This window comes from Aptenodytes patagonicus, chromosome W (genome assembly GCF_965638725.1).
Source record: "Aptenodytes patagonicus chromosome W, bAptPat1.pri.cur, whole genome shotgun sequence".
NCBI classification, from domain to species: Eukaryota; Metazoa; Chordata; class Aves; order Sphenisciformes; family Spheniscidae; genus Aptenodytes; species Aptenodytes patagonicus.
The window spans coordinates 38,678,239-38,822,417 of NC_134981.1; the positions used below are offsets into that span (position 1 = coordinate 38,678,239).

At 44.7% G+C, this 144,179-nt stretch overlaps 1 protein-coding gene across 3 annotated transcripts; it reads left to right on the forward strand.

The window, feature by feature from the left end:
- The first annotated feature begins 609 nt into the window (after positions 1–609).
- Positions 610–81,350, forward strand: LOC143172055 (interleukin-6 receptor subunit beta-like). 3 transcript variants are annotated; one of them, XM_076361285.1, is made up of 16 exons: positions 610–724; positions 22,496–22,576; positions 23,708–24,019; positions 25,590–25,722; positions 26,873–27,033; positions 27,374–27,525; positions 29,102–29,261; positions 38,454–38,536; positions 39,713–39,932; positions 61,799–61,975; positions 62,060–62,161; positions 72,710–72,856; positions 73,770–73,910; positions 75,563–75,659; positions 79,450–79,531; positions 80,392–81,350. In XM_076361285.1, the coding sequence occupies exons 2-16, from the start codon at positions 22,510–22,512 to the stop codon at positions 81,115–81,117; spliced, it is 2,760 nt and encodes a 919-aa protein (XP_076217400.1). In that variant the 5' UTR covers positions 610–724; positions 22,496–22,509; the 3' UTR covers positions 81,118–81,350. The 3 variants fall into 3 exon arrangements, with proteins under 3 accessions (XP_076217400.1, XP_076217402.1, XP_076217401.1); XM_076361286.1 differs by lacking the exon at positions 610–724 and adding an exon at positions 4,905–4,956; XM_076361287.1 differs by lacking the exon at positions 62,060–62,161.
- Positions 81,351–144,179: the final 62,829 nt, after the last annotated feature.

Genomic DNA, 144,179 nt, shown 5'->3' on the forward strand with positions numbered 1-144,179 from the left:
AAACGCTGGGAAGGCTGCTCACTCCTCAGGCCTGCCCGGGAGGACACCCCCACCGCGCCGGCAGCACAGGCCCGGCCAACTAAGGGCCGGGAAAAGCTTCCAGAGGCCCCGCCGGCGGCGGCCCGGGCTGAGGCTGTCTCGCTTCAGCTAGGAGCCCTGCGGCTGCCGCCCACCGCGCAGGCGAGAGCCGCAGGGGCGACAGAGATGACTGCGCTCTCGCCCCCCTCCCCGAGAAATGGCGTTCTCCAGCCCCTCATCTGTTCTTACATGCCCTGAAACACACCTTGAGGGAAAAACCCTGCGGGGAAGCATTTCTCCGAGGTGAGGGGGACCCAGGCACAGCCCTCACCTTCTCCCCACCGCCAAAGGGAGCGAGGAGCACCGGGCAGATGGCGGCGGTTGGGGAGGGGGGGAAGGCACCCACCTCCCCTCACACAATGCTGCTACTCCTTCCCACCCCCAGCTAGCCGCATGCACCTCTTGCGCTTGGGATCCTGGTACCAGCCGGCCCATTACTGGAAGCTCCGCCCCCTTTCGGCGACGTCACGCGCCCCGCGCGCCAATGGCAGCGCGAGTCGGGGAGAGAAGAGCGCGTGCGGGAGAGACTGTGACTGGGTATGGGGCCGCGCGTGCGGGACGGCGGCGTGATGGTGCGGCGTGGCGGAGCCGTTATTTAGGGACTCGCAGTGAGGGGTGGAGTGCTGTGAGGCGGTAACGGTAGCAGGTAAGAGTTGGTGAGGCTTGCGGCTGTAGGCGGTTTTCCCCTTTCTGTTCAGCGCCTCCCCAGCTTCCCTGCCGTCTCTGTGCGTCTCTCCCTGAGGGGTGTCCGCCCGCTGGGGGCCGCATTGGCCCGTTCTTTCCCTCTGTGCCGTAGCCGGGCTCGGTGGGCCATGTGCCGCGGGTGGGCGCTTGGCCAGGGCTGGCTGGGAGAAGGGGGGGAGGGTGGCAGCCCTGCGCTACTTGCTTCCCGAGTCGATCCTTCGCGGTGAGGGTGCCCGGCTGCAGCCTTCTCTGCTCGCGGTCGCGAGCGGCCCTCCCCGAGTAGGGCTCGGCCCAGCAGGGTGAGCTGTGAGGGGGCGCGGGTACTGCCACACGCTCCCTGCCGCGGCTTTTCGCCTCCTCTTGGCAGGCGCTGACGGAACTGGCCTAGTGGTGGCGCTTAAATCGCAATATGGCCTCGCCCGCTGCCGGGCCGCCTGGGGCCTCCTCGGTATGGGGGGGGGAGGGCGGGCTGTCGAGTCTATTTTCTTGCCGCTGTGCGTAATACCAGCTGTTGCGGGTGGCCCGTCCGTAACCCTTCCCCTGTCTTGATGCGGTTTTATTGACCTACTGGTATGGCATGGAGGTTAAGACTGAAGATTATCCGTTTTTTTCTGTAGTGTGGTGGTTGGTAATGCCGACAGCCTTAATTAATAAAGATACTGTGTCTCTCACCAGACGCGTATCTTCTGGCTTTTTCAACTCTGATAAGCTTGACCATATTATTGGCAGGTATTTTCTTGTTGAAAAGCGTTGTGTTTTACCACCTTCACTAGAAGTGGTCTGTTCTTCTGGCCTGTAGACCAGAAGGTAGAAAACCGTTGGCCTTGAAAGAAAGGCACGCTTTGTTTTACACCTGGTCTAACTACCGGAGGATTCCCTGAGGAATTGGGGAGGAGCGGGTGCAGTGAGCAGCCTGGATTGTCTGCTAACTTCCGATGTGCTCCTGAGCTCCAGTCAACCTTGCAGTGGGTCTTCCTAAAGAAAAACGGTGTCATTTTCATCTTGCAGGTGATGAAACTGAGGCACAAAGGAAAGCAGTCTGCAAAGTGTGCTGGCAGTGAAGAGGAAAATAAATCCTAGTCTGTTTTCATCCTTGTTTTAGGCTGACTAGGTGATTGCCAGCTGGTGGCTGCTTGTTACTTCTGAGGCATTTCTGAAAGAAACTGGTAATAGAATTGTGGGGTTATTGTTTAGTCATTAGTGATCTGTCTTGTCACTGAGAAGGGGGGGGGAATAGGGGTCCACAAACTGAAGAGGATGGATACTTTGGGGAGTTATGGGCTTTTTTCTTTCATCCTCTATTCCCTTATAGAACATAAAATTAATTATATTCCTCTTCCTAAATGCTGTTACTTTCAGAGGAATAATGATATGTAAAAGGTATCTGTTGAAAGCGCATAACTTCTGAATTTAACAGACTTTTAATCTGTACGTTAGTGCATCACAACAGGAGAGGATGATGAAAAATTGAGATTGCTTCCTAGAAGTAAAGCATTAAAAAGAAATATTTTGATCTTGTTTGTGTCTAGAAGTGTGATCTCTTCAAGTAAAGCCCATATATAAATGTTTTCGGGGTGAAAAAAAATGCACATCTATAAATCTCTACACAGAATGGAGACCCACTGTCTCTCTCCCATGCTGCTTCTCTGGAGGATTAGTACTAATGTGGTTGTCGGAAAAGAAATAAACCTCTTGGCCAACTTTTTTTTCAGGATGATTCTTACATTAGCAAGAACTGTCCACATTAGAGAACCAGCGTTGGTGGTTGTCAGTCTTGAAGGTTTGATTTCAAGATGAGAATGTGGAATGCTAAGATGTTATTTTGTATAGATTAATTTGCTTTTTAGACTAAAGCTACTTGCTAGCTGCAAAAAAATCTGAAGCATTTCAGAGAAAGTGATCTGCAGTTTAAGAAGGTAACAGGAAGAACAACTTAACTATTGTAAGCAAATATTTGGTGCCTCCAATGAGGTATTTCAGTAATTTTAATCTGTGCCTCTTTGGGGTGTTTTTTTTTTTTACTCTGAGTGCTATACTAAAACACTAAATGCTATACTAAAACACTAAATGTAGGGAGAAGCTTCCTTCTAGAGGCAAAGGAATGAGTAATGTGGAAAACTGACTTTCCCTATTTGGTGAAAGGGATAGAGAAGAGGTTACTTGATATCACTTGTGTATAGGTATTTTCAATATGAAAATGAATTTCAGAATATTCTGTGCATATAATGTTATGTAAAATTTTTCAAGTGATTATCTTGGAGGTGTCTGAGGTTTTTGAGTCTCATAAATATTTCCAAGAAGGAAGTAAGCTTGGAGGAAGGAAGGAAGTTTGCAGATGAAATACTCCTAATTAGAAAGCAGTTACAGCTTGAGTAATCAAAATTCCTTGAGGGTAGTTACAGCTTTTAGATGGGCTTGTATTACTGTTGTCCCACAAGCAGGGTCCGGTACCTGGTGTGCAATAAGCCAATTGTACACATAGAGCCAAGAGATTTATTTAGCTTATGTTTGCACAAAGACGGGTGCTAGGTGGTAATTCCACAAAGCTAGTACACCACACAAGAACTACAGTGTATTTATATTGTTACATGATTAGCAAAAGCCTGCCTAAGTTCATGCTCATTGGTTAGTTATGTTCAAGTTAGCCTCGCTTGCCATGTAAATTAGCACACATGCTCCTTGCAGGTGTGGGGGGGCCAAATCTTTCCAGTCTTGAATTGAGTTGGTGGTCGTGATCTCCCCCTGCCACCTTTACCTTTCCCCTAGTTACCGCAGTTTCTTGCTGACTTCTTGTTTCTTTGGCAATCATCTAGCCTCTGATGCCTTCTAGGGCAGGATGTTCCCCTTTTATCAGTCTTCTAGTTCTTCTTCAAGGGCATAGTTGTTGTAAGGCATGCATTGTTTATACAAGGTAATCAGGCTAGTACAATGAAGACTACAGTCTAGGTTAGGTATTAACCCAAACATATGGCTACATTTCCCCCCTTTGAGACTATAAAAGAGGAACTTCACTATAGTTTCTCTTATATTAGTCTCATCCTCTCATAACTTTGTCTCCCTATTATAGAACAATATTTCCAAAAACACTGTGTTATTACGTAGATACATACAAAAGCTAATAAGGCAATTATTATAATGCTTAATAACTTTTTTTAATCCATACACTCAGATCAGGGAACCAGGAAGACAACTATTTAAATGTTTCTTCAAATCCGTAAGATGTGTCATCCCTTTGTATCTCATGGAGTATTTTAGTCTGTTTCCAAATCTCTTCTGAATGTGTAGAAATCCTACCATTCTGGTCTACATACACATAAACAACTTGTATTTAAAACTGTGCACACTCCTCCTTGGGAGGTTAGCATCATATCTAGAGCCAATCTGTTCTGTAAAGTGATTTTAGCCAATTCAGACACTTCTTCTTGTAGGGCTTTAATAGCATCGTGAATCTCGTTCCCAATTTTCTCAATTACTGCAGAAATATTTACTATAGCTTTTTCTAATTCACTAACTCCTAACCAGGGGGGAAACCATCTAGCGAAGGAGTGAAATCCTGTGGGTCTGTCAATCAATGGATTCTCTGTGTTTCTTTTACTTCCCATTCTTGTTCTACTGTATCATTGTATGATGCTTGGTCACTGTTACTCTGTACATTTTTTACAAATATCGGGAAAAAGAAATTGAGGGGTATTCCTATTAAAGAAATACCTTTCTTAGAATGCTCGGGAAAATGAGTACAGATCCAACAATTAGACTTGTTCACCATTTGTGCTGGGTTTTTTTTTCTTCTCTTTTTTTTCATCAAAGTAAAATGCCAATTGTGTTCTCACAGATTTCCTGGTTCCCCATAAGACACTTCAGCATTTCTTAATTTCATCCATAGGCAACAGAGGAGTATCACCCCCCCTTAGCTCCTTCATTTCTTTTCCTAAAGAGATCTGTATACCTGCACAAATACACTAGCAAAGATATGAAAACAATTACCAAAATGCAATACAAAGATATTAAGCCTTGTATACAGTCTAGCTCAATATATGACTTTCCAGAGTCCCAACTACAGTTCATTGGGATCGAGAGAGCTTCAGCTTCAGTGGTCCTGTTTCTTCAGAGATCCACTCCTTCTGTGGAACTTTCTTCACGCGAGTATAGTGTATCCACGAATCTATACCCTTCACTTTCACAGCGGTATAAGTGGTAAGTAGCACCAGGTAAGGTCCTTTCCACCTTTCTTTCAAAGGCTCATCCTTCCAGGTGTGGATGTAAACTTCATCTCCAGGTTGAAATTCATGCACCGGTGAATCTAAAGGCAAAGGAGCTCGCTGGTTAAGGTACCTGTGCAAGGAAGACAAAGTCTGCGACGAGGATAATGAATAATTGACCAGCATTCCCTCTCCTTTCCTGTGCATTTGGTCCTCTTTTCCTGTCATCGAATTTACAGGATATGGTTTTCCATACAGTATTTCAAAAGGACTCACTTTTTCTCTTACTCTAGGAGTAACCCGAATTCTCATTAATGCTCTAGGTAGGACATCTACCCACTTCATTTGCGTTTCCTGACATAGCTTCGAGATCTGTCTCTTTAGGGTCCGATTCATCCTTTCTACCTTCCCGCTTGACTGTGGCTCCAAGGGGTATGTAAATCCCATTGTATTTCTAAAAACTTAGAGACCCCTTGAACTATTTCCACTACAAAGTGAGGTTCATTGTCTGATGCCATCCCTTCAGGGATGCCGAATCTCGGAATCACCTCTTTGAGCAGAATTCTAACCACTTCCCTGGATTTGTTGGTACGGCACGGGAAGGCTTCAGGCCACCCAGAAAAAATATCAACTAACACTAAGAGATACTTAAACTGGTTACATTTTGGTAAGTCAGAGAAATCTATTTGCCAGTATTCCCCCGGGGTTTGACCCCATCTCACTTCCCCGAGGGGAGGTTCCCATTGAACTTTTCTCGGTGGAATCAACGCTCCAAACAATGATTCCTTTTCAGCAACTCTTTTAGCTGTTTCATCTGCCTTTTGATTTCCTTTCATAACCTCAGTTTGTCCTTTCTGGTGGGCTTTGCAGTGTACAGTTGCAACTTCTTTTGGTCCCAGAACAGCTTGCAGCAGTTTTAAAATCTCTGGTCCATGCTTGATAGGAGTTCCCTGAGAGGATAACAGTCCATGCTCTTTCCAAATGGCTCCATGTGCATGGACCACTCCAAACGCATATTTGGAATCTGTGTATATGTTTACCCTTTTATCTTTGGGTAGCTCTAAAGCTCGAGTAATAGCTATGATTTCCGCTTTCTGAGCGGAGGTGGCAATGCTCATGCTTTGACTTCCTCTTGTTGAGTTACCACGGCATATCCAGCTTTTCGTTCTCCATTCACCATGAAGCTACTTCCATCTGTGAAAAGTTCAACTTCTGGATCACTTAATGGTACATCTTTCAAATCAAGTCTGCTGGAATATACCTTTTCGATAACATGTAGGCAGTCGTGTTCTAGCTCTCCCTTCTCGTCTGTTGGCGTTAAAGTGGCAGGATTTAAGGTTGAAGACATTTTTAAAGTGACATCGTCTTGTTTGATCAACACCGCCTGATATTGGGCTAGCCTGCTAGGAGAGATCCAGTGGTGCCCCTTTTGTTCAAGTACAGCCATCGCTGCATGCAGTACAAAAACTACGATAGGCTGCCCCAAGGTTAATTTCCGGGCTTCTTTAACTAGCAGCACCGCTGCAGCTATAGCTCTCAAACATGCAGGCCATCCTTTGCTTACTTCATCTAACTGTTTGGAGAAGTAAGCTACCGGTCTTTTCCAGTCTCCCGGAGTCTGGGTCAGATCTCCTAATGCTACATGTTGCCTTTCATGCACATATAGCGTAAATGGTTTTGTCGGGTCCAGCAACCCCAAAGCGGGGGCCCTCATTAATTCAGTTTTGATGGTATCGAATCCTTTCCGGCATTCTGGGGTCCATTCCAAAGTTTCCCCAGGTCCTTTGATAGCAGCATATAATGGTTTGGCAATTAAACTGAAGTTTGGTATCCAAAGTCTGCACCACCCTGCCATTCCCAGGAATCCTCGCAGTTCTTTCTTAGACCGTGGAGGAGCTATTTGACAAATAGCTTCCTTTCGTTCCATGCCCAGTTCCCTTTTTCCCTGAGATATTTCAAATCCCAGGTAAATTACGGTTGTCTGCACAACTTGGGCCTTTTTCTGGGATACTCGGTACCCAGCCAGTCCTAAGAAATTCAACAAATCTCTGGTCACAATTTTGCATTCCTGCTCAGTCTTTGCCCCCAATAGTATATCATCTACATATTGTAACAGGGTAGTGGAAGGATTCTTACCTTGCCATTCTTCCAATTCTTTGGCAAGTGCGTTACCAAACGAGGTTGGGCTGTTCTTGAATCCTTGCGGTAGTACAGTCCAGCAGAGCTGTGTCTTCCTTCCGGTGGTGGGACTCTCCCGTTCAAAGGCGAAAATCTGCTGGCTCTCCTCTTCCAGGGGAATGCAGAAGAAGGCATCCTTTAAATCTAACACTGTAAAATACACATTGTCTTCGGGTATTGCAGAGAACAAGGTATAGGGATTTGGTACAACTGGATGTACATCAACTGTGATTTTATTAATTTCTCTTAAGTCTTGTACCAATCGATACTCTTGGGTTTGAGGTTTCTTAACTGGTAAGATGGGAGTATTGTACTCTGATTGGCACTCCCGCAACAGTCCATACTGCATAAAAGTATTAATCAACGGTTCTAGGCCCGCTCTAACCTCTAATTTCATAGGGTATTGTCTTTTTCTTACTGGTTGAGCTCCCGATTTTAATTCGACCTTTACCGGAACAGTGTTCTTGGCTGGTCCAGGTTTCTTGGAAGCCCATACCAGGGGTATTATAGCATTCAAAATTTCCTCTGAGATTCTGGTCTCTTCTTGTTTCTTTTCAGTCAATAGACACAGTTGTCCCCAGGTCCAACCAGTAGAGGCTGAAGATGTATTCCCAGCAGGTGCATGCACAAAGAGCACACATATACACAATATATATATATACATATATGCAGATGTACAGATGTACGTATATACATAGCCAGCAACACAGATCACAGACACTCAGAGCCCTCACCCGACCACAGACAGCACCAATGGCCTCATCCTGCTCCCCTCTCTGGCTGAGTAGGATCAAGTCCACTAATGAGACTCTATATATATATATATATACACACACATATATGTACAAGGTGGATCCCTCCAGCAGCTGGGCTCAGACTCAAGTCTGCCCAGTAGCTGCCCCCTGGATCCCAGTCTCCCTAGTTCCTGGCACCTGGATGGATGAGTCCCTAAGGCCACAGTCCCATTCCAGTGGCTGGTACAGACTGTCACGTGCACACGCACACAGAGCTGGCCAGGACTTTCCAGTTCCCACTAACTGCCCCCCCACTGTGCTCTCACCCCTAGAGATATACAAGCGCTCTCATACCCAGAGTTGGCTGGGACTCTTCTGGTCCCACAGAAGATCCCTCTGAGTGCTCTCACCCTTAGAAGACACACAGGCACACTCACACACAGAGCTGGCCCTTAGAGACCCATTCACCTCCCTTGTTCCCAGGCCACTTAATCTCTTCACCAGCTAGTCCGGCTTGATCTTCACTAGCAGTGACACACTCACTCACACACCTGCACTCACTTCCGTTGCTGGCACCACAGACCCATGGGCCCTCTGACTTGTGGTCTGACTCCAGTTGGTGGCACTTAGACCCCCATACGCACACATGCACACAGAATAGAGAGCCACCCACCTGTTACTGTAAATCGGCAGATGATGAACTCTCTAAGACTCAATTTGGAGTTTTAGAAAGCAGGCATTCTTTATTGCAGCGCCGGGTGCAAGGTGGCATTCCACAAATCAAGCACACTTATGGCTAGATCACCGTTACATTTATACACAAGAATTATAAGGTAGTACGCTCCCAGTTACAATGATTGGTTAGTGATTTACATATAATTATAATATCTGTTGTGTCATTCTCTTCTGTTACTACGCTTGCGCGGGGGAAGGGCCTTCACCTGGGCAAGGGTCTTCTTGACCTGTGGGTGTGTTTTTTAGTATTATAATGAAGGCAGTTCACTTCAGGACACCTTAAAAGTAGGTTTTGTTGCCAAGTTGGCCAGCTGGATATCTACCTTGCCAGGTTGTCAAATAACTCATCCCATATACAATAGAACCTAGGGGCTCTGGTTATGGTCTAGAGAGTCCAGAGAATAGGGACTTCAAGCAACACAGCCTCAAATAATAAGTAACACAGCAACCTACACATAACGCTACCATAGAGGTGAACTTATTAGAATCAAAATGTTCTTATAGTTGATTATTTCACAACCTAAAGATTCAGTAAAACTTAAGATAATCTCCAACAATTCCCCCCTTTGAAAGTTTTGAAAATCATTTCAATACTTTCATTCTAACATTTATTTTTAAATTAGTGAGAATCCTTATATTTTAGTGGGAATCTTCGGAACTGTTTCTTGTTCATCTTATTGTCTGGCCACTGCTTGGATGATCATTCGATTAAATGCAGTCTTACTGTTTATTTGCCTTTTTAAACAATAGTAAATCAAAATAATTGTTAAAAGATTATCAACAAGACTAATGCAGTGCTAATCAGTGATTTTATCCATGAACTCAAATTTCATCCTAGTCCCTTGAAGATTTTTATCTCCTCAGGATTAAGGTTTGGAATTTGAGTAGAATTACATCCCAATCTTAATAAATTTCCATGTTTTACTAATTCTCCAGCTGGTTCAAATTTCGCTAGAAAATTGGTTCCCACTAACATCCAAACCAATATCCATTCCCATTTCTGAAAAGAATACACAAAATTAGACATATTTCAGAGTCAGTTTTGAGGTCTTATCTTCCTTATTGACAATTTTCCACGATGGTGGGGCTTTCTTCACCCTGGTGTAGTGTATCCACGCTTCTGATTCAGCTATCTTGATGGCGGTGAAGGTAGTCAACAGTACTTGGAAAGGTCCTTTCCAACGTTCCTGAAGGGGTTCGGAAGTCCATGTTTTCACGTAAACATAATCTCCTGGTTGGAAATCATGTACTGAATTCTCCAAAGACAGAGGCCTGTTCCAAACAACTATACTCCGAAGCGCAGTTAAAGCTTTTCCTAGGGGAAGTAGATAGTTATATATATATCTTGTTTTCCTTTTATATGTACATTCAAATTCGGTTCTGGAGACTCATACAGTTTTCCGCATAACAACTCGTACGGACTAATTAAGGTTCCACTCTTAGGTTGAATCTAAATTTGCAAAAGAGCCAATGGGAGTGCCTGAGGCCATTTCAAATTAGTTTCCTGACTTTTTACTTGACAGATTTTACTAATCTGTCTTTTCAATGTTTGATTCATTCTTTCTACTTTATCACTGGATTATGGCCTCCAAGGTGTATGCAAATTCCAAGTAATTCCCAACATTTTACTAACGCCCTGCACCATTTCTGCAATAAAATGTGGATCTCTATCTGAAGATATTCCTATTGGTACTCCAAATCTCGGGATAATTTCCTGCAATAGCCACTTAATAACTTCTTTTGCTTGGTTGGTCCGACAGGGAAAGGCTTCTGGCCATCCTGTAAAAGTATCAACCCCTACCAAAATGTACCGATACCCATTTTGGCGAGGTAATTCTGAAAAATCAATTTGCCAATAATCTCCTAGTTCCATTCCCGATTTCAATATTCCCACTTGAACCTTTCTCTTTACAACTGGGTTGTTTTTCAAACATATCTCACATTTTGCAGTTATCATTTTAGCCATTTCTAGCATTTTTACTGATACTATTTGTTCTCTTAAAAGTGTCACCAATGCTTCTGCTCCCCAATGACATTCCTTATGTTTTGCCTGTATTATTTCTCTCATTATTAGTGGTGGGACTACTACTTGGCCTTGTGATGTTATCCACCATCCTGCCAGGTTCTTTTTTGCATCTAACAACTTACCTAATTTCTCGCCTTCCTCTGAATACTTAGGTTTCTCCCTTGGTAGAGCAATGGTTTTAGTAGGGATCAATGCCATTTGAAAGGCATCTCTCTTTGCAATTCTCCTAGCTGTCCTGTCTGCCAATTTGTTTCCTATAATTTCTTTTGTATTTCCTCATTGATGTGCTTTACAGTGCATGATTGCCACCTTAATCGGTTCTTGGACTGCTTGTATTAATTTTAAGATTTCTCCTTGGTATTTAATACTCGTCCCCTGAGAGGATAATAATCCCCTTTCCTTCCACAGGGCTCCATGAACATGTACTATATGCCAAAGACATACTTTGAATCAGTCCAAATGTTCACTTTCTTCCCCTCACTTAACTCCAATGCCCTCGTCAAGGCTATCAATTCTGCCTTTTGGGCTGAAGTTGTGCAGGGTAAAGAATTTGCTTCTACAACAGCATTCTCAGTAGTCACCGCATAGCCTGCATATCGGATCCCGTCCTCCACAAAGCTGCTACCGTCCGTGTATAATTCCCAATCAGGATCTTCCAACGGGCTATCCTTTAAGTCTTCTCGACTGGAATAGACATGTTCAATGGTCACCAAACAGTCATGTTCTATTTGTCCTTCTTCCTGCACGGAGTTCAAAAAGACTGTGGGGTTAATTAAGTTAGTCGTTTTCAAAATGACATCATCCTGTTCTGTCAAAATCACTTGATATTCCATCATTCTGCTAGGGGATAACCAATGACCCCCCTTTTGTTCTAGAACAGTGATTACCATGTGTGGTACATATACTGTTATTGTCCTTCCCAAAGTTAATTTCCGGGCTTCTTGTATTAACATCACTGTAGCGGCGACTGCTCGGAGACATGTAGGCCAACCTTTACTTACAGTGTCCAGTTGTTTGGAGAAATACCCAACCGGTCTTTTCCAGCTTCCCATTTTCTGAGTCAGCACCCCGAGGGCAAGATGTTGCCTTTCATGAACAAATAACTGAAAATCTTTGGTTAGATCTGGAAGCCCCAATGCTGGTGCAGTCATTAAAGCCTGTTTTAAGTTCAAGAAGGCTCTTTGCTGTTCTGGACCCCACACAAACGGTACAACCTTTTGGGCTTCATAAAGCGGCTTTGCCATCAGACCATAATTCATTATCCAAAGGCGACACCATCCAGCCATTCCCAGAAATGCTCTTAATTCATGAACATTTCTATGTTTGGGAATACTATAAATTGCTTCCTTATGGTCTGTTCCCAACTGTCGTTGCCCTTTTGAAACCTCAAAGCCCAGATATATTACAGTTTGGCTTGCTGTCTGCGCCTTATTCCTAGAAACTTTGTACCCATTCAGTCCAAGAAAGTTTAAAAGGTCTATTGTTATCTTGATGCAGGTCAGTCTTTCTTCTGTAGCAATCAAGATGTCATCCACGTATTGTAGAAGCAAATGTGCAGGTTTAGGTCCTGTATCACTTTGTTTCCACCGTTCCAGATTTTTCGCCAACTGATTACTGAAGATCGTTGGACTATTCTTGAATCCTTGCGGCAGTCTTGTCCATGTTAATTGTGTCTTTTCGTCCTGTTTGTGGATTTTCCCCCTCAAAAGCAAACAACTTTCGGCTTTCCTTCTCCAGAGGTATACAAAAGAAAGCATCCTTTAAATCAAGCACTGTAAACCACTGATAAACCTCTCAATGCTGTTTAAAAAAAAAAAATATATGGATTTACAAGTGCAGGATTTAACTATTTGATTTATAGTCCTTAAATCCTGAACTAATCTATATTCACCTGAAGGTTTTGTTGTTTTTTTTATTGGTAAAATTGGGATATTATATTCCAACTCACATTCTGCAAAAATTCCAAACTTTAAAAATTTATCAATCAATTTCTTGTTTCCTTGTCTAACCTCTAGCTTAATTGGATATTGCTTGATTCTCACTGGTTTTACCTGTTCTTTTAATTCTATTTTTACAGGTTGTGCTGTTTTTGAGTTACCATCAATATTTCCCCTGTCTTTGATTCTGGTATTTTTAAACGAGTTTCTCCTTCTTCGAACACTATTTGCACATTTAATTTGGACAATATTTCCAAATTTCAAATCTAGGGGTTGAAGGAATGGCCTGTTTTCCTGCTTCCCAGTCGCTCCAATTATATTAGCCATTTTATTTCCCAATTTCCCTTTGCAAGTGTTCAAAACAGAATATGTTGCACCCGTATCTACTAAAAATTCAACTTTATAATCTCTCAGCTTAATTATAACCATTATAACTTTCCATGCTACTTCGAGCATTTTATTTAAATTTCTGGAATCCTCTCCCTCCAGCTTTTGGAGTTTCCTTTTTTATATCGGGTGCTGATTGTCCCATAAAAAAAAAATCAAAGCCAGTTGTTGTTGTTCTGCCTCTGTTTCCAATTTTAAATCAGTATATTTTCTAGCAGTCTCCTTTAATTTCTCTAGGAACACAGATTTATTTTTGTCTTGTTTTACTTCATATAATTTAGACCAATTCAGAGCTCTTGGCATTGCATGCTTTATTCCATACAGTAAAACCAGTACTTCTTCGATCTCCTTCCCCATTCCACTACTATCCCATTCTGTTTCAACACTTCTTTCACTTATACGTGAGGGAGGGAAATTCCGTCCCTCCTGCGGGGGTGCTACTTCTAGTTCTAACTCCATTTCATCCTCTTTTGGTACTGTACACCTAATGCACCTCTTTCCAATATCACAAGCCATATCACAAGCCGAACAACAACTCTTTTGTTTTCTTATTCTCCGAAGTTAACGCCATTACCAAAGTATCTCGACTAATTAACTTACATTCATTCTGCCAGTCCACTCGCTGCCTCAAATAAAAGCATTCCATTTGCCTTCTCTTCTACGGAACAACATTAACTGCAAGATAGTATTATAACTCAAAGTTCCGTTCTTTGGCCATTTTTCCTGATCCTCCAAAACATACAAAGGCCACCAATGGTTACAATACTCAATCATCTGGCTCTTGCGCAAATCATCATGTAAAGCACTGCAATGCGCTAACAAACATCCCAACGGTGAGGTTTTTGGTATCTTTTCATCTGTTGCTAAATTCCCAGCACTCTTAAACAGTTTTACAAATCCTGATGCCATCCCAACAAAATATTCAAAGGTAACAGGTAGAGTTTCCAAACGGGGATTCCAACCCCTCCAAATTCCAAATGGGGATTCCAACCCCTCCAAATGTCCAACCCAGCAATAGCTTTCGCTTATGATTTACGGGCAGACGCCTAGGCTTCCGACTGCCAAACGGGTACCCTCTTAGCCCCAACCATGTGTAGCTTTCGCTGCGCCTTACAGGCAGGCTTACGGGGTCTCCAACCCCACCAAATGGGGACTATAACCCCCTTCCCAAACGGGGGACTCCACCCCCCTTTCCGGGTTCCAACTTAAAGTTTCCAAAAGAATGCCTTAATACTCACAAACAATGTCCTTCGCTCAGGGGCTCTTCGGTCCGGGGATCGGAAAATCCTCTCCGAGAATCCCTCGGTGCCGGCTGAGGTTTCGCGATCCCAGGATCCGTCGAGGCTCAAGAGCAGGGTCCCATCTGGGTCACCAAAAACTGTTACCGTAAATCGGCAGATGATGAACTCTCTAAGACTCAATTTGGAGTTTTAGAAAGCAGGCATTCTTTATTGCGGCGCCGGGTGCAAGGTGGAATTTCCACAAATCAAGCACACCTATGGCTAGATCACCGTTACATTTATACACAAGAATTACAAGGTAGTACACTCCCAGTTACAATGATTGGTTAGTGATTTACATATAATTATAATATCGGTTATGTCATTCTCTTCTGTTACTACGTTTCTTAACTAGTAAGATGGGAGTATTGTACTCTGATTGGCACTCCCGCAACAGTCCATACTGCATAAAAGTATTAATCAACGGTTCTAGGCCCGCTCTAACCTCTAATTTCATAGGGTATTGTCTTTTTCTTACTGGTTGAGCTCCCGATTTTAATTCGACCTTTACCGGAACAGTGTTCTTGGCTGGTCCAGGTTTCTTGGAAGCCCATACCAGGGGTATTAGCGCATTCAAAATTTCCTCTGAGATTCTGGTCCCTTCTTGTTTCTTTTCAGTCAGTAGACACAGTTGAGCTCTCCACGCTGTCTCCTCAGGCACATGTAACTGAATGGACTTATCAGAGAATGTTAATTGCGCTTTCAACTTACACAATAGATCTTGTCCCAGCAATGGGAGGGGGCATTCTGGCATATATAGAAATTTGTGAGTCAATGTAGTGTTTCCAATTGTGCATTCCATAGGTTTTAAAAATGGCCTAAGAGCTCGCTTTCCCGTGACCCCAACAATTGGCATATACATTTTACTTAAAGGCCTTAAAGTTACTTAAATATACTTTAAGTATATTTAGTAATATTAATAATATATTATTATATATTATTATTATATAAAATAAAAATATTAATTATATTTAAGTAACTTAAGTTACTTAAAATAACTTTACAACTAGTTACTACTGAATGGGTTGCCCCGCTATCTACTAAGAAATCTATAATCTCATTCCCCAGCTTTATGGGAACCAGGGAATGGGCTGGGGAAACCTTGATATTCTCCCCTGGTCCCTTCATTCAGTATCAGATGTCCCTAACATGATCAGATTAGCATCCGATTCTTGCCCCCTTCTCCTGAGGATTCAGCAAATGATTTTCTTCTCTGTGGGCATTCAGATTTCCAGCGTCCTTCCTTTCTACAATAAGCACACTGATTAGGCCCCAAAGGAGTACGGTTCGAGGAATTAACTCCCCACTCCACTCCACTCTGCATTTTCCCCTATCTCTATTACTATAAAACTTGCATGCTATTTCTATCAACTGTGATACAGACATTCCTCCAGCTCCATCTACCCGTTGCAGTTTCTTTCTAATGTCAGGGGCTGATTGTCTGCACATCCTCAGCCTCCCCACTGTCCTCAATGCATTTCTTTTCACCTTCTTTGCAACAACCCTTTTTCTTTCCTTTCCCATTAACAATTTTCTGCTAATACATACATCTCATCAGCATCTTCCATCAACAATCTACATTTTTTTCTATTCTTTCATGATCAGGCTCAAAACAAAAAGCAAATTGACATACGCAACCTCATCCCGTTTATCCATCCTTCTATAAAACAGCATTAACTGCAAAATAGTGTTATAATTCAATGATCCATTCTCTGGCCATTTTTTCTCCATCATCCAGTTCATACATCGGTCATCATTGGGCACAATAAGCTCTTAATTTATCTTTCTTTAGGGGATCCCCTCCAAACCTTCTCCAATTTTTCAGGATGCATCCTAAGGGAGTACACAGGGGTACTTCGGTAGAAGCAGCCGCACCCGTATTACCAGATTCTGACCCCCTGTCGGAATAGGATTCCTCTGAGCTCTCACTGCGGGCCTTGCTTGACATGTCTTATGTAGAGCAAATTTAAGCCACTCGGCTTACCAGATTCTGACCCCCTTTCGAAATAGGAATCCTTTTTAAGCTCCTGCTGCGGGCCTCTCTTGGCACATCTTATGCAGAGCAATTCCACAAAAGTGGCGACTTACCTCTGTAGTCCCTTGCCTCCTTTTAAATATCTCGTATTGGCGTTGCACCGTTGAGTTGCCTGTTGTCCATCCGCAGAGAGGAACTGGTGGATTCCCCGATCAAAAAGGTCGGTGCGCACTGGAGTCCTTCCCGGTCCCGTCTCTTGTCCGGAGCAGCAGGACAATCCGGGCAAGGCTTAAAATAGCGGTCCCATCTGGGTCGCCAGAAACTGTTGTCCCACAAGTGGGGTCCAGTACCTGGTGTGCTATAAGCCAATCTTACACACAGAGCCGAGATATTTATTTAGCTCATATTTGTGCAAAGATGGATGCTAGGTGGCAATTCCACAAAGCTAGCACACCACACAAAAGAACTACAGCGTATTTATATTGTTACATGATTAGCAAAAGCCTGCCTAAGTTCATGCTCATTGGTTAGTTATGTTCAAATTAGCCTCGCTTGCCATGTAAATTAGCATGCATGCTCCTTGCAGATGTGGGGGGGCAAGTCTTTCCAGTCTTGAATTGAGTTGGTGGTCGTGATCTCTCCCTGCCGCCTTTACCTTTCTCCTAGTTACCGCAGTTTTTTGCTGACTTCTTGTTTCTTTGGCAATCATCTAGCCTCCGATGCCTTCTAGGGCAGGATGTTCCCCTTCTGTCAGTCTTCTAGTTCTTCTTCAAGGGCATAGTTGTTGTAAGGCATGCATTGTTTTATACAAGGTAATCAGGCTAGTACAATGAAGACTACAGTCTAGGTTAGGTATTAACCCAAGCACATGGCTACACTACCTGGCTTGTTATGAAACCTTAAGCTGTAGCTGCTATGTGCAGTATCACTCTTAGTACTGTTTCCTTGTTCTATCTGCCTGCGCTATGTGGATTCTTGATGAGAGATTACCACTTGAAGCTGTAAGCTTAGCTCTTAATTTTTTTGAGGAGTTTCTGGACATCTATTCACCAAAAACCTTTGGGCTTTTGTGATTGATGTGATGAGCCTTAATAGACCTAACACCTTCCTGTGGTGGTTGTGGTGTGATCTGTACTTCCTGACTTACAAGCTGGCTTTGCTGGAAAGAAAATGTCATTTTGGCTACAGTCTCTTAAACTGAAATTGTCATTTGTAGTACCTTCCTGAAATAGGGAGGTAATAACTCATATGACACATACCTGTATTCATTTGAGTTGTTTTCATGATTTATGAAATAAGATTAAAATAATTTGTAAGAGATCTCTCTGCTCAGAATAAGTAATGATTTCCATTTTTCATGAATGCCTGATGTTTCTCAAAAACTGTTACTCATAGGTTAGTCATAAAACACAATGCTGTTGCTACTTCTTGTAGGTGTTCAGCTGTTGTGGTTTAACCTCAGTCAGCAACATGAGCACCACACAGCTGCTTGCTCACTCCCCCCCCACCCCAGGTGGGATGGGGGAGAGAATTGGAAGAGTAGAAGTGAGGAAAAACTTGTGGGTTGAGATAAAAACAGTTTAATAATTGAAATAAAATGATGATGATAATAATAATGTAATAATGATGATAATATACAGAGCAAATGATGCACAATGCAATTGCTCACCACCTGCTGACCGATGCCCAGCCAGTCCCCGAGCAGCGGTCCCCCCCAGCCAGCTTTCCCCAGTTTATGTACTGAGCATGACATCACATGGTATGGAATGTCCCTTTGGCCAGTTTGGCTGTGCCCCCTCCCAGCTTCTTGTGCACCTCCAGCCTTCTCAGTCAGTAGAGCATGGGAAGCTGAAAAGTCCTTGACTAGCATAAGCACTACTTAGCAACAACTGAAACATTGGTGTGTTATCAACATTGTTCTCACCCTAAATCCAAATCACAGCACTGTACCAGCTACTAGGAAGGAAATTAACTCTATCCCAGCCAAAACCAGGACAGCTGCATTTACTGTTATCAGAGGGAAAAGAAACTGCAGTTGATGACAGTAAATAGTCCTTTGTTTTGATTGCATGTAGTTGTGCTGGTTGTGGCTGGGATAGAGTTAATTTTCTTCATAGTAGCTAGTATGGGGCTATGTTTTGGATTTGTGCTGGAAACAGTGCTGATAACACAGGGATGTTTTCATTACTGCTGAGCAGTGCTTACACAGTTGAGGCCTTTCTGCTTCTCACCCCACCCCACCAGGGAGTAGGCTAGGGGTGCACAAGAAGTTGGGAGGGGACACAGCTGGGACAGCTGACCCCAACTGACCAAAGGGATATTCCATACCATGTGAGGTCATGCTCAGCATATAAAGCTGGGGGAAGAAGAAGGAAGGGGGGGGGATGTTCAGAGTGATGGCATTTTGTCTTCCCGAGTAACTGTTACATGTGATGGAGCCCTGCTTTCCTGGAGATAGCCGATGTCCTGGTTTTGGCTGGGATAGAGTTAATTTTCTTCCTAGTAGCTGGTACAGTGCTGTGTTTTGGATTTGGGATGAGAACAATGTTGATAACACACTGATGTTTCAGTTGTTGCTAAGTAGTGCTTACACTAGTCAAGGACTTTTCAGCTTCTCATGCCCTGCCAGCAAGAAGCTGGGAGGGGGCACAGCCGGGACAGCTGACCCCAACTGACCAAAGGGATATATTGCGTACCATATGACATTATGCTCAGTATATAAGCTGGGGGGAGTTAGCTGGTGGGTGGGTGTGACCACTGCTCGGGGACTGGCTGGGCATCGGTCAGTAGGTTGTGAGTAACTGCATTGTGCATCACTTGTTTTGTATATTCTTTTATCATTATTATTTTCCCTTCCTCTTCTGTCCTATTAAACTGTCTTTATCTCAACCCACCAATTCTACTTATTTTCCCCCCAATTCTGTCCCCCATCCCACTCGCTGGGGAGAGGTGAGCAAACGGCTGTGTGGTGTTTAGCTGCCTGCTGGGTTAAACCACAACAGCAGCTTTTAAACTTTCCTTTCTAAGGAATAATGTGGAATTCCTTTAAATTTATTAGTGAGTTGCTTTTTATAGAGGTAAATTTCAGAATACCAGTTTCCAAAGAAGCTTTGTCAGATCAGTGAAAATAAAATTTAAGCAGGGATGCTACAGGAAATCTCAGATCTTGGTAAACCTAAAAATTATGTTTAGTCTCTAGCTATAAGAACAAGATGAAGTCTGCTTGTAGAAATAAGTTTGTGGACTATGTGTCCTATTTGACTAAGCCAATCTACCTATTCCTTTCAACATGCATAAATGTAGCTAAACATAGAATCATTAAGGTTGGAAGAGACCTCTAAGATCATCGAGTCCAACCGTTGACCCAACACCACTGTGCCCACTAAACCATGTCCCTAAGCGCCTCATCTACACGTCTTTTAAATACTTCCAGGGATGGTGACTCAACCACTTCCCTGGGCAGTCTGTTCCAATGTTTAACCACTCTTTCCGTAAAGAAATTTTTCCTTACATCCAATCTAAACCTCCCCTGCTGCAACTTGAGGCCATTTCCTCTCGTCCTATCACTAGTTACTTGGGAGAAGAGACCAACACCCACCTCACTACAACCTCCTTTCAGGTAGTTGCAGAGAGCAATGAGGTCTCCCCTCAGCCTCCTTTTCTCCAGGCTAAACAATCCCAGTTCCCTCAGCCGCTCCTCATAAGACTTGTTCTCCAGACCCCTGACCAGCCTCGTTGCCCTTCTCTGGACATGCCCCAGCACCTCAATGTCCTTCTTGTAGTGAGGGGCCCAAAACTGAACACAGTATTCGAGGTGCGGCCTCACCAGTACCGAGTAGAGGGGCACGATCACTTCCCTACTCCTGCTGGCCACACTATTTCTGATACAGGCCAGGATGCCATTGGCCTTCTTGGCCGCCTGGGCACACTGCCGGCTCATGTTCAGCCGGCTGTCAACCAGCACCCCCAGGTCCTTTTCCGACAGGCAGCTTTCCAGCCACTCTTCCCCAAGCCTGTAGCACTGCATGGGGTTGTTGTGGCCGAAGTGCAGGACCCGGCACTTGTCCTTGTTGAACCTCATACAATTGGCCTCGGCCCATCGATCCAGCCTGACCAGGTCCCTCTGCAGAGCCTTCCTACCCTCGAGCAGATCAACACTCCCGCCCAACTTGGTGTCGTCTGCAAACTTCCTGAGGGTGCACTCCATCCCCTCATCCAGATCACTGATAAAGATATTGAACAAGACCGGCCCTAAAACTGAGCCCTGGGGAACACTGCTCGTGACCAGCCGCCAACTGGATGTAACTCCATTCACCACAACTCTCTGGGCCTGGCCGTCCAGCCAGTTTTTGACCCAGCGCAGAGTACACCTGTCTAAGCTGTGAGCCGCCAGCTTCTCTAGGAGAATGCTGTGGGAGACGGTGTCAAAGGCCTTGCTGAAGTCCAGGTAGACCACATCCACAGCCTTTCCCTCATCCACTAGGTGGGTCACCTGGTCAGAGAAGGAGATCAGGTTGGTCAAGCAGGACCTGCCTCTCATGAACCCGTGCTGGCTGGGCCTGATCCCCTGGTTGTCCCGCTCATGCCTTGTGAGTGCCCTCAAGATGAACTGCTCCATAATCTTCCCCGGCACCGAGGTCAGGCTGACAGGCCTGTAGTTCCCCGGATCCTCCTTCCGGCCCTTCTTGTAGATGGGCGTCACATTGGCAAGCCTCCAGTCGTCCGGGACCTCCCCCGTTAACCAGGACTGCTGATAAATGATGGAGAGTGGCTTGGCGAGCTCCTCCACCAGCTCCCTCAGCACTCTCGGGTGGATCCCATCCAGCCCCATAGACTTGTGAGCATCCAGGTGGCGTAGCAGGTCATTGACTGCTTCCTCTTGGATTATGGGGGGTTCATCCTGCTTGCCGTCCCTGTCTTCCAGCTCGGGGGGCCAAGTACCCTGAGGATAACTGGTCTGCCTGTTAAAGACTGAGGCAAAGAAGGCATTGAGTACCTCAGCCTTTTCCTCATCCTTGGTGACAATGTTCCCCCCTGCATCCAATAAAGGATGGAGATTTTCCTTGGCTCTCTTCTTGTCATTAATATATTTGTAAAAACTTTTTTTGTTGTCTCTAACGACAGCAGCCAGATTGCGTTCTAGCTGGGCTTTTGCCTTTCTCATTTCCTCTCTGCAGGACCTAACGAGATCCCTGTACTCTTCTTGAGTCGCCTGCCCCTTCTTCCACAAGCGGTAAACTCTCCTTTTTTTCCTGAGTCCCAGCAAGAGCTCCCCGTTCAGCCAGGCTGGTCGTCTTCCCCGCCTGTTCTTCTTACGGCGTACAGGGACAGCCTGCTCCTGCGCCTTTAAGACTTCCTTCTTGAAGAACATCCAGCCTTCCTGGACCCCTTTGCCCTTCAGGACTGTCTTCCTATATATAGGAAGCTCATATGCCTAGTATCTGGGGAATGGTCACTTGCTTTTAGTAGTTTGGGGCTGCATAATAACTGCAAGTTGAGAAATCCAGATGAGACTTTGTGGCTTCAAAACAACTGAAGTGGAAGCTGCCTCCTGAATGCTTCAGTTTCTCTAAACTGTTTTGTAGAGTTGTCAAAAGGGAAAAATAAGTGAGATCTGCTGTAATACAGAAATAAAGAACATAAGATGTTAAAAAAACTTTCTAACTTTTGAGGAATTACAAACTCCCTTTTAAGGTTTTTGAAGAATTAGGTAATGCTTTTTCTGTAGTAGTCAACAGTTCTTGATAGGGAAGTGTTGTGCTTTGTAATTCTTAAATGTACTTTAAGTCACTCTAGTGAATGAGACAGTTGGTTTTGTGGAGAGTTGTTCTGAACCTTGTGTAAGGTGTTTATATCAGTGCCTTTGAAAGCTAGGTAAGTATGGTAACCATAATCAAATTCATAGGGTTCTACTTTAAAACCTGAGCCACGGTGTTATACGCTCTATTCTAACTGATAACCTCCCACAGAAGTACCAGTGAAGTTTGTTTTCATATATGATAGGAAAACCTTAAGCTGATGCATTTCTTAAATTTGTAACTAAAGAGACTTTAAACTATATCAGTTGTCTTAAATAGACATTAGATTTTGTTATAGTAGTGAGTAAAATGGAAAGAATATGCCCCATTCTTTCTCTAGAGTGGGAAGATACTAACTCTTTCAGGAAAGTAAATGTGCGTACCTGAGAAATTGTTATAGATCAAATATAGATCTGAATTTGACAGTGATCTAAAGTGAAGAGTAATAGCTTAAATGGAAAAAAAAAATTTTTCTCTGTTATAGGAATTCTGTGCAGCATGTTTTCTGGGTGGAACTGGGTGGCCTATGGCTTATATCTCTTCTTGAATATTTGTTCTCTTGAAGGTAAGACTTCTGTCTTTCAAATATAAGAGATTTGTAGAACTTCTTTAATTGGATGCTTGAAGCACGTATTTGCTTTTTGTCTAGATACTTGTGGGGTGGGGGCAGAAAGCGAGATGTATTAGGATAGAGACCCCTAAGCTGTGCTCTTAATCTTATGGTAAAATAATGCAATGTTTAAACCAATACTAACTTCTGCTTCCATTCATTACTGGTCTGTGTACAGAGATAGTGAAGTGACTTTAGTCAGTGGAAGATTGCTTTGGTTCCACTGACATTGCTGGAGTTGGTAACTGTAGCAGACTGAAGTTTAATTTCGCGTATGCCAAATGGTGTCTAAATGAAAGCATGTATTAGTTAGGCTAAACAGCTGTTAAAGTAATAAGCTACCAGTGAACTAGTGTTGTAGGCTCTGTGATCAGGTTAGAGCCATAGGCCACTTCTATTGTATAGCAAATGATCATCCTGATGATGTTTAGTATGGCTGTTGATTCAAGGCAGTATTTCAGCTGACCTTTCATCTTTAAAATTTGATGCTTTTCTATTTATGTGCCTGTGTAGCAATAGTCACAATTTTATTGTGTTGAAGTTCCTTTGTAAGAAGAAACTATCAAATGTGCAGAGTTCACTATAATTTGCAGATACTCTTATAGTATATATTGAAGCTTTTGAAATAGACAACTCAGTTATTTAACTGTTTGCATGTAACTCTTCTAAAACTAGTCCATCACAACAAAGGTGCACACATCCCATTTTTTTCTTAACTTTCTCAACAGAAAAATACCTTTTTAACTGCAAAAGTAACCTCAAGTATATTACACTCCTCCTTCAAAACATACTAAACATTCAATCCTTGACTCTCTTCTCTCTCTAAAGGCCCTTGTTTATTAATAGAGCTTTTCTTGCTTGGTAAAATGTTTTTGCAAAGCCTAGGGAACACTACACTGGTTTTGCCCCTTAAATCTGTGCTTGGTGGTCCACTAATGCATTTCAGTTTTATAACTGTCAAGTAACTAAGTAATTTCCTGCTTAGACACATGTTGTAATATTTTTAACGTTACAGTAGTGTTGTATCAGCAATATTGATTATGGAATACTCTGTAGTTTTTTTTTAATTGATGCCATTCTTTTTAGTTTCAGGTGGACTTGTACAGTCATGTGGTCATATCATCCCAGAGTCTCCTGTATTGGCCCTTGGTTCCAATTTCACAGCGTTATGCGTTTTGAATGAGAGCTGTCTTGACTTTGGCAATATATATGCTAATCAAATTATATGGAAAATTAAAAATAGAGTGGTACCTAAAGAACAATATCATGAAATAAACAGAACAGTTTCCAGTGTCACATTTAATGATACTTCTTCACTAGCTACTCCTCTGACCTGCAACATTTTAGCAGATGGACAGATTGAGCAGAACATTTATGGAATTACAGTTACATTAGGCTGTAAGTACTGTTTTTCTTGCCTTTCATTCTGGTCTTAAGAAAATTGCTTCTGAGAAACGGGGAAGAGAATGCAAACAATGAGAAGTGTGCACGCGACACTTATTTCCATTTCCTCAGCTCCTGGATAACTGTATAAAACCACTATCAAATCATATGCCATCAAAGCTGGTAAATATGCACAGAATAAAGTTTTCTAAAAAATAAACTACTCTGGAGTATTTCATAAACAGAAAAACGTTGAAGCAGGAAGATTTAATTTTCAGAAAGATGTGAATTTAATTTGTTTCCTAGGATCTATTTCAGTTAACTTTTCCGTACTTCTTACTGCTGTTTCAGTGTTCAAGGAAATACAATAAGGTCGTATGTCCTACTTAATGTTTTTTTCATTAATGGACTGAGAAATATTTAGTCCATCTGTACCACTAAATCAAACCTGAACTGCCTTAAGGATGGAACGTACTATTTGGATTACTCTACCCTTATACATAAGAAAATACTTTTAACTAATTATAAACTTTACTTGTTTAAGCACAATAGCACTTGCATAGTTCTGAGCAAGTGCTCTTTGAGACAAGACTGAGGTCCTCAGAAAGTAATACAAATAACTTCATATACTACTGCTTAATTAGTTGGTGGACAGTTTATAAAATGATGGATAAGTGTTTGTGTCCTTAATTCCTGAGTATGAATGGCTGATGAATTATGTTGCTTCCTAGTGTTGTCAAAAGGTATTGCAGTTGTTGCATGGTCTGTATACAAAAGGCTTGATATGCATTTGTATTTAAAGCTACTGCGTCTTCATTCTGTCAATTAAAGAAAAATTCTGTAAACAATGAGAACAACAGGTTTGAGAATACAGCTATTCGGGAACAAAACTATAAGTATGTTCATAAGGTAGTTTTGTTTAAAATAGCATTTTCTGCTTGAAAAGAAATAAAATTCAAGTACATTATACTCTTGTAAATAGTGATATTCTAAAAGCTAGAAACAAACTCAATGTTATCTTTGTATACTATGATTTGAATTTAAGAAGCAAAAAAAAAAAATTCAGCTGCTCTCTGAAAAAGTTTGTTATACACTATTGAAGTGCATTAATGAAGATCCTTTTATCTTTCTTGTAGGTGTCTGCAACTAAAGCATCCCTCTTCTTTAGCTGGGGGGGATAAACCTATCATACAGTTGCCTTAGAGCTCAGGTTATTGGTAAAGCCAGTATATGCCAATGCAGCTGTACTGCTTGCTAGCATTTTTTTTCCTGTGTGAATTAAAATGGATTTCGATGAGAGATAGTTGATATCTTTTTCTGCCTCAATGAGAAATCTTCTATGTGGTTTCTTACTGTGTCAGGTGCTTGTTCCTTATACAGCCTACTGTTTCTCAGAGCAGCTGTTTAAACTTCTTGACTTCCATTGCTGGATGGTCTCCAGCACTTTTACCCCCTTGTTTAGAAATTTGTATGACTATAAATACTTCTGATGTTTACTGAAATTGCTCTAATGGGACACTTAGCATGATTCTTACTGGATTGAAATGTGTATATAGATTAATTATTGCTAACTTTTTCTGTACAGTGCCCCCAGAGAAGCCCAGGAATGTAAGTTGCATTGTGCATCAGGTGTCAAAACTCACATATCCTATGACTTGTACCTGGAACCCTGGAAGGCGTATGTTCCTGGACACTCATTTTAGGTTGAAATACAAGTGGTAAGTAGCTCTCTAGAATATCTAAATACTTTTGAAGAATGTTTGTAGACTAAACAAAACTTCCTTGAAATTCCTTGATACTTCGGATGAATTCTTAACTTAAATCCAGTTTTGTGAAGCATTGTCGTCTATTTTTTGGGGGAAGGGAAGAGTTAAAGTAGTTCACATTTAAAGTAACTTAAGTCAGACTTTAAACTTTGTTGCATTTGTTTTGGAGTAACAGCTATGTCCTATTTTCCCATTCTTCAAATGTGATTAGTGTGGCTTGAGTACAGTATGCATAATCATTAGGTGGCTGGACCCAAATTATGTATTTTATGTTTCTTCTGTGGTGACTATCACATTCTAAATAAGTAAAGAAACCAACATATAGTGACTGGATTTTGTAGAGGTGTTGTCACTCAGAATGGTTTGTCCATGATTAATCGTAACATGAAAGCTTCAGCAAAAGTCTTTATCCTATAAAAGTAAATTGACTTAATTATTTTTCAAACTCTTCAAACGGTCTCTTGTAGTTTAAAATGCAGTGGACAGAATTGCTGCTCCTCTCTGGAAAAAGAAATGGCTGCCTGCAGCTTTCAGTCTCCCCTGTTCCTCTGAAGTGTTTTGGTAATGAGTGTAGTAGAAAGTATGAATAATACTATGCAAATCTCCTGATGCCCCTAGAACTGTCTCTGCTGTTAGTGCAGCAGAAGATGGTGAACAAAAATAATGATGTGTAGTAGCTGTAACACTGTACTCTTGAAGGGTATGTAGGTAAAATGACTACCTCTTTTAATGCATGAGTATGCTTATAGTTACTAGCCATATTGCTTATGATTAAATGTAACAATTCTTGATCTTTATTTTTTTAAGCTAAGTGGGGGTTTTATGACTTTATAATTACAATACTTTGGGTTATACTTTTGAAGGTATATGACTTTAAGTCGAGATTTGATTCTAGTTTCTATTGTAATGCAACCTCGTATTTGTGGCTGAACAAGCCATTCTAATCTCTTCACCTTTTCCTGTCCCCCCTGCTTACAAAGATAAGGGCAGAGGGAGAAACATATGAGCTATAAACTGATTGATCACTCTGATCTACTTAAAAAGATTCTCTAAAGGAAACCAAACTTAATGCTTTCTACCTTGTTTTTCCTTTTTTATTTAGGCCACGAGATAACTTTCCTGACTGCGTACCAAAAGATGTAAATAATTCTTGTACCATTACTGATGTTCAGTTCTTTGTTAACCTGGAAGTCTGGGTAGAAGCAGCAAATGCTCTCGGGAAGGCTGAATCTGATCCTCTTGTTTTTGATCCCATTGAGATTGGTAACTATATGCCTCTTAAGCTTTAGTAGTACATACAACTGCAGCTTCTGTGCATACTGCTGAATTGGCATATTAATGTTTCTTCAGTATAAAAATTAACACTGCCAAAATATTGTTGACTAGAACTTGAACTGTGCTGGACAAAGGTAGGGAAGGTGAGAGATTTGATCACCATTCAGATAGCAAGTTCTTAAGTAATCTGCTTTAGAAACTGGTGTGAAGTAGCAGCTATTTGGGCTTGTGAGAGGTCTTAATGGTAGTGTTACAGCATAGTGTACCAACTGCTAGAGGCATGATAAAATAATACAGCTGTAGAGTTGACTAACTTCTTCTCTTCTAGTTAAACCTCTGTCTCCACACAACTTATCAGTCAACTCAGGAATATTGCCTACTGTTCTGAAGCTTTCCTGGGAGAACCGGATTTCAGCAGCTGTGATGAAACTGAAATTCAATATTCGCTATAGGATCATTGGTGAAACAAATTGGATGAAGGTAAAGTAGTAACGTCCCTTGTCACTCTTCTGCTGTAACCCAGCCATTTGTCAAACTGCAGCAGAAGTTCCCTTACTGCTGCAGTTCAGAGTGTTCACTTTATTATCCTTAGCACTTATGTGGCCTCCCAAGGTAGTTTATCTGGCCTCATGAAGGCTGTGAGCTAGGGTTTTTGGCAATCTAGAGTACAGTGACCTTGTCTTTTCTTTGTGGACTTCTCTGCTCTCCTCCCCTTCACGTTGCAGTATGTTTATTTTGAATTTTCATTCTGTACGTGCAATATCTAGAACATTAATGAACTTCGGTCTTCCCATAGAATCATAGAATAGTTTGGGTTGGAAGGGACCTCTAAAGGTTATCTAGTCCAACCCCCCTGCCGTGGGCAGGGACATCTTCAACTAGATCAGGTTGCTCAGAGCCCTGTCCAACCTGACCTTGAATGTTTCCAGGGATGGGGCATCCACCACCTCTCTGGGCAACCTGTTCCAGTGTCTCACCACCTTCAGCGTAAAAAATTTCTTCCTTGTGTCTAGTCTAAATCTACCCCCCTTTAGTTTAAAGCCATTCCCCCTTGTCCTGTCGCAACAGGCCCTGCTAAAAAGTCTGCCGCCATCTTTTTTATAAGCCCCCTTTAAGTACTGATAGGCTGCAATAAGGTCTCCCTGAAGCCCTCTCTTCTCTAGGCTGAACAACCCTAACTCTCTCAGCCTTTCTTCATAGGAGCATTCATCAATACTTTGACAATTCTTTGCACTCATAATTAACCTCTTGAATGTTCTGTATGTGTGTTTTAATCTGTAGTCATTCCTATTGCAGGGTTGCTCACTATTTAAAAAACCAAACACCTTAATTGCAAGTGGAATAACATGTGATGGAGTCAGTATGTGTACATATATCAATTATCTACATAACATATCTGTTTCTGTACATATGCAGTAAGAATATTTTCTGGCATTCAGTGGCTAGTCTATGAAAAAGGAAAGAGCTTATGGAAATAAACTCATTATTAGCAAAATTCTAAACTATAAAGTGAAGGTGTGAGACTTTGGAAATTGTTTTAAAGTCAGTTAAGAAACACTGTTCTGTGTCACTGGAAGAAATGATCCTGAGTTCTCTAGCTTTATAGGAGGCTTCTAGCACAGGTATTTTGTAATGAATAATCAGATACCTAGCAAAGCTCTGAAACATGAGGCAGGGTACTACAGATCAATAAGTAGAGGAACTATATGGGAAGGAAGAAACTTTGTATGACTTATGTTTAGGAGAGGTAGACATAAACTGATTAAAAAAGGAAACGGAATGTGAGGGATTGTCTTGAGATAGCTGCTTACGTATTCTAGTGTATGTATTGTGTTACACCTGGTAAATACACACACTATGACTGATTCCTTACCAAACAGTGGTTGAGAATTGAAGCTTTTGAAAATAGAGGGGAGAAACAGTGTTGTATTGGGCGTGTAATACAGGGTTTAAACTGTTTGCGGTGGGGAGCCCTCTTGAATGGGAGCTGTAGTAGCACAGAACTTAGCTTTACACTTTTTGATCAGTGCCTCTAAAATCTTCCTTCCATTTACAGGTTCCTCCTGAAGATACAGCTTCACCAAGAACTTCATTCAGTGTTCAAGGGCTCAGACCCTACACAGAGTATGTCTTTTCAATTCGTTGCATGAAGGAAGATGGAGTGGGCTACTGGAGTGACTGGAGTGAAGAGAAAACTGGGGTCACCACTGAAGATAGTAAGTAATATATGAAAGTAGGTCACTGACTTTCAAAATGTGAGTGCTCAGCAGTTTGGCAATAGCCAACTGAAATTGTGTATCCTCACTCGAGCTATTTGATTATACATGCAACAAGGCTCTCCTGAGTTACTTCCAATACTGACTGACTTGACTCATGCCTTCCAAGGAGCATGAGAATAGCTTCCCATAAAGTTAAATTGGCCAGAGGTGCTCCCTGAAAATAGCTAAAACAGGAGGTAGGGAAGAAAAGCTTTCTTCACAGAAAGTCATATTCTCAAAGTCTTTAGGGGAGATGTAGGCTTTATGTTTGTACCTCCTTTCAAGGGCTTGTTTTCTTCTAAATTTATCCTCTGTAACAGAAGCTATTCTGCCTCTCAGAAAGGCAGTCTGTCTACCAAAAACTTAGTTTAACAACTTGGGGGTTTAGGAGGCCATTAGAAAGTTGAACAGGTGAAAGGTGAACAGGCATCAATAATATGAAATAGAAGATTCTAGTCGTATAAGGTATGTAGACTTCACAAACTTGGTAAAGCAATGATAGGAAATAATATGTATATGGGAAGTGTAACCTCTTGTTCACCAAAGCATTTAAGTTAAACACTCTGGCTTACAGGTTTTCCCAAGTCATTCTGCATATACGACACTTCCTTGCTTGTCACAGTGTCACTTACAGCTGCCTTCTGCACTGTCTTGTACTCACTTGTTTACAATATTCTACCCACAGTAATTGGATTCTTGATGGTCATCACTGATATGGTCATCACTGATGCGGGAGGTATAAGAGAGAGAATGCCATGTATAAACTGCTGACTTTAAGCAAGATTGAATCTGTGTGGAAAATGTTTTTACTTTGGCTATATTCAGTCACAAAAATCACTGTTTCATTACAATTTCCCTTCTTGATGATACAATCATTGGGATTGTCATCTTGTAGATCTGGACTCTATGGTATCCTGTCCCTTTGCAGTAAGGGTGAACACTGAATTGCTGCTATTATGATTTAATGAGGAAAACTTTTTACCAGCAGCAGCTCTTCGGGGGCAGTGTTTGGATCATGTTTAGTCTTGCACAAAAGGACTTTTTTGCAAGCAGGATATATACAACTTCAAAGTATAAACCAATTCTTAAGGTACACTAAAGATAGCTAGGACTTAGCAAACCACTAGGTTAAGCTTTAAGTTCACAGCCCTGGAAGAAAACTGCTGAAGAGCCTCAGTCAAGTGTCAGCCTTCACTGCTTTGTGGAACAAATCCTCAGCATTGTGAAGCTGCCGCCTTGCACCAAATCTGTTCACACTACAACCAGCTCATCAACTTGGCTGACCTTTCAACTCCTTGTGACACTCCACATTGTTTCCATTGAACTGTATGTTCTGCAGGTGCGCTGTTTCATCCTGGACTCATTCATATTCCTTCAGGGACAATGGCACTGAGGCTGTTATTGCACTTAATGTCTTCTGCTAAGATCTGTATGACTGCATTCAACAGCATGTTTAACTTCATTGGTTGCTTCCTGCTGCTCATGAACACATGCTTTGCTTGGAATGTACTGTGGCATTACTGCGAAGCCACCGAGGCGAAGGGCTCCGGAGCAGAGGATTGCGCCGGGGGACCCTTCCTGAAGCGGCAAAACCCGCGAAAAGCAAAAGCAAAAGCGCAGGGAGTGAGAGGGTGCCCCAGCCCCCCCATTCCCCGAGCCGGAGGAGGGAGTTCCTGACGAGCGGCAGCTCTGACTCAGCGTGGGCGGGGACAAGAGGGGCGGCGGCCAAACCCCCTCACTTACAAGAGCAGCCCCCAGGGAGCGCAAGCGACCCGGAGCGTGGCGAACAGGGCGGGCAAACAGGATGTGGCTCGTCAGAAGGGCATGGCGCGGCAGTTCACGAGGGAGGGCATGCAGGGAAGGCGAGCGGGCAAGGCGCAGCCCCCCTCCTGGCTCTAGAGGCCAACTCAATTGATAATCATCGGCTTCTGAGAAGAGGACCAGCTATGGTTGCCACTCGGCCGAAAGCCGTCGCCAGAAGGAATATGGCGACCCAGACGGAGCTCACACGCAAGCATACAGCTGTCCAGGTCTCTGGCTGCAGGGAGTGCCTGAGCCTGTCAGCTGTACCGGAGGGCAGCAGAGACACCACCTGTGTGCGGTGTGACCAGGTGGATGATCTGCTCGGCCTAGTGGCAGAGCTGAAGGAGGAAGTGGAAAGGTTAAGGAGTATCCGGGAGTGTGAGAGGGAGATAGATTGGTGGAGCCGCACCCTACCATCCCTGAGGCAAAGGCAGCAGATGGAGGCTCCACAAGAAGCAGAGGATCCCCTGCCTTCTTGCCACCAGGTAGAAAGAGGGGACCTAAGTGACGGGGGGGAATGGAAACAGGTCCCTGCTCGGGGTGCCAGGCGAACCCCCGCCCGGCCTCCCTCACCTTCCCGGTTGCCTTTACACAACAGATATGGGGCCCTGGAACTTGAGGGCCAGGCAAACGAGGATGTAGACAAAGGTCCATCCAGGGGGTCGCCTAGGGTGAGGCAGTCAGCCCCACGCATTATGACTGCTGCTGCTAAGAGTTGACGGTTGGACTCGATGATCTTAGAGGTCTTCTCCAACCTCAGTGATTCTATGATTCTATGATTAAAGTAACTGTCAACTCTGTGTTATGAATTTAATATACTTTATAGCTCATGGAAGTCATTACAGTATCTCCCACTAGTGAGGCTCTCCTGCAAGTTTGTCTTTACAGAGACTGATGCTTCTGCCACTGAGTTGTGCCAAAACAGTAGTTGAATATGTTTAGCATTTTCTGTTACTGATTTTTTTTTTTGGCTGTTTTGTTTTGCAGCTTTTCATGACTTAGTAATTGTTGCAGCAACTGTGAACTCATACAAAGTAAAGTTGCACGACTACTGAGCAGTAATTATTGCAACACTGACATTAAAATCGCACCCATGCATTTGATACAGTATGAAAACTCCTATTCTCAAATAGTGGATTTCTTATACTTTCCATTGACAGGAACAAAACTACATGCAGTATGTATACAAACACAACCTACACCTATGCATTTGGCCCTTTAATTAGACAAACTGGGTTTTTAACAAGTCACATACTGCAGTATGCTCATCCATAGGACCCAAACCATGACCTCCAAATAAAAGCACCATGCTTTGATGTATAACTTACCTTTCTGTGGTCTGTTTTCCTTTTGTCATTCATCCGAGTAGTCCACTTAAACTGAACTAGAACTAATTTAAGATCTTTAATAGGTGCCTTGAGAGGTGCTAACTGGTATCTTCCTGAAACTGAACCTCTACTGGTGTCAGATTTCCCTGTATTAGTGTCTTGCTTCTTGCTAAAGGTAAAATGAACTCATTTTAGTGTGCAGTAAGCTGTCGGGGAATACCTGTACCATTAGCTGTGATACGCTGCAAATATAAATACAGTCTGTTTTCTGCTGGTAGAACAGCGTTTTAACAAATTGTTGTAGCTACACTTCCTATTAACAATAGTCACTGTTTTTCTGCATTGCTTGCTAATAAGTTAGCATTTTTTTGCTATTGTAGCAATAAAATGACAGTAAAATAATTTCCTGTTCTGAGTTTGCTTACAGACAACTTCAGAGGTGTGGCCACCTCTTACAAATGCCTAGATACACTTGCAAAGTTATAGGCAAGTGGGATAATTTAAGCTGGAAAGGACCTCAGGAGGTCTCTAGTTCCCTGATCCTTTTTCTACCAAGCGTTGGGCTCAGACAGGGACTTCAGGTTGCAATATTGGCAAAACCTGTACCAAAATTTTCTTCTGTTTTTTACTGTACAGTTGCCTATCGCAAAGATTAAATGAAACAAGCAGACACTGGACACTTAAGTTACTTATACCATTGTTATTGCACTCATAATCAAATTACAAAACTGACTTTTGGATGCTGTGCTTTGTCTAAGACTATATTAGATCTATATCCCAGAAGATTCCACACCTACTTGCTTTCTCCATTCAAAAGATTTGGTGTTTGCCTCAATAGCAAGCTATCGAGGTAGAGGTGTATTTACCACTACTATATTCAGGAAGGTATACTTCTATATTTCCATATGGTTTTATCCAAGTGTTATGTATATGTACTTCACTATCAAGTGAAGTTTCAACGGAATTAGAATCACAGAATCATAGAATCATTGAGGTTGGAAAAGACCTCTAAGATCATCAAGTCCAACCGTCGACCCAACACCACCACCCACTAAACCACGTCCCTAAGTGCCTCATCTACTCGTCTTTTAAATACCTCCAGGGATGGGGACTCCACCACTTCCCTGGGCAGCCTGTTCCAATGTTTAACCACTCTTTCAGTAAGGAAATTTTTCCTCATGTCCAATCTAAACCTCCCCTGGCGCCACTTGAGGCCATTTCCTCTCGTCCTATCGCTAGTTACTTGGGAGAAGAGACCGACACCCACCTCGCTACAACCTCCTTTCAGGTAGTTGTAGGGAGCGATGAGGTCTCCCCTCAGCCTCCTCTTCTCCAGGCTAAACAACCCCAGTTCCCTCAGCCGCTCCTCATAAGACTTGTTCTCCAGACCCTTCACCAGCCTCGTTGCCCTTCTCTGGACATGCTCCAGCACCTCGACGTCCTTCTTGTAGTGAGGGGCCCAAAACTGAACACAGTAGTCGAGGTGCGGCCTCACCAGTGCCGAGTACAGGGGCACGATCACTTCCCTACTCCTGCTGGCCACACTATTTCTGATACAGGCCAGGATGCCATTGGCCTTCTTGGCCGCCTGGGCACACTGCCGGCTTATATTCAGCCAGCTGTTGACCGACACCCCCAGGTCCTTTTCTGCCGGGCAGCTTTCCAGCCACTCTTCCCCAAGCCTGTAGCGTTGCATGGGGTTGTTGTGGCCGAAGTGCAGGACCCGGCACTTGGCCTTGTTGAATCTCATACAATTGGCCTCGGCCCATCGATCCAGCCTGTCCAGGTCCCTCTGCAGAGCCTTCCTACCCTCGAGCAGATCAACGCTCCCGCCCAACTTGGTGTCGTCTGCAAACTTCCTGAGGGTGCACTCCATCCCCTCATCCAGATCATTGATAAAGATATTGAACAAGACCGGCCCCAAAACTGAGCCCTGGGGAACACCGCTCGTGACCGGCCGCCAACTGGATGTAACTCCATTCACCACAACTCTCTGGGCCCGGCCGTCCAGCTGGTTTTTGACCCAGTGAAGAGTACACCTGTCTAAGCCGTGAGCCGCCAGCTTCTCGAGGAGAATGCTGTGGGAGACAGTGTCAAAGGCCTTACTGAAGTCCAGGTAGACCACATCCACAGCCTTTCCCTCATCCACTAGGCGGGTCACCTGGTCAGAGAAGGAGATCAGGTTGGTCAAGCAGGACCAATGAACCCGTGCTGGCTAGGCCTGATCCCCTGGTTGTCCCGCTCATGCCTTGTGAGCGCCCTCAAGATGAACCGCTCCATAATCTTCCCCGGCACCGAGGTCAGGCTGACAGGCCTGTAGTTCCCCGGATCCTCCTTCCTGCCCTTCTTGTAGATGGGCGTCACATTGGCAAGCCTCCAGTCGTCCGGGACCTCCCCCGTTAACCAGGACTGCTGATAAATGATGGAGAGCGGCTTGGCGAGCACCTCCGCCAGCTCCCTCAGCACTCTCGGGTGGATCCCATCTGGCCCCATAGACTTGTGAGCGTCCAGGTGGCGTAGCAGGTTGTTGACTGCTTCCTCTTGGATTATGGGGGGTTCATCCTGCTCGCCGTCCCTGTCTTCCAGCTCGGGGGGCCGAGTACCCTGAGGATAACTGGTCTGCCTGTTAAAGACTGAGGCAAAGAAGGCATTAAGTACCTCAGCCTTTTCCTCATCCTCGGTGACAATGTTCCCCCCCGCATCCAATAAGGGATGGAGATTCTCCTTAGCTCTCTTCTTGTCATTAATATATTTGTAAAAACATTTTTTGTTGTCTCTAACGACAGCAGCCAGATTGTGTTCTAGCTGGGCTTTTACCTTTCTCATTTCCTCTCTGCAGGACCTAACGAGATCCCTGTACTCTTCTTGAGTCGCCTGCCCCTTCTTCCACAAGCGGTAAACTCTCCTTTTTTTCCTGAGTCCCAGCAAGAGCTCCCCGTTCAGCCAGGCTGGTCGTCTTCCCTGCCCGTTCTTCTTACGGCGTATGGGGACAGCCTGCTCCTGCGCCTTTAAGACTTCCTTCTTGAAGAAGGTCCAGCCTTCCTGGACCCCTTTGCCCTTCAGGACTGTCTCCCAAGGGACTCTCTCAACCAGCGTCCTGAACAGGCCAAAGTCCGCCCTCCGGAAGTCCATGGTTGCGGTTTTGCTGCCCCCCCTCCTTACTTCACCAAGAATCAAGAATTCTATCATTTCATGGTCGCTAAGCCCAAGATGGCCTCCGACCACCACATCTCCCACCAGTCCTTCTCTGTTTGTAAACAGCAGGTCGAGCGAGGCACCTCCCCTGGTAGGCTCACTTACCAGCTGTGTCAGGAAGTTGTCTTCCACACACTCCAGGAACCTCCTAGACTGTTTCCTCTCTGCCGTGTTGGATTTCCAGCAGACGTCCGGGAAGTTGAAGTCCCCCACGAGAACAAGGGCTAGCGATTGAGAGACTTCTGCCAGCCGCTTGTAGAACGCTTCATCTGCCCCTTCATCCTGGTTGGGTGGTCTATAACAGACTCCCAGCGGGATATCTGCCTCGTTGGCCTTCCCCCTCATCCTTACCCATAAACACTCAACCGTATCATCATCACAATCGTTGAGCTCTAGACAATCGAAACGCTCCCTAACATACAGGGCCACCCCACCGCCTCTCCTTCCTCGCCTGTCCCTTCTGAAGAGTCTAATTCTTAAATGCAAAGGCACGAATGTACAATCATGATGCTGAACAGTAATGCAAGCATTCTGGCAATGTTTAAATCTTTTGTCACTTGTTTCCTGATAAGGATTAGGTAGTAAAACATCTACTTTGTACCTCTAAATAATGACTGTAGCTTGAGGGTCTTTATATATAGCAGAGCAGGCTTGCTGCATAGCTGTGTATATCACAATAATATACATTGTGATTTCTGGGGATTGTAAAATTAGTAAGTCATCCTTAAAGGGATTTGATTTTTAAAAAGTTTCTATGGTTTCCTCCTAAATCAGTAGCAGCAGCATTGGAAATCACTTGCTGACTTCTGACTTTAAAGAGAATTAAATGATATTGGGAATTTATGCCTTGTTTTTCCAGTGAAGAGTGAAACTACTTTAGCTTGGTCCCGTTTCCATTTCATTTCTACTTTGATGGACTGCAAGATTGACTTTGTTTCTGGTCTATACTGATCCTACCCAATATGGAGCCAACAAATGGACCTTCTGGTTGTATACTTGATACCCATTAGGGAACCTATTCTTCCCTCAGACTACTACAAATACTTTGTGATATCTGTTTAGCTTCTAAGTCAGCCTGATTGTGTTTTTGTGGTTGCTTTTTTGTGGTTGTTTTTTTTTGTTTGTTTTAATGTGCTTTAGCCTTTCCTGCTTGCACTCTTCCTGGTCTCCTTTCTGTAATATCCTGTCTGTTCCTTAGTGCCTTCCAAGGCATCATCTTATAGACTTAAACAGTCTATATAGTTCAGCATTTCAGTGCATCTATTTCCTAAACAGAGTTAAACCAATACAGGTTTCATTGTCAAAACACCTCTTTGTGCTTGGAGCTTAACTGCACTGGTTAAGAAATCCTTCCTTATTTATCTTAATTGAGTTACCAGTAATGAGTTTTGATTGAATTTACATGTTATCCCATTTATATTGGATAAATAAGAAAAAGACTGTAGTATATACCCTACTTGTTTCAACAAAATGGAATTTGTGTATAAAATGGCATCGTTTCAGCTCTACTCAAAATTTATTTTCTTTGGGGGGAGGTATTGTAAAAATATTCTTTCAATATTCTAATCACTTCTTTTCAACTCCTAATGACAGTATGGGTTTTCTTGTTTGTTTTTTGTTTTTTTGTTTTGTTTTCCTGTGGTTACTATCTCAACCTGAACAATGAGGATTTCAGGACTACCTGCTCATTAGACTGCATTGCTGTTCTGCTGTGGTGACTGGCTCTGCAAAAATACTGCTATTAGTAATTAAGTGTCTATGTCTTATTTTAGCCTTAGAACAAAGGTGTTATGGTAGGAAATGAACGTGAGACAGCTCATGTTGCATTCATGATCCTATATTAGGCAAGATGTACAATTGCTTCTGTTTCATGTGAATCAAAGTGGTGTACTCCAGTGAGATTGTTAAGAAAGAGCTCCCTTTGTCTCTATTCCCAGTTCTCCTTTCCTCCTGATGTAAAGCATAAAAGACAAGATGCACCCTCTAGACTTGATACTGCTTTTTGGAGGTAAAACAGCCAACAACTCGTAATGATTAATATTAAAAATGCAATAAAAGAACTCCTAGAGAAAATAGTCTAGCAAGATTATAAATGTAAATGCATTTTAAGATAATCTTTCTTTCGATTACGGCTAAGGCCCTCGCAAAGGATTGGCCACTCTTTTGCTTTATGCACTGTAATAGATTGATTCATTCTACTTTGAAATGAAACTTGTAGTGGAAATACCGCTTGAATTTTTTACAGTACTGACATCAGAAAGTATTGTAGCATTGTACAAAAGTACTGTAGTTCTGTTACGCTTTTTAGAATAAAGGATATAGGAAGCTTGGGGAATTCTGACAGGAGAAGCCTGTCTCCTCGTTAACTTTTCTGCACTTTCCTTTTTTAGATGACTTGATATTGAGGGACGGGAAGAGTGTTGTAGCTACAGGCCATAGCAAGGTTTTCAGTATACAGAAGTACAGGGCTGTGTCTCTGGACATACGCTGCCCAGTGTAGGTTTGGTTGTGCCTCACTCAGCACTGTCATGTTCAGCCCATTATCACAGATGCTCAGCATGGTGACACTCAGTTATTTTGATATTGTGCACTTAGAGCAGAACTGGTGTTTTGCTCATCCCTTTGGGAAACCTTTCTATGGAGGTGTTCCACTTAATGTACCAAGCATTATTTCCTTCCGAGGAACTAAGGAAACTTTTTTGTATATGCTTTAAAAAAAAAAAAAAAAAAAAAAAAAAAGGCAAGCAGCTAATGATAGTCAATGATGAATTCAGACAGATTAAAGAAAAATATTTGTACTCTTAAGCATTGTCTCTTTCATCAGAACCATCTAAAGGACCACCCATATGGAGGATCATTGATGCATCTCGCTCGCCAGCTTCCTGGACTGTGCATCTAATGTGGAAGGTAAAGCAACATGATAAACTGCAAAAATTGAGCATTCTTTTAAAAACATGAGTTTTTAAGTGACAAAACTTACCTCAACAAACTTGAGTAGATAGCTGGGATAGTACAGGTTTTACTGATACAAGGAGTGACTTTAATTTTTCATAACTAATTATTATAATAAGAATACTAAAAGTACAGATGTAAAGGCCATCAGTTAACTGAGACACGTCTGTGATCCAGAGTACACAAAATCCACTTTCAGATTCCTGACCTGCTATCCTTAAGCAGTCTGTGGAATTGGAAACTTTTACTTGAACAAAGTAAACATTCACGTTATGCCTTCTGCTGTATCCTAAAACTTTTGTAACACTGACTGGATAGGGATACTCCAGCTGCAAAATCCATTAAGCCTAGAGACATTCCAGAGGCCAAACTTATTAAATACAGCACTGTGTGTTTGCATGCAGTAGGTTGCTGTGTCTAGTTGGCTGATTAGTCCAAAGCTGAGAAAGTGAATGCAATTATGATCAGTCCACATCTCCTGCTTTCTTCTGGTCTGTGAACTTTGTGTCACATTTGATCTAGCTGTCTTTTTATTATTAATTTTTTTTCCTATTACTAGATGGCTTGGGTGAAGCTACACGTATATTGATATGGCATCACTTTCTGATGTAATTCATGTGCCACATGCCACTTCTGATATTATTAATTAGCTTAGATTTAGAAAACTGGTGCTACTTTACAGCTTACCTTTTTCAACAATTTTCTGTAAGTTACCTGAAAACTAATACTGTTACAGATAATACAGAAACAAGTATTTTTCTAGGCTGTTGTGCATTCGGGCTCAACCCAGGTTATGACATGAGATTCCTTTTATGTCATTGTGTTGTAAAGTCACACAAAACACAGGTTTCATCCACGCGTGTTCTGCAATCTTGATAGAAGAGCTTTTATTAGACTACTAGATAGGATTGTAAGCCAAGAGAAAGAGGATTTAAACCAGAAACAGTTCTGGAAGTTACTGCTTTAAATAAATGAACTCTGAAGTTGTGTGTGCTTTCCTTACATAGGTCAAATAACTGCATATTTAACTTGTCTTGCTCTCGCTCTCTGCATGAAATTATGCCTCAAAGACAATAAAGGTTAAGTTGCATTTGTTCAGTATCAGTCTAATCAAAGATGTGTTTCTAACAGGCATTGGAGTCATTTGAAGCCAATGGAGTAATCTTGCAGTATGAAGTGACCGTCAGAGCTAAATCATCTCTCACCAGTCCATCAGAGAAATACAATGTTAATACCACCAATCTTACACTAAAGCTGCCAAATGGAACTTATGAAATGACTGTGATTGCCCATAACAGAGTTGGGGCATCCCCTCCGTCGATTTTACTTATCCCAACAAGTAATTTAAAAGGTTAGTATCCTAGTAATGTCTCTTTCAAATGCATCTGTGTCCTGGTTTCGGCAGGGATAGAGTTAATTTCCTTTCTAGTAGCTGGTACAGTGTTTTGGATTTAGGATGAGAACAAAGTTGATAACACACCGGTGTTTTAGTTGTTGCTAGGTAATGCTTACACTAGCCAAGGACTTTTCAGCTTCCCATGCTCTACTGACTGAGGAGGCTGGAGGTGCACAAGAAGCTGGGAGGGGGCACAGCCAAACTGGCCAAAGGGACATTCCATACCATGTGACGTCATGCTCAGTACATAAACTGGGGAAAGCTGGCCGGGGGGGGCCGCTGCTCGGGGACTGGCTGGGCATCGGTCAGCGGGTGGTGAGCAATTGTGCTGTGCATCACTTGTTTTGTGTATTATTATTATTATTATCATATTATTATTATCATTTTATTTCAATTATTAAACTGTTTTTATCTCAACCCACGAGTCTTTCTAACTTGTGCTCTTCCAATTCTCTCCCCCATCCCACCGGGGGTGGGGGGAGTGAGCGAGCGGCTGCGTGGTGCTTAATTGCTGACTGAGATTAAACCACGACAGTCCTTTTTTGGCACCCAACGTGGGGCACGAAGGGTTTGAGATAATAACAGATTAACCGGAGTGTATTAAGGAACTTATATCTGTTAATAGTTGTGGGTCACAATGTTGGTTTCTCTGTTCTCGATATTGATTTGTATAATCTGCATCGCGCTCTTTTTCCTGCTGTACATGTTAAAGATTGGTGTTGGGTTTTGCAGTTTGCTGTGGTCTGCAGTGAATAGTAATGTCTCGCTTGTGAGGTTTGTTTTTAGAACATTGACCTTGACGTTTCTGTGGTATGTAAACTTCGCAATGAAGCCGTTACTGTACCATGGATACCATATCGTGGAGACAACTAGCAATTGCAGTAACTTTTCTGAGAGTTTTTTTACGGAGGAAATACAGAATGGCAGTGTCACTACCTTCTTCTATGATGTTTCCTCCTTCATTACAGTAATTTTTCAGTATTTTGAGCATCCTTGGGCAGTTAAGATACTTCTATTAATACTTCTTGGGAATACTGTTTCGGTTTTGTCTAAAGTTGGTAAGCAATTTAAGAATATCATCCAGAGATCTGCCCCAAGGCTAGATAATTATGAGTGGCAGGGTGTGTGGGACAAGATGGGCAAGTACCTAGGCCAATGGGCACCCCCAGTGTTTTGGAACTTCACCCCTGAGCAAATGCAGAATCCTGAAAAGTTAGTAGAATATTTGGAAAAAGTATGCTGTCACCCTGGCAACTCTAGAGAGATGCAACTCATTGCAACGTGCTGGGGCCTGGCCCATGCCTACCGAGCCCTGTTCAACACCATTCAGTACCCTCAAAGGGAAGAGAAGGTCTCTGGCTCTGACAGTAAAACGACACGCACTGCGGCCACTCAGACCCGGGCAACAGGCCGTGCAGCCACTCAAACCCGGGCAACACGCACTACGGCCACTCCAACCCCAGCGACAGGCTCTGCGGCCACTCAGACCCCGGCGACAGGCCCTGTGGCCACTCCAACCCTGGCGACATGCACTGCGGCCACTCCAACCCCGGCGACAGACCCTGCGGCCACTCAGACTCCGGTGACATGCACTTGCACTGCGGCCACTCCAACCCCAGCGACAGGCCCTGCGGCCACTCAGACTCCGGTGACATGCACTTGCACTGCGGCCACTCCAACCCCGGCAACAGGCCCTGCGGCCACTCAGACTCCGGTGACATGCACTTGCACTGCGGCCACTCAAACCCCGGCGACATGCACTGCGGCCACTCCAACCTCGGCGACATGCACTGTGGCCACTCCAACCCCGGCAACAGGCCCTGCGGCCACTCAGACTCCGGTGACATGCACTTGCACTGCGGCCACTCCAACCCCAGCAACACGCCCTGTGGCTGAACCAAAGAACGAGCCTGTGCCAGTATCAGTCGCCCCTGTACACAAGAAGAAATCTTGGAAGCGGAAGTCAGCTCGTTTAGTAAGGGAGGAAGAAGCTTCTTCTAAAAGGGAACCGGAGGAAGAAGTATACGAGACAGATGACCCTAGAGAAGGACCATCACGAGAACGGGAGGAGGAAAGCCGGCCGCTGATCGGGGAGGAGGAAGAGGAAGAACTCATAAACGAGACAGTGACCACCCGATCTCTATCCCTGAGTGAGCTGCGAGATATACGAAAAGATTTCAGCCGCCGTCCAGGTGAGCATATTGTCACCTGGCTGCTCCGATGCTGGGATAATGGGGCCAGTAGCCTGGAATTAGAGGGTAGGGAAGCCAAGCAGCTGGGATCCCTTTCTAGGGAAGGGGGCATTGACAAAGCAATTGGAAAAGGGACACGTATCCTCAGCCTTTGGAGGCGACTCCTGTCAAGCGTGAAGGAAAGGTATCCCTTTAAGGAAGATGTCATATGTCGCCCAAGCAAATGGGCCACCATGGAGAAGGGTATCCAGTTTCTGAGAGAATTAGCTGTGCTGGAGGTGATTTATGATGACCTGAACAATGAACAACTATCCAAAGATCCAGACGAAGTCAAGTGCACACGACCCATGTGGCGGAAGTTTATAAGGAGCGCACCATCGTCATACGCCAATTCATTGGCAGTGATAACCTGGAAAGATGGAGAGGAACAAACAGTGGATGAATTGGCTAGTCAACTCCGGCAATACGAGGAAAGTCTTTCTTCCTCCCTCGTCTCGGCTGTGGAGAAACTGTCCCGGGAGATCCAGCAACTCAGAGAGGATAGGTCCTACTCCTCACCTGTACGGACCAGTATCTCGGCTATTAGAAGTAAGCGTTCTTTTGCTCAAGAGAGAGAATATAAAGGGTACACACCACGGGGCACCCTATGGTTTTACCTGCGTGACCACGGAGAGGACATGAGGAAGTGGGATGGGAAACCTACTGCAGCCCTAGGGGCACGGGTATGCGAATTGCAAGGGAAAACAATCACAGAAAGAGGTTCTTCCAGGAAAATTGCTGCTCCAGTTTCCAGCGGGCAGTTCCCCAGACAGAGTAGAAGGGCCGATCTTACTCTTGATCTTAATGAAGAAACTTCTGACTCATACGTACAAGAAATGAGAAATGAGTACTGTGATGAGGATTAGAGGGGCCCTGCCTCCAGCCAGGGGGAGGAAAGGGACAACCGGGTTTACTGGACTGTGTGGATTCGGTGGCCTGGCACATCAGACCCACAGAAGTATAAGGCTCTGGTAGACACCGGTGCACAGTGTACCCTAATGCCATCAAGATATATAGGAACAGAACCCATCTATATTTCTGGGGTGACGGGGGGATCCCAACAGCTATCTGTATTGGAAGCCGAAGTGAGTCTAACTGGGAATGGGTGGCAGAAGCACCCCATTGTGACTGGCCCAGATGCTCCGTGCATCCTTGGCATAGACTACCTCAGGAGAGGGTATTTCAAGGACCCAAAAGGGTACAGGTGGGCTTTTGGTATAGCTGCCTTGGAGATGGAGGAAATTAAACAGCTGTCCACCTTGCCTGGTCTCTCGGAGGACCCTTCTGTTGTGGGGTTGCTGAAGGTCGAAGACCAACAGGTGCCAATCGCTACCACCACAGTGCACCGGCGGCAATATTGCACCAACCGAGACTCCCTGATTCCCATTCATGAGCTGATTCGTCGACTGGAGAGCCAAGGAGTGATCAGCAAGACCCACTCACCCTTTAACAGTCCCATATGGCCAGTGCGGAAGTCTAATGGAGAGTGGAGACTAACAGTAGACTATCGTGGCCTAAATGAAGTCACGCCACCGCTGAGTGCTGCTGTGCCAGACATGCTAGAACTTCAATATGAATTGGAATCAAAGGCAGCCAAGTGGTATGCCACAATTGATATTGCTAATGCATTTTTCTCAATCCCTTTGGCAGCAGAGTGCAGGCCACAATTTGCTTTCACTTGGAGGGGCGTTCAGTACACCTGGAACCGACTGCCCCAGGGGTGGAAACACAGCCCCACCATTTGCCATGGACTGATCCAGACTGCATTAGAACAGGGTGGAGCTCCAGAACACCTGCAATACATTGATGATATCATCGTGTGGGGCAACACAGCAGAAGAAGTTTTTGAAAAAGGGAAGGAAATAGTCCAAATCCTGCTGAAGGCCGGTTTTGCCATAAAACAAAGTAAGGTCAAGGGACCTGCACAGGAGATCCAGTTTTTAGGAATAAAATGGCAAGATGGACGTCGTCAGATCCCAATAGATGTGATCAACAAAATAACAGCCATGTCTCCACCAACTAGCAAAAAAGAAACACAAGCTTTCTTAGGCGTGGTGGGTTTTTGGAGAATGCACATTCCAAATTACAGTCTGATTGTAAACCCTCTCTATCAAGTGACCCGGAAGAAGAACGATTTCAGATGGGGTCCTGAGCAACGACAAGCTTTTGAACAAATTAAACGGGAGATAGTTCATGCAGTAGCCCTGGGGCCAGTCCGGGCAGGGCAAGCTGTAAAAAATGTGCTCTATACCGCAGCCGGGGAGAATGGCCCTACCTGGAGCCTCTGGCAGAAAGCACCAGGGGAGACTCGAGGTCGACCCCTAGGGTTTTGGAGTCGGGGATACAGAGGATCCGAGGCCCGCTATACTCCAACTGAAAAAGAGATATTAGCAGCATATGAAGGGGTTCGAGCTGCTTCAGAAGTGATCGGCACTGAAGCACAGCTCCTCCTGGCACCCCGACTGCCAGTGCTGGGCTGGATGTTCAGAGGGAGGGTCCCCTGTACACATCATGCAACTGATGCTTCATGGAGTAAGTGGGTCGCACTAATCACACAACGGGCTCGAATAGGAAACCCCAGTCGCCCAGGAATTCTGGAAGTGATCATGGATTGGCCAGAGGGCAAAGATTTTGGAATATTGCCAGAGGAGGAGGTAACGCGTGCTGAAGAGGCCCCAATGTATAATGAACTACCAGAAAATGAGAAGCAATATGCCCTGTTCACTGATGGGTCCTGTCGTCTTGTGGGAAAACGTCGGAGGTGGAAAGCTGCTGTATGGAGTCCTATGCGACAAGTTGTAGAAACGGCTGAAGGAGAAGGTGAATCGAGCCAATTTGCAGAAGTAAAGGCCATCCAGCTGGCTTTAGCCATTGCTGACCAAGAGAAGTGGCCAGTGCTCTATCTCTATACTGACTCATGGATGGTGGCAAATGCCCTGTGGGGGTGGTTGCAGCAATGGAAGCAGAGCAACTGGCAGCGCAGAGGCAAACCCATCTGGGCTGCCGCATTGTGGCAAGATATTGCTGCCCGGGTGGAGAACCTGGTTGTAAAAGTCCGTCACGTAGATGCTCACGTACCCAAGAGTCGGGCCACTGAAGAACATCAAAACAACCAGCAGGTGGATCAAGCTGCTAAGATTGAAGTGGCTCAGGTGGATCTGGACTGGCAACATAAGGGTGAATTATTTCTAGCTCGGTGGGCCCATGACACCTCAGGTCACCAAGGAAGAGATGCAACATACAGATGGGCTCGTGATCGAGGGGTGGACTTGACCATGGACACTATAGCCCAGGTTATCCATGAATGCGAAACATGTGCTGCAATCAAGCAAGCCAAGTGGTTAAAGCCTTTTTGGTATGGAGGACGATGGTTGAAATATAAATATGGGGAGGCCTGGCAGATCGATTATATCACACTCCCACAAACCCGCCAAGGCAAGCGCCATGTGCTTACAATGGTGGAGGCAACCACCGGATGGCTGGAAACATATCCCGTGCCCCATGCCACTGCCCGGAACACTATCCTGGGCCTTGAGAAGCAAGTCCTATGGCGACATGGCACCCCAGAAAGAATTGAGTCAGACAACGGGACTCATTTCCGAAACAACCTCATAGACACCTGGGCCAAAGAGCACGGCATTGAGTGGGTGTATCACATCCCCTATCATGCACCAGCTTCTGGGAAAATTGAACGATACAATGGACTGTTAAAGACTACGCTGAGAGCAATGGGTGGTGGGACGTTTAAACATTGGGATACGCATTTAGCAAAGGCCACCTGGTTAGTCAACACTCGGGGATCTGCCAATCGAGCAGGCCCTGCCCAGTCAGAACTTTTACGTACTGTAGATGGGAATAAAGTTCCTGTAGTGCACATAAAAAATATGCTGGGGAAGACAGTCTGGGTTATTCCTGCCTCGGGCAGAGGCAGACCCATCCGTGGGATTGCTTTTGCTCAAGGACCTGGGTGCACTTGGTGGATAATGCGGAAGGATGGGGAAGTCCGATGTGTGCCTCAAGGGGATTTGATTTTGGGTGAGAATAGCCAATGATCTGAATTATGTGATGTTAAGTACTAATTATAGTTATAATAGTTATACTAATAATACACAGATATACTAATAATACTAATAATATTATATGCCATACTAATGTTATTATAATAAGAATCACCCAGATTAATGAAGAATAACTTCAGTGAAACCAAGCAAAGCACAGTGATGATGGTACCAGAACTGACTTCAACCTGAAACAATCCAACACCACATACCATCTCCATTTTTCCTGCCCTGAAAGATTATTATGACAGATGGAGCCTGAAGTCATGGACTAAATGAACTCACCGAACATTTTAGAGGGATGGCCCACAGATGAAGGGAATGATATCTGTGTATGTGTGTATATATATATATAAAAGGGGGTGGTGATTAATGAAAATGTACTGGAAAATGTGAGACTTGAGCATGATGCAAATGGTATAGAATAAGGGGTGGATATTGTCCTGGTTTCGGCAGGGATAGAGTTAATTTCCTTTCTAGTAGCTGGTACAGTGTTTTGGATTTAGGATGAGAACAAAGTTGATAACACACCGGTGTTTTAGTTGTTGCTAGGTAATGCTTACACTAGCCAAGGACTTTTCAGCTTCCCATGCTCTACTGACTGAGGAGGCTGGAGGTGCACAAGAAGCTGGGAGGGGGCACAGCCAAACTGGCCAAAGGGACATTCCATACCATGTGACGTCATGCTCAGTACATAAACTGGGGAAAGCTGGCCGGGGGGGGCCGCTGCTCGGGGACTGGCTGGGCATCGGTCAGCGGGTGGTGAGCAATTGTGCTGTGCATCACTTGTTTTGTGTATTATTATTATTATTATCATATTATTATTATCATTTTATTTCAATTATTAAACTGTTTTTATCTCAACCCACGAGTCTTTCTAACTTGTGCTCTTCCAATTCTCTCCCCCATCCCACCGGGGGTGGGGGGAGTGAGCGAGCGGCTGCGTGGTGCTTAATTGCTGACTGAGATTAAACCACGACAGTCCTTTTTTGGCACCCAACGTGGGGCACGAAGGGTTTGAGATAATAACAGATTAACCGGAGTGTATTAAGGAACTTATATCTGTTAATAGTTGTGGGTCACAATGTTGGTTTCTCTGTTCTCGATATTGATTTGTATAATCTGCATCGCGCTCTTTTTCCTGCTGTACATGTTAAAGATTGGTGTTGGGTTTTGCAGTTTGCTGTGGTCTGCAGTGAATAGTAATGTCTCGCTTGTGAGGTTTGTTTTTAGAACATTGACCTTGACGTTTCTGTGGTATGTAAACTTCGCAATGAAGCCGTTACTGTACCATGGATACCATATCGTGGAGACAACTAGCAATTGCAGTAACTTTTCTGAGAGTTTTTTTACGGAGGAAATACAGAATGGCAGTGTCACTACCTTCTTCTATGATGTTTCCTCCTTCATTACAGTAATTTTTCAGTATTTTGAGCATCCTTGGGCAGTTAAGATACTTCTATTAATACTTCTTGGGAATACTGTTTCGGTTTTGTCTAAAGTTGGTAAGCAATTTAAGAATATCATCCAGAGATCTGCCCCAAGGCTAGATAATTATGAGTGGCAGGGTGTGTGGGACAAGATGGGCAAGTACCTAGGCCAATGGGCACCCCCAGTGTTTTGGAACTTCACCCCTGAGCAAATGCAGAATCCTGAAAAGTTAGTAGAATATTTGGAAAAAGTATGCTGTCACCCTGGCAACTCTAGAGAGATGCAACTCATTGCAACGTGCTGGGGCCTGGCCCATGCCTACCGAGCCCTGTTCAACACCATTCAGTACCCTCAAAGGGAAGAGAAGGTCTCTGGCTCTGACAGTAAAACGACACGCACTGCGGCCACTCAGACCCGGGCAACAGGCCGTGCAGCCACTCAAACCCGGGCAACACGCACTACGGCCACTCCAACCCCAGCGACAGGCTCTGCGGCCACTCAGACCCCGGCGACAGGCCCTGTGGCCACTCCAACCCTGGCGACATGCACTGCGGCCACTCCAACCCCGGCGACAGACCCTGCGGCCACTCAGACTCCGGTGACATGCACTTGCACTGCGGCCACTCCAACCCCAGCGACAGGCCCTGCGGCCACTCAGACTCCGGTGACATGCACTTGCACTGCGGCCACTCCAACCCCGGCAACAGGCCCTGCGGCCACTCAGACTCCGGTGACATGCACTTGCACTGCGGCCACTCAAACCCCGGCGACATGCACTGCGGCCACTCCAACCTCGGCGACATGCACTGTGGCCACTCCAACCCCGGCAACAGGCCCTGCGGCCACTCAGACTCCGGTGACATGCACTTGCACTGCGGCCACTCCAACCCCAGCAACACGCCCTGTGGCTGAACCAAAGAACGAGCCTGTGCCAGTATCAGTCGCCCCTGTACACAAGAAGAAATCTTGGAAGCGGAAGTCAGCTCGTTTAGTAAGGGAGGAAGAAGCTTCTTCTAAAAGGGAACCGGAGGAAGAAGTATACGAGACAGATGACCCTAGAGAAGGACCATCACGAGAACGGGAGGAGGAAAGCCGGCCGCTGATCGGGGAGGAGGAAGAGGAAGAACTCATAAACGAGACAGTGACCACCCGATCTCTATCCCTGAGTGAGCTGCGAGATATACGAAAAGATTTCAGCCGCCGTCCAGGTGAGCATATTGTCACCTGGCTGCTCCGATGCTGGGATAATGGGGCCAGTAGCCTGGAATTAGAGGGTAGGGAAGCCAAGCAGCTGGGATCCCTTTCTAGGGAAGGGGGCATTGACAAAGCAATTGGAAAAGGGACACGTATCCTCAGCCTTTGGAGGCGACTCCTGTCAAGCGTGAAGGAAAGGTATCCCTTTAAGGAAGATGTCATATGTCGCCCAAGCAAATGGGCCACCATGGAGAAGGGTATCCAGTTTCTGAGAGAATTAGCTGTGCTGGAGGTGATTTATGATGACCTGAACAATGAACAACTATCCAAAGATCCAGACGAAGTCAAGTGCACACGACCCATGTGGCGGAAGTTTATAAGGAGCGCACCATCGTCATACGCCAATTCATTGGCAGTGATAACCTGGAAAGATGGAGAGGAACAAACAGTGGATGAATTGGCTAGTCAACTCCGGCAATACGAGGAAAGTCTTTCTTCCTCCCTCGTCTCGGCTGTGGAGAAACTGTCCCGGGAGATCCAGCAACTCAGAGAGGATAGGTCCTACTCCTCACCTGTACGGACCAGTATCTCGGCTATTAGAAGTAAGCGTTCTTTTGCTCAAGAGAGAGAATATAAAGGGTACACACCACGGGGCACCCTATGGTTTTACCTGCGTGACCACGGAGAGGACATGAGGAAGTGGGATGGGAAACCTACTGCAGCCCTAGGGGCACGGGTATGCGAATTGCAAGGGAAAACAATCACAGAAAGAGGTTCTTCCAGGAAAATTGCTGCTCCAGTTTCCAGCGGGCAGTTCCCCAGACAGAGTAGAAGGGCCGATCTTACTCTTGATCTTAATGAAGAAACTTCTGACTCATACGTACAAGAAATGAGAAATGAGTACTGTGATGAGGATTAGAGGGGCCCTGCCTCCAGCCAGGGGGAGGAAAGGGACAACCGGGTTTACTGGACTGTGTGGATTCGGTGGCCTGGCACATCAGACCCACAGAAGTATAAGGCTCTGGTAGACACCGGTGCACAGTGTACCCTAATGCCATCAAGATATATAGGAACAGAACCCATCTATATTTCTGGGGTGACGGGGGGATCCCAACAGCTATCTGTATTGGAAGCCGAAGTGAGTCTAACTGGGAATGGGTGGCAGAAGCACCCCATTGTGACTGGCCCAGATGCTCCGTGCATCCTTGGCATAGACTACCTCAGGAGAGGGTATTTCAAGGACCCAAAAGGGTACAGGTGGGCTTTTGGTATAGCTGCCTTGGAGATGGAGGAAATTAAACAGCTGTCCACCTTGCCTGGTCTCTCGGAGGACCCTTCTGTTGTGGGGTTGCTGAAGGTCGAAGACCAACAGGTGCCAATCGCTACCACCACAGTGCACCGGCGGCAATATTGCACCAACCGAGACTCCCTGATTCCCATTCATGAGCTGATTCGTCGACTGGAGAGCCAAGGAGTGATCAGCAAGACCCACTCACCCTTTAACAGTCCCATATGGCCAGTGCGGAAGTCTAATGGAGAGTGGAGACTAACAGTAGACTATCGTGGCCTAAATGAAGTCACGCCACCGCTGAGTGCTGCTGTGCCAGACATGCTAGAACTTCAATATGAATTGGAATCAAAGGCAGCCAAGTGGTATGCCACAATTGATATTGCTAATGCATTTTTCTCAATCCCTTTGGCAGCAGAGTGCAGGCCACAATTTGCTTTCACTTGGAGGGGCGTTCAGTACACCTGGAACCGACTGCCCCAGGGGTGGAAACACAGCCCCACCATTTGCCATGGACTGATCCAGACTGCATTAGAACAGGGTGGAGCTCCAGAACACCTGCAATACATTGATGATATCATCGTGTGGGGCAACACAGCAGAAGAAGTTTTTGAAAAAGGGAAGGAAATAGTCCAAATCCTGCTGAAGGCCGGTTTTGCCATAAAACAAAGTAAGGTCAAGGGACCTGCACAGGAGATCCAGTTTTTAGGAATAAAATGGCAAGATGGACGTCGTCAGATCCCAATAGATGTGATCAACAAAATAACAGCCATGTCTCCACCAACTAGCAAAAAAGAAACACAAGCTTTCTTAGGCGTGGTGGGTTTTTGGAGAATGCACATTCCAAATTACAGTCTGATTGTAAACCCTCTCTATCAAGTGACCCGGAAGAAGAACGATTTCAGATGGGGTCCTGAGCAACGACAAGCTTTTGAACAAATTAAACGGGAGATAGTTCATGCAGTAGCCCTGGGGCCAGTCCGGGCAGGGCAAGCTGTAAAAAATGTGCTCTATACCGCAGCCGGGGAGAATGGCCCTACCTGGAGCCTCTGGCAGAAAGCACCAGGGGAGACTCGAGGTCGACCCCTAGGGTTTTGGAGTCGGGGATACAGAGGATCCGAGGCCCGCTATACTCCAACTGAAAAAGAGATATTAGCAGCATATGAAGGGGTTCGAGCTGCTTCAGAAGTGATCGGCACTGAAGCACAGCTCCTCCTGGCACCCCGACTGCCAGTGCTGGGCTGGATGTTCAGAGGGAGGGTCCCCTGTACACATCATGCAACTGATGCTTCATGGAGTAAGTGGGTCGCACTAATCACACAACGGGCTCGAATAGGAAACCCCAGTCGCCCAGGAATTCTGGAAGTGATCATGGATTGGCCAGAGGGCAAAGATTTTGGAATATTGCCAGAGGAGGAGGTAACGCGTGCTGAAGAGGCCCCAATGTATAATGAACTACCAGAAAATGAGAAGCAATATGCCCTGTTCACTGATGGGTCCTGTCGTCTTGTGGGAAAACGTCGGAGGTGGAAAGCTGCTGTATGGAGTCCTATGCGACAAGTTGTAGAAACGGCTGAAGGAGAAGGTGAATCGAGCCAATTTGCAGAAGTAAAGGCCATCCAGCTGGCTTTAGCCATTGCTGACCAAGAGAAGTGGCCAGTGCTCTATCTCTATACTGACTCATGGATGGTGGCAAATGCCCTGTGGGGGTGGTTGCAGCAATGGAAGCAGAGCAACTGGCAGCGCAGAGGCAAACCCATCTGGGCTGCCGCATTGTGGCAAGATATTGCTGCCCGGGTGGAGAACCTGGTTGTAAAAGTCCGTCACGTAGATGCTCACGTACCCAAGAGTCGGGCCACTGAAGAACATCAAAACAACCAGCAGGTGGATCAAGCTGCTAAGATTGAAGTGGCTCAGGTGGATCTGGACTGGCAACATAAGGGTGAATTATTTCTAGCTCGGTGGGCCCATGACACCTCAGGTCACCAAGGAAGAGATGCAACATACAGATGGGCTCGTGATCGAGGGGTGGACTTGACCATGGACACTATAGCCCAGGTTATCCATGAATGCGAAACATGTGCTGCAATCAAGCAAGCCAAGTGGTTAAAGCCTTTTTGGTATGGAGGACGATGGTTGAAATATAAATATGGGGAGGCCTGGCAGATCGATTATATCACACTCCCACAAACCCGCCAAGGCAAGCGCCATGTGCTTACAATGGTGGAGGCAACCACCGGATGGCTGGAAACATATCCCGTGCCCCATGCCACTGCCCGGAACACTATCCTGGGCCTTGAGAAGCAAGTCCTATGGCGACATGGCACCCCAGAAAGAATTGAGTCAGACAACGGGACTCATTTCCGAAACAACCTCATAGACACCTGGGCCAAAGAGCACGGCATTGAGTGGGTGTATCACATCCCCTATCATGCACCAGCTTCTGGGAAAATTGAACGATACAATGGACTGTTAAAGACTACGCTGAGAGCAATGGGTGGTGGGACGTTTAAACATTGGGATACGCATTTAGCAAAGGCCACCTGGTTAGTCAACACTCGGGGATCTGCCAATCGAGCAGGCCCTGCCCAGTCAGAACTTTTACGTACTGTAGATGGGAATAAAGTTCCTGTAGTGCACATAAAAAATATGCTGGGGAAGACAGTCTGGGTTATTCCTGCCTCGGGCAGAGGCAGACCCATCCGTGGGATTGCTTTTGCTCAAGGACCTGGGTGCACTTGGTGGATAATGCGGAAGGATGGGGAAGTCCGATGTGTGCCTCAAGGGGATTTGATTTTGGGTGAGAATAGCCAATGATCTGAATTATGTGATGTTAAGTACTAATTATAGTTATAATAGTTATACTAATAATACACAGATATACTAATAATACTAATAATATTATATGCCATACTAATGTTATTATAATAAGAATCACCCAGATTAATGAAGAATAACTTCAGTGAAACCAAGCAAAGCACAGTGATGATGGTACCAGAACTGACTTCAACCTGAAACAATCCAACACCACATACCATCTCCATTTTTCCTGCCCTGAAAGATTATTATGACAGATGGAGCCTGAAGTCATGGACTAAATGAACTCACCGAACATTTTAGAGGGATGGCCCACAGATGAAGGGAATGATATCTGTGTATGTGTGTATATATATATATAAAAGGGGGTGGTGATTAATGAAAATGTACTGGAAAATGTGAGACTTGAGCATGATGCAAATGGTATAGAATAAGGGGTGGATATTGTCCTGGTTTCGGCAGGGATAGAGTTAATTTCCTTTCTAGTAGCTGGTACAGTGTTTTGGATTTAGGATGAGAACAAAGTTGATAACACACCGGTGTTTTAGTTGTTGCTAGGTAATGCTTACACTAGCCAAGGACTTTTCAGCTTCCCATGCTCTACTGACTGAGGAGGCTGGAGGTGCACAAGAAGCTGGGAGGGGGCACAGCCAAACTGGCCAAAGGGACATTCCATACCATGTGACGTCATGCTCAGTACATAAACTGGGGAAAGCTGGCCGGGGGGGGCCGCTGCTCGGGGACTGGCTGGGCATCGGTCAGCGGGTGGTGAGCAATTGTGCTGTGCATCACTTGTTTTGTGTATTATTATTATTATTATCATATTATTATTATCATTTTATTTCAATTATTAAACTGTTTTTATCTCAACCCACGAGTCTTTCTAACTTGTGCTCTTCCAATTCTCTCCCCCATCCCACCGGGGGTGGGGGGAGTGAGCGAGCGGCTGCGTGGTGCTTAATTGCTGACTGAGATTAAACCACGACAGTCCTTTTTTGGCGCCCAACGTGGGGCTCGAAGGGTTTGAGATAATAACAGATTAACCGGAGTGTATTAAGGAACTTATATCTGTTAATAGTTGTGGGTCACAATGTTGGTTTCTCTGTTCTCGATATTGATTTGTATAATCTGCATCGCGCTCTTTTTCCTGCTGTACATGTTGAAGATTGGTGTTGGGTTTTGCAGTTTGCTGTGGTCTGCAGTGAATAGTAATGTCTCGCTTGTGAGGTTTGTTTTTAGAACATTGACCTTGACGTTTCTGTGGTATGTAAACTTCGCAATGAAGCCGTTACTGTACCATGGATACCATATCGTGGAGACAACTAGCAATTACAGTGACTTTTCTGAGAGTTTTTTTACGGAGGAAATACAGAATGGCAGTGTCACTACCTTCTTCTATGATGTTTCCTCCTTCATTACAGTAACTTCTCAGTATTTTGAGCATCCTTGGGCAGTTAAGATACTTCTATTGGTACTTCTTGGGAATACTGTTTCGGTTTTGTCTAAAGTTGGTAAGCAATTTAAGAATATCATCCAGAGATCTGCCCCAAGGCTAGATAATTATGAGTGGCAGGGTGTGTGGGACAAGATGGGCAAGCACCTAGGCCAATGGGCACCCCCAGTGTTTTGGAACTTCACCCCTGAGCAAATGCAGAATCCTGAAAAGTTAGTAGAATATTTGGAAAAAGTATGCTGTCACCCTGGCAACTCTAGAGAGATGCAACTCATTGCAACGTGCTGGGGCCTGGCCCATGCCTACCGAGCCCTGTTCAACACCATTCAGTACCCTCAAAGGGAAGAGAAGGTCTCTGGCTCTGACAGTAAAACGACACGCACTGCGGCCACTCAGACCCGGGCAACAGGCCGTGCAGCCACTCAAACCCGGGCAACACGCACTACGGCCACTCCAACCCCAGCGACAGGCTCTGCGGCCACTCAGACCCCGGCGACAGGCCCTGTGGCCACTCCAACCCTGGCGACATGCACTGCGGCCACTCCAACCCCGGCGACAGACCCTGCGGCCACTCAGACTCCGGTGACATGCACTTGCACTGCGGCCACTCCAACCCCAGCGACAGGCCCTGCGGCCACTCAGACTCCGGTGACATGCACTTGCACTGCGGCCACTCCAACCCCGGCAACAGGCCCTGCGGCCACTCAGACTCCGGTGACATGCACTTGCACTGCGGCCACTCAAACCCCGGCGACATGCACTGCGGCCACTCCAACCTCGGCGACATGCACTGTGGCCACTCCAACCCCGGCAACAGGCCCTGCGGCCACTCAGACTCCGGTGACATGCACTTGCACTGCGGCCACTCCAACCCCAGCAACACGCCCTGTGGCTGAACCAAAGAACGAGCCTGTGCCAGTATCAGTCGCCCCTGTACACAAGAAGAAATCTTGGAAGCGGAAGTCAGCTCGTTTAGTAAGGGAGGAAGAAGCTTCTTCTAAAAGGGAACCGGAGGAAGAAGTATACGAGACAGATGACCCTAGAGAAGGACCATCACGAGAACGGGAGGAGGAAAGCCGGCCGCTGATCGGGGAGGAGGAAGAGGAAGAACTCATAAACGAGACAGTGACCACCCGATCTCTATCCCTGAGTGAGCTGCGAGATATACGAAAAGATTTCAGCCGCCGTCCAGGTGAGCATATTGTCACCTGGCTGCTCCGATGCTGGGATAATGGGGCCAGTAGCCTGGAATTAGAGGGTAGGGAAGCCAAGCAGCTGGGATCCCTTTCTAGGGAAGGGGGCATTGACAAAGCAATTGGAAAAGGGACACGTATCCTCAGCCTTTGGAGGCGACTCCTGTCAAGCGTGAAGGAAAGGTATCCCTTTAAGGAAGATGTCATATGTCGCCCAAGCAAATGGGCCACCATGGAGAAGGGTATCCAGTTTCTGAGAGAATTAGCTGTGCTGGAGGTGATTTATGATGACCTGAACAATGAACAACTATCCAAAGATCCAGACGAAGTCAAGTGCACACGACCCATGTGGCGGAAGTTTATAAGGAGCGCACCATCGTCATACGCCAATTCATTGGCAGTGATAACCTGGAAAGATGGAGAGGAACAAACAGTGGATGAATTGGCTAGTCAACTCCGGCAATACGAGGAAAGTCTTTCTTCCTCCATCGTCTCGGCTGTGGAGAAACTGTCCCGGGAGATCCAGCAACTCAGAGAGGATAGGTCCTACTCCTCACCTGTACGGACCAGTATCTCAGCCATTAGAAGTAAGCGTTCTTTTGCTCAAGAGAGAGAATATAAAGGGTACACACCACGGGGCACCCTATGGTTTTACCTGCGTGACCACGGAGAGGACATGAGGAAGTGGGATGGGAAACCTACTGCAGCCCTAGGGGCACGGGTACGTGAATTACAAGGGAAAACAATCACAGAAAGAGGTTCTTCCAGGAAAATTGCTGCTCCAGTTTCCAGCGGGCAGTTCCCCAGACAGAGTAGAAGGGCCGATCTTACTCTTGATCTTAATGAAGAAACTTCTGACTCATACGTACAAGAAATGAGAAATGAGTACTGTGATGAGGATTAGAGGGGCCCTGCCTCCAGCCAGGGGGAGGAAAGGGACAACCGGGTTTACTGGACTGTGTGGATTCGGTGGCCTGGCACATCAGACCCACAGAAGTATAAGGCTCTGGTAGACACCGGTGCACAGTGTACCCTAATGCCATCAAGATATATAGGAACAGAACCCATCTATATTTCTGGGGTGACGGGGGGATCCCAACAGCTATCTGTATTGGAAGCCGAAGTGAGTCTAACTGGGAATGGGTGGCAGAAGCACCCCATTGTGACTGGCCCAGATGCTCCGTGCATCCTTGGCATAGACTACCTCAGGAGAGGGTATTTCAAGGACCCAAAAGGGTACAGGTGGGCTTTTGGTATAGCTGCCTTGGAGACGGAGGAGATTAAACAGCTGTCCACCTTGCCTGGTCTCTCGGAGGACCCTTCTGTTGTGGGGTTGCTGAAGGTCGAAGACCAACAGGTGCCAATCGCTACCACCACAGTGCACCGGCGGCAATATTGCACCAACCGAGACTCCCTGATTCCCATTCATGAGCTGATTCGTCGACTGGAGAGCCAAGGAGTGATCAGCAAGACCCACTCACCCTTTAACAGTCCCATATGGCCAGTGCAGAAGTCTAATGGAGAGTGGAGACTAACAGTAGACTATCGTGGCCTAAATGAAGTCACGCCACCGCTGAGTGCTGCTGTGCCAGACATGCTAGAACTTCAATATGAATTGGAATCAAAGGCAGCCAAGTGGTATGCCACAATTGATATTGCTAATGCATTTTTCTCAATCCCTTTGGCAGCAGAGTGCAGGCCACAGTTTGCTTTCACTTGGAGGGGCGTTCAGTACACCTGGAACCGACTGCCCCAGGGGTGGAAACACAGCCCCACCATTTGCCATGGACTGATCCAGACTGCATTAGAACAGGGTGGAGCTCCAGAACACCTGCAATACATTGATGATATCATCGTGTGGGGCAACACAGCAGAAGAAGTTTTTGAAAAAGGGAAGGAAATAGTCCAAATCCTGCTGAAGGCCGGTTTTGCCATAAAACAAAGTAAGGTCAAGGGACCTGCACAGGAGATCCAGTTTTTAGGAATAAAATGGCAAGATGGACGTCGTCAGATCCCAATAGATGTGATCAACAAAATAACAGCCATGTCTCCACCAACTAGCAAAAAAGAAACACAAGCTTTCTTAGGCGTGGTGGGTTTTTGGAGAATGCACATTCCAAATTACAGTCTGATTGTAAACCCTCTCTATCAAGTGACCCGGAAGAAGAACGATTTCAGATGGGGTCCTGAGCAACGACAAGCTTTTGAACAAATTAAACGGGAGATAGTTCATGCAGTAGCCCTGGGGCCAGTCCGGGCAGGGCAAGCTGTAAAAAATGTGCTCTATACCGCAGCCGGGGAGAATGGCCCTACCTGGAGCCTCTGGCAGAAAGCACCAGGGGAGACTCGAGGTCGACCCCTAGGGTTTTGGAGTCGGGGATACAGAGGATCCGAGGCCCGCTATACTCCAACTGAAAAAGAGATATTAGCAGCATATGAAGGGGTTCGAGCTGCTTCAGAAGTGATCGGCACTGAAGCACAGCTCCTCCTGGCACCCCGACTGCCAGTGCTGGGCTGGATGTTCAGAGGGAGGGTCTCCTGTACACATCATGCAACTGATGCTTCATGGAGTAAGTGGGTCGCACTAATCACACAACGGGCTCGAATAGGAAACCCCAGTCGCCCAGGAATTCTGGAAGTGATCATGGATTGGCCAGAGGGCAAAGATTTTGGAATATTGCCAGAGGAGGAGGTAACGCGTGCTGAAGAGGCCCCAATGTATAATGAACTACCAGAAAATGAGAAGCAATATGCCCTGTTCACTGATGGGTCCTGTCGTCTTGTGGGAAAACGTCGGAGGTGGAAAGCTGCTGTATGGAGTCCTATGCGACAAGTTGTAGAAACGGCTGAAGGAGAAGGTGAATCGAGCCAATTTGCAGAAGTAAAGGCCATCCAGCTGGCTTTAGCCATTGCTGACCAAGAGAAGTGGCCAGTGCTCTATCTCTATACTGACTCATGGATGGTGGCAAATGCCCTGTGGGGGTGGTTGCAGCAATGGAAGCAGAGCAACTGGCAGCGCAGAGGCAAACCCATCTGGGCTGCCGCATTGTGGCAAGATATTGCTGCCCGGGTGGAGAACCTGGTTGTAAAAGTCCGTCACGTAGATGCTCACGTACCCAAGAGTCGGGCCACTGAAGAACATCAAAACAACCAGCAGGTGGATCAAGCTGCTAAGATTGAAGTGGCTCAGGTGGATCTGGACTGGCAACATAAGGGTGAATTATTTCTAGCTCGGTGGGCCCATGACACCTCAGGTCACCAAGGAAGAGATGCAACATACAGATGGGCTCGTGATCGAGGGGTGGACTTGACCATGGACACTATAGCCCAGGTTATCCATGAATGCGAAACATGTGCTGCAATCAAGCAAGCCAAGTGGTTAAAGCCTTTTTGGTATGGAGGACGATGGTTGAAATATAAATATGGGGAGGCCTGGCAGATCGATTATATCACACTCCCACAAACCCGCCAAGGCAAGCGCCGCGTGCTTACAATGGTGGAGGCAACCACCGGATGGCTGGAAACATATCCCGTGCCCCATGCCACTGCCCGGAACACTATCCTGGGCCTTGAAAAGCAAGTCCTATGGCGACATGGCACCCCAGAAAGAATTGAGTCAGACAATGGGACTCATTTCCGAAACAACCTCATAGACACCTGGGCCAAAGAGCACGGCATTGAGTGGGTGTATCACATCCCCTATCATGCACCAGCTTCTGGGAAAATTGAACGATACAATGGACTGTTAAAGACTACGCTGAGAGCAATGGGTGGTGGGACGTTTAAACATTGGGATACGCATTTAGCAAAGGCCACCTGGTTAGTCAACACTCGGGGATCTGCCAATCGAGCAGGCCCTGCCCAGTCAGAACTTTTACGTACTGTAGATGGGAATAAAGTTCCTGTAGTGCACATAAAAAATATGCTGGGGAAGACAGTCTGGGTTATTCCTGCCTCGGGCAGAGGCAGACCCATCCGTGGGATTGCTTTTGCTCAAGGACCTGGGTGCACTTGGTGGATAATGCGGAAGGATGGGGAAGTCCGATGTGTGCCTCAAGGGGATTTGATTTTGGGTGAGAATAGCCAATGATCTGAATTATGTGATGTTAAGTACTAATTATAGTTATAATAGTTATACTAATAATACACAGATATACTAATAATACTAATAATATTATATGCCATACTAATGTTATTATAATAAGAATCACCCAGATTAATGAAGAATAACTTCAGTGAAACCAAGCAAAGCACAGTGATGATGGTACCAGAACTGACTTCAACCTGAAACAATCCAACACCACATACCATCTCCATTTTTCCTGCCCTGAAAGATTATTATGACAGATGGAGCCTGAAGTCATGGACTAAATGAACTCACCGAACATTTTAGAGGGATGGCCCACAGATGAAGGGAATGATATCTGTGTATGTGTGTATATATATATATAAAAGGGGGTGGTGATTAATGAAAATGTACTGGAAAATGTGAGACTTGAGCATGATGCAAATGGTATAGAATAAGGGGTGGATATTGTCCTGGTTTCGGCAGGGATAGAGTTAATTTCCTTTCTAGTAGCTGGTACAGTGTTTTGGATTTAGGATGAGAACAAAGTTGATAACACACCGGTGTTTTAGTTGTTGCTAGGTAATGCTTACACTAGTCAAGGACTCTTCAGCTTCCCATGCTCTACTGACTGAGGAGGCTGGAGGTGCACAAGAAGCTGGGAGGGGGCACAGCCAAACTGGCCAAAGGGACATTCCATACCATGTGACGTCATGCTCAGTACATAAACTGGGGAAAGCTGGCCGGGGGGGGCCGCTGCTCGGGGACTGGCTGGGCATCGGTCAGCGGGTGGTGAGCAATTGTGCTGTGCATCACTTGTTTTGTGTATTATTATTATTATTATCATATTATTATTATCATTTTATTTCAATTATTAAACTGTTTTTATCTCAACCCACGAGTCTTTCTAACTTGTGCTCTTCCAATTCTCTCCCCCATCCCACTGGGGGTTGGGGGGAGTGAGCGAGCGGCTGCATGGTGCTTAATTGCTGACTGAGATTAAACCACGACAATCTGTGTGGCTTTTGTTATGAGAAATCTTCAGTATTGTAAAATTGTACCTTTTACATTGATGTGTAATTGCAGTACTGCTGAATGTATCTCCACTCTTACTCCTTGTAATTATGCTACCACTTGTATATTGGGGAATGTGCAGATTTATGTACTCACAGGTTCATTTGAAGCTATGCGTGCTATTTTGCTGTTCTTTTTGATCCTTAGAGCTACTACGCACTATATTCCCTGTTGGTTTTTTCTTAGCATAGCAGGCACTTCTGTTTTCTTTTAAAAAAAGAAAAAAAAAAACAAAGGGTCGGGGAAGCAAACATCCTTTACTTCACATATATACAATTTTGCTGTTGTTCTTATTCCTTCTGTTTTCTGATCCTCACCCCCCCTTTCTTCTCGTCTCAGTCTCACCCTTCCACACTTACAGTATCTTGCCTGGTTGCCTTGTCCTCTGCTTCCACTGTTTCCCTACTGTTCGTGTTCCTTTCATTGTGCAGTAGTAGTAACTACAGGAGGGTTCCTCCTTATTTCTAGCCTCCTCTTAGACAACCCAAACACTACCAGTGTTCTGCTACCAGATCTGCTGCTTTTAGCATAAACACCAAGGGAGAGCCACAGGTTCTAAAACTATTAGATGAGCTAATTAAGGGTATGTTTCAAACAGTGTAGCACTGCAGCCAAAAGTACTTGGTAAGGTACATGAGTGTGTTCAGGATTAGAATGGGAATTTAGAAGTGTCTCAAGGTTTGATTTCCCTCTGAAATAGACCCTTTCTATTGGAAGAAACATAGTATCTCTTTACTGTGCAATAAGACAACTTACTGTGTTTGAGAACAGAGAAGCTGAGTCTCATTTCCAGTTTTTAAATCACCTAATACTGCTTAATTTGGATCTCTGATACAAAGATTCAGATGTAAGCTTCCAAATTTCAGAAAATGGCTTTTACGTTTACCTAGGTTCTGTCAAATCGTCACCATTACAATAACCAAAAGAATCCACACTTGACAAAATAGTTATTATTATGAATATCTAGTGGAAGAACTGTCAAAATTTATTACTTTTTCTATTTTATTTCATTACAGCTCCTGTGAAGAATATTAGAACACTACCTAAAGATGGCAAGTTGTGGGTAGGGTGGACTGCTCCTAACAGTTATGTTCTTAAATATGTGATCGAATGGTGTCTGCTGTCCAACAGCTCAGACTGCATCATAGAATGGCAGAACGAACCAGGGAATGTTCAAGGAACGTACTTAAAAGGTATTTAGCTTATAAGTCTAAAAATATTCTGTAGAACACTCTGAAAACCTAACGAATATTCACATTTTAAATTCCTTTTATTAGGTGATATAAAGCCGTTCAAGTGTTACTTGATAACTGTGTACCCTTTATATGCTGATGATCAGGGAAGTGGACAGACTGTGAAAGCTTATCTTCAGCAGGATCGTAAGTACAAAATAGTCATCTTAGAGCACATAAAATCATAGAATAGTTTGGGTTGCAAGGGGCCTCTAAAGGTCATCTAGTCTAACCCCCCTGCCGTGGGCAGGGACATCTTCAACTAGATCAGGTTGCTCAGACTTCTGTTAGGTCTTTCACCAGTACCTGGAAAAGGAAAACAACAGTAAAGTAAGGCTTTTGAAACAGTCTCCCATAACATCCCATCAGAAAATGGGGCCAAAAAGGCGAAAGAAAAGGCAAAAGAAAAGGTGAAAGAAAACAGAAAAGAAAAGACGAAAGAAAAGGTGGCCAAAAAGGCAGAAGGAAAAGGCAGCCAAAAAGGTGAAACAAAAAGCAACCAAAAAGAAGACAGATAAGGCAGCCAAAAAGGTGAAAGAAAGGTGACCAAAAAAACTGATCGAAAAGGAGTGTTGTGGTTTAACCCCAGTCGGCAATCAAGCACCACACAGCTGCTCGCTCCCCCTCCCCGGTGGGATGGAGGAGAGAATCAGAAGAGCAAAAGAAAACTCGTAGGTTGAGATAAGAACAGTTTAATACTTGAAATAAAATAAAATAATAATAATAATAATGAAAATAATAATAATAAATTGTAATGAAAAGGAAAACAACAAAAAGAGAGAGAGAGGAACAAAGCCCAGGAAAAACAAATGATGCAACCGCTCACCACCTGCCGACCGATGCCCAGCCAGTTCCCGAGCAGAGATCACTGCCCCCTGGCCAACTCCCCTCAGCTTATATACTGAGCATGATGTCACATGGTATGGAATATCCCTTTGGTCAGTTTGGGTCAGCTGTCCTGGCTATGCTCCCTCCCAGCTTCTTCTGCACCTCGTCGCTTGCAGAGTATGGGAAGCTGAAAAGTCCTTGACTTAGTATAAACACTGCTTAGCAACAACTAAAACATCAGTGTGTTATCACATTATTCTCATGCCAAATCCAAAATACAGCACTATACCAGCTACTAGGAAGTAAATTAACTCTATCCCAGCCGAAACCAGGACAAGGAGGCAGAAAATGCGAAAGAAAAGGCAGTCTAAAAGGTGAAAGAAAAGGCGAAAGAAAAGGTGAAAGACAAGGCAACAGAAACAGCAAAAGGAAAGGCAAAAGGAAAGGCAAAAGACAAGGTGAACGAAAAAGCGAAAGAAAAGGTGAAAGAAAAGGCGGCCAAAAGAGTGAAAGGAAAGGCAGCAAAAAAAGGTGAAAGAAAAGGCGGCTAAACAGGCGGCCAAAAAGGTAAAAGAAAATGGGGCCAAAAAGGGGAAAGAAAAGGAAAAAGAAAAGGCGAAAGAAAACACAAAAGAAAAGATGAAAGAAAAGGTGGCCAACAAGGTGAAAGAAAAGGCAAAAGAAAAGGTGAAAGCAAAGATGGCCAAAAAACCAAAAGATAGGCGAACAAAGAGGCAGCCACAAAAGTGAAAGAAAAGGTGTTCAAAAAGAAAATGTGGCCAAAAAGGCAAAAGAAATTGAGAAAGACAAGATGAAAGACAAAGTGAAAGAAAAGGCAACAGAAAAAATGAAAGAAAACATGGAAGAAAATGCGAAAGAAAAGGCAGAAGAAAAGGCAAAAGAAAAGGCAGTCTAAAAGGTGGCCAAAAAAATGGCCAAAAAGTCGAAAGAACAGGTGGACAAAAAAGTGGTCAAAAAGAAGAAAGAAAATGTGGCCAAAAAGGCAAAAGAAATTGAGAAAGACAAGACAAAAGACAAAGCAAAAGAAAAGGTGACCAAAAGAGCAAAAGAAAATGGGGCCAAAAAGGCAAAAGAAAAGGCAGCCAAAAAAGCATCCAGAAAGGTGAAAGGAAAGGCGAAAGAAAAGTCGGTCAACAAGGCAGTCGAGAAGATGGCTGACAAGGTGGCTGACAAGACGAAAGGAAAGGCGGCCAAAAAACAAAAGAAAAGGCAGCCGAAAAGGCAGCCAAAAAGGCAAAAGAAAAGCTGACCAAAAAGGTGAAAGACAAGGCGAAAGAAAATGCGACTGCATTGGGTTTGCATGGCAAGGTTTTGGTAGCGGGGGGGCTACAGGGGTGGCTTCTGTGAGAAGCTGCTAGAAGCTTCCCCTATGTCCGATAGAGCCAATGCCAGCCGCTCCAAGACGGACCCGCTGCTGGCCAAGGCTGAGCCAATCAGCGACGGTGGTAGCTCCTCTGTGATAACATATTTAAGAAGGAAAAAAGAAACCTGCTGCAGAACACCAATCAGAGAGAGGAGTGAGAATATGTGAGAGAAACAACTCTGCAGACACCAAGGTCAGTGAAGAAGGAGGGGGAGGAAGTGCTCCAGATGCCGGAGAGGAGATTCTCCTGCAGCCCGTGGTGAAGACCATGGTGAGGCAGGCTGTCCCCTGCAGCCCATGGCGGTTAACAATGGAGCAAATATCCACCTGCAGCCTGTGGAGGACCCCACGCCGGAGCAGGTGGACGAGCCTGAAGGAGACTGTGACCCTGTGGAGAGCCTGCGCTGGAGCAGGCTCCTGGCAGGACCTGTGACTGCGTGGAGAGAGGAGCCCACGCTGGAGCAGGTCTTCTGGCAGGACTTGTGGCCCTGCGGGGGACCCACACTGGAGCAGTCTGTTCCTGAAGGACTGGACCCTGTGGAAAGGACCCACACTGGAGCAGTTTGTGAAGAACTGTAGCCCGTGGGAAGGACTCACGTTGGAGAAGTTTGTGGAGGACTGTCTCCCGTGGGAGGGACCCCATGCTGGAGCAGAGGAAGAGTGTGAGGAGTCCTCCCCCTGAGGAGGAAGGAGCAGCAGAGACAACGTGTGATGAACTGACTGCAACCTCCATTCCCCGTCCCCCTATACTGCTCGGGGGGGAGGAGGTAGAGAAATTGGGAGTGAAGTTGAGCCCGGGAAGAAGGGAGGGGTGGGGGGAAGGTGTTTTAAGATTTGTTTTTATTTCTCATTACCCTACGTTGATTTGATTGATAATAAATTGGTGGATGAAAAGCTGGACATGAGCCAGCAATGTGCGCTCGCAGCCCAGAAGGCCAATCGTATCCTGGGCTGCATCAAAAGCAGCATGGCCAGCAGGTCGAGGGAGGTGATTCTGCCCCTCTACTCTGCTCTGGTGAGTCCCCACCTGGAGTACTGCGTCCAGCTCTGGAGCCCTCAGCATAAGAAAGACACGGACCTGTTGGAAGCGGGTCCAGAGGAGGGCCACGAAAATGATCAGGGGGATGGAACACCTCTCCTATGAAGAAAGGCTGAGAGAGTTGGGGTTGTTCAGCCTAGAGAAGAGAAGGCTTTGGGGAGACCTTATTGCAGCCTATCAGTACTTAAAGGGGGCTTATAAGAAAGATGGCGGCAGACTTTTTACCAGGGCCTGTTGCGACAGGACAAGGGGGAATGGCTTTAAACTAAAGGGGGGTAGATTTAGACTAGATACAAGGAAGAAATTTTTTATGCTGAGGGTGTTGAAGCACTGGAACAGGTTGCCCAGAGAGGTGGTGGATGCCCCATCCCTGGAAACATTCCAGGTCAGGTTGGACGGGGCTCTGAGCAACCTGATCTAGTTGAAGATGTCCCTGCCCATGGCAGGGGGGTTGGACTAGATGACCTTTAAAGGTCCCTTCCAACCCAAACTATTCTATGATTCTATGAAATTAAATTAATTTTCCCAAGTTGAGTCTGTTTTGCCTGTGATGGTAATTGGTGAGTGATCTCCCCCTGTCCTCATATCGCCCCATGAGCCTAATGTTATATTTTCTCTCCCCTATCCAGATAAGGATGGGGAGTGATAGAGCCAAAAGGAGAAAGACGTGGTGAAAGATGAGGTGAAAGAAAAGGATACCAAAAAGTTAGAAAAAAAGTTGGCCAAAAAAGAAGGGGAAGGGGAAGGAAAATGCAGCTACAAAGGGGAAGGAAAAGGATAAGGAAAAGGCACCTGAAGAAGGGAAAGGAAAAGGCGAACAAAAATGGAAAGGAAAAGGGGCAGGAAAAGGCAGGTGTAAAGGGGAAGGAAAAGGGGCAGGAAACGGGGAAAGACAAGGCAGGTGAAAAAGGGAAAGGAGAAGGCAAATGAAAAAGGGGAAGGAAAAGGGGAAGGAAACGGGGAAAGACAAGGCAGGTGAAAAAGGGAAAGGAGAAGGGGAAGGACAAAAAAAAAGCTGCAAAGGGGAAGGAAAAGGGGAAGGAAAAGGCAGCTGCAAAGGGGAAGGAAAAGGGGAAGCAAAAGGTGAAGGAAAAGGCAGCTGCCAAGGGGAAAGAAAAGGGGAAGGAAAAGGCAGCTGCAAAGGGGAACGAGAAGTGTTGTGGTTTAACCTCAGTCAGCAACTGAGTACCACACAGCCGCTCGCTCACTCCTCCCCACCCCCGGTGGGATGGGGGAGAGAATTGGAAGAGCACAAGTTAGAAAGACTCGTGGGTTGAGATAAAAACAGTTTAATAATTGAAATAAAATGATAATAACAATAATATGATAATAATAATAATACACAAAGCAAGTGATGCACAGTGCAATTACTCATCACCCGCCGACCGATGCCCAGCCAGTCCCCGAGCAGCGGCCCCCCCGGCCAGCTTTCCCCAGTTTATGTACTGAGCATGACATCACATGGTATGGAATGTCCCTTTGGCCAGTTTGGCTGTGCCCCCTTCCCAGCTTCTTGTGCACCTCCAGCCTTCTCAGTCGGTAGAGCATGGGAAGCTGAAAAGTCCTTGACTAGTGTAAGCACTACCTAGCAACAACTAAAACATTGGTGCGTTATCAACTTTGTTCTCATCCTAAATCCAAACCACAGCACTGTACCAGCTACTAGGAAGGAAATTAACTCTATCCCTGCTGAAACCAGGAGAAAAAGGCAGAAGGAAAAGGCATATGCGGATAGGAAGGAAAAGGGACAGGGAAAGGAAAGGGGAAGGAAAAGGGAAAGGAAAGGCAAAAGAAAAGGGGCAGGAATAGGGTCAGGAAAAGGGGAAGGAAAAGAGGAAGGGAGAGGGTAAGGAAAACAGGAAGGAAAAGCAAAAGGAATAGGGTAAGGAAAAGAGGAAGGGAAAGGGTAAGGAAAATGGAAAGGCAAAAAAAGGGGCAGGAATAGGGTCAGGAAAAGGGGAAGGGAAAGGCAGAGGAAAAGGAGAAGGAAAAGCGAAAGGAATAGGGGAAGGGAAAGTGTAAGGAAAAGGGAAAGAAAAAGGGAAGGGAAAAGGGGAAGGAAAGGGGAAGGAAAAGGCAGCTACAAAGCAAAAGGAAAAGCGGGAAGGAAAATGGGATGGCAAAGGCAGCTGCAAAGAAAAGGAAAGGGGAAGGAAACGGGGAAGGAAAAGACAGCTGAAAAAGGGAAGGAAAAGGGGAAGGAAAAGGGGAAGGAACAGGCAGATATAAAGGTGAAAGAAAAGAGGAAGGAAAAAACAGCTGCAAGGGTGAAGGGGGAAGGAAAAGGGGGAAGGAAAAGGGGGAAGGAAAAAACAGCTGCAAAGGGGAAGGAAAAGGGGAAGGAAAAGGCAGCTGCAAAGGGGAAGGAAAAGGGGAAGGAAAATGGGAAAGGAATCATAGAATCATAGAATAGTTTGGGTTGGAAGGGACCTTTAAAGGTCATCTAGTCCAACCCCCCTGCCATGGGCAGGGACATCTTCAACTAGATCGGGTTGCTCAGAGCCCCGTCCAACCTGACCTTGAATGTTTCCAGGGATGGGGCATCCACCACCTCTCTGGGCAACCTGTTCCACTGTTTCACCACCCTCAGCATAAAAAATTTCTTCCTTGTATCTAGTCTAAATCTAACCCCCTTTAGTTTAAAGCCATTCCCCCTTGTCCTGTCGCAACAGGCCCTGCTAAAAAGTTTGCCGCCATCTTTCTTATAAGCCCCCTTTAAGTACTGATAGGCTGCAATAAGGTCTCCCCAAAGCCTTCTCTTCTCTAGGCTGAACAACCCCAACTCTCTCAGCCTTTCTTCATAGGAGAGGTGTTCCATCCCCCTGATCATTTTCGTGGCCCTCCTCTGGACCCGCTTCCAACAGGTCCGTGTCTTTCTTATGCTGAGGGCTCCAGAGCTGGATGCAGTACTCCAGGCGGGGACTCACCAGAGCAGAGTAGAGGGGCAGAATCACCTCCCTCGACCTGCTGGCCATGCTGCTTTTGATGCAGCCCAGGATACGATTGGCCTTCTGGGCTGCGAGCGCACATTGCTGGCTCATGTCCAGCTTTTCCTCCACCAGTACCCCCAAGTCCTTCTCGGCAGGGCTGCTCTCAATCCCTTCATCCCCCAGCCTGTACTGATACTGGGGGTTGCCCCGACCCAGGTGCAGGACCTTGCACTTGGCCTTGTTAAACCTCATGAGGTTCACATGGGCCCACTTCTTGAGCTTGTCCAGGTCCCTCTGGTGTGTTGACCACACCACTCAGCTTGGTGTCATCTGCAAACTTGCTGAGGGTGCACTCGATCCCGCTATGTCATTGATGAAGATATTAAACAGTACCGGTCCCAATACGGACCCCTGCGGGACGCCACTCGTCACCAATCTCCATCTGGACATTGAGCCGTTGACCACTACCCTCTAGATGCGACCATCTAACCAATTCCTCACCCACCGGACAGTCCACCCATCAAGTCCATACCTCTCCAGTTTAGAGAGAAGGATGTTGTGGGGGACCGTGTCAAAGGCCTTACAGAGGTCCAGATAGACGACATCTGTAGCCCTTCCCGTGTCCACTGATGTAGTCACTCCATCACAGAAGGCCACTAGGTTAGTCAGGCAGGACTTGCCCTTGGTGAAGCCATGCTGGCTGTCTCGAATCACCTCCCTGTCCTCCATGTGCCTTAGCATAGCTTCCAGGAGGATCTGTTCCGTGATCTTCCCAGGCACAGACGTGAGACTGACTGGCCTGTAGTTCCCCGGGTCTTCCTTTTTTCCCTTTTTAAAAATGGGGGTTATGTTTCCCCTTTTCCAGTCAGTGGGAACTTCTCCGGACTGCCACGACTTCTCAAATACGATGGATAGTGGCTTAGCAACTTCATCTGCCAGTTCCTTCAGGACCCGCGGATGGATCTCATCGGGTCCCATGGACTTGTGTACCTTCAGGTGCCTTAGATGGTCTCGAACCTGATGTTCTCCCACAGTGGGTAGCTCTTCATTCTCCCAGTCCCCGCCTTTGCCTTCTGCGGCTTGGGCGGTGAGGCTTGAGCACTTGCTGGTGAAGACCGAGGCAAAAAAGTCATTGAGTACCTCTGCCTTCTCCGTGTCCCAGGTAACCAGGTCTCCTGTTTCGTTCCGGAGAGGGCCCACATTTTCCCTCGTCTTCCTTTTATCCCCGACGTACCTATGGAATCTTTTCTTGTTGCCCTTGACGTCCCTGGCCAGATTTAATTCTATCAGGGCTTTAGCTTTCCTAACCGGATCCCTGGCTGCTCGGACAACTTCTCTGTATTCCTCCCAGGCTACCTGTCCTTGCTTCCACCCTCTGTAGGCTTCCTTTTTGTGTTTGAGTTTGTCCAGGAGCTCCTTGTTCATCCACGCAGGCCTCCTGGCGTTTTTGCCGGACTTCCTCTTTGTTGGGATGCATCGCTCCTGAGCTTGAAGGAGGTGTTCCTTGAATATTACCCAGCTTTCCTGGGCCCCTCTTCCCTCCAGGGCTTTGTCCCATGGCACTCTACCAAGCAGATCCCTGAAGAGGCCAAAGTCTGCTCTCCTGAAGTCCAGGGTAGTGAGCTTGCTGTGCGCCCTCCTCGGTGCCCTAAGGATCCTGAACTCCACCATTTCGTGGTCACTGCAGCCCAGGCCGCCCTTGAGCTTCACATTCCCCACCAGCCCCTCCTTGTTGGTGAGAACAAGGTCCAGCATAGCACCTCTCCTCGTTGGCTCCTCTACCACTTGGAGAAGGAAGTCATCATCGACGCATTCCAGGAACCTCCCGGATTGCTTATGCCCTGCCGTGTTGTCCCTCCAACAGATGTCGGGGTGGTTGAAGTCCCCCATGAGGACCAGGGCTTGTGAGCATGCGGCTGCTCCTATCTGCCTGCAGAGGGCCTCATCTGCTTGTTCTTCCTGGTCGGGTGGCCTGTAGCAGACCCCCACCATAATGTCACCTGTCCCTGCCTTCCCTTTAATCCTGACCCACAAGCTCTCGGTTGGCTCCTCATCCACCCCCAGGCAGAGCTCCATGCACTCCAGCTGGTCATTGACATAGAGGGCGACACCCCCTCCTTGTCTCCCCTGCCTGTCCTTCCTAAAGAGCCTGTATCCCTCCATCCCAACACTCCAGTCATAGGAGCCATCCCACCACGTCTCCGCGATGCCAATAAGGTCGTAGCCCTGCAGGCGTGCGCACATCTCTAACTCCTCTTGTTTATTCCCCATGCTACGTGCGTTTGTATAGAGGCATTGAAGTTGGGCCCCCGATGAAGCTGTCTTACTGGCTGGAGTTCCTTTGTGCTGCTCTTCAGGCGCTCTCCTGCTGACCTGTGTTCCTTCTCCAGGCTCTGGGCATCTATTGCTGGCCCTGGCATCAAACTGGTAGGAGTGGGATGGATTGAGGTTCCCCTCCCCCGGGATCTCTAGTTTAAAGCCCTCTTCACCAGCTTGGCAAGCCTATGACCGAAGATGCTCTTCCCCTCCTCTGACAGATGGACCCCGTCAGCCCCCAGTAGACCAGGTTTCTCAAAGCGAGTCCCATGGTCTAAGCAGCCGAACCCCTGGCTGTGGTACCAGTCCCATAACCATTTGTTGACTCGCCAGATTCGACTGGCCCTTTCAAACCCCTTCCCTTTGAGCGGCAGGATTGATGAAAAAACTACCTGCGCTCCCGAGTCCCTTACCGCCGCTCCCAGGGCTGTGTAGTCCTTCTTGATAGTCCTCAGACTGCTCCTGGCTGTGTCACTGGTGCCCAGCAGCAGCGGATAATAGTCAGTGGACTGTACGAGGCTTGGTAGCCTCTCGGTGACATCCCTGATGCAAGCCCCCGGTAAGCAGCACACCTCTCTAGAGAGTGCGTCCGGTCGGCAAATGGGTGCCTCCGTACCTCTCAGAAGAGAGTCGCCTACTACTGTCACCCGTTGCCTTTCCTTAGTTGCGCTGGTTGTTATGCGGGGGGCAGATCGGGCTGCATTACTCAGCTCCAGCGCTTCTCCTGGTGTGACAGGACTTTCCTCTTTGGCCTGCAGAGCGGTGAAGCGGTTCTGCAAGGGCACCTCAGGCTTTGGGGGAAGTCTCTTCCTCCTGCTGGTCCTTGCCTTTGCAACCGTCCATTCTTCTGCATTATTGGCCCCCCCGCTCCCTTCTGCGTGTGCCAGTGGGGGAGTTTTTGGCTGTTTGGCCATGGGCTGCGGGTCCGCTGCAGACTGCGCTTGGAACCAGCTATCTAGCTCCTTCTCTGCCTCCCTGATGTTACACAGCCTTCTCACTGCCTCCTGCAGCTCAGCCACCTGCTGCAGGAGGTCCTCCACCTGGGCACACCTTTTGCAGGCAGGTCTGCTGCCTGTCCCTACCCCAGGAGAGAGGTCTAGGCACTTCCTGCAGCCTGAGGCCTGCACTGCAGCCTCTCCCTTCAGCAGTTCCGTCTGCGTGGAGGCATGGGCCACTGCTGGGGTAGATGGTGCAGACCCCCCAGCTGGAGCCATGGCCTTTACTCTCAGACGAGTGCCCAGCATTCTGCCTTGAGGGTCAGGTAGGATGAGTGCCCTTGACCTGTGACACCCAGTTGCTGGGTTATGTGTACGCCGAGTCCCCCACTCGGCCCGTGGAATGCCTCTCCTTCGAAGAGGCACCCTCCCTGCGCGTCCTCCCTCGCGAACTGCTGCGCAAACTGCCGCCCTAGCTGGCGTGCCACGCCCTGTTTGCCCATCCTGGTGGCTAGCGCTCCCTGGGGCTGCCTTTAGTGGGAGTGGGGGGTGGCAGCCATTGCTCCTGGCCCCGCCCACGCCTCATCAGCCGCCCTGGTGAGAGCTGCCGGCTCCCGGCGGGTCTCTGCGCTCCCCTGTGGGTTCCCCAGCTCAGGAAACCCCCCTGTACGCCAGGATCTGCGCTCCACTGCGGGACGCGTCTGCACCGGAGCTGATCGTCTCTGCAAGTGACCAACACATAATCTGTCTTGGCTAAAGTGTGACCTTTGCTTTAATGTGGACTGCATAATGAAAAATCGTCCTACACTTGAGGGTCATCTGACATAATTGGTCTTGTTCCCTCTGTTAACATGTATTCTGCTAATTCACAATATTTAGGAATTAAACAGATGTCTGTAGTGGACTTCCCCTCTCCTTCTCCAACTTTATCAGATAATTTAGCATAAGTTTATGTTATTGGTATAGTAATATTTCTATGCTGTTTTATTTTACATTTCAAGTATGAAGCCAAGACTAATTAACTTCAGTTGAAGATTTCATGTGATCTGCTGATTACTGTTTTTCATATCTTTTTTCCTAGCGATTTCTCTTTTAAAACATCTTTGGAGTTGCTATATTGTCTGAAAATAATGCTTTGCAGATGAGTTAGTCCAGTTATTCCATTGAAGTTTTTATGCAGTAACAATTCAGTGCTCATTAATACACTGCTTCTGTGGATGGGCAGGGTCCCCAACAGAAACTAATCTTCATCTCCCATTACAGGTCCTTCAAAAGGACCAACTGTTCAGACAAAAAAAGTAGGAAAAGCTGAAGCTGTTTTGACATGGAACCATCTCACAGTGGATGAGCAAAATGGATTTATTAGAAGTTACACAATATTTTACAAAACTGTCGATGGAAATGAAACAGGTAACAGAAAGCAGAGTGGTTCTTTGTGGCATTGAAGTATCCCATCTGTTTCCTTCCTAATACATGTTCCTGAAAAACAAGACTCAAGTGTGGTTGACAGTCTTTTCTGATGATACAAAGCTGGTGTCTGAGGTATAGCTCTCTTACATACCAAACAGAAAAGTCCCTAATAAAGAATTCAAAACATTAAGTCTGTGTATAACAGGGTACTGAGTTTAGTTTCTGAAAGCTGATTTGCGGGTGTTGTGCTCACATCTTTCTGTCTAAATACAGGACAAGATCGGTGGTATAGCAAGTTGAAGCTAGACCATTCAAGATTTAAAGGAGTTGCCTCCTATGATAAAGCCTTAAAAAAGAGGATTTTTAATCTTTCTGGAGCTCTAGATCAATATGTTAGTGATGTAAAACATCTTGTTTGAAGTGCTTTTTAGTTCTGAGTAGTCTATGACCTGCAGGCATAAGACAGGGAGCTGGCATTATTGAAAGTTTTTTTCTCTTTTTTTTTTTTTTAAGATCTGCTTAAATTGGAAGGGCTTGTTGTTTATGCCTACCCTACTTCTTGTTATTTCTAGATAACCATGTTATTTCTAGCTAGCCATGTATCCTGCTTATTAGATAGCTTTAAGCCTTAGCTTTACTACCAGTTTAGTTTGTAGCTAGTTGGGGGCAGAAGAAGGAAATTAACACAAAGTATCATCAAGAAAGAAACTAAATTCAAACACTTGAACAGAAACAAATGAATCTCTGCATTTCTTGTACAAGTTTGTAGTCTTTCTGTGTCTGTTGTAGTTTCCATGCAGCTATGCATTCTGCTAAAACTATCTTGTATGTCTGAAGACGTGATGTCCTAATGCTACTGTTTGTAGAGATCTAATAAATTGTACAGAAAACTAGTATATTTTTTCTACTCTAGCTGTGACAGTGGATTCTTCCAAGACAGAATATACTCTTTCTTCTCTAACCAGTGACACACTGTATACTGTGCGGATGATGGCATACACAGATGAAGGAGGCAGGAGTGGTCCTGATTTTACATTTACTACACAAAAATTTGGTAAGGAAGAGTGACAAAATTTAATAGAAGTAGGAAGTGATGTTGCAACAGGATAGCAAAGCTCTATGAAAGATCTGATGGGAGGGGAAGGTGATTTTATTTAAAAGAAAAAAAAATTGTCGCACTCATTCGCAAGCAGCAAGGCGCATGATATAGAATCATAGAATAAATTGGGTTGGAAGGGACCTCTAAAGGTCATCTAGTCCAACCCCCCTGCCGTGGGCAGGGACAGATTCCACTAGATCAGGTTGCTCAGAGCCCCATCCAACCTGACCTTGAATGTTTCCAGGGATGGGGCATCCACCACCTCTCTGGGCAACCTGTTCCAGTGTCTCACCACCCTCAGCATAAAAAATTTCTTCCTTATATCTAGTCTAAATCTACCCCCCTTTAGTTTAAAGCTATTCCCCCTTGTCCTGTCGCAACAGGCCCTGGTAAAAAGTCTGCCGCCATCTTTTTTATAAGCCCCCTTTAAGTACTGATAGGCTGATACCTGATATCCAGGTAGTCTATCTAGTACTCAGTCACCAAGAGGTATTTGTCCAGGTAGTGTAGTCAGGATTTCTTCTGATTGTACAGAGGACAAGGGACACCAGCTATCCTGTGCAGGTCTCCTGTATCACTCTTATGTTGGCAAATATGCTGGTTTTGGATGTGTGTTTTGTGTATGCTTTAGAGTATAGTGACTATTCTTTTGCCCCACCTTTGTGTGAGTCATTAGAATTTACTCAGTGCATTTGTCTTCTCAGTTGGTGTCTGATGGCTCCTACCTGGTCTTAGAGTCCAGAGTGTTTTAATCTGAGGGTATGTTGGCCTTTGTTATCCTGATCTGGGTGTCCTGAGAAGCTGCAGAGATGTGTTGGGATCTTGTTCTGCTAATCTAGGTGCCAGTCAGCACATGCCATTCTTACAACCTCAGCTTCCACTTGGCCATTCATATAACTTATTAAAGTTTGTTACAGTTCTCTAGAGACTCATTTTGAAGAGTTAAATTTATTGTGTGTGCAGCTTTAGAGCACTTCCTATTTGTAATAGTAAGAGCAATGACGTTAACTGAACTGTGTTGTGGAAAGCGCTTTTTTAGATTTAGCAGGTTTTTTTAATATTTTTTTTCTGTATGGTGTTGCTCTTCCCTAAGGATTCTGTAAGGTATACTTTAAAATGTGTATAATGTTGGAAAGAATACATAACAGTAATGCAACCTTAAGTGTTTGCAGGCAGAGGATATTTTTGTGTACAGAATAAACTGATGGATGACTAGTGACTTTGTTTACATTAGTCATTTGACTATGATGTTGATACGGCAGTCGATATGCCACTGAAACATGTGGACCACAGATGCATTCACATAGATGTTGCTGTCATATCTGCCTAAACTGTGAAATTACTTGCTCTGTCAGTATTACAGCTTCTAGAGCAACCTGCGCGTTTTGTTGATGCAAGGCATTAGATTGTTGGGATGGAGCTTTTCATGTTTTTACCAACAGGCTCTTTTCATAGGGTGAAAAGGTTCTTCTGAAGGTGAATCTTAAGACCAAGTGCTGTGGGTGTATTCAGTTTCAGATTCTCCCTGTCCCTTTGGGAATATGTGCTGCTGCCGAGTTCCTTAAATGTCAACGAAGGCTATAACTGCTTCTCTTTGTTTTCTTCAGGGAAAGGAGAAATTGAAGCCATAGTTGTACCTGTGTGTCTAGTGTTCCTGTTGATCGTACTCCTTGGAGTTTTGTTTTGCTTCAACAAATGTGACTTGTAAGTATAAATTAAGTCTTTCTCTTATGCTTCTGATATTTCTGGACACAACAGATGGCAATAATTCAATATAAACAAGTAAATGTTCTGCAGTTAGATCAGAAAAAGAAGGTAAAGCACATATACATTGATTGGCAATAAAGTTCTGTGTTTTCCTTGAGAAATCAGGGCCTCTTCTGATACTAATTTCTTACTGTTAATGATTAGAACTCAAACCAAATGTTCCATGACTTAATCCTGCAAGGAAATTCCTGCTTTTCTTGCTAGACTTAGTCAGGATTAGGTTTGTTAGGTTTTGATCAGGATATACTGTCTGTGCTGTTTTCTTAATCATCATATGAGAGTAGAATGATGATCCTCATTTTGTGAAGCACAGAAGAATCTGTTTGCTGGCTGTGTTTGAGCTATGTAATTACAGTGTTACTAAACTTTAAGCTTTGCAGCCAAAAAAATTAGGCAGATGTCTTATCTACCTTGCATAACCTCAGTCAAACCCTCTTTCTATTTACTATCTGCTGGGAAACATCCTGCCTCCTCCTGCTTCCTCTACCCCAGAGCTCTTGTCTGTGGCTTCAGCTGAGAGCTTATTGCTGAAGTGTTTTCTCTGGCAAAGAGTAGCACCTCTCGCATGTCCCCGGTCAACTATCTTTTCTTTCTAATTAAAGACAGCACTTTGTGCCCTTTTCCTTCTGACCTTCCTGCTGTCCCTAAAATCAGTTCTTAATTGACTTCAGTTGAAAAGCTCATCTTGCACATGTTCTGAGTTCTCCTATAGAGGATCTGTTGTTGGAGCCTGTTTCTAAAGAACAGGATAGATGCATCAATTTCAAAGTTAGTTTGGTTGGGGGTGATTTATCTACAGAAACTTCTAAACTTCTATTGTTAAGTAACAGTTATTACATTCTTAAACTTAAGAGTTCAGAGTTACAAAAGACCAAGCAAGCTTTTTCTTCAAATGTTTTCACTTCCTTAGTTGTGAAGTTGGCTTAGATTTTGACAGCTGTGATATTCATAGTTATCTTAAAGAAGCAACAGTGAATTTTTATACTGACATATTGTCCTGGTTTCGGCAGGGATAGAGTTAATTTCCTTCCTAGTAGCTGGTACAGTGTTTTGGATTTAGGATGAGAACAAAGTTGATAACACACCGATGTTTTAGTTGTTGCTAGGTAGTGCTTACACTAGTCAAGGACTCTTCAGCTTCCCATGCTCTACTGACTGAGAAGGCTGGAGGTGCACAAGAAGCTGGGAGGGGGGCACAGCCAAACTGGCCAAAGGGACATTCCATACCATGTGATGTCATGCTCAGTACATAAACTGGGGAAAGCTGGCCGGGGGGGCCGCTGCTCGGGGACTGGCTGGGCATCGGTCGGCGGGTGGTGAGCAATTGTACTGTGCATCACTTGCTTTGTGTATTATTATTATTATCATATTATTATTATCATTATCATTTTATTTCAATTATTAAACTGTTTTTATCTCAACCCATGAGTTTTTCTCACTTGTGCTCTTCCAATTCTCTCCCCCATCCCACTGGGGGTGGGGGGAGTGAGCGAGCGGCTGCGTGGTGCTTAGTTGCCGACTGAGATTAAACCACGACAGTCCTTTTTTGACGCCCAACGTGGGGCTCGAAGGGTTTGAGATAATAACAGATTAACCGGAGTGTATTAAGGAACTTATATCTGTTAATAGTTGTGGGTCACAATGTTGGTTTCTCTGTTCTCTATATTGATTTGTATAATCTGCATCGTGCTCCTTTCTTTGCTGTACATGTTAAAGATTGGTGTTGTTTTTTGCAGTTTGCTGTGGTCTGCAGTGATTAGTGATGTTTCCCTTGTGAGGTTTGTTTTTAGAACATTGACCTTGACGTTAGTGTGGTATGTAAACTTCGCAATGAAGCCGTTACTGTACCACGGATACCATTTCGTGGAGACAACTAGCAATTACAGTGACTTTTCTGAGAGTTTTTTTACGGAGGAAATACAGAATGGCAGTGTCACTACCTTCTTCTATGATGTTTCCTCCTTCATTACAGTAACTTCTCAGTATTTTGAACATCCTTGGGTAGTTAAGATACTTCTATTGGTACTTCTTGGGAATATTGTTTCGGTTTTGTCTAAAGTTGGTAAGCAATTTAAGAATATCATCCAGAGATCTGCCCCAAGGCTAGATAATTATGAGTGGCAGGGTGTGTGGGACAAGATGGGCAAGTACCTAGGCCAATGGGCACCCCCAGTGTTTTGGAACTTCACCCCTGAGCAAGTGCAGAATCCTGAAAAGCTAGTAGAATATTTGGACAAAGTATGCTGTCACCCTGGCAACTCCAGAGAGATGCAGATCACTGCAACGTGCTGGGGCCTGACCCATGCCTACCGAGCCCTGTTCAACACCATTCAGTACCCTCAAAGGGAAGAGAAGGTCTCTGGCTCTGACAGTAAAACAACACGCCCTGCGGCCACTCAGACCCCGGCGACAGGCCCTGCGGCCACTCCAACCCCGGCGACAGGCCCTTCGGCCACTCAGACCCTGGTGACATGCACTGCGGCCACTCCAACCCCGGCGACAGGCCCTTCGGCCACTCAGACCCTGGTGACATGCACTGCGGCCACTCCAACCCCGGCGACACGCCCTGTGGCTGAACCAAAGAACCAGCCTGTGCCGGTATCAGTTGCCCCTGTACACAAGAAGAAATCTTGGAAGCGGAAGTCGGCTCGTTTAGTAAGGGAGGAAGAAGCTTCTTCTAAAAGGGGGCTGGAGGAAGAAGTGTATGAGACAGATGACCCTAGAGAAGGGCCATCACGAGAACAGCAGGAGGAGAGCCGGCCGCTGATTGGGGAGGAGGAAGAGGAAGAACTCATAAACGAGGCAGTGACCACCCGATCTCTATCCCTGCCGAATAGGAATGTCAAAAAGGACTGTCATGGTTTAATCTCAGTCGGCAACTAAGCACCACGCAGCCGCTCGCTCACTCCCCCCACCCCCGGTGGGATGGGGGAGAGAATTGGAAGAGCACAAGTGAGAAAAACTCGTGGGTTGAGATAAAAAGTTTAATAATTGAAATAAAATGATAATAATAATAAGATAATAATAATAATGCACAAAGCAAGTGATGCACAGTACAATTGCTCACCACCCGCCGACCGATGCCCAGCCAGTCCCCGAGCAGCGGCCCCCCCGGCCAGCTTTCCCCAGTTTATGTACCGAGCATGACGTCACATGGTATGGAATGTCCCTTTGGCCAGTTTGGCTGTGCCCCCTCCCAGCTTCTTGTGCACCTCCAGCCTTCTCAGTCGGTAGAGCATGGGAAGCTGAAGAGTCCTTGACTAGTGTAAGCACTACCTAACAACAACTAAAACATCGGTGTGTTATCAACTTTGTTCTCATCCTAAATCCAAAACACTGTACCAGCTACTAGGAAGGAAATTAACTCTATCCCTGCCGAAACCAGGACACATGCATCATAGACTCTACCTAAATAATTGTTCTGTAGCTTCTAGGGTGCTATAAATTTGAAAATCCCTCACTAACCGTTACCATTTGTTGCTTTACCTTATGTTATATGGCTACAGCTAATGTGTGGAGGAGTTATAAGCGCAGTGCTGTTTTGCCACGTAGTACAGCTTCTTACAAAGATGTAAGGAAGTGCAGGAAGTATTTCTATTTGGAAAGAAATACTCTAGCAAAACTGCTGTGTAAGGGACTGGTGTCCTGGATTATGCAATACTTGCTATCAACATAGGAATTTGGGGAGTGCATCTTGTAATTTTATTCTGGTTTTAATCCTTTACAGAATTAAAAAGCATATCTGGCCTAATGTCCCTGATCCATCCAAGAGTAACATTGCTAAGTGGTCTCCTCAAGTTCCAGCTAAGGTAATACTCATCTTTCTGCATCCTGTATCTTCCTAGTCTACAAGGTTTCAAATAAACTAACCAGTGGGAGTCTTCTCTCTTCTAACACATGCAGACTTCAGGGGGAAAAAAAAAAATCCCTGGATGTTAAGTTTCAGGACATTGTGATATGATATGGTTAGAAGACTTTATTACATCAGTAGTTTCAGCTTTAGAAATACATGGCCCTTAGCACAAGCTCACAGCACAGAGCAGGCTTTAACATTGTGAATTATATTCAGTTTACTAGTTTGAAGGGTCAAGCCCTAATTATTTTACTCATTCACAGGAAATCAGGATTAAGTAAACAGAATTAATGATTCCCATTCTTAAAACCCTGAAGTGACTTGTTGCACAGTTAAGTCATAAATGAGAGAGAGAGCTCTAAGAGTTCCTCATGGATGAGGAGATGGCAGCAAAGTTTATGCTCCATGTGAGGTGGATGACACAGCAAATTCTGTTCAATAAACTGTGGCAACTTCTATGAAGAAGTGCTCTGATATTGAATATGTTATTGGAAGTATTGTTTGTAGTTCCTGTGCTGCACAGTAAATGGTTCTATGTTTATGGCTCTTCAGAATAATTAAAACTAGAGCAAAGCTTGCGCACCCATTATGGTTTTAGAATATCTGCGTAAGTAAAATTTTGTATTGGAAACAAAGCCATGTCCTTCATTTTGTAACAGATACTTTGCAGATACTGCCAAACTCAGTAAGGAGAAAACTTATATTAAGAATCTCAAAGCAATTGCAGACTAAAAATTCAGATACTTAATGAGTTTTTTGGTTTTTTTTTAACCTAAATAACCTTCCTCTTAGGCATCATCCATCTCTTTCTTTCAGCATAACTTTAGTTCCAAAGATCAGATGTACCCAAAAGGCGGCTTTACAGATGTAAGCGTCGCAGAAATAGAAGCTGATGACAAGAAGTCTTTTTCAGAACAAGATCTAAAACCCTTTGACTTGCTTAAAAAGGAAAAAAGTACTTCAGAAGGGCACAGCAGTGGTATTGGAGGATCCTCATGCATGTCTTTTCCTAGGCAAAGTGTCTCTGACAGCGACGAAGGTGAAACTACACAAAACACTTCAAGCACTGTACAGTATTCAACTGTAGTACTTAATGGCTATAGAGACCAAACACCTGTACAAGTCTTTTCAAGGTCTGAGTCAACTCAGCCACTGCTAGTTTCAGAAGAGAGATCAGAGGATCATGCTGGAGGGAGTGACAGTACAACACAGAAGCAGCAGTATTTCAAACAAAATTGTGGTCAGGATGAAACCAACACAGACAGGCTGTGCTTCGAAAGAGCAAAGCAAATTACTCCTGCTAATGAGGGGGATCTTGTTGGATTTGCACAACTGCAGATCTTAGGTCCGAGTTCACAGCCTTTGGGCCTTGGGATGGAAAAAAATACCCAGGAAGCTGCTCTATCAGATGTTTTACAGACAAGTACTGAGGGACAGTCTGTGAGACATGAAACAGTGGAAGGAAATCCACTGTCAGTTGATGAAATGCCAAAAAGTTACCTCCTGCAGACTGTGAGACAAGGGGGCTATACGCCTCAGTAGAGAAGAGACTGGCTCTATTTAGGCCTTCATTAATGCCTGTTCACACTTTCTCCTGTGTTTCTGATAAATTAAGCTAGGTATTTTTATCTGAATGCAGATAGAAATATTGAAATTAAGTGAAGAATAATTTGACAAAGTACAATAAGGACTGTGTTTCTGTGGAAAATTTGCAGACCAGACCTACTGGAGACTTACTTTTATGCACTAAATAAAGTCTTATCTTTCTGAATAGCTGAACGAGCCTTTGTGCTACCTTGCTTTTTTGTCTTGTCATATCAAATTTACACATGATTGAAAATGGCAAGCTTCAATTAATCACATCAGCCAATAGACCTCCTAAAAGAAATACTTTGATTTGTGATGGTGTACAAGCCTAAAAAGCCAGCTTTAGTTGCTTGGAGCATCTTTGTGCAAAAGCAAGACTGAAGATTAATATTCTAACGTAGAAGAATACTTTCATCATATACTTTTCAGTAGCTTGATTGACTTTCTGAATTTTGACTTGGCCCAGTGTCACAGTTTCCAACTTACCAAACATGCAAATCATGTTCATCCCCATTTAAAAATTATAAAAATTAAATAGAACTTGCTATGGTGTGCAAATAAGAAAATGCTGTGATTGCTTGACTCTGAATGCTACTATAGTAATTGATATTCTGCCTACATTTAGATATGTGTGCACATGAACTATATAATAATTTGGCCTAAAAATGTGCCTTGCAACTTGGCACACAGTGATTCAGTCTTCATGTTTAAAAGTTAAAAATCCAGATCAAAACACAGATAAACAGAGATTTAAAGGTTTCATACCCAAATCGCTGTCTGATTATACCATACCTCTTTGGTCATATAAATTGCCTTTAATATGTGCATCTTTGCTGTATACAGCTTGAGAGGTAAGTAATGAGCTGTAAGTTTTTACCATTTTTTCTAACTGCTCAGGAGAAAGGGAATATGACCTTTCTGATTGACTACAATGATTAGTGTGCTGTAACTTCACTGCTAATGCTACAGGACCTCCTTAAAACTGAAAGCAGCAAAAAACCAAAGCATTGAAGTCATTGAAGCTCTCAGAAGAGGGAGAGAGGGGAAAAAAAAAAAAGAAAAAAACCAAACCACTATACTCTGAATTTGAAAGTTACTGGTACTATGTATCTATTATCTATCATGAGCCACAAATAAGACTTATGTGGTTGCTAAAATTCCTTACTTTTTTCTTATGTCTCAATTCTCCTCTGTTCATACAGTTTGCATTTTATTGAAGAAGATACATTTCTTGGAGACTGTCTCTACCAGGGTTTAAAAGAAATGAAATTGCATTAAAATAAACCCCTTCCCCCAATGATAACTAGAAATTTTATGGCATTCTTGTAGATTTTTTTTTTTAACCTTAGTCTAGTCAGCTTTCTAATCTGACACTAATAAAACCTTATTTCAAAACACTAAATGCTGTGTTGTGAGAATAAAACAAGGGTTTTATTTCTCCTTCAGCAAAAGAACTATGTATTTAAGACCACCTGAAACTTTTTGTGCTGTGACCTCTGGTGCTGCTGTTCTGCGAAGCACTTGCTGAAGGCCCTGGAAAGACAGGTGTCAGTATAATTTCAACTTTCCTTGACTGCCAGCTTGCATGGAAGGACAGGTATACATATAAATGTTCACGTGTCTTTTGCTTTTGTTACAAAGAAATTCAATGCTAGAGTAAATTCATAAGATTACCTCTTGAAGTCTGGACTATTTAAAACAGATAAAGAATGCTGAATCTTTAATAACATTTCAGTATTCCACAGTTCCTTTCTCACAACAGTATTTTTTTGTATCTGGGCGCTTTTTTAAACTAAAAGGCTATGTTGCAGCTTACTATAACTACACCTTTCTTCAAACCAGTCCCCTTCCTTTTCTCCCCACTCCACCTCAGCACCTTCAAACTCTCCTCCAGAGGGCAAAGGCATAATGAAAACTATGCTGTCACTAGACAGCAGAGAACATATTTTGTTTTTTTTGTTTGTTTGTTTTTTTCCAGAGGTTGAAGGAGCATTCCTTTGTCAGAACACATTCATCTTGGAAAATAATAGCAGTTAATTTACTGGGGGATGGGTAGTCTTCTCTATGCAAACTTCATAGTGACTGTAGAAACCACAAGTAAAAGGAAAAGTCTCTGAGCAGTGTGCATGCTTATTAGAACTGCCCTGCAGCCACATGCATCTAATCCACCTTCTGCTCATCTCTGAAATACCATGGGCCACAACCTGGTTACTTAGTCTGAACATTGCTTCAAAGGCCTGGATGTTTTAAAAAAACATACTGATTTTTTTTTTTTTTTTTGTGATCTAGTGATACTAACTTTTGATAGCATGTCATATTTGAGGGACAACTTCAGTTATTCCTGAAGTTGCTATTCTCCTTTCTGTTGTGTAAAGGGAAGGCATTTTGTTCTCGGTTGCTGTTAATCATGGACCATTTCCAAAGTTTAAACTGTTTAAAGAGTCTCACTTTCAAATGTCTGTGCTAACAAGAGTTCTGGCCTGTCACTTCTGGCATCTTTCTTTTTTTCTTTGTTGTTTAGGTGTCAGGGGTAATAAACTTACAGAATTGTACAAGAGTGCATCCTGGAGAGAATTCTGTTTGTCTGGCAGAGTTATATTCTGTCTTTCAGTCTTGTGTGCTTATCTAGGGCTAAAATACTAAAGACTAAGCAGGAGATGCTTGTGGGTGAACAGCTTATAGAAGCCACAATACATACGAATAACAGGTTTACAGCTTGTTCACAAATCTGAGCCAAAATATTATATCACACAGTGTTCAGGGCTTAACTTGATTTTGTACTTTGGATGGTAACAATCTAATTGTATCAAGCAGTTGCACACAGGTTTTTAGAGTATCTGTAATGTAATGCATTATAGCAGTCCACTGAAATTCTCTGAACTTGGCCCTAACATCATAATTAAGGGAAAAGCCGCCCCCCCCCCAATAACTATGGTGCACTTTACAAAATAAAGGCATCATTAAAATAAAATCACACTTCAGTATTGATACTTTCATGTCCATGTTGATTACCTGGACTGGAATTTTTCAAGTAGGGGTGGGAGAAAAGTTGTGAAGACCTTGTTACTTTGGTAGCAGGGAAGGGAGGGGCTAGTAAGAATAAAATATTTATCCTGTATTAGCACATTTGAAACTTCTCTTAAGTGCAGGCTGGCTAACTGTGCCTCTGTTTACAAGAAAAGTGAATATATTTATCTCTGTAGTAGCTTGTGGTTATTCTGTTGGAACAGGAGGTTGTTTGGGTTGTTTCTGGGGTGTGTTGGCTCATTTTCAGGGCAGTTAGCCTGGGAATATCCTCTCCTGCTGCAGTGAAATTCTTGGGGTTGTTTCATATGCCTACTGTAGTAAACCAAACTACCTGTTAAGCCTTAACCTGGCAAGGCAATGCAAAGCACAGCAGAATAAAATGTTTTTAAACTTAGTTCTGGATTATTTGTGACAAGCAAGTGCCTATCCTATCACTCGCACAGGCGATCAGCTCCGGTGCAGACGCGTCCCGCAGTGGAGCGGGATCCCGCCGTACAGGGGGGTTTCCTGAGCTGGGGAACCCACAGGGGAGCGCAGAGACCCGCCGGGAGCCGGCAGCTCTCACCAGGGCGGCTGATGAGGCGTGGGCGGGGCCAGGAGCAATGGCTGCCACCCCCCACTCCCACTAAAGGCAGCCCCAGGGAGCGCTAGCCACCAGGATGGGCAAACAGGGCGTGGCACGTCAGCTAGGGCGGCAGTTTGCGCAGCAGTTCGCGAGGGAGGATGCGCAGGGAGGGTGCCTCTTCGAAGGAGAGGCATTCCACGGGCCGAGTGGGGGACTCGGCGTACACATAACCCAGCAACTGGGTGTCACAGGTCAAGGGCACTCATCCTACCTGACCCTCAAGGCAGAATGCTGGGCACTCGTCTGAGAGTAAAGGCCATGGCTCCAGCTGGGGGGTCTGCACCATCTACCCCAGCAGTGGCCCATGCCTCCACGCAGACGGAACTGCTGAAGGGAGAGGCTGCAGTGCAGGCCTCAGGCTGCAGGAAGTGCCTAGACCTCTCTCCTGGGGTAGGGACAGGCAGCAGACCTGCCTGCAAAAGGTGTGCCCAGGTGGAGGACCTCCTGCAGCAGGTGGCTGAGCTGCAGGAGGCAGTGAGAAGGCTGTGTAACATCAGGGAGGCAGAGAAGGAGCTAGATAGCTGGTTCCAAGCGCAGTCTGCAGCGGACCCGCAGCCCATGGCCAAACAGCCAAAAACTCCCCCACTGGCACACGCAGAAGGGAGCGGGGGGGCCAATAATGCAGAAGAATGGACGGTTGCAAAGGCAAGGACCAGCAGGAGGAAGAGACTTCCCCCAAAGCCTGAGGTGCCCTTGCAGAACCGCTTCACCGCTCTGCAGGCCAAAGAGGAAAGTCCTGTCACACCAGGAGAAGCGCTGGAGCTGAGTAATGCAGCCCGATCTGCCCCCCGCATAACAACCAGCGCAACTAAGGAAAGGCAACGGGTGACAGTAGTAGGCAACTCTCTTCTGAGAGGTACGGAGGCACCCATTTGCCGACCGGACGCACTCTCTAGAGAGGTGTGCTGCTTACCGGGGGCTTGCATCAGGGATGTCACCGAGAGGCTACCAAGCCTCGTACAGTCCACTGACTATTATCCGCTGCTGCTGGGCACCAGTGACACAGCCAGGAGCAGTCTGAGGACTATCAAGAAGGACTACACAGCCCTGGGAGCGGCGGTAAGGGACTCGGGAGCGCAGGTAGTTTTTTCATCAATCCTGCCGCTCAAAGGGAAGGGGTTTGAAAGGGCCAGTCGAATCTGGCGAGTCAACAAATGGTTATGGGACTGGTGCCACAGCCAGGGGTTCGGCTGCTTAGACCATGGGACTCGCTTTGAGAAACCTGGTCTACTGGGGGCTGACGGGGTCCATCTGTCAGAGGAGGGGAAGAGCATCTTCGGTCATAGGCTTGCCAAGCTGGTGAAGAGGGCTTTAAACTAGAGATCCCGGGGGAGGGGAACCTCAATCCATCCCACTCCTACCAGTTTGATGCCAGGGCCAGCAATAGATGCCCAGAGCCTGGAGAAGGAACACAGGTCAGCAGGAGAGCGCCTGAAGAGCAGCACAAAGGAACTCCAGCCAGTAAGACAGCTTCATCGGGGGCCCAACTTCAATGCCTCTATACAAACGCACGTAGCATGGGGAATAAACAAGAGGAGTTAGAGATGTGCGCACGCCTGCAGGGCTACGACCTTATTGGCATCGCGGAGACGTGGTGGGATGGCTCCTATGACTGGAGTGTTGGGATGGAGGGATACAGGCTCTTTAGGAAGGACAGGCAGGGGAGACAAGGAGGGGGTGTCGCCCTCTATGTCAATGACCAGCTGGAGTGCATGGAGCTCTGCCTGGGGGTGGATGAGGAGCCAACCGAGAGCTTGTGGGTCAGGATTAAAGGGAAGGCAGGGACAGGTGACATTATGGTGGGGGTCTGCTACAGGCCACCCGACCAGGAAGAACAAGCAGATGAGGCCCTCTGCAGGCAGATAGGAGCAGCCGCATGCTCACAAGCCCTGGTCCTCATGGGGGACTTCAACCACCCCGACATCTGTTGGAGGGACAACACGGCAGGGCATAAGCAATCCGGGAGGTTCCTGGAATGCGTCGATGATGACTTCCTTCTCCAAGTGGTAGAGGAGCCAACGAGGAGAGGTGCTATGCTGGACCTTGTTCTCACCAACAAGGAGGGGCTGGTGGGGAATGTGAAGCTCAAGGGCGGCCTGGGCTGCAGTGACCACGAAATGGTGGAGTTCAGGATCCTTAGGGCACCGAGGAGGGCGCACAGCAAGCTCACTACCCTGGACTTCAGGAGAGCAGACTTTGGCCTCTTCAGGGATCTGCTTGGTAGAGTGCCATGGGACAAAGCCCTGGAGGGAAGAGGGGCCCAGGAAAGCTGGGTAATATTCAAGGAACACCTCCTTCAAGCTCAGGAGCGATGCATCCCAACAAAGAGGAAGTCCGGCAAAAACGCCAGGAGGCCTGCGTGGATGAACAAGGAGCTCCTGGACAAACTCAAACACAAAAAGGAAGCCTACAGAGGGTGGAAGCAAGGACAGGTAGCCTGGGAGGAATACAGAGAAGTTGTCCGAGCAGCCAGGGATCCGGTTAGGAAAGCTAAAGCCCTGATAGAATTAAATCTGGCCAGGGACGTCAAGGGCAACAAGAAAAGATTCCATAGGTACGTCGGGGATAAAAGGAAGACGAGGGAAAATGTGGGCCCTCTCCGGAACGAAACAGGAGACCTGGTTACCTGGGACACGGAGAAGGCAGAGGTACTCAATGACTTTTTTGCCTCGGTCTTCACCAGCAAGTGCTCAAGCCTCACCGCCCAAGCCGCAGAAGGCAAAGGCGGGGACTGGGAGAATGAAGAGCTGCCCACTGTGGGAGAACATCAGGTTCGAGACCATCTAAGGCACCTGAAGGTACACAAGTCCATGGGACCCGATGAGATCCATCCGCGGGTCCTGAAGGAACTGGCAGATGAAGTTGCTAAGCCACTATCCATCGTATTTGAGAAGTCGTGGCAGTCCGGAGAAGTTCCCACTGACTGGAAAAGGGGAAACATAACCCCCATTTTTAAAAAGGGAAAAAAGGAAGACCCGGGGAACTACAGGCCAGTCAGTCTCACGTCTGTGCCTGGGAAGATCACGGAACAGATCCTCCTGGAAGCTATGCTAAGGCACATGGAGGACAGGGAGGTGATTCGAGACAGCCAGCATGGCTTCACCAAGGGCAAGTCCTGCCTGACTAACCTAGTGGCCTTCTGTGATGGAGTGACTACATCAGTGGACACGGGAAGGGCTACAGATGTCGTCTATCTGGACCTCTGTAAGGCCTTTGACACGGTCCCCCACAACATCCTTCTCTCTAAACTGGAGAGGTATGGACTTGATGGGTGGACTGTCCGGTGGGTGAGGAATTGGTTAGATGGTCGCATCTAGAGGGTAGTGGTCAACGGCTCAATGTCCAGATGGAGATTGGTGACGAGTGGCGTCCCGCAGGGGTCCGTATTGGGACCGGTACTGTTTAATATCTTCATCAATGACATAGCGGGATCGAGTGCACCCTCAGCAAGTTTGCAGATGACACCAAGCTGAGTGGTGTGGTCAACACACCAGAGGGACCTGGACAAGCTCAAGAAGTGGGCCCATGTGAACCTCATGAGGTTTAACAAGGCCAAGTGCAAGGTCCTGCACCTGGGTCAGGGCAACCCCCAGTATCAGTACAGGCTGGGGGATGAAGGGATTGAGAGCAGCCCTGCCGAGAAGGACTTGGGGGTACTGGTGGAGGAAAAGCTGGACATGAGCCAGCAATGTGCGCTCGCAGCCCAGAAGGCCAACCATATCCTGGGCTGCATCAAAAGCAGCATGGCCAGCAGGTCGAGGGAGGTGATTCTGCCCCTCTACTCTGCTCTGGTGAGTCCCCACCTGGAGTACTGCGTCCAGCTCTGGAGCCCTCAGCATAAGAAAGACACGGACCTGTTGGAAGCGGGTCCAGAGGAGGGCCACGAAAATGATCAGGGGGATGGAACACCTCTCCTATGAAGAAAGGCTGAGAGAGTTGGGGTTGTTCAGCCTAGAGAAGAGAAGGCTTTGGGGAGACCTTATTGCAGCCTATCAGTACTTAAAGGGGGCTTATAAGAAAGATGGCGGCAGACTTTTTACCAGGGCCTGTTGCGACAGGACAAGGGGGAATGGCTTTAAACTAAAGGGGGGTAGATTTAGACTAGATACAAGGAAGAAATTTTTTATGCTGAGGGTGTTGAAGCACTGGAACAGGTTGCCCAGAGAGGTGGTGGATGCCCCATCCCTGGAAACATTCCAGGTCAGGTTGGACGGGGCTCTGAGCAACCTGATCTAGTTGAAGATGTCCCTGCCCATGGCAGGGGGGTTGGACTAGATGACCTTTAAAGGTCCCTTCCAACCCAAACTATTCTATGATTCTATGAAATTAAATTAATTTTCCCAAGTTGAGTCTGTTTTGCCTGTGATGGTAATTGGTGAGTGATCTCCCCCTGTCCTCATATCGCCCCATGAGCCTAATGTTATATTTTCTCTCCCCTATCCAGATAAGGATGGGGAGTGATAGAGCCAAAAGGAGAAAGACGTGGTGAAAGATGAGGTGAAAGAAAAGGATACCAAAAAGTTAGAAAAAAAGTTGGCCAAAAAAGAAGGGGAAGGGGAAGGAAAATGCAGCTACAAAGGGGAAGGAAAAGGATAAGGAAAAGGCACCTGAAGAAGGGAAAGGAAAAGGCGAACAAAAATGGAAAGGAAAAGGGGCAGGAAAAGGCAGGTGTAAAGGGGAAGGAAAAGGGGCAGGAAACGGGGAAAGACAAGGCAGGTGAAAAAGGGAAAGGAGAAGGCAAATTAAAAAGGGGAAGGAAAAGGGGAAGGAAATGGGGAAAGACAAGGCAGGTGAAAAAGGGAAAGGAGAAGGGGAAGGACAAAAAAAAAGCTGCAAAGGGGAAGGAAAAGGGGAAGGAAAAGGCAGCTGCAAAGGGGAAGGAAAAGGGGAAGCAAAAGGTGAAGGAAAAGGCAGCTGCCAAGGGGAAAGAAAAGGGGAAGGAAAAGGCAGCTGCAAAGGGGAACGAGAAGTGTTGTGGTTTAACCTCAGTCAGCAACTGAGTACCACACAGCCGCTCGCTCACTCCTCCCCACCCCCGGTGGGATGGGGGAGAGAATTGGAAGAGCACAAGTTAGAAAGACTCGTGGGTTGAGATAAAAACAGTTTAATAATTGAAATAAAATGATAATAATAATAATATGATAATAATAATAATACACAAAGCAAGTGATGCACAGTGCAATTACTCATCACCCGCCGACCGATGCCCAGCCAGTCCCCGAGCAGCGGCCCCCCCGGCCAGCTTTCCCCAGTTTATGTACTGAGCATGACATCACATGGTATGGAATGTCCCTTTGGCCAGTTTGGCTGTGCCCCCCTCCCAGCTTCTTGTGCACCTCCAGCCTTCTCAGTCGGTAGAGCATGGGAAGCTGAAAAGTCCTTGACTAGTGTAAGCACTACCTAGCAACAACTAAAACATTGGTGCGTTATCAACTTTGTTCTCATCCTAAATCCAAACCACAGCACTGTACCAGCTACTAGGAAGGAAATTAACTCTATCCCTGCTGAAACCAGGAGAAAAAGGCAGAAGGAAAAGGCATATGCGGATAGGAAGGAAAAGGGACAGGGAAAGGAAAGGGGAAGGAAAAGGGAAAGGAAAGGCAAAAGAAAAGGGGCAGGAATAGGGTCAGGAAAAGGGGAAGGAAAAGAGGAAGGGAGAGGGTAAGGAAAACAGGAAGGAAAAGCAAAAGGAATAGGGTCAGGAAAAGGGGAAGGGAAAGGCAGAGGAAAAGGAGAAGGAAAAGCGAAAGGAATAGGGGAAGGGAAAGTGTAAGGAAAAGGGAAAGAAAAAGGGAAGGGAAAAGGGGAAGGAAAAGGCAGCTACAAAGCTAAAGGAAAAGCGGGAAGGAAAATGGGATGGCAAAGGCAGCTGCAAAGAAAAGGAAAGGGGAAGGAAACGGGGAAGGAAAAGACAGCTGAAAAGGGGAAGGAAAAGGGGAAGGAAAAGGGGAAGGAAATGGGGAAGGAAACGGGGAAGGAAATGGGGAAGGAAACGGCAGATATAAAGGTGAAAGAAAAGAGGAAGGAAAAAACAGCTGCAAGGATGAAGGGGGAAGGAAAAGGGGGAAGGAAAAGGGGGAAGGAAAAGGGGGAAGGAAAAAACAGCTGCAAAGGGGAAGGAAAAGGGGAAGGAAAAGGCAGCTGCAAAGGGGAAGGAAAAGGGGAAGGAAAATGGGAAAGGAATCATAGAATCATAGAATAGTTTGGGTTGGAAGGGACCTTTAAAGGTCATCTAGTCCAACCCCCCTGCCATGGGCAGGGACATCTTCAACTAGATCGGGTTGCTCAGAGCCCCGTCCAACCTGACCTTGAATGTTTCCAGGGATGGGGCATCCACCACCTCTCTGGGCAACCTGTTCCACTGTTTCACCACCCTCAGCATAAAAAATTTCTTCCTTGTATCTAGTCTAAATCTACCCCCCTTTAGTTTAAAGCCATTCCCCCTTGTCCTGTCGCAACAGGCCCTGGTAAAAAGTCTGCCGCCATCTTTCTTATAAGCCCCCTTTAAGTACTGATAGGCTGCAATAAGGTCTCCCCAAAGCCTTCTCTTCTCTAGGCTGAACAACCCCAACTCTCTCAGCCTTTCTTCATAGGAGAGGTGTTCCATCCCCCTGATCATTTTCGTGGCCCTCCTCTGGACCCGCTTCCAACAGGTCCGTGTCTTTCTTATGCTGAGGGCTCCAGAGCTGGACGCAGTACTCCAGGTGGGGACTCACCAGAGCAGAGTAGAGGGGCAGAATCACCTCCCTCGACCTGCTGGCCATGCTGCTTTTGATGCAGCCCAGGATACGATTGGCCTTCTGGGCTGCGAGCGCACATTGCTGGCTCATGTCCAGCTTTTCATCCACCAATTTATTATCAATCAAATCAACGTAGGGTAATGAGAAATAAAAACAAATCTTAAAACACCTTCCCCCCACCCCTCCCTTCTTCCCGGGCTCAACTTCACTCCCAATTTCTCTACCTCCTCCCCCCCGAGCAGTATAGGGGGACGGGGAATGGAGGTTGCAGTCAGTTCATCACACGTTGTCTCTGCTGCTCCTTCCTCCTCAGGGGGAGGACTCCTCACACTCTTCCTCTGCTCCAGCATGGGGTCCCTCCCACGGGAGACAGTCCTCCACAAACTTCTCCAACGTGAGTCCTTCCCACGGGCTACAGTTCTTCACAAACTGCTCCAGTGTGGGTCCTTTCCACAGGGTCCAGTCCTTCAGGAACAGACTGCTCCAGTGTGGGTCCCCCGCAGGGCCACAAGTCCTGCCAGAAGACCTGCTCCAGCGTGGGCTCCTCTCTCCACGCAGTCACAGGTCCTGCCAGGAGCCTGCTCCAGCGCAGGCTCTCCACAGGGTCACAGTCTCCTTCAGGCTCGTCCACCTGCTCCGGCGTGGGGTCCTCCACAGGCTGCAGGTGGATATTTGCTCCATTGTTAACCGCCATGGGCTGCAGGGGACAGCCTGCCTCACCATGGTCTTCACCACGGGCTGCAGGAGAATCTCCTCTCCGGCATCTGGAGCACTTCCTCCCCCTCCTTCTTCACTGACCTTGGTGTCTGCAGAGTTGTTTCTCTCACATATTCTCACTCCTCTCTCTGATTGGTGTTCTGCAGCAGGTTTCTTTTTTCCTTCTTAAATATGTTATCACAGAGGAGCTACCACCGTCGCTGATTGGCTCAGCCTTGGCCAGCAGCGGGTCCGTCTTGGAGCGGCTGGCATTGGCTCTATCGGACATAGGGGAAGCTTCTAGCAGCTTCTCACAGAAGCCACCCCTGTAGCCCCCCCGCTACCAAAACCTTGCCATGCAAACCCAATGCAGTCGCATTTTCTTTCGCCTTGTCTTTCACCTTTTTGGTCAGCTTTTCTTTTGCCTTTTTGGCTGCCTTTTCGGCTGCCTTTTCGGCTGCCTTTTCTTTTGTTTTTTGGCCGCCTTTCCTTTCGTCTTGTCAGCCACCTTGTCAGCCATCTTCTCGACTGCCTTGTTGACCGACTTTTCTTTCGCCTTTCCTTTCACCTTTCTGGATGCTTTTTTGGCTGCCTTTTCTTTTGCCTTTTTGGCCCCATTTTCTTTTGCTCTTTTGGTCACCTTTTCTTTTGCCTTTTATTTTGCTTTGTCTTTTGTCTTGTCTTTCTCAATTTCTTTTGCCTTTTTGGCCACATTTTCTTTCTTCTTTTTGACCACTTTTTTGTCCACCTGTTCTTTCGACTTTTTGGCCATTTTTTTGGCCACCTTTTAGACTGCCTTTTCTTTTGCCTTTTCTTCTGCCTTTTCTTTCGCATTTTCTTCCATGTTTTCTTTCATTTTTTCTGTTGCCTTTTCTTTCACTTTGTCTTTCATCTTGTCTTTCTCAATTTCTTTTGCCTTTTTGGCCACATTTTCTTTTTGAACACCTTTTCTTTCACTTTTGTGGCTGCCTCTTTGTTCGCCTATCTTTTGGTTTTTTGGCCATCTTTGCTGTCACCTTTTCTTTTGCCTTTTCTTTCACCTTGTTGGCCACCTTTTCTTTCATCTTTTCTTTTGTGTTTTCTTTCGCCTTTTCTTTTTCCTTTTCTTTCCCCTTTTTGGCCCCATTTTCTTTTACCTTTTTGGCCGCCTGTTTAGCCGCCTTTTCTTTCACCTTTTTTTGCTGCCTTTCCTTTCACTCTTTTGGCCGCCTTTTCTTTCACCTTTTCTTTCGCTTTTTCGTTCACCTTGTCTTTTGCCTTTCCTTTTGCCTTTCCTTTTGCCTTTCCTTTTGCTGTTTCTGTTGCCTTGTCTTTCACCTTTTCTTTCACCTTTTCTGTCGCCTTTTCTTTCGCCTTTTCTTTCACCTTTTAGACTGCCTTTTCTTTCGCATTTTCTGCCTCCTTGTCCTGGTTTCGGCTGGGATAGAGTTAATTTACTTCCTAGTAGCTGGTATAGTGCTGTATTTTGGATTTGGCATGAGAATAATGTGATAACACACTGATGTTTTAGTTGTTGCTAAGCAGTGTTTATACTAAGTCAAGGACTTTTCAGCTTCCCATACTCTGCAAGCGACGAGGTGCAGAAGAAGCTGGGAGGGAGCATAGCCAGGACAGCTGACCCAAACTGACCAAAGGGATATTCCATACCATGTGACATCATGCTCAGTATATAAGCTGAGGGGAGTTGGCCAGGGGGCAGTGATCTCTGCTCGGGAACTGGCTGGGCATCGGTCGGCAGGTGGTGAGCGGTTGCATCATTTGTTTTTCCTGGGCTTTGTTCCTCTCTCTCTCTTTTTGTTGTTTTCCTTTTCATTACAATTTATTATTATTATTTTCATTATTATTATTATTATTTTATTTTATTTCAAGTATTAAACTGTTCTTATCTCAACCTACGAGTTTTCTTTTGCTCTTCTGATTCTCTCCTCCATCCCACCGGGGAGGGGGAGCGAGCAGCTGTGTGGTGCTTGATTGCCGACTGGGGTTAAACCACAACACTCCTTTTCGATCAGTTTTTTTGGTCACCTTTCTTTCACCTTTTTGGCTGCCTTATCTGTCTTCTTTTTGGTTGCTTTTTGTTTCACCTTTTTGGCTGCCTTTTCCTTCTGCCTTTTTGGCCACCTTTTCTTTCGTCTTTTCTTTTCTGTTTTCTTTCACCTTTTCTTTTGCCTTTTCTTTCGCCTTTTTGGCCCCATTTTCTGATGGGATGTTATGGGAGACTGTTTCAAAAGCCTTACTTTACTGTTGTTTTCCTTTTCCAGGTACTGGTGAAAGACCTAACAGAAGTCAGCATATGCAGGATCATTTTGGAGGGTATTCTAGGAGTAGAGATAGGATTGCATGGTTAAATTTTGTAGTTTTAGGGGTGATTAAGCCTTCCTTTTGGACAAAACATTTAGAATGGAGGTCCTTGCAACTGGTGTCCAAGAAGATTCTGAAAACTCAAATTTTACTGTGTTGGTAGCAGTACTGTTGCTGAGTGGTGCTATTCCTTATGGAAAACAGTAATTACACCTGTTCTAAGCTTTCTCATTTTAATTCATTTTCTTTGTCTTATAAAAGGACACCTTGTTATGTCGTGTGGTGGGTTTTTTGTTGCTTGAGTGGGAGGTCAGACCACAGACCTGAGGTCCCTTTCAGCCTGAATGATTCTGTAATTTTACTGTTGACTTCAAAAAAACCAAAACAAAATAGCAAAAAAACCACCCCAAACTCATCCCAAACAAAAAAAAAAACCCTGTCCTGAAGTCAAAGATAGCTTTGAATGTTAAGTTGATTCTTTTTCCTAATTAGAGATACTGATGAATGTCTGAACAGAGAGGGTCAACCAGTGAGTAGATTCAGTAGTGGAAGGAATTTTGGAAACAGAGGTAACTTTCTAGAGTGTCTGTAATTCTAGTGGCTAGTTGTATTTGATACATTACATTTTCCCTATTCAGATACTCAGTTGTGTTGTATCAGAGCCAAATGAGTATTTATGACTTGGAGGCTAATACCGATCCTTATTTCTGCATAACGTAGGCACTCAGTATCACCCCTTAGTTTTGACTTTACGACATAAAATACCCTACCATATTTGCCAGAAGGCAGGACTCTACATTTAAAATCAATGTTTTGTTTACCTCTTGTTTTGATTCCATTCTCCCTGGAGAGGGATATTTTTCTGATCATATATATATGACTTTGATCATGTATATACTTCAAGACTTAATGTTTACTGTACTTTTTATCAGAATTCATAAAATAAGGACTGTGAAGAATAATCGCCAAATAAAAGGCACTTGATCTGCATGTGCAAAACTGGGCAAACTAAGTTGTTGTGTGCTATGCTGTACTGCAGGTTTTCAAGAAAGGAACATTGTAGAAGGTCCTAGTACACAAAAGGGAGGTTTTAGAGGTGTTCCTGGTAGCTTTGGACAAGATGAGAGTAAGGGATTTTTTTAATGTTGACTGGTTTGTGTGGGAACAACATACATTTGGTCATTCTTTTTGGGTTGGTTGCTCCCTGAGAACTGCAAGTATAAAGGTGAAAGCTATGAAATAACTTTTGTTCTTCATCTGTGTTACGGAACATGGATAGCTTCTTTGAAAAATAGCATCACTGGGAATACAGCATAGGTAGTGTGAGAGACTGAACTGTAAATCATTTGTCTCAAAGATTGTTTGTCTAAGCGAAGAATCCTCTGGCTGCTACAAGGCCACAGAGATAACGGCTACAAGTGAGAGACTGAACTGAAAACATTTGAAGACATCCTGCCAAGTCAGGTGCCAGTCGCGTGAAGAGCGGGGCTGGGGTCCTGGGGTCGCGTGAAGCGTGTGCGCATATGCAGGAATGCGGAGACATGCAGGTATGTGTCGTTGTCATGGAAACTGCAGCCCTGGAATGAGGATAAAAGGGACTGCCAAGACAAGCCCGGTGCGATCGCCCACCGCCGAAACATCAAAAGACTTGGACCCTCGGGACACCGCGGATCCATGGTGGTGACTATCCTTGCAACTCTGTCCCGAATGCTTGCTTAACCTCTGTCTTTTTATTCTATTCTATCCTGTCGCTACTAACTTCTCTTTTTTACTTTTGATAATAAAAGCTGTCTTGGGTATACGGCATTTGACCTCGTTTGTGTCTTAATCTCGCTCTCGGGATCGTATAGAAACCTCCCCCGACATTGGATCGGGACAGGTAGGAGTTATAAAGAACCTGTTAGGGCTGTTGTACTGTAGAGTTTATTTGGAGTAAATAGTATTAGCTTTAAGCATAGTATTTCATTATATTAATTTTAGACACTATATCCACTACACTGTGTATTACTTACAGGTATTAAAGATGAGCAGAGACAGACCTCAGTCTGGCATTTTTCTTGGCTCTAGAGGAAGAGGAGCACTTGGAGGTCATGCAGGTAAGACTTTTTAGTAGTAAACCTTTCAGATTTCCTCATTGCTGATTTGTGGCAATGCAATACCTTCTTAGCTTCGCTAAATACTGTCACTGTGATTGTTCTCCCTGTCTGAATTAAGAACCTACTGCAAATAGATAGTCTGCTTGCATGCCCACGCTAGACGTGTTTGTAACTTGGATAAATTTTAGTAATTGGATTTTCAAAGCTGTTGTCTTCTGTAATTTTTTCTTGGTCCTGAAAGGGTTAAATCCCTGGCAATCCCTGGCTAAAACCTTGCTGTGATACACAAAAGCTTCACTTGCATAGTTTTAGTTATTTGTCAATGGAGTTGATGGTGGGACATTTCAAAACATGTAACTTCTTGCTTGACAGGATTAAACAGGCCTTTAGCTAGCTCGTTAAGCTTCCTGTGTCAATCACTGATAACAGGAACTCAGGACAATTGTGTCAAGATAAGTGCCAAAAAACTAGTTGAAGCTGACCCCCTTGTAACATCCCGGAGTCGAAGGACTGATAAGCTAATTCAATGACTATATATGGACAAAGGAAGCCCAAAGTTCAACTAGCGGACAGAGTGAGGAAGACTATGGACGACCACCGGAGGGTGAAAAGACCCTAACCCTAATTTTACTGCGCATGCTTGGACTATGTAAATGAATTCCGGGAACTCATCACCATAAGACCACCTTTTCCAGGAAACCTGATGAATATGTATGATTTTTCTGTATATAAACTGATGTACTTTGCTAACCCGTTGGAACACTCATGGCGGAGCTATCCCCAGTGCTGCCCAGCGCTGTATTAAAGAATGCCTGCTTAATAACAAACTAGTTGTTATTGAGTTATTTATCTCGGAAAACCATCCCGATCGGGCCCCCTCCTGTGAGGAGTGTCAGAAGGTGCAGGCTCGGTACCGACTTTGTTTCAGTCCTACTGCTACTGGGTCAGTTAATGCACAGTGAAGCAGAGGTGCTATACCCAAAATTCAAAGCAAGCCTTTAAGAACTTGCTCAGTTTTGAAATAGTCACTCTAGACTCACACACACAAAGGAGAGGATTTTTTTAGGTTCGTTCAGGCTGACAAGTAAGGTTTGTAGCACTGAGAGGCCAGCTCTTCCTGATGACTTTATTCTAATGTTGGGTGGGGTTTTTGCTGTTTACAAAGGATTTTTCCCTCATGGTCCTATCTTTCTTTGCTACTGATGCTACTGTAACTTGTAACCTATGATGTGTTGTGCTACTTAGTGCATCACTCACAAAACTCCCCATAATTCAAACTAGAAATGCCATTAAATTAGTGTAATGGTGTCCTGGTTTCGGTTGGGCTAGAGTTAATTTCCTTCCTAGTAGCTGGTACAGTGCTGTGTTTTGGATTTAGGATGAGAACAAAGTTGATAACGCACCAATGTTTTAGTTGTTGCTAGGTAGTGCTTACACTAGCCAAGGACTTTTCAGCTTCCCATGCTCTACTGACTGAGAAGGCTGGAGGTGCACAAGAAGCTGGGAGGGGGGCACAGCCAAACTGGCCAAAGGGACATTCCATACCATGTGATGTCATGCTCAGTACATAAACTGGGGAAAGCTGGCCGGGGGTGCCGCTGCTCGGGGACTGGCTGGGCATCGGTCGGCGGGTGATGAGCAATTGCACTGTGCATCACTTGCTTTGTGTATTATTATTATTATTATTATTATTATTATTATTATTATTATTATTATTTTGTTATTGTTTTATTTCAATTATTAAACTTTTTATCTCAACCCACGACTTTTTCTCACTTGTGCTCTTCCAATTCTCTCCCCCATCCCACCGGGGGTGGGGGGAGTGAGCGAGCGGCTGTGTGGTGCTCAGTTGCCGACTGAGGTTAAACCACGACAAATGGGTAGGGGATGGCTAATATTTTCAATGTAATAACATTTTGTGTGATACCAGTAAAAGAATTTTTCACTGTAGAAAAGATACAATGGTTAGTATGTGTTTTCAGAAGTGCTCCTTAATATCCTAAGAACAGTTGATTTGCCTCTATTTGACTTAGTTCAAATTAGGTTTGTTCAGATTAAGTTTAGTTCAAATAATGACTTTTAGAAACTTAAGTGTTTATAGAGGCAACATGCTAATAGTCATAGCGGACATAACTGCATCCTTAATGCAAGATAATAATTCCTTCCTTTTTCACGACTATTGTATAAAGTATTAGTATGTAAAGACTGTTATGGATATTGGTAGGCAGCAGTGTGACTGTTCACTCAACTCCTGCTTAGATTTTGGCTGACCCAGCTCATGCTAAGGCCTGATATATGCTGGGAGCAGCGCCATTAGGTCAAATCAAGAGCACCATGTAGGCAGGACAGGTGGCCAGAATGAGCTAAAGGGCCATTATGCAGCCATTATCACCTGCAAATTGCCGTCTCCTGCAGCCATTATGTTTTGTCTGGCAGTTTCCTCAGAATCCACTAACTTATGGAAATGGTATAGACCAAACCTCCAAGCTGGAGAGTATAAAACATCAGCTTACCCAAAAATCTTTTGAAGTGGATCCAACAGTAGCTGGACTGCTGAGGCTTTAATGCTTTCCGGTGTCATACAGGGAATGCTTGAACCGTGACGGAGGAGGAGGAAGAAGGAGAAGTATGAGCACTCTCACCGTCGGCTAGGTAACATTCTTTTTTTTTTTCCCCCTCATAAATGCATGGATTAAAAGTTACGGGTTAAAAGTTACGGGTTATAAATTATGAAACCTTATGACTTGAATGGTGAGTAAGTGAATTCACGTGATAGACTAGTCTAGCCAAAAGGGGATTAAACTCCTGTTTGTCGTGTTTGTTTATTGTATTTCTTAATGAGCTCATGAAATAAAGTTTAAATCAGAGTACATTGTCCTGTAAATTTGAGAGATCCAAACGGACCGTGACAATTGCTCAGTTCAGATTCATGATATTCTTAAGCTCTTCAGTTTAGTTTACAAATAGGAATATGAAGTATGTATTTTAATTGATAGTGGATAAATGTTGAAATGTTATGAGTCCAACCTGCTTCTATTCATGACTAAAGCTTTCTGAAAAGTTCCAATTAAATCTGGTAAAAAATTTACCAGGCTTATCTGATTCACTGTTGTTGCATATGAAGCTGAATTAGTATCTTCAGGAGTAGACAGTTTGAATGTGAGTATGAAAATACTCATTGCATGCATGTGAAAGCCTTAGCAAGAGGTTATAAAGATGAGCTCGTAAACTTGCTCTTCAGCTGCGTAAGGCAGCTCTTGTTTGTAGAGGTGTTTTTCTACAGGAGAAGAAAATCTGATACAGCTTTACTTGGTAAATCCAACCAAAAACCTTACTAGGAAGAGCACTAAATAGTTTAGCATTTGAATGGGTTTGCAGTCTAATGCTTGAGTGGCACACTGCATGCCCAATGTGATTAGTTGCTTTACAAAGATCCAAGTGTGTGTGTGTATATTTTTTTTTTTTTTTTTTTCTGCACTGTCCCTTCAAGGTGGGGAAAGATTACTTCTGAAGCTCTAAATGCATATATTTGGTGGTTCTGCTTTTTCTAAATATGCCATATAAAAGGGGACAATGTCTAACACCATTTCGGCTCTTACTGCAGAGCTGTATCTCAGTTGGCCTGTTCAGGACGCTGGTTGAGAGAGTCCCTTGGGAGACTGTCCTGAAGGGCAAAGGGGTCCAGGAAGGCTGGACCTTCTTCAAGAAGGAAGTCTTAAAGGTGCAGGAGCAGGCTGTCCCTGTATGCCGTAAGAAGAACAGGCGGGGAAGACGACCGGCCTGGCTGAACGGGGAGCTCTTGCTGGGACTCAGGGAAAAAAGGAGAGTTTACCGCTTGTGGAAGAAGGGGCAGGCGACTCAAGAAGAGTACAGGGATCTCGTTAGGTCCTGCAGAGAGGAAATGAGAAAGGCAAAAGCCCAGCTAGAATGCAATCTGGCCGCTGTCATTAGAGACAATAAAAAATGTTTTTACAAATATATTAATGACAAGAAGAGAGCCGAGGAGAATCTCCATCCTTTATTGGATGTGGGGGGGGAACATTGTCACCGAGGATGAGGAAAAGGCTGAGGTACTCAATGCCTTCTTTGCCTCAGTCTTTAACAGGCAGACCAGTTATCCTCAGGGTACTCGGCCCCCCGAGCTGGAAGACAGGGACGGCGAGGAGGATGAACCCCCTGTAATCCAAGAGGAAGCAGTCAATGACCTGCTACGCCACCTGGATGCTCACAAGTCTATGGGGCTGGATGGGATCCACCCGAGAGTGCTGAGGGAGCTGGTGGAGGAGCTCGCCAAGCCACTCTCCATCATTTGTCAGCAGTCCTGGTTAACGGGGGAGGTCCCGGACGACTGGAGGCTTGCCAATGTGACGCCCATCTACAAGAAGGGCCGGAAGGAGGATCCGGGGAACTACAGGCCTGTCAGCCTGACCTCGGTGCCGGGGAAGATCATGGAGCAGTTCATCTTGAGGGCGCTCACAAGGCATGAGCGGGACAACCAGGGGATCCGGCCTAGCCAGCACGGGTTCATGAGAGGCAGGTCCTGCTTGACCAACCTGATCTCCTTCTCTGACCAGGTGACCCGCCTAGTGGATGAGGGAAAGGCTGTGGATGTGGTCTACCTGGACTTCAGTAAGGCCTTTGACACCGTCTCCCACAGCATTCTCCTAGGGAAGCTGGCGGCTCACGGCTTAGACAGGTGTACTCTTCACTGGGTCAAAAACTGGCTGGACGGCCAGGCCCAGAGAGTTGTGGTGAATGGAGTTCAATCCAGTTGGTGGCCGGTCACGAGCGGTGTTCCCCAGGGCTCAGTTTTGGGGCCGGTCTTGTTCAGTATCTTTATCAATGATCTGGATGAGGGGATGGAGTGCACCCTCAGTAAGTTTGCAGATGACACCAAGTTGGGCGGGAGCGTTGATCTGCTCGAGGGTAGGAAGGCTCTGCAGAGGGACCTGGTCAGGCTGGATCGATGGGCCGAGGCCAACTGTATGAGGTTCAACAAGGACAAGTGCCGGGTCCTGCACTTTGGCCACAACAACCCCATGCAGTGCTACAGGCTTGGGGAAGAGTGGCTGGAAAGCTGCCTGTCGGAAAAGGACCTGGGGGTGTTGGTCGACAGCCGGCTGAACATGAGCCGGCAGTGTGCCCAGGCGGCCAAGAAGGCCAATGGCATCCTGGCCTGTATCAGAAATAGTGTGGCCAGCAGGAGTAGGGAAGTGATCGTGCCCCTGTACTCGGCACTGGTGAGGCCGCACCTCGACTACTGTGTTCAGTTTTGGGCCCCTCACTACAAGAAGGACGTTGAGGTGCTGGAGCGTGTCCAGAGAAGGGCAACGAGGCTGGTGAGGGGTCTGGAGAACAAGTCTTATGAGGAGCGGCTGAGGGAACTGGGGTTGTTTAGCCTGGAGAAAAGGAGGCTCAGGGGAGACCTCATCGCTCCCTACAACTACCTGAAAGGAGGTTGTAGCGAGGTGGGTGTCGGTCTCTTCTCCCAAGTAACTAGCAATAGGACAAGAGGAAATGGCCTCAAGTTGCGCCAGGGAAGGTTTAGATTGGATGTAAGGAAAAATTTCCTTACTGAAAGAGTGGTTAAACATTGGAACAGACTGCCCAGGGAAGTGGTTGAGTCCCCATCCCTGGAGGTATTTAAAAGACGAGTAGATGAGGCGCTTAGGGACATGGCTTAGTGGGTGGTGGTGTTGGGTCGACGGTTGGACTCGATGATCTTAGAGGTCTTTTCCAACCTCAATGATTCTATGAAGGGAGAGGAAAGAACGCAGGTGAAATGCAGTGTTCTTTCCAAGTAAGCCACCTGTGCAGCCTCTAATATGTAGTATGAATGGGAACTTTGAGCTTACAGTGAGTGAGGTTTTTAGTCATGGGTCCTGCTTTTGGTTATAAGCTGTGCTGTGTGGTGAAGGAATTGAACCACTCAAAGTAAGCTGTTTTATGGTAAATCTGATGATTTTGACATTTTCATGAAACAATACAGTTTAAATACTTATATATAATTAATCCTTTTTTTAATATACTAGAACTTGTATAAGGCCTGTTGTGATTTATGGAAGTACAGAAACTGGCCATTCAATTTGTCAGGTAATGCATGGCTGTAATATACTATGTGCCACTCCAGGAAGGCTTCTAGACATCATTGAAAAAGAGAAAGTAAGATCTTAAAACTTAGTCTGAATTCCCTAAATGCTCTTAGCTTTTTACATATTGGTGTTCATTCTTCAAATTTGATAGAAGCAAAAATAGAGCCATGAAAACCAGTCAGTATGTTGCCTTTGTACAGGCACTTACTTAAAATACAAGTGAGCTTTTCTTGGAATATCTAAATACCATGAGGTTTTTGAAAGAGTAGCGTGAGTCCAGAACTCTTCAGTCCCTTGCAGGGCCCACTGGGAAGTATCAGTCTAAATCAAACTGGCTGCGGTGTTCTTGGCAATTAAATTTTATAGTTTAAATAGATTGAACACCTTCTCTTAGTTATTGTGGAAAATGCCATGGCAAATTTTCACTTGATGTCCTGTTTGTTTTGCTACAATAGCTTTTATCTGTCTGGAACTCTGCTAATATTAATTCTTTGAATATTTTATTACTGATTTTATTTAAAATATAAAAAAACTCCAGGTGTAATGTTATATTTGAATTTTTATTTTTCCAGCCATTATAAGTTCAAATTGAAATTGCTACATACTATAATGGTGGCTCAGTGATGTTGCACTGGACCAATGAAGTTTGGAAAAACACTTTATTGGTAAAAAAAAAAAAAAATGGAGATTGGCTTTCTGTGGTTGTCAGGCTTCTAGTCAAAATAGAAGTCTTGGTCAGCAACAGTGAAGTTGTAATGTCCTTAACAATGCTTTTTGACATTTCTTTTCAGAACAAGGAGTTTTTTGAGAATGTGCAAGGGTTATTTGAGAGAATCTTTCTAAAACTCAGACATAATTTCAAAATAGATGTGCTGAATAATAGTTTGCCTACAACAGGCTCCATCTTGACTTACATTGCTGAACGAAGTTCTAAAGCACTTCAGTGTACACATACTATTAGAATTAGTGCAGATTAAAAAGTTAAATAGAGATTGAGATGCATATAAAACATAATGCACGTAGGCTTTTATTTGTGAATAATTTAACTTCTACTAGAAAGAAATAAGTAAAAGATGGATTTGGGCAATTAGGATATTCTATAAGTATATGCTGTCAGTGAACCAGTACAATTTTTCTTTCACTGAAATACTTGCAGATTGGTTTGCATAATGTGAAATATTTGGTGCTAGATGAAGCAGACTGCATGCTTGATATGGGTTTTGGGTTAGATATGAAGAAGCTGATTTCTTACCCAAGCATGCCACCAAAAGACAAATGTCAAACACTAATGTTTGGTGCCACTTTTCCTGAAGAAGTTCAGAGGTGAGTAAAATAAAAATGGAAATATATCTGAAGATGTACTTGTGTAGAGATAAATATCTGAAGAGTTGTTAAGGATATCCCTTATGTTTAAAAGCTTATGAAGTTGCTAGAAGATACTGAAAAGCTATAATGTTAACATTCCTTGCTGAAGATTTCTATTGTTTAAGTAACAGAACTCCTAGTAACTTGTATAGATGAACTGCTTAATTTAGGAGCCTTGTCTGAAGGCTCTTAAATTCCACTTCTGCAGAAGTCCTCATACTGCCCCTATTTGTTTCTCATTCCTCCCCATCACATCTGTGTAAGCTCAAAAACAGTGATCTTGCTGTTTCACAAGCAGCACTGGTAGCGCTGTCTTTGGCACCAGGGCATAACATAACCAGACAGCCCTATTATTGCTCAACTCACCAACCTTTCTGATATACAATCCTTCTTTACATGCATGAGTGCTATTTGGTTTCGGTAGTTTTAAAACTTCCACAAATGGGTTTAGGATATATCTTACAGCTCTACTACTTGCTACCCTTAAATTTCCACTTTCCAGACTCTGAGAAAACAAGCTTTAACAGATGGTAGTGGGGTTGTTGAGCCTGGGAGTAACAGAACAAAACACCCCTTTCCCTGTAGGTGAAATTATTCAGTATTTCCATTTTTGAAGAGACTGGCATCTGAATACCCATTCTTAAATCAGAGGAGTCTAAACTTCAGTTTGAGCAGTTGACATAATTTTGGTGGCTTTTGTGGTAGTGAGACTGTTGTGACAGTATACTGTCACAACAGTCTCACTAAAAAAAAAATATCAGTAAGCATATTACAATTTGAGAGCATGTTAACTGGTCAGACCACTGTAGTGAAGTATGTTGGTACTTTAGTGAGTCAAATCATGACAGCTTGTAGTAAACTAATAAATGGCCTTGTTTCTGCAACTGGGAATCAAGCATTCAAATGATACTGTACATGAGTGTGGTTCATGTTCATCCCATGTGTTCAGTGTATGGGAATATAGTCTCACTTCCCACTGCATCCTGGGAAAATATCAGGTGTGTCTCCCTTTAAGATGCAGAGCGTGCTCTGATTGGCTAAGGTTTTGGGGTTGAGAAAGAAACCTTGATCCTTTTATCTTTAGATCTGTTGTCTTTATCAGTGTGTTTTGGCTAATGCTCCTTCTATGTGTTTTTGCTACATACTGAGGGATGAGTCAAGAATACTGTAACTATCAGAATCTGAAAGGAGATACCTTCAACTGTGCAAGATGTTTACTGTCTGCTTCTGGTTATTGGGGAAAAAAAAACCCCCACCAACAGACCTACCTTTCTACTGTCAGTCTTGCAGGATTTACAAGTGCTGGTAGAAGACTTCAGAAGACTGAGTGCTTGGATCATGGTTTGGAAGTGCATGATAATCTTCTTGTAACATTTTGAAACTGGAATGCCTAAAGATTATGTTCTCATTTTAGAGAGTGAAAACCCTTCTTTTCTGGAGTCAATTTCTTCCTGGATTTACTGCCTTTCTGATTCTGGAGTCAGGAAAGCTAATGTTTTCTCTTACTCTATCAAATCAACTTTGGTAGGTAGTATAGGATAAGGTGCTCTCCTTGGCCCTGGTGGGTTCAGGCTCTCCTGTACTTCTACTCAGACTCTTTTCACTGAGTGTAATCAGATTTAGTTTTAACATACCACTTGGTTTTGTACCTGAACTTGGGTCTTGGCTATTGCATAACCCTTTGGTCCAACCATCAAGGCTCTTCCTGTGTATGTGAGTTAAGAAAACCATGCATTTCCTATCTGACTGGTGAACTTCAGCTTAGCAATTTGGGCTTTATCTCTTCCATTGAAAGGTCTTTTTCTTCTCTCCCTTCCTGTTTTTTGTTCACTGTTCAGTTTTTGGAGAGTTTAAACTTGCCCTTTACTTTGTTTAGAACTATATTTCTCTGTGAGATCTTAAACTAGTCAGATCTTAAGACCAAACACATCTAAGTCTCTAGTAACCTGTTTATTTGCTATGAAAAACATCTTTTCAGTGGCAATCGCACCTATAAATCAGGTGGGAGACTCAAGTCCTTAAGGCAGTCCTTTAACATTTGTAAGATTTTTCCTCTTTTTTAGGAATCTTGTAAAAGTTGAGGTTGCTGTTTTCAGTTAAAGGTTAACTTGTTTACCATCTGAATTTTACTGCAGTGGAAGCTGCTTTGTGTACACTGGACATGAAGCACACTTGTGTATTGATAAGTTAATACAGCTTAGTAAAACCTCTCAAGTATTATGGGGGCATTCCTAGGAATTACCTATTTTGGCAAGTTTGATCTCTCAGATAAGATCATCTATTTAAGGGATAATTGAAGAGGAACACTGAACAGAAGTTGACTTTTGCTTGTGGCATCTGGTAAATAAATGCCATGTGATAAGCTGTGTTTTAAGCAGTACTTTTGTTGAACATTCAAAAAGGATGGTGCTATCTCTTGGAGGCCTGTGTAGGATTCTCCTTTGTCCTTCCAGATAGTGATGAAATAGTGCCACAAGAACGGTTCTGTGAGCATACATGTCAGTAACCCATTTTATTGCAAGTATGTATGTGGAACTCTTTCTGAGATAGCTAGAAAATGCAGTGTTTGTATTATGAAAAGCTGCAGGGAAGTAATCAGTCTGTGCACCTTCTTATTGATCAGGGTTTGGGTTTTTTGGTACAGCTGTCTAGAAAACAATACAGACTCTATCTCTTTAAAAAATGCACATATGACTATTTATATCTTCTGCCTTGCGAGGAATGATATAAGTAATTGTTGTGATGGCTGCTTACACATAAATGAAGTCACTTGATCTTAAAGCAAAAATAAGTCACGTAATAGACCTTAAAGTTGCTCAATTTTGTTTCTTTTCAAGGCTGGCTGGTGAATTTTTGAAAACTGATTATTTATTTGTTGGTGTTGAACATGCAGGTGGAGTTTGCAGTGATGTTCAGCAAAATATTCTTCGGGTTCCTCAGTATTCCAAGAGGGATAAACTGATAGAAATTCTACAAAGAATAGGTAACTTTCCGTATTACTAATTGTTTTCTAGGGAAGACAAAAATCACTTGTTTTTAAACTTGTGCTGTTGACCAGGTCGTGCTTTCATTTTATTATGCATGTTACACGCTTTACGAGACTACTGATTGAAGCCTGAAGTAGTCCTCAGAGTTCTAGGTTTTCAGGCATATTTGTGTTACAGGTATTTGTCAAGGTCTCACTTCTTTTGACTACTGGCAGACAAGCTTCCCAGATGGTTAGTTTCTTTGTATAGTCAATTAGTAACTGCTTTAGCATCTGGGGGTATTACCTCCAGATTGTAGGTGTATTACACGTATGTGAATGTTTGGGCCTATATTTTGTTAATGGCTGGGATTTTTCCAGTTTTGCTCTGAATGTATCTTATGTTTTAATGCTGAAAACTGGAAGGGAGTTTGAAATTAAAAAACAGTCTGTGTACCTTGCTGTTCAGTGCTCAGAATAGTGTGCCACTTCTAGTCACATGCTGTAGAAAAGGAGTGCATAATGGGACTTATTACAGAGAATAAAATTTGTTTCTTCCTTTTACTGAGGAGAAAAATACAATGCACTTGTCCACATCTAGGTTTCTGTGTTGATCTAGAAATTGATGGATTGAATGTAATTAGTTCAACACAGGCAAGAAATTATAATCATACCTTAAAGACTTTATTCAAAACCCATTCTGATATTAGGTGTTTATATAATAACTGCAACTGTGAATAGTGAAAATGCATCAGGTTTCAAACTGCAGTGGATCTGAACTCTTGTTTAATGTAGGTCATGAATGAACCATGGTGTTTGTGGAGACAAAGAAAAAAGCAGACTACACTGCAGCCTTTCTTTGTCAAGAAAAAATATCACCACTAGCATCCATGGGTAAGTATTTCTTAAGTGAAAGTCACTTTATACTATATCTTATGAGAAGCTTTTTGTGGGATTTCATGTTTGGCCATATCTGTGTGACTTAGCTTGCCTTGGTTCAGATAGCCCTGTAATCCTCAGCAGCTCTGCCCCGTTGAGAATGTAGTGTTTCTGAAGGCCAGTTCTCACTGCATTTACTGAGTATACATCTTTGTGGTTGACCACACTTCAAATGCTCTATAAGAGCTGGAGAATCGTATACTTATTGCTAAACAAAAAAATAGTGTATATAATAAATTCAATAGAATCAGCTGTTGTTTATATGTAGGTTTTGTTGTCATTTGTGTGACTAAAACCAGACCTTTGGGTGTTACTGGTGAGATGATATTCATAAATTCAAGTGGCAGTTGTGGACCTTCCACTCTGTCTTAGTTGATCTTCTCTAGGATAGCAGTCATACCAGACTTCACTAAATGGCCCATGTTAGATTAAATGGAGTGCTGTTTTAACTTTCTAATTTGTTCTCTCATTTGGACAACAAAGAACATGGGTTAAACTCATCTACAGAATTTAAGTACTAGATAATCTGTAAATTTTCTTTAAAAAATGCAAAACCCAGAACAATCTAGTTGTCTCCTCATGATGATAAACAAAAGGCAAGTTCTATGCTGTTGGCTGACCACTTTCTGGTATGTCTGAAAAATGTCCTATGCAGTCTAGGTAGACTTCATCTCTGCTATTCTGGTTCCCCACTACAAAGCGGTAGGAAAATCACTTCCAACTATGGCATAAAGAAACAATCAGTTAAACAAGTGGACCTTCTTAAGGAGGCAATGAGTTTGATAGATGACTATCTCCTGTATCTGCATGAGTTATTTATAACTACCTTGCCTTGACACAGAAAAATAATTCAAATACATATCTCTGACAGAGCACCCTGTGGAGATGATTTCTGTATTTGTGGCTTAAACTGAACTAATTTACATCCTTGAGAATGAAGTCCTGTTGTATTTTCCCCTTCCCTCAATCTTCTTATGGTTGCCCTAGCACCTTTTGTCCTGGTTTTGGCAGGGATAGAGTTAATTTCCTTCCTAGTAGCTGGTACAGTGCTGTGGTTTGGATTTAGGAGGAGAACAAAGTTGATAACGCACCAATGTTTTAGTTGTTGCTAGGTAATGCTTACACTAGCCAAGGACTTTTCAGCTTCCCATGCTCTACCGACTGAGAAGGCTGGAGGTGCACAAGAAGCTGGGAGGGGGGCACAGCCAAACTGGCCAAAGGGACATTCCATACCATGTGACGTCATGCTCAGTACATAAACTGGGGAAAGCTGGCCAGGGGGGCCGCTGCTCGGGGACTGGCTGGGCATCGGTCGGCGGGTGGTGAGCAATTGTACTGTGCATCACTTGCTTTGTGTATTATTATTATTATCATCATTTTATTTCAATTATTAAACTGTTTTTATCTCAACCCACGAGTTTTTCTCACTTGTGCTCTTCCAATTCTCTCCCCCATCCCACCGGGGGTGGGGGGGGAGGAGTGAGCGAGTGGCTGCGTGGTGCTTGGTTGCCGACTGAGGTTAAACAACGACAGTCCTTTTTTGACGCCCAACGTGGGGCTCGAAGGGTTTGAGATAATAACAGATTAACCGGAGTGTATTAAGGAACTTATATCTGTTAATAGTTATGGGTCACAATGTTGGTTTCTCTGTTCTCGATATTGATTTGTATAATCTGCATCATGCTTGGTTTTTTTTGCTGTACGTGTTAGAGATGGGGGTTGGCTTTTGCAGTTTGCTGTGGTCTGCAGTGATTAGTGATGTCTCGCTTGTGAGGTTTGTTTTTAGAACATTGACCTTGACGTTAGTGTGGTATGTAAGTTTTGCAATGAAGCCGTTACTGTACCACGGAGACCATTTCGTGGAGACAACTAGCAATTACAGTAACTTTTCTGAGAGTTTTTTTACGGAGGAAATACAGAATGGCAGTGTCACTACCTTCTTCTATGATGTTTCCTCCTTCATTACAGTAACTTTTCAGTATTTTGAACATCCTTGGGTAGTTAAGATACTTCTATTAATACTTCTTGGGAATATTGTTTTGGTTTTGTCTAAAGTTGGTAAGCAATTTAGGAATATCATCAAGGGATCTGCCCCCAGGCTGAATAGTATGAGTGGCAGGGTGTGTGGGATAAGATGGGCATCTGATGGTAAAACAACAGGCCCCGTGGCCACTCAGACCCCAGCGACAGGCCATGTGGCTGAACCAAAGAGCCAACCTGTGCCGGTATCGGAGGTCGGCTCATCTAGTAAAGGAAGAAGAAACCTCTAAAAGGGAGCCAGAGGAAGAAGTGGATGAGGCAGACTACCCTGGAGAAGGGCCATCACGAGAACAGGGGGAGGACAGCAGGCCACTGCCCAGGGAGAAAGAAGAGGAAGAACTCATAAACGAGGCAGTAACCACCCGGTCTCTATCCCTGAGTGAGCTGCGAGAAGGGCCATCATGAGAACAGGGGGAGGACAGCAGGCCACTGCCCAGGGAGAAAGAAGAGGAAGAACTCATAAACGAGGCAGTAACCACCCGGTCTCTATCCCTGAGTGAGCTGCGAGATATATGAAAAGATTTCAGCCGTTGTCTAGGCAAACATATTTTCACCTGGCTGCTCCAATGCTGGGGATAATGGGGCCAGTAGCCTGGAATTAGAGGGTAGGGAAGCCAAGCAGCTGGGATCCCTTTCTAGGGAAGGGGGCATTGACAAAGCGATTGGAAAAGGGGCACGAGTCCTCAGCCTCTGGAGGCGACTCTTGTCAAGCGTGAAGGAAAGGTATCCCTTCAAGGAAGATGTCATATGTCGCCCAGGCAAGTGGGCCACCATGGAGAGGGGTATCCAGTACCTGAGGGAATTAGCTGTGCTGGAGGTGATTTATGGTGACCTGAGCAATTAACAACTATCTAAAGATCCAGACGAAGTCAAGTGCACACGACCCATGTGGCGGAAGTTTATAAGGAGCTCACCATCGTCATACGCCAATTCATTGGCAGTGATGACCTGGAAAGATGGAGAGGAACAAACAGTGGATGAATTGGCTGGTCAACTCCAGCAATACGAAGAAAGTCTCTCTTCCTCCCTCATCTCGGCTGTGGAGAAACTGTCCCGGGAGGTCCAGCAACTCGGAGAATATAGGTCCTACTCCCCACCTGTACGGACCAATATCTTGGTTACTAGGAGTCAGCGTTCTTTTGCTCAAGAGAGGGGATATAAAGGGTACACACCACGGGGCACCCTATGGTTTTTACCTGCGTGACCACGGAGAGGACATGAGGAAGTGGGATGGAAAACCTACTGCAGCCCTAGGGGCACGGGTACGTGAATTGCAAGGGAAAACAATTACAGAAAGAGGTTCTTCCAGGAAAATTGCTGCTCCAGTTTCCAGCGGGCAGTTCCCCAGACAGAGTAGAAGGGCTGATCTTACTCCTGATGTTAATGAAGAAACTTCTGACTCGTATGTACAAGAAATGAGAAACGAGTACTGTGATGAGGACTAGAGGGGCCCTGCCTCCAGCCAGGGGGAGGAAAGGGACAACCGGGTTTACTGGACTGTGTGGATTTGGTGGCCTGGCACATCAGACCCACAGAAGTATAAGGCTCTAGTAGACACCGGTGCGCAGTGTACCCTAATGCCATCAAGCTATATAGGGGCAGAACCCATCTGTATTTCTGGGGTGACGGGGGGATCCCAACAGCTAACTGTATTGGAAGCCAAAGTGAGTCTAACTGGGAATGGGTGGCAGAAGCACCCCATTGTGACTGGCCCAGATGCTCCGTGCATCCTTGGCATAGACTACCTCAGGAGAGGGTATTTCAAGGACCCAAAAGGGTACCGGTGGGCTTTTGGTATAGCTGCCTTGGAGACGGAGGAGATTAAACAGCTGTCCACCTTGCCTGGTCTCTCGGAGGACCCCTCTGTTGTGGGGTTGCTGAAGGTCGAAGACCAACAGGTGCCAATCGCTACCACCACGGTGCACCGGTGGCAATATCGCACCAACCGAGACTCCTTGATTCCCATCCATGAGCTGATTCGTCGACTGGAGAGCCAAGGAGTGATCAGCAAGACCCGCTCACCCTTTAACAGTCCCATATGGCCAGTGTGGAAGTCTGATGGAGAGTGGAGACTAACAGAAGACTATCGTGGCCTAAATGAAGTTACGCTGCCGCCGAGTGCTGCCATGCCGGCAGAGTGCTCTATACCACAGCCGGGGAGAACGGCCCTACCTGGAGCCTCTGGCAGAAAGCACCAGGGGAGACTCGAGGTCGACCCCTAGGGTTTTGGAGTCGGGGATACAGAGGATCCGAGGCCCGCTATACTCCAACTGAAAAAGAGATATTGGCAGCCTATGAAGGGGTTCGAGCCGCTTCAGAAGTGATCAGCACTGAAGCACAGCTCCTCCTGGCACCCCGACTGCTAGTGCTGGGCTGGATGTTGAAAGGGAGGATCCCCTGTACCCATCATGCAACTGATGTTACGTGGAGTAAGTGGGTTACGCTGATTGCACAGCGGGCTCGAACAGGAAACCCCAGTCGCCCAGGAATCCTGGAAGTGATCATGGATTGGCCAGAGGGCAAAGATTTTGGAATATCGACAGAGGAGGAGGTGATGCTTGCTGAGGAGGCTCCAATATATAATAAACTGCCAGAAAATGAGAAGCAGTATGCCCTGTTCACTGATGGGTCCTGTTGTGTGGAGTCCTATTTGATAAATGGCAGAAACTGCTGAAGGAGAAGGTGAATCGAGTCAGTTTGCAGAGGTGAAAACCATCCAGCTGGCTTCAGATATTGCTGACCGAGAAAAGTGGCCAGTGCTCTGTCTCTGTACTGACTCATGGATGGTGGCAAATGCCCTGTGGGGGTGGTTGCAGCAATGGAAGCGGAGCAACTGGCAGCGCAGAGGCAAACCCATCTGGGCTGCCGCATTGTGGCAGGATATTGCTGCCTGGGTAGAGAACCTGGTTGTAAAAGTCCGTCACGTAGATGCCTACGTACCCAAGAGTTGGGCCACTGAAGCACATCAAAACAACCAGCAGGTGGGTCAGGCTGCTAAGATTGAAGTGGCTCAGGTGGATCTGGACTGGCAACATAAGGGGAATTTTTTGTTGCTCGGTGGGCCCATGACACCTCAGGGTGTCACCAAGGAAGAGATGCAACATACAGATGGGCTCGTGATCGAGGGGTGGACTTGACCATGGACACTGTTGCGCAGGTTATCCATGAATGTGAAACATGCGCTGCAATCAAGCAAGCCAAGCGGTTAAAGCTTCTCTGGTATGGAGGATGATGGCTGAAATATAAATATGGGGAGGCCTGGCAGGTTGATTATATCACACTCCCACAAACCCGCCAAGGCAAGCGCCACGTGCTTCCAATGGTGGAGGCAACCACCGGATGGCTGGAAACATATCCCGTGCCCCATGCCACTGCCCGGAACACTATCCTGGGCCTTGAAAAGCAAGTCCTATGGCAACATGGCACCCCAGAAAGAATTGAGTCAGACAACGGGACTCCTTTCCGAAACAACCTCATAGACACCTGGGCCAAAGAGCACGGCATTGAGTGGGTATATGATATCCCCTATCATGCACCAGCCTCTGGGAAAATTGAACAATACAATGGACTGTTAAAGACTACGCTGAGAGCAATGGGTGGCGGGACATTCAAACATTGGGATACGCATTGAGCAAAGGCCACCTGGTTAGTCAACACGAGGGGATCTGCCAATTGAGCTGGCCCTGCCCAGTCAGAACTCTTACGTACTGTAGATGGGAATAAAGTCCCTGTAGTGCACATAAAAAATATGTTGGGGAAGACAGTCTGGGTTATTCCTGCCTCGGGCAAAGGCCAACCCATCCCTGGGATTGCTTTTGCTCAAGGACCTGGGCGCACTTGGTGGATAATGCGGAAGGATGGGGAAGTCCGATGTGTACCTCAAGGGGATTTGATTTTTGGGTGAGAATAGCCAATGAATTAAATTGTATTATGTTAATTGCTATGTAATACTGTATATCATCAGTTCTGTGGTGGCTATATGCCATATCAATGGTATCGCAATACAAATCACCCAGATTAATGAAGAATTAACTTTGATGAAACCGAGCAAAGTGTAGCAATGATAGAACTGGACAAGTGCAGCAGTGATGGGACCAAAACTGCCTTCAGCATGCAACAATCCAACACCATATACCATCTCTTCTGCCCTGGAGGACTGTTATGACAGATGGAGCCCAAAGTCATGGACTAAATTAACTCACCGAACACTTTAGAGGGATGGCCCATAGACTAAGGGAATGATATCTGTGTGTATATATATCAAATGACAGGAAAAGTGGTGGTGATTAATTGGGATGTATTGGAAAGTGTGGGGACCTGGGCATGACGTAGGTGGTATGGAATAAGGGGTGGATCCCGTCCTGGTTTTGGCTGGGATAGAGTTAATTTCTTTCCTAGTAGCTGGTACCGTGTTTTGGATTTAGGATGAGAACAAAGTTGATAACGCACCGATATTGTAGTTGTTGCTAGGTAGTGCTTACACTAGCCAAGGCCTTTTCAGCTTCCCATGCTCTACCGACTGAGAAGGCTGGAGGTGCACAAGAAGCTGGGAGGGGGCACAGCCAAACTGGCCAAAGGGACATTCCATACCATGTGACGTCATGCTCAGTACATAAACTGGGGAAAGCTGGCCCGGGGGGCCGCTGCTCAGGGACTGGCTGGGCATTGGTCAGCGGGTGGTGAGCACTTGCACTGTGCATCACTTGCTTTGTGTATTATTTATTATTATTATTATTATTATTATTATTATTATGTTGTTGTTATTATTATTATCATTTTATTTCAATTATTAGACTCGTGGGTTGAGATAAAAAGTTTTTCTCACTTGTGCTCTTCCAATTCTCTCCCCCATCCCACCGGGGGGCAGAAATTTTTACGTTTGAAAATATATGGGTACTAAAATGTGGCGTACATAAAGATTAAAGACTTTTTTAGGTCTAACTGAAATGATGGGGCATCCTAGTGAATAGTCTCTGCTTTAATACTACATATGTATTCTCGTTCAATTTATGTCTGTTCTGAACTTACTTTGTACAGCACTTCTTGCTCTCAATAAATCTTTTTTAGTATTAGTATTGTACTACCTATGGTAGTACAGGCATGACTGTTGACCACATCGTCCTTTCTGCTTCTCAGATGCAAATCTGATGGATCTCCAGGTTATGAATTTAGTCAGTGTATGGCAGCACTATCATTCCTCTTCCCTTTCCCAGATCAGGATGGAAGCTCATATATGAGAGGCTTTTTGCAGGTTGTTCTCCGTTAACAGTAAAAAATAAAATTTGCAGGATTGAGCCAAATTAGAGAGTATTTTTTGTCAGATACTTGCTGTTTTTTCCCTTTTACGTAAGTACTAGTTTCCCTCTATCTTCAAATCTCTCTCCCATCGTGATACACCTCTGAAGCCAATGGAAAAATCATGATGGAAGTAGAGGAGCTAAAGTGGAGCTAATGTATCTTGGAGAGACATAGATCCTGTGCAAATTAATGAATTTGAAGCTTGTGAGGGTTCAGTTATTTTATAAGTTTCATGCTCGTCCTTGGAAGGATGCCTTTCCCAAGCCCTCAGCTTCTGGAACAGTATGGTGGAAAATTTCTGGTAAAAATGTTTTTACAGTCAGGTTTATAATAAAAGCAAAAAGTTGTTTCTTTGGACATAGTTTTTTAGATTAATTTCTTCAGATGTGCTTGATTTTCTGTGCTTGTGTGGTGGGTTGACCTTGGCTGGATGCCAGGTGCCCACCAAGCTGCTCTATCACTCCCTCTCCTCAACTGGACAGGGGGAGAGAAAATATGATGAAAGGTTTCTGGGTTGAGATAAGGACAGGGAGATCACTCACCAATTACTGTCACGGGAAAAACAGACTCGACTTGGGGAAATTAATTTAATTATTTGCTAATCAAATCAGAGTAGGCTAATGAGAATTAAAAACAAATCTTAAAAAACACCTTCCCCTCACCACTCCCTTCTTCCCAGGCTCAACTTCACTCCTGATTTTCTCTACCTCCTCCCCCCGAGCAGCGCAGGGGGACAGAGAATGGGGGTTGTGGTCAGTTCATTACATGTTGTCTCTGCTGCTCCTTCCTCCTCATGCTCTTCCCCTGCTCCAGTGTGGGGTCCCACCCGTGGGAGACAGTCTTCCATGAACTTCTCCAACGTGGGTCCTTCCTATGGGCTGCAATTCTTCACGAATTGCTCCAGTGTGGGCCCTTTCCATGGGGTGCAGTCCTCCAGGAATGGACTGCTCCATTGTGGGTCCCCCACAGGGTCACAAGTCCTGCCATCAAACCCGTTCCAGCGTGGGCTCCTCTCCCCATGCAGTCATAGGTCCTGCCAGGAGCCTGCTCCAGCGTGGGCTCTCCACGGGGTCACAGCTTCCTTCAGGTCACATCCACCTACTCCGGTGTGGGGTCCTCCATGGGCTGCAGGGGGACAACCTGCTTCACCATGGTCTTCACCACGGGCTGCAGGAGAATCTCTGCTCTGGCGCCTGGAGCACCTCCTCCCCCTCCTTCTTCACTGACCTTGGTGTCTGCAGAGTTGTTTCTCTCACATGTTCTCACTCCTCTCTTCTGACTGCTGTTGCACAGAGGTCTTTTTTCCCCCTTCTTAAATATGTTATCACAGAGGCGCTACCGCTGTCGCTGATTGGCTCAGCTTTGTCCAGCGGTGGGTCTGTCTTGGAGCCGGCTGGCTCTGGCTCTATTGGACATGGGGGAAGCTTCTAGCGGCTTCTCACAGAAGCCATCCCTGTAGCCCCCCTGCTACCAAAACCTTGCCACACAAACCTAATACAGCTTGGTATTGCTTTCCTGCTCTGGAGGCTGGTAGCATAACTTTTTGAGCATATTCTTAATCTCCTACCTCAGGAGTAGTATCCATACAAAGTGTTGGTATAATCCTATTTATTCAGAACTTCTCATAAAAGATTCTGCTGAGATTTAGGCTAGAGAAGTGTTTCGGTGACCTAACTTTGTTCTTCCTGTATAGTTTATAAAGAATGCTGTTGGATCGTTCAGTGCTTCAGAAACAATTCTTTTTCCTCCTTCGTTTTAGATATCACTGTTAGCAGACACCTAACAATCTTTTTTTAAAAAGATCTCAAACTTACAAATCTTGTAGTGTCTTCAGTTGCTTCTGGATATCAAGTTCAGAGCCAGGGCAAGAGTATTCTTGGCAATTTTTAAATTAGAAAGAGGAAGCTGATGATTTCTGTCAGATTCAGTCCTCTACATGCAAACTTTACTGTCATGTTGGTTTCTGGGTAATTTAATGCTGAGTGTTGTGTGCGGGGTCATCCTCAAGATATGCAGCCTCATGTTATGGAGCCATATGTTCTCTGTATTACTTAGTAAAGCTTCTAACGTAAAGCAGACTGTGTCCATTTTAGGGCTTCAGATTAGTTTCTTTAGGAAATTAGTTTTAAATAGCAACTCAAGGGAGTTGGACACGAGGAAAAATTTCTTTACTGAAAGAGTGGTTAAACATTGGAACAGGCTGCCCAGGGAAGTGGTTGAGTCCCCATCCCTGGAGGTATTTAAAAGACGTGTAGATGAGGCGCTTAGGGACATGGTTTAGTGGGCATGGTGGTGTTGGGTTGACGGTTGGACTCGATGATCTTAGAGGTCTTTTCCAACTTTAACGATTCTATGATTCTAAGGGAGTTAATTTTAAATGGCAAAACCCTACTGTACTGATGTTTTTTGAGGCTTCTCTGATGTCACATCTTCTTGATAAGAATCAAACTTTGAGTTTGTGCCGAGGTGATTTCACTGATGGCCTTTTAACTCTAGTACTTCACTTTCCCCACCTTGATTGAAGGGGAACTCAGTTTGTTTAAACTCAGGGCATATTGCAGTATATCTGTTTCCTGAGTGTTTCTTGACTAAACTGAATGATGACATGAGTTGGTTTTGACTTTATGTACCAGAAGATGTTTTAGTGACTTTAATTTCGTAATATGAACATGTTTTAAATACTGTTTGTAGACATAGAATGTTGATATATGCCCTGCTTAAAATAATTAAAAAGTAAAACATATTATACTAATTCCAGTAATGGAGAAGGTATTGGAAACATTGAGTTGTATTCAGAAAAACATTTTGAAACTTGGAAAAAATTTTCTGTTGACTTTGGCTTTCCTATTACTTTATTGGGGTGATATCCCAGTGCTGATAGGTTGCATCCTTTTAGATGATCAGTGTCTAACTGCATGTACTAGAAATATAGTTAAATTTCATGAGCTGCAGAAGCTATTTTAAGTTCTTAAAATAGTTGGCTCAGAAATTAAGAACTTAATTTCTGAGCCTAGGTTCCACAGCTTGTGGAAATAAAGTTCTCAAAACACTGTTTTTAATGATAAAATATACTATAGGAGATCATAATTTGCCTATTTTAAATATTAGCAAAAAATGTGTGTTTATTTTTAAAAGTAAATACATAATGGTTTTTTTTCTTGTTTTTGCCCTAAACTGCTAAGTAGCATTGATAAACATTGGTAATTTAAGTGTTCTATCTCAAAGGACTGATAGGGTCACTTTGTATTTCAAGTTGTCCTTAAAATATTCTGTGAACTATCATTGTAAAAGATGGTAAATAAGCATACCATTCTCTGATATAACACTATTTTGTGTGTGTATTGACATAAATCTTCTCTTAAAAAGATGAAATGGTGAACTCTGATGTTCTGCGATACAGACTGAAGTCCTTACAGGCTAATACGCAATATACTGTCTATATCATGGCAAGCAATGAAGCTGGTGGAACCAGCGGAGAGCCAAAAACCTTCAAGACTTTGAAATTCAGTAAGTAATATTCCAGGTTAGTTATTAATATTTTAAGAACAGGCTTGGGAGTAAGAAATAGAGGACATTTATGTTTAGGCATTTGTTAATTAATTTATTTTTTTTAAAATGAGTGTTAAACAATACAAGGAAAAAGTACCAACACTAGCTGAATTTAACTCAATATCACTGATCATCTCTAGAGACTAAAACTTCAAGATTAGAAGTCAAAACCCAAAATTTTATTTTGCTGTCAATAAAGCTGTGGAGTGCTATGGATGTTTGTGGGAGCAACGCTTTGTATGCTGTTAGTTATGGGATGGGGTGTCTAACAGTTTATGAAAAAGCAGACATCTGAGATACCAGATTTAGAATAGCCATGCATTGTGTTGCATCTCTTCTGCTATATAAGCTTCACTAATAAATGAGTGCACAAGTTGTGGCCAGTGGGGGGGAAATATCTTTTCCTATTTCTTACTATTTGTTTTAGTCAGATTTTACCAAGGAAGTTGGTATGATGGTTACAGGCCAGAAGTTCAGACACTTCCTCATTTCTACTTCTGGAAGAATGTTTTCAATACATATATAAATTGTCACAGTGGTGGCCAAACTGAAATATAAAAAAGTATATGAGCTATCCTTAAACATGTCATGGGACTTAAAGCTAATTTATTTTTTTGCCTGTAAATTTATCTGCTAGTTTGCTATTCAAATGCAAGGTAAGTTAGGCTATGCTGAGGTCTGGTCTCTATTGCTGTCAGTACCTACCTCTGGTAGGTACTTGGAAGGTAGCTCAGAAATCTGTACACTATGTTTCAGTCAGAGGTTTAAAAATATACAAAAAATACAGTTGCTATCTCCTGCATTGAATTTACTATTTATTTTGTAGTAACAGGTAGAAGTGGCGCTATACAGCAGTTTTAGGTGACTAAAACAGCTGCCCAGAAAGGTGGTAGACTCTTCATCCTTGGTGACATTCAAAGGTTGGCTTGGTATGACCCTAAGCAACCTGATTCTAATTTCAAAGTTGGACGAGGTAACCTACAGATGTCCCCTCCAATCTGAATTATTGTGTGATTCTATTAAATAAAGTTGTCCTGGTTTCGGCAGGGATAGAGTTAATTTCCTTCCTAGTAGCTGGTACAATGCTGTGTTTTGGATTTAGGATGAGAACAATGTTGATAACACACTGATGTTTTAGTTGTTGCTAGGTAGTGCTTACACTAGTCAAGGACTTTTCAGCTTCTCATGCCCTGCCAGCAAGAAGCTGGGAGGGGGCACAGCCAGGACAGCTGACCCAAACTGGACAAAGGGACATTCCATACCATGTGACTTCATGCTCAGTACATAAACTGGGGAAAGCTGGCCGGGGGGCCGCTGCTCGGGGATTGGCTGGGCATCGGTCGGCGGGTGGTGAGCAATTGCACTGTGCATCACTTGCTTTGTGTATTATTATTATCATTATTATTGTTGTTGTTGTTGTTGTTGTTATTGTTTTATTTCAATTATTAAACTGTTTTTATCTCAACCCATGAGTTTTTCCTCACTTCTACTCTTCCAATTCTCTCCCCCATCCCACCGGGTGGGGGGGAGTGAGCAAGCGGCTGCATGGTACTCAGTTGCCGACTGAGGTTAAACCATGACAAAAGTAAATTTTAAAATGGAATACATCTGTTCCTGAGATATCCTGAGAAGTCTCATCATGAGCTGCTTTTCTGGCTCAGTAACTGTGACTTGTTGGATGCAAAATTCTCATCTTTTGATGTGTCATACAATGAGTACCATACAGTATTCTGAGTAATTTTGACTAGTTTTGACAGAGCTCTTTAGAATTGTGCTAATTAGGTGACTTGGATGTTGAAAATTAGCTGTCTTAAGGGAATACATGAAGAAATTATAAACATCTGTGGTGGTTGTTTGTTTGTTTGGGTTTTTCCCCCTCTAAAGATAAAGATGATGTTCTTTTCATTCCTCTACCCATTGGATTAAGCATGTTGTTTCTATTAGGCCTTTGGATAACATGCATTCTGAATAAACACATGTGAGTACATTTTCTACACTCTAAAGCTGAATGCAGTCCGTTCATTTTAACTTGTAAAAGGCAAATTTTTATTTATCTTCTAAATACTTCTGTTGGGTTCCAAACCAATGTCAAGTTAAGAAAATAAGCAATTGGAGTAACAAATAATTAAGCATACAGTTTATCTTGTAACTGCAGTTAATGTGCTATAGTCAAAAAATAAAAATTTTAGAAAGTGCAGTAAATTGAAAAAAAAGAAATAGGAGAAAGAGATTTACATATCATCTATATCAGTTTATGGAAAACATTACATGCCAATTGCAATTCCATGGTCAATCAAGTGAGGGGAGCACACTTTAAGTAAGTTACTGAAAAGTTAATAATGCCAAAAGTAAAGTTTCCCAGGCACTCTTAATATATCTGCTAGTACACCACTAGAACACATTTCACATAACCTCTATTGCTTATCTTAGCTACATTAATATTACTTTCATTCATTTGTGACACTTCCCTTGAGCTGTAAAGAAGTCATGAAGAAACTAGAAATTACATCATGTGAAAGCATTCGGATGCTTGATCCATGAATATGGAACTCTACATGATCCATAATCCTTTTATCTGCCATTACAGATGTCCCCTGCCAGATTTTAAATTGCTTCCTTAGAGCATGGGGATGCTACAACATCCCAAAGATGATTGTGAGGAATTTTTAAGGTTACAAAATGTGCTTTTTTTTGAGCATGAAAAGTGACTGGGTTGGTTGGCTGAAGCTTAATAAGAAGCTTTAAAATCTTAACTATTTTGGGGGGTTCTAAGATATTAAAACCAAGATTGTTATGCGAAGCATCAGGTAATAAGTATAACTGAAGTATTAAGTATAATTTCCAATTCTTTTACATCTCCATCTGTGTTGTGTATTCTGATTTTTCACAATAGTGACAAACTATGTTTTGATTCTGGAGAATACTTTGAGATGTAGTTGAGTGTTTATATTCTTGTGTAGATCAAATTACAATGTGAAAAGTCAAGCTATGGCCTGGCTTTCATTCACTTAACATATATACCTAGTACGAATGAGTGATTCATTTTGTTTCCTGTTTACTACTCCATTGGACAGTTATAAGCTACAGTGTCGGTTAGCATGATTTATCTGCTGTTAACATAAGAATTCAGTGTAGCTCTAGTGTGGTGTAGTGCTAGGGACACTTTCACTAGAGCAAAGTTTACCTGAGGTCACTTTTCACTGAAGAACCACCCTGAAACATGATCACAACAGTTTTTGTATACAGCCTTATTTTGTCATGCTATTATTTCATCTACTATATAATAAAAAAAATTACTTCTGTGCATTAGTAATTTTTCTGCAATGTCTCTGTAACCCAAGATTTTTACTTGTTGAGATCTTTTGTAATAAAAATTAATGTGAGGGAAAACAATTTTACTGAAAAAGATTGTGTTAATATAGGAAAGACTTCCTTTGTGAAAGTTTGATATTTTAGCAGCATTTGGACTTTCTGGATACTTATTTTTAATAATCTATTTCTTTCACCATTTGAATAAAATTCCTTTCTCAATTATATGTTTAAAAGGGTTTGCTGGCCTGATATACCCAATTCTGTGGAGAGCATTGCAGTGGAATGGTCTCTTGATGCATCTATGGTAATAATTGCAATTTTGTTTATTAAAAAAGGGATCAAATGGAGAGAAGAGAAGTCCTTCTCTGACAGTCATTTTATGACTAAAAAAAACAAGTGTTGAGTTTCATTCTTCTGTTTAAGTGCTATAAAATGCTCTTCATTGTATTTCAAACTAATAGAAAAGATGCATCTTTATAAAGTATATTCAATTAATTCTTATATGATAATGAGAAATAATGTTTTGGAATTATAAAGTGATTGGTGGACGTGGCTTATTAAATAAAGTAAATTAAATTTTCTCAGGTTATTGAGTCTACTGAGTCAGATCCCCACATCTGGATATTTCCTCCGTTCTCCACAAAAAATATAGTGCAACATATAATAAAATTTGGTAATCCTAAGATATATTATTGTACTAACATTTTCATCTTTTTTATTCTTGGATATTTATTGCTTATTAAAGTTTTGATGCTTATTTGAATGAAGTGGAGTTGATCAGGATTACATAGAAAGTGTAATCTGTAGAGAATGGGTTTTAAACTTTTGTCTGAAAAATGGCTGATTAGAGTGGAAAAGATGGAAACAGTCCAGCTTGATTCTGAGCCTTCACTGAAACTCCTTATTTTATTAAGCACAGAAAACCTAATATGGAAGTCTTTAATAAATGGACAGAATAACATTGTCATTTTTAGTACTCATTCACATATAACTGCATCCCAGGTGAAATGCACATGAACTCTTTATTAATGCACTTTTAAAATTAAGAGTCAAACAGCTCAAATGGCAATATTTTATGTATTAAAAAAATCTTCTCATACATTGTCTATCCTTATGTAACTTTCCTATTTATCTCTTTGTACTGACAGAATAATTCATTTTTGAAGGGAGTGACATCTGAGGATAAAACCATAGACTTGGAAGATGTAAGTGTTTTGGAACATTGTTTTTCTGAAGATCAGGAAGGATCACTACTAATGAATTGTGAAAACCATGTTTCTGAATGTACTGATATTAATACAAAAGGCATGATTAATGGAGATAAAAAGATACTGTATAATGAAGAAAATGAAGTTGCTAAATATCTTTCACCATCCATGCCTTATATAATTACTGATCGAAATATCAGAAGTCAAATGCATTCGGCTTTGATACCAGCCAAGGAAATCCAACCCATAGAAATGCTGGAAGATGATTTATGTGAATCCTAACAGACTTCAATTAAAAATGAAGAAAATGATAATGAAGAAGTTTTAAAGTTGGAAGATTTCAGTGAAAAAGTACTGTTCAATCCATACCTTAAAAATTCATAGAATCATTAAGGTTGGAAGAGACCTCTAAGATCATCGAGTCCAACCGTCGACCCAACACCACCGTGCCCACTAAACCATGTCCCTAAGCGCCTCATCTATACGTCTTAAATACTTCCAGGGATGGGGACTCAACCACCTCCCTGGGCAGCCTGTTCCAATGTTTAACCACTCTTTCAGTAAAGAAATTTTTCCTCACGTCCAATCTAAACCTCCCCTGGCGCAACTTGAGGCCATTTCCTCTCGTCCTACCACTAGTTACTTGGGAGAAGAGACCAACACCCACCTCACTACAACCTCCTTTCAGGTAGTTGTAGAGAGCGATGAGGTCTCCCCTCAGCCTCCTTTTCTCCAGGCTAAACAACCCCAGTTCCCTCAGCCGCTCCTCATAAGACTTGTTCTCCAGACCCCTCACCAGCCTCGTTGCCCTTCTCTGGACACGCTCCAGCACCTCGACGTCCTTCTTGTAGTGAGGGGCCCAAAACTGAACACAGTAGTCGAGGTGCGGCCTCACCAGTGCCGAGTACAGGGGCACGATCACTTCCCTACTCCTGCTGGCCACACTATTTCTGATACAGGCCAGGATGCCATTGGCCTTCTTGGCCACCTGGGCACACTGCTGGCTCATGTTCAGCCGGCTGTCAACCAGCACCCCCAGGTCCTTTTCCGACAGGCAGCTTTCCAGCCACTCTTCCCCAAGCCTGTAGCACTGCATGGGGTTGTTGTGACCCAAGTGCAGGACCCAGCACTTGGCCTTGTTGAACCTCATACAATTGGTCTGGGCCCATCGATCCAGCCTGTCCAGGTCCCTCTGCAGAGCCTTCCTACCCTCGAGCAGATCAACACGCCCACCCAACTTGGTGTCGTCTGCAAACTTCCTGAGGGTGCACTCGATCCCCTCATCCAGATCATTGATAAAGATACTGAACAAGACCGGCCCCAAAACTGAGCCCTGGGGAACACCGCTCGTGACCGGCCGCCAACTGGATTGAACTCCATTCACCACAACTCTCTGGGCCTGGCCGTCCAGCCAGTTTTTGACCCAGCGAAGAGTACACCTGTCTAAGCCGTGAGCCGCCAGCTTCTCTAGGAGAATGCTGTGGGAGACGGTGTCAAAGGCCTTACTGAAGTCCAGGTAGACCACATCCACAGCCTTTCCCTCATCCACTAGGTGGGTCACCTGGTCAGAGAAGGAGATCAGGTTGGTCAAGCAGGACCTGCCTCTCATGAACCCGCGCTGGCTGGGCCTGATCCCCTGGTTGTCCCGCTCATGCCTTGTGAGCGCCCTCAAGATGAACTGATATAACAGATTAACCTATTCTAGACAAATTTTCCATACTACGTAACCTATGATATTTCTGTGCTCCTCATGCCCTTTAAAATTGCCCAAATAGGAGGAAAAAGTATATTAGTGGTTAATGCAGTGGAGAGAAGGAAGCTTTCTTCCTCCATTTAGCACTCTCTTGGTCAGTGCATGCTCCTCCACAGATGATGTGATTGCTGCTGAACAGCTGCCATAGATGGACTGTCAAGGGGTCTGACCTAGCTGGTGCTATTTAGTGTTTATCTTGCCACAATGTGTACTTCATTACAGATAACATTATCTTTTCCTATTCCTGAAAGATTAATTTATTATGGATAGATATCTCTTTTTGAGATAGTTGATGACTTCTCAAGATAGATGTTTCAACTTCTGTTCACAAGTGAGAACTTACTCAGAAGAGTTTCATCACTAGTCTGAGTTTGGTATCTCATGTAGCAGAGGTAAATGTTTGCATGCAATAGAACCCTAATCTGAGCACAGTGTGTGCGTGTGGGACTCGCAGCTTCTGCTCCTGGCTCAGCGAATAGAATAGAATGGGGTTCATGTCACCTTTGCACAGTCATTTCAACAGTCCTGCTACAATTTCTTTTTACCAGTTTTGCACTGTGTTGGCATAGGCTTCATGTTTGTATGTCTCTGAGATTTAACACTGCAAGATGCATTCTAAATATAATCCACTCTGATCTTAATTATTTCCCAGGGCAAACAGGAGCTGAGAACTTAATGAGATCTGAAATTTGATCCTGTTACAGACTTCTTGTAGGTACACCCATGCATACCACTCCTAAACACAAAATTAGAACTATCTTAATGCTTTTTAACCTACTCAATACATTCATGTCTTGCTTGTTCTGAGCTTCTTGCGAGCTAGTCTTAAATTACTTTTATGGACATTTTGATTTTTTTTTTCTTCCCCTTTGTTGTCTCCCTAATGGTTATTAGACTTTACTTGAAGATGTGTTGAGTTATCACGCTTTATGCATATATGCCTGTCTTCACCAAGTTGGCCTGTATGAGAAAACTTAAGCATCATTGTGAGAACAACAAAACTACATATGCAATGGAAAGCATATTGTGCTGTATTCGGCAGAGGAAGCAGTCTAGGAGGTTCCTGGAGTGTGTGGAAGACAACTTCCTGACGCAGCTGGTAAGTGAGCCTACCAGGGGAGGTGCCTCGCTCGACCTGCTGCTTACAAACAGAGAAGGACTGGTGGGAGATGTGGTGGTCGGAGGCCGTCTTGGGCTTAGCGACCATGAAATGATAGAATTCTCGCTTCTTGGTGAAGTAAGGAGGGGGGGCAGCAAAACCACAACCATGGACTTCCGGAGGGCAGACTTTGGCCTGTTCAGGACGTTGGTTGAGAGAGTCCCGTGGGAGACGGTCCTGAAGGGCAAAGGGGTCCAGGAAGGCTGGACCTTCTTCAAGAAGGAAGTCTTAAAGGCGCAGGAGCAGGCTGTCCCTGTACGCCGTAAGAAGAATGGGCGGGGAAGACGACCGGCCTGGCTGAACGGGGAGCTCTTGCTGGGACTCAGGAAAAAAAGGAGAGTTTACCGCTTGTGGAAGAAGGGGCAGGCGACTCAAGAAGAGTACAGGGATCTCGTTAGGTCATGCAGAGAGGAAATGAGAAAGGCAAAAGCCCAGCTAGAACGCAATCTGGCCGCTGTCATTAAAGACAACAAAAAAAGTTTTTACAAATATATTAATGACAAGAAGAGAGCCAAGGAGAATCTCCATCCTTTATTGGATGCGGGGGGGAACATTGTCACCGAGGATGAGGAAAAGGCTGAGGTACTCAATGCCTTCTTTGCCTCAGTCTTTAACAGGCAGAGCAGTTATCCTCAGGGTACTCGGCCCCCCGAGCTGGAAGACAGGGACGGCGAGCAGGATGAACCCCCCATAATCCAAGAGGAAGCAGTCAATGACCTGCTACGCCACCTGGACACTCACAAGTCTATGGGGCCGGATGGGATCCACCCGAGAGTGCTGAGGGAGCTGGCGGAGGTGCTCGCCAAGCCGCTCTCCATCATTTATCAGCAGTCCTGGTTAACGGGGGAGGTCCCGGATGACTGGAGGCTTGCCAATGTGACGCCCATCCACAAGAAGGGCCGGAAGGAGGATCCGGGGAACTACAGGCCTGTCAGCCTGACCTCGGTGCCGGGGAAGATTATGGAGCGGTTCATCTTGAGGGCGCTCACAAGGCATGAGCGGGACAACCAGGGGATCCGGCCTAGCCAGCACGGGTTCATGAGAGGCAGGTCCTGCTTGACCAACCTGATCTCCTTCTCTGACCAGGTGACCCGCCTAGTGGATGAGGGAAAGGCTGTGGATGTGGTCTACCTGGACTTCAGCAAGGCCTTTGACACCGTCTCCCACAGCATTCTCCTAGGGAAGCTGGCGGCTCACGGCTTAGACAGGTGTACTCTTCACTGGGTCAAAAACTGGCTGGATGGCCGGGCCCAGAGAGTTGTGGTGAATGGAGTTACATCCAGTTGGCGGCCGGTCACGAGCGGTGTTCCCCAGGGCTCAGTACTGGGGCCGGTCTTGTTCAATATCTTTATTGATGATCTGGATGAGGGGATTGAGTGCACCCTCAGGAAGTTTGCAGATGACACCAAGCTGGGCGGGAGTGTTGATCTGCTCGAGGGTAGGAAGGCTCTGCAGAGGGACCTGGACAGGCTGGATCGATGGGCCCAGGCCAACTGTATGAGGTTCAACAAGGACAAGTGCCGGGTCCTGCACTTTGGCCACAACAACCCCATGCAACGCTACAGGCTTGGGGAAGAGTGGCTGGAAAGCTGCCCAGCAGAGAAGGACCTGGGGGTGTTGGTCGACAGCCGTCTGAACATGAGCCGGCAGTGTGCCCAGGCGGCCAAGAAGGCCAATGGCATCCTGGCCTGTATCAGAAATAGTGTGGCCAGCAGGAGTAGGGAAGTGATCGTGCCCCTGTACTCGGCACTGGTGAGGCCGCACCTCGACTACTGTGTTCAGTTTTGGGCCCCTCACTACAAGAAGGACGTGGAGGTGCTGGAGCGTGTCCAGAGAAGGGCAACGAGGCTGGTGAGGGGTCTGGAGAACAAGTCTTATGAGGAGCGGCTGAGGGAACTGGGGCTGTTTAGCCTGGAGAAAAGGAGGCTGAGGGGAGACCTCATCGCTCTCTACAACTACCTGAAAGGAGGTTGTAGTGAGGTGGGTGTTGGTCTTTTCTCTGAAGTTACAAGTGATAGGACGAGAGGAAATGGCCTCAAGTTGCGGCAGGGAAGGTTTAGATTGGATGTAAGGAAAAATTTCTTTACTGAAAGAGTGGTGAAACATTGGAACAGGCTGCCCAGGGAAGTGGTGGAGTCCCCATCCCTGGAGGTATTTAAAAGACGTGTAGATGAGGCGCTTAGGGACATGGTTTAGTGGGCATGGTGGTGTTGGGTTGACGGTTGGACTCGATGATCTTAGAGGTCTTTTCCAACCTCAATGATTCTATGATTCTATGATTCTATGATTCTATGTATCTGTGCACAGTATGATTTTCCAGTATGTTGAACATTCGCAGGTAAGGAAAGTGCAAATGTTACATTCGCTGTTTACTACCTTTAGAGTTTGTGCAAGCAGAGTATCTTTGGATGTAGACTTTCAAGAAGAGAAGTTGAGGTGGCCTTGTTGCTGCTGCAAGTTGGTGTAGCTTCAGAAGTGATGCAGTTATGCAGATATGTATCAACTACATTGATTCCTCTGAGAAACTGCCTGTTGAAGTGTTTGTGTACATATAAATATGTTTGTGTATGCATGTGTCTGAGCCCAGACACAGAGAGGTATCATAATTAATCTAGTGTTTGTGCAGCAATACCTGCAGAGAAAGAAGGTGTTTATGTAATTTATATTGCTGCTCAGTCTCATTCATCAGTGTAGATGAAATTGCAAGCTACTTCACTGCTGTGATCTTCTGTTTTATGTTATGCATGGAGTCTAGCATAAGAGCCCACAAGATCCTGGTCCTTGACCAGAAATCCTAATCTATGTATTTACTGTATTTGTTGCTATGCTTTTAGATTGACGCTCCTTGTTTCAGTATGTGCGTTGTCTTCACGTCTGAGTTTCCCATGTGAGGAGGTGGCTGGCTTGTTCCATTCGCAGTTCAGTGCAAACCAATGCTTAAGCAGTGTGGATGATCAAGAAGCTTGAGAGACAGGCAGGTTCAAGTCCAGAACTACAATGACAATGTAGGTATATCTTCCAGTGCTCCCCTGGTATAGATAATTACTATGGTCAATAATAGGATAGTCACTTTAAATGCCTGGTGACTGCAGCTGTGATAGGCAAGGCAACTGTCATGGTTGAGTTGAGTAGGTTGGGCTATGTTTCATACATTTCAAAACGACACTGAAAGAAACAAATGCTGGAGATCATGCTATCTGCAGCCTCAGACTTGAACTGTGGTGGACACAATGTGATGTAGTCATGAAAGCGAGGTTTCAGCTGATTGATAGTTTTTGCAGTTGAATGGTACCAAATCCTTTGGCCTTATGTTGTCAGAGATTAGAAGTATCACAAGAAAAGATAATGAACCAACTCTGAAGCTCTTTTTCAAAGAACTCTCACATTTTAATTTTGAAATCTCCCTTGATGAATTTGAGTAAGAGGACTTTGTTATAACAGCCATGGGGTTTCAGATACTAGATTGTAACATTTTAACTTTGCTAACCCTAGATGTCAAAATACAAACTATTGAAGATTCAACAGCACAACATTTGGGAAGTTGTTTATGTAACAAGCAATGCAATTCTAAATCTCAGTGGTCACACAAAACTGTTTTTAATAACAAATGTCACGCTCCTTAGGATTATAAGAGGTAATTTGTGAATGTTTATTCAATAGCTTTATGCTTTACTAGCAGCTATTCTGAAATATTCAGGTAAGAGACTCTGCCAAAGGTTACTTGGAAATAACACATAGAGCTTATATACCATAAATTATTTGAGACTATATAAAACTTGATTTTAAATAGCTGAAATGTGTATTAATTTGAGCTAGTGTTCCGAGTTGCTCTGCTCTGGTTTCAAATCTACTACAAAGATAGCGAAAGACTTGTTTTTCTGCTCTGTGTTAATGTTTGTCATATTGATAGCAGGAAGCAGGGCGCATCCTCAGTGTAGGTAAGTCTTGAGCCCATAAGTATATGGACTTATTGCAAGTTCAGGTAGTTATTAATAGCAACCTCTTCTGCCTCCTGGCAAGACAGAAGTAAAATAAGTTCTCGTGGTGCGTTTGTATTATGGCTATTCATCATTTATCAGAAAATATGTGCTATCCTTGGCTTAAAAATAGAGCATACCTAAAGCAATTGTTTTGTCCCATATACAAAGAATGACATTTGTAAATGGAGCTGACAGAAAAACATTAAGCATTCTTTTTGTAGTACAAACTGTTCTTAATCATAATTTTTATTAGGCATATTTATTACAAAATACTAACTGTATCCTGTTCGTGTATATGTTGTGCTTCCCAGCCTGATAACTGATTTTGCTTAGAGCCTCTCTCCTGTCTTTTTAATCCTTTGTCTTTCAATTTTCTTCACAGTTTTCCTACTTAACAGAAATTACTTTTTCAGTATTTGACAAAAATGTAATTATTCTAGTGAACTTTTGTTCCTTGGATTAATTTGCCTGGTCTTTTCCTGGGCTTTCCTATGATTGCCCTTTTTTCCAAGAGTAAATAATCACCTTGCTATTTAATTATTGTTTTATCTAGGTCTTTGGAACTCGGAACAGGAACATGAACAGTAACAATCCAAAAGTTGGAACAGATGTTTGACTAACATGTTATTCTGTGAAATGAGATTTTTTTTTTAAAAACATGAACTGAAGCAGATGTGGATATGTATGGTGTAGATTTGTTCTCCCAACTCTGTTTAAAACAGGATACTTGAAAGTAAATACAGAGTGATTATTTCATGTTGCCCCTTCCTATGCTCTACTTTCTTCATCTTTTAAAAGACAACACATTTCTAGAAAATGCTCTCCCCAAAAGGAAAGGGGAATAGTTTCAGTCCAGTCATGTATCTAAGTTTGTCTGAGAGATTAGTACTTCAGGGCTCAGGCTGCCCTGAGCTGCCCCAACCATAGCTTAATAATGTCCATTCCCAGGGTCCTAAGTTGCTGCTGCAGCAGCAGCGGGTTATTCAAGTGAGCTTTGGGAGCATGGAGGAGGGTGGAGGATTACCCCACCACTCATTTGCTGCAGGATGAGGATGCTGGGAGAGTTGCTGCAGCCCAGCTGGTGCTTGGTAATCAAAGTTCCAGTAACGTGATAGTCCATCTAAGCCTGGAGTGGGCTTGTGTTTCCCAATTCAAGCAGTCAAAGAAACTATGCTATAATATGGTGGTTTATATTTCCAAAGTGCTATTTTAACACTGACTAGTCCTATTGAGTAATGAGGTCAACACTTTCAAGTTTCAGTGTCCGCCACCAGCATTTTTCTCAACCTCTTATATCATCTTGATTTTCAGGCATTGCTTAGCTCCGAACTGATGATCTACAAGTGCTTTATCATTGCTGAAAGCCTGCTGAGCCAACTTTTATGTTATCTAGATTTCAGTGTCTGACTTGATAGAACTGAAGTTTTGAAGTGAGTACTTATTTCTCAGAAAAGCAGCCTTATTTAGATTTTCTGGGTCTATCATTGCTATTCTCAGAGTGCAGTGCTGTTCTAGCCAAGGATAAGTTCTACAGAATTTTCACCATTATATGAGAAACTATATGTCTAATCGAGTTTGATGAAGAAGTAACATGTTTCATAATCATGGAAAGATTATGCAATACTATTCAGGGATGTCAGAAACAATGAGCATAAGATTAAAAACAGGGTAAATGCTCTGGGATACCCACTTAGAACATAACTGAACTAAAACCAACACTTTATTCTGAAAAAGAGCTTGAAAGGCTTTCTAAAATGATACTATGGCAAATTACATCCTAATGTAAGAGAATGCAAGAAATTTGTTATCCGTAATTCTACCAAATGAGCACAGCACACTTCTGAAATGAATCTTTTCATAGTCGGTGTCTGCTAAGTCTGGACATGGACTCTAGGTTATATTTCTGTTACTGTCTTTAACTCAAGCAGTTAGCTGTGTTTTTCTGAGCTGGGAGGGGTTTTAGTTTTTGTTTCCTTTTCCTGTTTGGGTTTTTTTTTCCTTTTAGGAGTAGGAATTTATGCTAGAGTCAGTATTTTTTGAAATACAAACTTTTTTATTTACAAAGTGTGTTTAAAATCCTCTGAACACAGGAAGAATTAAACAGCAGGGGACAGTGTCTTTGCTTTTAACGTAAAGCTTTTTTTATAACTAGCATACTGTCCAGAAACTCTTATATCCAGCTGCCTTCATGGCTTGCTTCCTTTGCTCTCTGCTTCTTTCTCCCATGAGCTTACAGCTCCTTCAAACACGTTCCCTGCATTTGCTTTCATCCCCAGTGATTTTTTTACAATTTCATAGCTTGGTTCACAAATAGGCCCCGAGTTTTGCTTGTCTTTAGGGATTGCATCTCTCTTCTGCTCTTGCTTTTATTGTCAGAAGGGCTTAATTGCTTTTACACTTCCGATGAAGGGTATCTGCAGTTTCTTAACAAGGTTTCACGCCGTCTGAGCTGTGAGAGCGTGACGGTGTGCTCCCCCGCCCAACCTGACCTTTATCTCCTGTAATCCTGCTTAAGCGATAACTACCAGGGGCAGTCGTTAATGGATGCTGATGGTGATAGCTTTGTCCATTAACGAAGTGGATTCGGGAGCCAGATAAGAACACAATAGCCCTTGGTTATTGTGAGAAATACGCCCACCTAACCACAGTTATCGGTATGCACATATGACTATGAGTCAATCATCTTACCCCTATAAACAGTGAGCAGCCCAAGAGCCCTTTGAGTTCTCCTGCATGGCAGCGGGCTGCACGCCAGGATCTCCCCCTGAGTAGGGACGCCTCTCAAGGTTACTCCTCGAGGTTGAGAGATTCCTTGCCGCAACAGGTCCTCGGTAAGTGACTAATAGCATGCTAAACTTTGAAATCTTAGCTAAGTGATATAAAGGATTGATTGCGCATATATAATCCTTTAGACATAAACCGTTGACCAGGACTGGGACTACGATTGGATCCAGCCACACCTAAACTCCTCTCTGAGAAGGAGTTTAGAAAGCAAGGGGGTCCTTTCTGAACCTCATGACTCAATGGGAGGGTCTCCCTGACAGTTCTGTCTGACCCTGTCCTCTATGCAGTAAATAATCAAGTGTACCTTGCCATCGAATCTTGTTCACTGTCGCATTTACCATTGAACTTTGTTAATTTACACTTTAACTCACCGTTTTCTATCAATAAAGTATTGTTGCTTCTCTCTTACGAGTGAAGTGCAGTCTCACTCCATCCGCGACAAAGAGGCAGGAAGTAGGGGAGTGGCGAATCATTTCTGGTGAAAATGGACTCATAAGAGTTTAGATTTTTGCTAATTTTCACCTCTCTTCCAGCACACAGGGCTGGTTCTCTTGTCTGGAAATACTGTCTTTATAAACTAAAGGATAGGATAGAATAGAATAGACTATTTCGGTTGGAAGGGACCTACAAAGATCATCTAGTCCAACTGCCTGACCAATTCAGGGCTGACCAAAAGTTACAGCATGTTAGTAAGGGCATTGTCCAAATGCCTCTTAAACACTGACAGGCATGGGGCATCGACCACCTCTCTAGGAAGCCTGTTCCAGTGTTTGACAACCCTCTCGGTAAAGAAATGCTTCCTAATGTCAAGTCTGAACCTCCCCTGGCGCAGCTTTGAACCATTCCCACGCGTCCTATTACTGGATCCCAGGGAGAAGAGATCAGCACCTCCCTCTCCACTTCCCCTCCTCAGGAAGCTGTAGAGAGCAATGAGGTCGCCCCTCAGCCTCCTTTTCTCCAAACTAGACAACCCCAGAGTCCTTAGCCGCTCCTCATAGGACATGCCTTCCAGCCCTTTCACCAGCTTTGTTGCCCTCCTCTGGACGCATTCAAGGACCTTCACATCCTTCTTAAATTGTGGGGCCCAGAACTGCACACAATACTCAAGGTGAGGCTGCACCAGCGCCGAATACAGCGGGATAATCACCTCTTCTGACTGGCTGGTTATACTGTGTTTGATGGATGATCCTGGATACAATCTGTACGCTATGTCTTCTGATATACTGAGGTGCAGGGGAGAGGAGATGCTTGAACTTGAATAGGGGTGACCCCATCCTTTCCCCCCATCCCTCTTCACCCTCCCCGTGTGCATTCCCACTTCCCCAGCCCCATGTCCCTAGGGGCCCTCAGTCCTGCAGGGGCCAGCTGCCCTGGTGCTGGGAGGCAAGTGCAGAAACCTTTGTCCTGCACAGGGCATGGCTACTGCCAAGCAGTTGGCGTGTAACATGTTTTATCTGGGGGGGGGTAGCAAATTCCAAGCATGAATATAAAGTAAATATCAGATGTATAATAAATTACATTTTAGGGTAATTTTCCTGTAATGACTACTTTGCTTTATATTCTGATAAAGAACTTTTTTAAAATTATAACTGTAGGTGGTGTAAATGCAATTCACAAGAAAGGCAGCTTCACCTGTCTCTTCTTGTCAGCCAATTTTTCCAAGAAACTTCTGCATGCATTCCCTCCTCATGGTGTGGAAAACTTGCCTACCTTTTCCTGAGCAGTGTACCAAATGATCACTCCTGTATTGATAAGGTTACTGCTGCACATTGCTATACTTCAGCCTCTCAGAATGGCATGCTGCCACTACCCTGTGCCTGTTTGCTCGCAGTCCCGTGGCATTTCTTGTCTGCCCCAGATATCGTCCTCTGCCAGCAAAAGCTGGAAAATGTTTCCTCTGCCAATTTGCTCTGAATACTTTGAGTTACTCTGGAAACTCTGTCATTGTGCGCGTTGAGTGCTCTGCCAGCCTCTGAGTGCTGTTGACTAGCTATAATTTCCTTGTGCCATCAGTTTCTGCAACTGTCTCAATGCAAAACTACCAAACAAGTTGCTGTGAAGCTACCTAAGCCTTGGATTTACTAGTACGTCTGCTAGTCTGTAGACGTGGCCCAAGTTCCTGATCTGAGTTTAAGGTAGGAGCAAGATAGCTCACTTCTCAGTGAAAGTGAGCTGGCAGTGTTGCATCTAATATGGGATAGAAGCATAGGCATGCGGGGAAAATCCTTCATGTGTCTCCACTTGCTTTGTGGTGACTGGTTTTTGTTGCCATGTCCTCAGATAAATTCTTGGATGCATTGTCTCTAGCTTGTGGTTGTTCTGCTCCCATCGCTGAGGTTTACTCTTGTAGGGACTGATTTTTTCTTTAATGATGGGGCTGGCTTTAACTTGAGTTTCTCTCTGGACAGAAACACTTCTAGCATGAGGTATCTCTATTTACTCCAGCTTTTGTGAATGAGTCTCAGTTTCACTGCCTTTAAAGGAGTTTGTGCTATGGCAGTTTTTGTTTATTTTCAGTGTTTCTATGTTGACCTTTTTCTTTAAATTACTCCACATGTTGCACTCACAGAGTCTGACCTTTTTCCTGCATAGCATTCAGGCTAATTTTAAAGGCTGATACGAGTTCCTTTATTTTTTCATACTTGTGTAATGATTCAATTTGTTTTCATGTACAGATGTGTATCTACTCCAGTAATAAAGGATTATTCTGTGTTTCTCAGAAGAGTAGCAGACTTTTTTCAACCTCTTGTACTGAAATGGCATTAATTTATATTAATAAAGAAAATGAAAAGGCTCTCTGACACAGACAGAAGTGTTATTAGTTTCACTTAAAGGAAGACATCCAGCAAAAAGGTGATTAAAAATCACCTTGAAGTAGGAAACCAAAACTACATATATCAGGTCTTACAGAAAATTAAATCAACACTCTAGAAATCTTTGTTAAAACTCAAACTGTTCACAAGTTACTTTGTCTGAAAACTTGTATATTTATTAAACTTGGGACTCTTGCTGCAAAAGCTAGTGCTTTCATGCAGTCTTGACATGAAATTGTGCAAAGTTTTTCAGAATAGGAAGCACCATAATGGACATTGCACATGTAGGTGCAGAGGTCTGAAAGTCCGGACTTGAAACAGAGGGGAAGCTGGGCTAAAATAAGGAAACTGACAGCGCTTCAATGCACACTTGTCTCCCCCTCACTCCCTGGGGTTGCCGAGTCCAGGCCTCTGCTGTTGTGGCCAGCTCTGTTTTGCAGTTCTGGAAAATTCGCATTAAATCCAGCTGAGTTTCTCATCCCACTACTCCTGTTTAAGTGAGAATAATAAATGGCTGTATGAGAAACTGCGAGGTAAGGAGCTTCTAGCTGGTAAGTGGTTGCCTAGGCTGGTGTTTATTGCAAAATCCCAATGTCATATGGAAGTATGTGTGTAATATGTATATCTATGCCCCCCTGCATGCATGCAGCCAATGCAGCATAATAGGGACTTGCTGAAAGAGCCCTGCCCATAGAAGGCTCTGGAGGCACCTGCTTTTGTCCTGAGGCTTGTCTAAGACAAATGTCTGGGAGAGGAAGATGGGGAGGGAAGGAGGAGAGGAAGCCTCTTCAGGTGTCGTTGACTCAACACAGCAGGACTCTGTAAGCCTCACGTAATCCATGATAAATGGCAGTTGGAGTATGTTTTAAAGCTTATTACAGTACCCCCATCTAGGAAAATTTGTCTTAGTACCAAAATAGCACCCTCACCTTGTCCATAACCCAGTCCTGCTATGGTGATGGAGAGAGGCTGTGTGCACAGTGGGACGGGCCCCGTGGCTCTCTGGTGCACATACAGCTGCGCATGTTCTTTCTCCTGTGCTAAATCTCCTCAAAACGGGGAAAATCTGCATCCGTTCAAGCAGGAAGAGTTGCTGCTACAGTCTGGTCTATTGGTAACAAATGAGGGTCAGTGGTGATTACTTAGCTGGATGGTGCAGTGCAGTGATTCAGGCTGTAGCAATGCATGAGAACAGGCTTCCTATTAGCAAATCCCAGCATGTTAGCCCACAGGGACAAGGAACCAGTAATCTAGGCCTGTTGCATGTGGACTGGCTATTGTGCGCCCCCTACAGACAGGAATGTGTGCCAGAAGGCACTGAGACACTGACCTGCCTGGGAGCACACAGGCGCTGAGCCTTTCCATGGGTCTGCATTTAATGTCCCACTCAGGATCACAGGTGACGGAAGCGCAAGATAAGGGTCAGAGCTTTTGCTGACAAAGGGAGAGGCAGGAGAGTAGCCAAAGGGACTTGCTAAACTGTCAGAAAAGAAATATATAAAAAAAATACATGAGTAATTTGGCTGTAGGTAGGGGCTGTGGCTGGAGCAGTCAGCCTCTCCAGATGTTAAAAGTGATATACTGCTGCCATTTCCTGGCATGGCCTCGGTGGGCTGAATGGGCCCTGTGATGCTGAGGCTGGGGGATGCCCCAGGGCTGGGGCCAGGCTGGGCTGCCCAGATCCTCTGAGAATTGTACCTGGAAGGCCAGGAGTGGGGCCATGCTGTGCTGCTTTCAGGCCTGATACTGAGAGCAGCGGCTCTGCAGTGCTCTGGGTCCCCAGATGATGCCTAGCCCCAGTACCAAGGCACTCCCTTACTGGTCTCAGTTAGCTGTGCTGTCTACTGCTCGGCTGCCGCCTGGAGGTACTGAGTGCCCCAGGCACTCACAGCCCTGAGCAGCATTTTCTGAGTAGCTTTATTTGGGGTGTTGGTGCCCAGAACCTGCTGCACTATGTTGTGCACTCAGGATAATGGGCCATGCCAGAAGTTGCAGAGGACTGGCTGAGGTGGATATGGGCCAACGGCTCCTACAGAGCTGTTCTCTCACTGAAACCTGTTACTAGCCCCTGGCCCAGCTCAGTGCCTGAGGCCACAGTGTGTCCTATGTATTATCATAAAAGGAAAGTCAGTGTGATGCCTAGCACACCAGTACACAATATGTTTCCATTTTGCAGGTGAGCCTGGAGTCAAATTACTTGCTCTGAATTTCATCCTGTACCTCTCCACTGGGTCATTCTTGCTCAGAGCCCCCCGGCTGAGACAGGAATTTCCTAGCATTTGTGCAGCCTAGCTATTTGTAGGGGGTGGGAGAGATATTTTGGCTCTGCTAGTTATTTCACGGTAGTTGGAGATTGCTGGGAAGACAAGAAGGCAATGGGTTGCTATACCATAAATAGCACAAATGACTGGAAAATACACGTAAGATGCTTTTGCAGATAGGTTCACAGTGGTCAAAATGAAGCTATAATCCCCCCAATAGCCCTCCAAACACATCACCCTGAGGTGCATAGGGCCAGCAGGGCTCCTGTGAATCTCTTTGTTGCTCTATGGCTGTTGTGCTATGTTGCTGTCCAGTGCCCCTCCTTGCTGGACAAACCTGGACTGCCCCACAGCTGGCACACAGTTAGGTGCATCCCTAGCTCCTCTGCAGGCTCCCAGCCATGGGGATTGTCCTGGTTTCGGCAGGGATAGAGTTAATTTCTTTCCTAGTAGCTGGTACAGTGTTTTGGATTTAGGATGAGAACAAAGTTGATAATGCACCGATGTTTTAGTTGTTGCTAGGTAATGCTTACACTAGCCAAGGACTTTTCAGCTTCCTATGCTCTACCGACTGAGAAGGCTGGAGGTGCACAAGAAGCTGGGAGGGGGCACAGCCAAACTGGCCAAAGGGACGTTCCATACTATGTGACGTCATGCTCAGTACATAAACTGGGGAAAGCTGGCCGGGGGTGCCGCTGCTCGGGGACTGGCTGGGCATCGGTCGGCGGGTGGTGAACAATTGTACTGTGCATCACTTGTTTTGTGTATTATTATTATTATCATATTATTATTATCATTTTATTTCAATTATTAAACTGTTTTTATCTCAACCCACGAGTTTTTTCTAACTTGTGCTCTTCCAATTCTCTCCCCCATCCCACCGGGGGTGGGGGGAGTGAGCGAGCGGCTGCGTGGTGCTTAGTTGCCGACTGAGGTTAAACCACGACAGGGATGAAAAGCTGTTCCCAGAAACGGTGGCTTCTGGTGTTCTGATGTGTAATCTGCACAAATATGTGTTTCCTATGGAAAGCAGGGCATGCCTGTCATTCACTGTCCAACCTTATTTCTTTTGTTTATTTTAACAGTTAGAGGAAGCAATCTTGCTTTGTCAGAAGTGAGATATTCAATAAAGATAAAGCTGCTGCCTCTTCTTTCTGCATGTGCTTCACCCTGCAGTTGTAAAGCACAAGTACACCAACTGCTCAGCAGCTACAAGCTCAGGTGAGGAGGGTGCACAAAAAAAACCCCCCATGCTCCTGTAGAAACTTAAGGGGCCTTATGTGAAACAGTGGTGAGTAAAACTGCACAGTGAACTAACAATTTGGAGTGCTGGAATTACCTGTGGAAAAGGAGTCTAGTATTAGATTTGCACCTAATTTAACACCAAAGCGTTAACTGGTTTGACATGTCTAGGATTACTGTTCTGTGGCAGTGACAGAAATGATTTTTGGTGTTGGAGGTTACACAGTAACACACACAAACACCCACTCCCTCAGTTTTATGTGGGTCTGAGTCTGCCCTTATTAAACATTTTACAACCTACAAAAATCAGAACTTTAGCCAGGAAGGGGAAGCTATCTTTTCTCAGGTGCCACCCTTGAAGCCTTTTGCTGTGACTGTCCTTTGAAGATACAACTGTGCTTTTTCAATACCAAGACATAAGTTCACTAAAGGCCTGTGAGGATCCTCCACCCTTTAGAAACAAAAGAACCAAACCCATGTGAGGCTAAGGGCAGTCAGCTGTAACCAGGTCTGTGATTCTAACTTCTTTCTTAGAAATGTCTGTGCAAGTAGATGACATTATACTCTGCTCCTCACTCCCATACTGTTCCTTAGAATTGGATTTTTGGACACACTTCTTCCCAGTTTCATCAGACCTAAACAAGCCTGCCTGGAACACCACTCTTTACATCTTCAGAGTACAGAGCCACAGGCAGACACAGCCACCCCTTCCCTCGCAAGACCCCAGAACGCAGAACATATACACACAAATGGCCAGCAGTGGGAATGGAGCCAGGTCCCTGTCTGACCACCATATCTTCAGCCAGTCACAGCTGACACCTATTTGCAAGAGCAATTAAAAAGGGAGGGCTGAACAGCTTTCACCTGCTGCTGAAATTCCCCAATATACCCAACTAGGTAGCCTTGTGTCCTGGTATACCACAGTCACATCTCTCCCTGGGAATGTCTCTCCATTTCTTGTCTATTAGGTAGTGCCCAGACTCTTCTCCTTCTGTGGTTACCACTTAAATCAGCCTTACAAAAACACTAACTCCAGCACACAAAATAAGTACGGAATTTTGTTTCATTTTCTTTTCATATATTATATAGTAGACAAATGCAACATTCAGACTCAGTTGGGTAACAAAGAGGAAGACATTCAAAATTGACAGTAAAAAGTAAATTGTAGAAAGCTTATATGACAATAAACACGCAGCTCGCAAAAGAATGAAGATAGTGTACCAGTATTAAAACACATTTCCATATAGAGACAGCTTATGCAGCAATTTACAAGTTTAACCTTTGGCTGGAGTATGCCAGCCCTTTAAAGCTGGCATACAAATTGCCAGTAGCTTAATCAGCCATAGTTACTTTAAGTACATAGTAAAATTTCATTTAATGTTTACATTACCATCCAATCCAGCATCAAGGCACTTTCCTTGTTAGTATGTCCCTCTGACCCGTGACTCTGCTTACCTAGATGCATATATCAGCACAGTAACTTTTGGTGACCAGTAACCTTGACTATAGACTCCTTAACCCAAATAAAAGCACTTGGTTATTAGACAATCCATTGCTGTATCAAATGTCAGGCTATATGTGACACTGAAGAAGTCTGGTATATTAAAACAAACAAAATAAAACTAAACATGGCAAGTTGACTGTATCCATTAACAAATGGGCTTTGATATAAAGAAAAGCAATAGGTGTTACCAGTTTCAAATGCTGCAGACAATGCTCATCTACCATGTCTGCAATCGCCAGTGAAGAACAGTTGGTGCTGGGTGCAGAAGAGACTTCAGTCTAAGCAGAAGGAAGTCTAGCTTTCTAGCTGTCTGTTGACAGTTGTGCCATACACTTGTTTTTCATCTATTATTACATAAGTATGCTTTGGCAGAGTATCAATGACACTATTGCATATATCCACTTCCAAGGTTGTCTTTGCAAATAAACACAAGTAGTGGCTAAGGCTGCATTCTGTAAGGTATTTATTGCCTACCCTCTCTCTGCACTAAAATTAAGGGGGAGAATGAATGATCATTGAGATCTGGCCCTTAGTCATTAATTTAAAATTTGTCTATATCAAATCTTACAGCTTTAAAATGCATCCTTGTCCATTTAAGCCAGCACTGCTTCTTTCATTTTTAGGAATGGCTCAGATTGCACAAGTACTACAAAGGAAACAACAAAGAAAGCACACACATATGCATTTCAGCTTTTTTTTTTTTTTTTTTTGATGATCCTTTTACTTTTAAGGAAGAGAAATGGGAATTTGTGAATCAAATGCAGGATATTTAATTTTACAATCATAGAATCATTTAGGTTGGAAAAGACCTTTAAGATCAAGTCCAACCGTTAACCTAGCACTGCCAAGTCCACCAAATTCTACCCTTCTCCATACTTCTGCACTTATACCTCCACCTTACTGCAGTTTTCTGGATCAAGAGCTAAACTGAAGACTATGGGTTTGGCTGTAATTCCCAACTGTCTGTTTCATGACAAGAGACTCAACATTTTTCTTATAAACTGCTTCCAAATAATATTAAAAGCAACTACTGGAATTTAAAATGGCTATATACATCCATCCTGGCAAACAGACAAGAGGTTACAGGGGATTAATGAAGTTTTACAATCCATCAATCAGGAGAACTTTTTAACGTATTTAAAGGAATGTATCCAAATGACAGTTAATTTCAATTACAACTGTCTCACAGGGAAAATAAACTAGTATATTTAGTCCCATTTAATGTAGATAAATTACAATTTAAAACATGTATGTCCTGGAGCAGGTCTGACTATAACAACTGGAGAATCACTGGAGATTCAGATCCCATGGTGAAGTCAATACCATAGCAGCATATAGTGATGTGGCTCTTGGATATTCAAGACCTGGCAATTAAGTTAAATTACTGAAGTTAAATCAGCATGATGATTCCCACATATTGGGCACACTAATGTAAGTTTTAACCATCTAGTGGTGCTCATGATTTACAGTCAAAGCTGAAGCTGCAAAATCCATCCCAGGCTATGTGGCACCTCCAGTGCCCAAGAACTGGACTCAGCCCTCGCATGCAAACTCCCCCTTCCTCCCAGGGGAGCTATAAGTGAAGCCAAGGGAGCACCTGGCCTTTTGGCCCCGATGGAGCCAAAATTTTTGCAAGTCTAGATAATTAGAATTTTGCTAGGCTGCTGTAGCATAAAATCATAGAAGCATAGAATAGTTTGGGTTGGAAGGGACCTTTAAAGGTCATCTAGTCCAACCCCCCCCTGCCATGGGCAGGGACATCTTCAACTAGATCAGGTTGCTCAGAGCCCCGTCCAACCTGACCTGGAATGTTTCCAGGGATGGGGCATCCACCACCTCTCTGGGCAACCTGTTCCAGTGCTTCAACACCCTCAGCATAAAAAATTTCTTCCTTGTATCTAGTCTAAATCTACCCCCCTTTAGTTTAAAGCCATTCCCCCTTGTCCTGTTGCAACAGGCCCTGGTAAAAAGTTTGCTGCCATCTTTTTCATAAGCCCCCTTTAAGTACTGATAGGCTGCAATAAGGTCTCCCCAAAGCCTTCTCTTCTCTAGGCTGAACAACCCCAACTCTCTCAGCCTTTCTTCATAGGAGAGGTGTTCCATCCCCCTGATCATTTTCGTGGCCCTCCTCTGGACCCGCTTCCAACAGGTCCGTGTCTTTCTTATGCTGAGGGCTCCAGAGCTGGATGCAGTACTCCAGGTGAGGTCTCACCAGAGCAGAGTAGAGGGGCAGAATCACCTCCCTCGACCTGCTGGCCATGCTTCTTTTGATGCAGCCCAGGATACGGTTGGCCTTCTGGGCTGCAAGCGCACATTGCTGGCTCATGTCCAGCTTTTCCTCCACCAGTACCCCCAAGTCCTTCTCGGCAGGGCTGCTCTCAATCCCTTCATCCCCCAGCCTGTACTGATACTGGGGGTTGCCCCGACCCAGGTGCAGGACCTTGCACTTGGCCTTGTTAAACCTCATGAGGTTCACATGAGCCCACTTCTTGAGCTTGTCCAGGTCCCTCTGGCATGTCGACCGCACCACTCAGCTTGGTGTCATCTGCAAACTTGCTGAGGGTGCACTCGATCCTGCTGTCTATGTCATTGATGAAGATATTAAACAGTACCAGTACCAATATGGACCCCTGCGGGACGCCACTCGTCACCAACCTCCATCTGGACATTGAGCCGTTGACCACTACCCTCTGGATGTGACCATCTAACCAATTCCTCACCCACTGGACAGTCCACCCATCAAGTCCATACCTCTCCAGTTTAGAGAGAAGGATGTTGTGGGGGACCGTGTCAAAGGCCTTACAGAGGTCCAGATAGATGACATCTGTAGCCCTTCCCGTGTCCACTGATGTAGTCACTCCATCACAGAAGGCCACTAGGTTCGTCAGGCAGGACTTGCCCTTGGTGAAGCCATGCTGGCTGTCTCGAATCACCTCCCTGTCCCCCATGTGCCTTAGCATAGCTTCCAGGAGGATCTGTTCCATGATCTTCCCAGGCACAGACGTGAGACTGACTGGCCTGTAGTTCCCCGGGTCTTCCTTTTTTCCCTTTTTAAAAATGGGGGTTATGTTTCCCCTTTTCCAGTCAGTGGGAACTTCTCCGGACTGCCACGACTTCTCAAATATGATGGATAGTGGCTTAGCAACTTCATCCGCCAGTTCCTTCAGGACCCGCGGATGGATCTCATCGGGTCCCATGGACTCGTGCACCTTCAGGTGCCTTAGATGGTCTCGAACCTGATGTTCTCCCACAGTGGGCGGCTCTTCAT

What these genes read in the sequence shown, in the direction of transcription:
- LOC143172055 (XM_076361285.1), top strand. Translation starts at nt 22,510, where the DNA reads ATGTTTTCTGGGTGGAACTGGGTGGCCTATGGCTTATATCTCTTCTTG. An exon ending in TGGGGTCACCACTGAAGATA is followed by an intron (nt 29,262 to 38,453) that starts GTAAGTAATATA and finishes CTCTTTCATCAG; the next exon opens with AACCATCTAAAGGACCACCC. An exon ending in AGCTTATCTTCAGCAGGATC is followed by an intron (nt 62,162 to 72,709) that starts GTAAGTACAAAA and finishes CTCCCATTACAG; the next exon opens with GTCCTTCAAAAGGACCAACT.